Genomic DNA, 138,483 nt, shown 5'->3' on the forward strand with positions numbered 1-138,483 from the left:
TAGCATCGTCACCCTCACCCGTCGGGTCGCTCACCGGCGCTTTGCGCCATCCTAAACGACACGACACGCACGTGACGCGCTTCCACCAGGAGCGTGATCACGTGCGTGTCAATAAACATAAACAAACAGCCTCCGTCGGATATATAATCCGACCGGCGGAGGCCACAGGAGCGACACGTTCGCAGGCTGCTCCGGATCCCGTCCTCCATTGCCGAGGAACCGAGGCGGTGTGTTCGCCGCCCCAGCTGCGTGTTCGCAGCCGCACTCGGAATCCTTCCTTTTGCCGAGGAACGGAAACGGTGTATTCGCAGTCCCAACTGCGTGTTCGCACCCACACTCACCATTTTACGTGTATTTAACATGCGAAAATGCGATATAATTTATAAATATAATTTTAATTTTCAGTCTTAATTTTCTGGTATTAAAGCGTGTATAAGCGACTTACGCGTGTAGCGGGCGTTTTTTCGTGAATTTCGCGGGAGTTTGGTATTCAGTAAAATCACAATAAACCGATAACTACTTCGTTTTTCTCAACGAAACTTTTTTTTATTTCACATTTAAATATATGCTCTACGATTAAAAAAACGACATTTTTTTTTGAATAAGTAAATATAGAATAGTGAACTAAAATGAAAGGAAAATAGACAATTTTTAATTTTACTATTTATTCAAAAATATTTTTTCATAACAAGTAAAAATAGCCAAATGTCATTTTATCAATGTTGAATCAATAATCAAAAAAAAAAAAACAAGCTTCAAATTTACAAAACACGACTTGTACGTTCTGAAGCTATCGAACCAAGTAACTCGACAAACTAAACTTCTAAAAAGGAACAATGGAAATCGTTGCCTAGCAACACAAACACAAACACCGTACACACACTTACAATGCCCATCGTATTTATACGATACCCGCTCTCCACACAAATCTACTAAATACGTACTTTTACGTGACTCGCGCTCTAGTGACAGACTGCAAAAAAACGTAAAACTACGTTTCCCGCATGCAATATGTTAATAACAGACGTTAAATATTTGGTAGCAATTATTATTTTCTTTAGTTAGTTCAACTCTGAATAAAAGTTGTTCATACTGCGGGCCAATTAAATACTTGGTAATCAATATCAAATTTTACAACAGTTATAAATATTCCGTCAAAATCTTTAACTAAGTGCATTCAGTAAGTATTACCGGTCTTTCTTTTTCAATGTACAAACAATTCTCACTTTATCGAAACAAATTAAGTTCGCCTTCGAATGTCTGCCGAGAAGACTCTGTACATTCTATGCGCTCATTTCTGCGCCCGTTTTATCAGCGTTCCCTCGCGGGATATCGCGGGTTGACGCGCGACGAAGCGTATCCTAGCGCGTCCTGCCGGCTGAAAAATTCCACCTCCACATCATCGTAGTAGAATCGATCATCGCCGAGCACGCGACGGAATTATTACATGGTCGGTGTTTCCACGAGCCATTCACCTCGACTCGGCGGCAAAATCAATGAAACAAAAGCGAGGCGGCATATGGCAACCGCGTCGGGGGAAGGGGGAAGGGGAGGGGCGGAGTTTAGTACTGCACGTTTCAGGGAAAGGGATTCCTCGTCGGAAATAATCGAAACCGAACGTAATTGTGACGGAGGGGAGGGGGGGGGATTAAGGTCCCTCGCTGCAACTGTCCTTGTTTTTAATGGCATCGGAAGCGAGAAAATGCATGTCAAGAATGCGTTGCGTTAATACGTTCAAATAAAAAGATACACTCACACAATGACATTTGTGATCGATTTGGTACACTTGTAAAATTGTCCGTGTATTTTTCTTTAACTCGACAATCGATGAACAGCCGCAAAATTAATTTGACACGGGACCGTTCATCTTAACCTCTTCTTTTCCCTCTTTTCTCGTGGTTTTGTCAATGTTAATTTTACGACTATTTATTTGCTAGTTTGAGTGAAAGAAAAGTGCACGGACGATTTTACAAGCGTACCGAATCGATCGCAAATGTCATTTTGCGAGTGCATCTTTTTATTTGAACGTATAACGCGAGAATTCCTGACACGCGTTTACTCACTTCTGACGTCATCAAACAAAGACAGTCGCAGCGACTACCCAGGAGCCTTAACTTCCTGCGTGTATAGACGGCGCACGAAACAGGCCCTTAAGCCGCGAACGTAACATTTCCTCCACGGCTGAACAAACGCGAGGATTATTGTCGTCTATGTTTGTGACATGCAGGTATGCATTCCGTGACGTCAATTTCTCTTCGGCAAGACGGCGGAGAGGAGAGACGATTATCCGGCCGGCAATTTGACGGAGCTCGGCAGCGTACGCCGCAGCGTTCTGCGTTCTGCGGTCGGCGGTCGACCAATCGGTGAGCCCGGGAACTCGATACGACGGAAGTCAGGCGGCCAATGGGCGACCAACGAAGCGGATCGATCAGGATGGACGGTATAAAAAGCCGTTGCCCGGCGAGCGTCGCATCGTTAATCGTTCGATTATCGCCGAGGCAGGTTGTACGTGCGTTGATAGCGGAGGCTCCATCACTTGCTGCGTCTATCGACCGCTCTCCTTCTTCGTCGAAGCGTTATCCGTTAGGAATAAAGAGGCAAAATGGTGAGTGGTTCGTCCAAGTTGAGAAGTGAACGATCAGGAAAGGATTCGGGGAGAACCGATGCGATGACAGACTGGCGGACGAAACTGTCGCGTCATGGACGCGCCGACCGGCCGGCTCCACCCTTTCTGTCGCTACGGATGACTCATCCTCTTTGAGGAGTTCGACTTGAAATTCGCGGAACAATCGTCGCGTGTCTCAGCGACTTCGTCGTGTCGTATCGATGTGTGATACCGCAGAATTTTTCACGTTCCTGTTATTCATGCGTTGACACATACTAGTATCCGAGTTAAAATGTTGGAGATTGGAATTTTTTTAATTTAAATGGAGGAAACTGGAATTTTACGAATCGAACGATCTCGATAGAGTTTCCAATTTGAAATTCGCAATCGCCGATACTCAATGTCTGCTTTCCCTTACGGAAATTTATTACCGCTGAGTTAGTGATAAGTTAATGATTAATTACTTATTTCGAATATTTACAGCATTGTTGTTATTAGTTCGCAATGATTCGAAATTATAAGGCTCGCAATGATCCCAAATATTGCAGTGCTTAAAGTTGCAGTGATTAAATATTATTATCTTATCATTAATGCTTGAACATTTTTACGAATCGAATAAATATGTCGATAAACGATCTCGATCGAGTCCCAATCTCAAATTTGCAATTTGTCGATATTCAATGTCTGGTTCCTTTTACAAAAATTTATTACTGCTAAGTTAGTGATAAGTTAGCGATTAATTACTTATTTTGAATATTTAAAACATTGTTAGTAATTCGTAATGACTCGAAATTATAGGGCTTGCAATGATTCCAAATATTTCAGTGCTTAAAGTTGCAGTGATTAAATATCTTATCATTAATACTTGAATACTTAAATACTAATGCTTAATAGTGCAGTAGTGATGAAATATATCTTTACAGAAATTTAGTACTGAGAATTATTGAATTTGTAGCGATAAACTATTGAGAAAGAAATGGAAATAAGTAGAGAGTGAGCATACGTAAAATAAGTGTTCCAGTAGATGAAGATCTAGGATGCCTGTCTGCTAACAAAATGATTCAGGGTTCGACAGGATGTCCTGAATCTGTATTTCTTCTCGTTTTTCCGTTCTCTTTTTTTTTTACTACTTGTATTATTAATATTAATTAAAAAAATACATTCCTTTTATGCATATAATTCGAAATATATTAATTAATATATTAATCAAGTATTGGCCAAATAATTACTGAAATATTGCTAGTATATTTGATCACTGCAAATTCCCTGGTAATTCTCAATAATAAATTTCTGTGAAAATTGAATAAATTATTGTGGAATTATTTCTGAACAGATTTCTGATCGGAGCAATAGTTACTCCTATTATTACTCAGTCGACACGTTTAACTATAGTTATATAATTTCAAACGTAACATTAACTTTATATCGATGTTATAATTTCGTACTATAATTTCGTATCCAACAATGTAATTGCAATATAGCATATATATCTGCATATATTACATACATATTTCTATATTATTATATGTACGTGTGCTATATTGCAGTCACATTCTCTCAGAAGTTACATTTCGTACGAATAATAAAACTATTGAACATCAGTAATTTATTACTGGCCAGTTGATCACAATTACAATTTTTGCTCGTTTTGTCCCAATTCCGGTCGAATTTCAGTCTTCAATTTTTCACCTCCAATATCTAGTTCGATACAGGCAACGCTTACTCACGTACACACATCTCATGAGAAACTAGGAATCTTCGTTACGCTCGACATTACACTGAAAACTTTTCGTTTCCAGCGTGAATGCATCTCAATCCACGTCGGTCAGGCCGGAGTGCAGATCGGGAATGCCTGTTGGGAGCTCTACTGCCTAGAGCATGGCATTCAGCCGGACGGTCAAATGCCGTCCGACAAAACCATCGGCGGCGGCGACGACAGTTTCAATACTTTCTTCAGCGAGACCGGAGCCGGCAAACACGTTCCTAGAGCGGTGTTCATCGACTTAGAGCCAACAGTAGTCGGTTCGTATCTCCTCGGTTTTTGATGTTTATCACAGACGCACAGAAGAGAGAGAGAGAGAGAGAGAGAGAGAATTGAACAACTCAAACAGCTAAACCCATGCAAACAGATTTCGAGCAGTCTGTTGCGAATTTTTGACGGCAGAAAGGTGACAAATCTAACACAGATTCTGTTCTATCGCATTACGTTGTCAAATAGCTGTCGCAGAAATGTGCTGACAGGCAATACGAGAGCAGATTGACGGGCAGAAACCGGGCGGAGCCTGTAGCGATCTGACGGCAGATTGAGAAAAACCGAGCATATTTTGCCGCGGTTTGGCAGCAGGTTCTGCAAGTTTCTGCCGCTAATCTGCTCGCATCATCCGTCAGCAGATTCTGTCGCCGAAACGCGAGCTGAATGCGGACACAGATGGTTATGGTTTCGGTAGTGGAATTCTGATGAAATTTGCTGCCGATCTGCACGCAGTCCGCGATCAATTCGCTCACTGGGAAGCGTCTGTGAATCTTCGACGCATCTATTTTTCCAGACGAGGTTCGTACCGGCACTTACCGCCAGTTGTTCCACCCCGAGCAACTGATCACGGGTAAGGAGGACGCCGCAAACAATTACGCCCGCGGCCACTACACGATCGGCAAGGAGATCGTCGACCTGGTCCTGGACCGCATCCGCAAGCTGGCCGATCAATGCACCGGTCTTCAAGGCTTCCTCATCTTCCACTCTTTCGGCGGCGGCACCGGCTCAGGCTTCACCTCCCTGCTGATGGAACGTCTGTCCGTGGACTACGGCAAGAAGTCCAAGCTGGAGTTCGCCATCTACCCGGCGCCTCAGGTCTCCACCGCGGTCGTCGAGCCGTACAACTCCATCCTGACGACGCACACCACCCTGGAACATTCCGACTGCGCCTTCATGGTCGACAACGAGGCCATCTACGACATCTGCCGTCGTAACTTGGACATCGAGCGGCCTACTTACACCAACCTCAACCGACTGATCGGACAGATCGTCTCCTCCATCACCGCCTCCCTGCGCTTCGACGGCGCCCTCAACGTCGACCTGACCGAGTTCCAGACCAATCTGGTGCCGTACCCGCGCATCCACTTCCCTCTGGTGACGTACGCGCCGGTCATCTCCGCGGAGAAGGCGTACCACGAGCAGCTGTCCGTCGCCGAGATCACCAACGCCTGCTTCGAGCCGGCCAACCAGATGGTAAAATGCGACCCGCGACACGGCAAGTACATGGCCTGCTGTATGCTCTACAGGGGCGACGTCGTGCCGAAAGACGTGAACGCAGCGATCGCGACCATCAAGACGAAACGCACCATCCAGTTCGTCGACTGGTGTCCGACCGGCTTCAAGGTCGGCATCAATTACCAGCCGCCGACCGTCGTGCCGGGCGGCGACCTCGCCAAAGTGCAGCGGGCCGTCTGCATGCTATCCAACACCACGGCGATCGCGGAGGCTTGGGCCCGACTTGACCACAAGTTCGACCTGATGTACGCCAAGAGGGCCTTCGTCCATTGGTACGTCGGCGAGGGTATGGAGGAGGGCGAGTTCTCGGAGGCGCGCGAGGACTTAGCCGCCCTCGAGAAGGACTACGAGGAAGTCGGTATGGATTCCGCGGAAGGCGAGGGCGAGGGAGCCGAGGAATATTAAGAGAGACACACCCCACGCTTCGTTCTCTTCATGTTTCGAAAGGTGTTTCCGTATCTCTTCTTTTCCCTCTCCTCTTTTCATTCATATAACAGCACACGAGTCTAAATAAACTATTTGATTTGCAAGTACGATGCGTGTTCTGAATTCACCGCACTCTCCTGTCTTAGCGGAGCTGTCGCCTGCTTAACGATTATTGGAAGATCCACTTTTTACGGATAGTTTCATCTCGACTTGTTCGTTGTTTTTGCGCTATTTAAAAATCATGATGATAAACGACTATAATAATGGTTTCCGTGAAGTGAATGTATGAATGATAGCGAAAATTAAAAAGGTAATTCAAATTTTTCGGGGAAAAAGACTGTAGAGCGTTACTTTAACGACGGTTTAAGTAACGAATCGGTAGCTCGTTATCGAACGTCGATTTTCCACTATCAGCCTATCTTTATCAGCCGATGTATTATCGCGATTAGAGTGGATCACTGGATTGCGCACACATGCGTGTACAAATGTTTTACGACGCGCATAAACGAGCTATGCATTCCCGAGCGGATCTGGTACGAGGATATATGGAGAGAAACGATGCGAGAGCGTGACCGATGGTATCAATCCGTAGGACTCCTCGAGCGGCAGAGGGGTAATCACTTGCGATGATCGTGCGAGAAATGCAATTTTCTTCTACGATCCGTTTCCTGCTCTGTCTCGTATAAACATGTCAAAAAGAAATATTATTCTCTTAACTATTAATTACAGCCATTCTTGCCTGTTGATTATGAAGTTGTTATCAACAACGCTATAGTAGTGTTTACCATAAAACGAATATTTATTTTATCGTACAATTGTTACACAGGGTCTGCCAAAAATTCAGGAACGGCTAATTATTTAAAAAAAATAATGATTTAAAAATAAATGTTTGGAACAAAAGTTGTAGGATTTAAAAACAAGCTATCAGACATTGATCATTGTTTGGCCTTGGAATGACCTTGAAAAGCGTCATTAAGGTCAACATAAAAATCTTAAATGGAACTCCCTATTTTTTGTTACATATTCTTATAGCTGACGTTGAGACGTTTCCGAAACACTGGTTATACACCTTTTTTCCATAAGAACTTTCCGAGTTATAAGGCTTGAAAGTTGCAATACCGCCGGCATTAGCATTACTCGAGGTGTACCGCGTGGAGATTGCACGGTTAGATTTACACTTCACGAAGTGGGACGCTGGCTTCACAAACACAATTTTCAAAAATGATGAGAACTTTTTCGAGTTTGAAAGTAATACGATGTAACAAAAATTTCTTTGATTTTAGACACATTTTTTTATATGTTCTTAGTTAAAATTAAAAAATAAACATTGCACGAAAGCCTTCAGATAATTTTCAGAAATAAGTTTAAATACGAAATACTTTTCAAACTCGAAAATAACCTTATAGTGTGAAAACTTCTCTGGTTTCAAATGTTTTTGATATGCTTTTAGATGCATTTATCATTACTGTTTATTCATGCAGACAGTGAGCTATCGAAAGTCTCTCCGAGCACCTTTTCTCTCCATCTCGACGTACGAACGTTCACAAGTGCAATCTCATTATTCAGCAACATGCGACGTGCATCATTGAGTATCGGTAACGCACTCTTTAAATAAAAGGGCGCGCGAAGAAAATAGAAAATTCCTCTCGAAAAGTGCCCTTGATATTGCCGCGCCGGATAACGCGCACAGTAACTAGTGTTTGCAGGCATCCAGATAAAATTATTTTGATAAAATAATCATGCAGATGAATTATAATAAAATAATCATCCAAATGAATAAGTAGTCATCTTTATCCAGATGAAAGAAATATCAAATATATTAATCTTCATGTTAGATAAAAAAAACATGTTATCTTATCTAAAAATTATCTGAAATAGTGTTGATTCATATTCTGAGTCCACTTTTCGATAAAATGAATGAAATAATATGAACCTATATATTAAGCCTATATCAGATTAGGAATTCAAAATTAGATTTCAACGAATCAACAAATCTCAGTTTTGTCTTTTTTAGTCTGTCCTTTTTAACTATACTGCTGAACTGGTGCAACTAAAAAAAATGGACCATTTGTTTCAATTGATCACCACTTTACCGTCGACTATGAGTGAGCAATCAATAATTGTTGGTCTTTTTTGTTAGATCCTTAATTTGGAACGATTACGTTGGCAAATTATTTAACCATTGTACAATTTTATAATTTACGTAATTTTTATGATAAATTTTTACAAAGTCTCATGAAAATATCGTCTAAAAAGTTATCTAGATAAGTAGCGCACTTTATCTCAGATTTCATCTAGACGATTCAAAAGCAAAATCATCTCATCTAAAGATGAATTTTTCGGATTTTCATCTCGTCTTCATTTAGATGAATTTGAAATCATTTAAAGAAAACTATAGCAACAACAAATATTAATCTTGACATCTTGTGTGTATAAATATCCTCCCTATAACACATATTTCGCGTTTATCGAGTCAATGTTGCGATTTGCGTTTTTCACAAAACGATCATTCATGAAATAGATTTATTCCGCGGTTTTTTCGCACGACGACGACAACGATTATCCGTCGTTTCTTTCACCGATGGCTACCGGCATTTCGAGGCAGGTGCATTGGGTAGGAGGTCGGTTTCAGGCTTCGATGATACATTCGCCGGTTCAGGAGGTATAAATGAAGGACAATGACCTAATTGCGCGCAGAACGTCTCGTGCTTCCTCGATGATCAATCAACAGGCGCGCGCGCGTCGATCCTCACTCGATTATTTGTAAGCGTATCACATCGGAATACTCTCCCCGCCCTCTTTCTGCTCTTCGGATCTTGGATATATATATATATATATATATATATACACGTACAAGAGAATCAAGAAACTTACCGAGCGACCGAAACCGGTGCAGTTTTGTATGTTGCGGTCGACGAAAGCGTGAGTCGCTATGAAGGTAAGTACATCACGAATAATTAGACAACATTCATCGAAAGCGCACATACCTGCACGGTTACATTCTAAATGTATTGCAAAAAACGAATCGGTTCCCGTGGTGTGCAAGTAGAACGAGTGAAACTAAGCAGAAAAATCATCTACCATTTTGTAAATAACACGCAAAATTTCGAGTTATCAATGATTAAAAATAGTTATGTACAGAAGCTTCTATAGTTAATAACTCAACAATTTGCGTTATTATTTACAAAATGGTGAGACTTTTTGTTCCGAATAGTCTTATATACAAATATATGACAACTATTGCACCTAACGATAAAAAAGGCCGAGGATTAAATTGTACACCTAATCCATGTATATATATTAGGTGTACAACTTAATCCTCGGCCTTTTTACATATATATATATATACACATGTTTTAATACTCTATGTATTCATAACATAATTGTGAATTCGTATAAAAACGACAAAGTGAGCATGCGAAATTACATTTAGGAACATGAAGATTTAAATTAGAAATAATTGTTTGACAATGGTATTCCCAGTAAATGTCAACTAATAGTAACGTTACATCAATATTATAACTTTCCACTCAACAATACAAGTATCCATACAGCACAAATATTTAAAAGACATGCCAGAGACGTCCCAGAGATATTCGAATATCTTCAAGATATCTTTTGAACATTTTTGCTGCACGGATGTAATATAATATATGTCGTGTGCGTTGTGCACGTTGTAACGTTTACATTGTTAAGTGAGAAATTATATTATCGATGTAACGTTGTTGTTCACCGAACAATTATTAATAATTAATACTCAATTCGGTTTTCGAATTAACACCGCGTCCTTCCTGGATTTTTTCCCGACTTCTTTCGCGAACATTTCAGTTTACTTCGGGATTTACGCGACTCTCGTTCAGCAAAATCGTCGTCTTGGGACTCCGCGTCTCGCACGTCTCACTCCACTTGCGATCGTGCGCGCGATCGCCGGTTTTCACCGATGATCAAGTTCAAGGACGAGGACATTTTGCGCGCGCGCGCGCGCGCTGCTTTCATCAGCGAAGCGCAGATCGCCGTTCGGGCAAACCGGGTTTTCTAATCCGTCCACGCGATCCGACAAAGCGACCATTTCCACGAGCGCCCGCGCGCGTTTCCTCCGCGACCTCGCTTCGAGCTGGTTAGACACGCTTTTCCCGCCGCTGATGTGGCACAGCGGCCCACATTCTGTTCGGCCCACTGACGACACACACACACACACACACACACCGGCAGATTCTCCGGCCGGTTATGGTCCGCGATCTACGCACGACGTCGACGTTTCGTTCGTTCGTCCGTTCGTTCGTTCGACGCTCGTTGACGTGGAAACATCGTCGTATCGCTCGCGATATGGGCGAGTGGAAACGGTAGAAGTCATTACCAGCGTCAGCTGGACGTGTCAATATGCGGTACCGTAAGGACGGCTTAATTCGTCGACCTCTGATTACGTTTCTGTAACTACCTACCACTTACTTCCTCGTACGAGTGCACCTGCTTCTTCTATCCGTACTTTAACATTCTTAAACGTTAACTTCAACTTTAGCTTCCTTAAGGATGAACCATTGCCAATTACATAATTACAGTTCAATCTCTAAATCTTTAGGATTGTCATCTCTCCAATTTTGGGTGACCTGATTTTCCTTTGTAAAGTAGTAAGAGAATTAATGAAATGCCCTTCACTGTTGAGGCTGGTCTCGATTAATATTCCCCGTCGAGCACTAAGAAACGATCCTCTCTTTTTTGTTAGATTCCATCGCACTCTTCACAATAGATCCGAATTCTTAAATAGATTAGCGATTCACGTGAACGATTTGGGTAGCAACATCGATTAGTCTTATGTCTTTGGCCACGTTTAGATGTTCTATCATAAAATCATTGCACATGGAAAATGTTATACTCCGGATTTTTATTGAGTATCTTATTACCAGAAGGACGTAATTCCCGTGAATAAATCTAAATGAAATGAATTCCGCACAACCCGGACCTAAACCTAAAACCGAAAACCGTATGGAAACCAGTATTTTTGTCGGACCGGAACCTTAAACAATACCGAAATGTAAAGCTTATGGGACCGGAATCGAAATCGGAACCATTAAATTTTTTTCAGTCTACGATTCTTGTCGGTTTATTATTTCGGTTCTTATTCTGTGATTTAAAATATTCGATTTTTTCTATTTCGTAAAAAAATTTCGTAATAAAATTTTAGTTTTCACGAAAAAACAGCGCATTGATTGGCTATCGCGATAAATAGAAAATAAACTTCAAGCGTACGATATCGAACGGAAGAGAATTAATAGAAGAAGTAATATATTATAATTTTGGGATGAACAGAAAAAGACGAAATAAGGTTCCTAAACAAAAAAAATTTAACGGAAAATATAATTGCGCTGGGAAAGTAAATCCAGGTGAGAGAGAAAGAATCGTTTCGTCTATTGGTTAGTTTCTCCTAAGATCTCTCGAAATAAATAAACGAAACAAGGGAGCACGTAATTCAATATAATGATCATAAAATCGCAGACGATCAGTTGGATCTGCTGGCTCCTCGTCGTCTGCACCTGTTTCTCCGATGCGAAGAATAAGATCAGGAGGCCGTTGCCACCGTCGTATTCGCTGGTCTTGAAGAAGCCACGGCCCATTGGTCACAGGATATCTATGGGCAATACCATTCATATCGCCGGCAATTTCCCTCATCAAAGAGTACCTTACAAGCACGTCAATTACAGGTGAAGCATCAAACAGGATATTTTCTTTCGCCTTGTACTACCCGGTTGCGGATTTCTGTAGAAACTACGAGCCCAAATAGCACGAAATATTCTATAATTATTCCTTCCATACAGTACAGAAAGGTTGCAGAAATATTGCATAGACATTACACAGTAACTTTGTAATATTATATATACGTATATTCCATAAACGTTGCAAAATGTTACTACAAGATTGTAACAACGTTAGAATGTCTATCCTCAGAAACATTAAGATATAATATTATAGCAATGTTACGTTGCGACGTTCAAGAAAGTTGAGTACTGATTGACCACGTTTCTATTGCCCTTACAGCAGCGAAATCTTTCAGAGATATTTCAGAAATGTTTCATATGAAAAAGTGAAATGTTTCAAAGACTCTGGGATAGCAAAATGTCCGCGATTCTTGTTCTTGAAACCTTCTTGAAGATGTGCCGAACGATTACCGAAATATATCTGAAACCTTTCTGAATGTTTGTTGAAAATTTCTGAACTAGTTATTTATACACATAGTTATGTTTATTTATTCACGAATTATGCATTAATATTTATTTATTCACGAATTATGCATTAATATTATTTATACATTTCAGTATTGTGTATTACAGAAAATATAAATGAAATAAAATTATTTAAAAAATATTAATAACATTTATACGATTAAAAAATTTAATAATATTTGTTAATAACTATTAACAAATTGAAAACATTGTTGAATAAAGGAAAGAGAGTCCTGACTTGCCGATAACCGTGGAAGTTGTTTCACATTTCGTACATTTTTTTCACATTTTTGCATGGAATCGATTCTCGAACAGCGGCGCCAGCCAGTTCACCCATCCTACTTCTAAGCAGTCGCCGTTACTTAAACTTCGATGATCGGAGAGGAAGTAATAAGTCCAACAGCTAATAGGAAATAGCAGGAAATAATGAATCACTCAGACTCGAATCGCTCGACAGACTCTACTCGGTTTCTGTCGCCGATTTGTTCTCGCATTACCTGTCAACAGGCTCTGTCGCATTTTTGGCAGCTGTTCGGCGACATAATGTGGTAGAACAAAACCAGTGTTAGATTTGTTGCCTTTCCGTCAAAAACTTGCAGGCTCTGTTCGAAATTTGTTTGCACAAGTTTAGCTATTTACGAGACGCGATGAAGAGAAAACGAGCCTCATTTGTGGCAAAGCGGTGACTGGTTGCTTTATCGCGATAACGCATCAGCCTGTTCATCTCATCTTATCCGGACTTTGTTGACCAAAACATGGCAAAACGCAAACCCGTCAGACTCTGTACAAGTCCTGATGCAGCTGTATGTAACTTCTGGCTGCTCCCGAAATTTAAATTGCTCTTAAAAGGAAAGAAATTTCAGGATATGGAGGAAATAAAACAAAAAATGCGGCAACTGCAAGCTATTCCAAAAGATGAGTTCAAAAATTGTTTCAGAAAATGGGAGCAGCACTGAAAGAAGATTGTAGCTTCTAAAGGAATATATTTAGAAGGGAATCGCCATCAGTGCAGAGTAGCTCATTCAATTTTTCTTACATAACATAAGGTTAGATACTTTCCGGACAGATCTCGTAACTTCCTGAATTCTTCTTACAGTTCTTTCGTGAATTCCTACAGAGTTAACTGGGGAAACTCGAAGAAGGGGGAAACCAGTCAGGAATACACTTTAAGAATTCACCGTACTATATATTAAGGATAACCGTGTTTTTAATATATTCTGCGAATATACAAATATTCGTAACAAATAATTCATCGAACCTTCATAGAATATATCTGTGCTATTTAAGATTATGCTGGAGCCTATCAGGGCCTCCATAGAAAAGAGGATTCCCCATTTCAGTCTTCCCTTCTCATTTACTTATAAGCAGTTAAAGAAATCCCTGAAATAACCTTATCATTGGGCTCCTAAGAGTCACCATTCGACTTCGTATCACCTGGAATATGACCTCACTTTCGATTTCAGGGTCCGTCGACCTGTGTACAATGTCTTGCCAACTGGCTGGAAAAATCAGCAACTGCCGATACGCGCGACCTTGAATAATAATCGCGGGGTGCTGCCGCAGCGCACCCCCGTTAAGGAGTTTCACTCGGTGAACAAAGTGCCGGAATACAGTCCGGAATACAGGCCGGAGTTGGTGGTTCTGCCGGCCACCCATCGAGGAGGCCTCGACGACGACAAAGGGCCCATCCATACGATTCCAGCACCGAATTTGAGCCTGACCGACAAGCCTTACAGCTCGGCCGGTGAGACAAAAGAGATGACGCATCGCCGTACTCGGGCGATCGTAATTATCACGCTACCGCGCAAAGTAAAGTTTACTTTTAGCTTTCGTTACATCGAACTAGAATTATTGAACGAGCGAGTGATCATCTCTCCCTATATAGCGGGAAATTGAAGCCTTATTTTCCAATAAGCCGCAGGTCCCAACATTGCGACCAACGTCGGATCAACGGCGATCGGCAACGGTCTGCCGCCGCAACGAACGGCGACGAACCCGCCGCCGCAGCGTCATCAGTACGAAGTTACGGAGAGTAACGACGCGGAAGTCGTCCCGAAGGACCACCCGACCGCCGTGCAATCGGCGACCCTGCAGCCTCAGGATCTCGACATGACCCGACTCTACTCGACCATCGTCAGTCCTCACTCACAGTCCTCTTCCAACGAATTGTTCATCAGCCATCCGGGAATTAACGGGAATACGGGCGTTGCGGGGCCGAACGTGGTGCAGTTCGGTGGCCAATCGAACGTGCCGATGCAGACGAATCTTCATGGTTCCTTGCACGTCGGCTTCCCCGCCGTTCAGACACCGTACATCGTGGCGCAGCAGATCCCCGAACTCCACGTGGGCCATCCGGCGGCGTCACCGGCTGAGCCACCGTTGCCGACCACGCAACTCTACGATCTGCTCAACAGTTTCCCCCACAAATTCGCGGAACAGTACACACCAGGTGAGGAGGGAAGATATGTTGTACGGACAGATCGATCGCAATAAGAAGATCGCGATACTTTTGGATTGTATCGAGTAGAGTCACCGATTGATCATACTTTAACCCTTAGAAACATGGTGGGAAGTAAACTTCCCACCTTTTCTCTATCAGATTTTTGTCGATAACATTTTCATCGCTACATTTGGACTTTTTGTTTTTTATTTTTCTAGTATCTTAGGGAAAGGTGGAAATGCAAAAAAAATCGTCAAAATACACATTTTGTTAACTGCAAAAATGTTGTAAATAACCGAATTAAGAAAAATGCCTATTTTTTTCAGGAAAAATACATTTTCTTCGCGACTTTTCCAAGATTTAGGTGTTAAAATTTACATATAAGGTATTTCGAGGTCGTTGATTACGAATCTGATGTCAGAATTGGAAGATTTTCAAAATCAAATATGGCGGTCCAATATGGCGGACCGAGATTGCAGCGAATCAAGCAATTCCCTTCAAATGTGGTATCCGGGGGGTTTTTGGGTTGCTGATTACAAATGTAGAGTGGAAATTAAAAAATTATAAAATTCGAAATATTGAATACAAAATAGTGGATGAAACATGCAAAAACTCAGTGTTTATCGCTTTCAAAGTTTCCGAGTACAAATTATGAAAGGCGATATTGCGAAAATGAATTAGAGGGATTGAAATGATATAATCTATAGCATAGACAAAATCTTTGTATGTTTCATCTATTATTTTGTATTCAACACTTCGAATTTTGCAATTTCGACACCAGATTCGTAATCAGCGACCCGAAACCACTTCATATATCACATTTGAAGAGAATCGCTTTATTTGTTGCAACTTCAATCATATTAGATCGCCATTTTGAATTTTGAAAATCTTCTGATTCTGACATCAGATTTGTAATCAGCGACTTCGAAAAACTCTATATGTAAGTTTTAACACCTGAATTTTGGAAAAGTCGCTGGAAAATATATATTTCTCTGAGAAAACAGGCATTTTTCTTAATTTGGTTATTTATACACTTCAGCAGTTAACAATATATTTTAACGATTTTTTTTACGTTCACCTATTCCTAAGATACTAGAAAAGTAAAAAAAAGTCCAAATATAGCAATGAAAATTTTATCGACGAGAAATTGAAAGTAAAAAGATGAGAAGTATATTTTCCATCATGTTTCTAAGGGTTAAAGCTCATAGAATCGAATTTGATCATCGCAACAAATCAATTCGTCAGTTTCTTTTAAACACCCGTTTCTTTTGGAAATCTATAGAAATTGAAATTGATCACCCCAAATTGTCACATTCCATTCCAACAACCAATCACTCTTTTCGACTCTACTTTCACGTTGACAAAATTCAAAATCTATTACTGCAGGATGAATTCGTCACACGTGATTCCAATTAACCAACTGCATATTCCTTCTTAACTTAAATTGTACGACAAAATACCGACAACAGAGGAAGGTTATACCGTTGAATTTCTCCATCGCCAGATCAACAACTGATTCTTCGGCAGCAACTCGACCAGATTCTTCAGCCGGACGCGATCACGAGTTTCTCCCAACCGCAGATGCATTCTTTCAATTACGACGAACAAGCTAACCAGTTGCAGCAGCAACAACAGCAACAGCAACAGCAAATCCTGCTCGACCAAGATTACACCTTGGGGAGTGTGACAGCGGACTACAATCTCGATCCGGAGCCTCCGACGGACATACGCGAGCAGAACAGCGACGCGCGCATCAACGAGGAATTTACGTATCCCATAAACGGAATCGAGCAGTCCGAAAACAACATCATCGAGTACGAGGGAGCGAATCGTCAGAGAAACCCGACTACGTCGTACTCGAAAGAAGCTGCCAACGTCGGCGGTGCGACGAAATTTTACACGACGCTCCCCAACCGAGAAGCCGCCGAGAAGTTGGCGGCGTTAGCCGCCGCGGGCAACGTCAACAGTCGTCTCATAGGTCAACTGCGAAAGCAGCAGCAGCAGCGACAACAGCAACAGCAAGATAACATGCAGAATGACGAGTCAATGCCGCCCAATCACAAGAAGGACGAGCAAGCGAGCCAACAACAGACTGACGGCGATCAGCTGCGGAAATACAATCAGTACAAATATCACAAGAGTCCGCAGCAACGTCGTAAGCAGAATCACGAGGAGCGGAACAATGAGAAATTACCTCTGCAGATAATGGTGCCCGAGGAGAATGACTATGTGATTGACGATCAGCTGAGTAACACGAAGAAGGCTAACGTGGAGTACGAATACGAGGGAGAAGACGAGGAGATCGAGGGTTCACAGGAAGACGCTGCTCCGTTCGACGGACAAGTCACGCCTCACGTTGACGGTGATCCTCATGCTGAATTCGGCAGCCGCCTACGGTCAAAGACTAGGGAGTGAAAGTGTCAACGGTGCGCGTGCGTATCGGACGCTATAAGATAATCGACGACTGCCAGAGAAAAAGACAGCGGTATATATATATCGCAATATATGTTTATACAATGTTATTATTTATTTAATAGATGCTGATGTGTGTGTGTATATAAATATATATACACAGGGTCCTTCGAAAGTATGCAAACGGTCAACTAACTCGTCAGGGATGTATTTAAGAAAGAAAATGTTACAGGGGAAGTTGTTGGGTTTCCAAAAACCTGTCTAATGGTTAATAATCTGGATCCGGGCCCAAAACTTGGACCCTATGAAAATCAAGTAGATTTTTTTTAATGGCAATACCAGTTTTTTTTTATGGCTGATTCGCGTTCCTTTCATATATACACATATATCGATATGCGTTGGACAGGACAAGCATTGAAAATCGTCTCTCTCTCTCTCTCTCTCTCTTTCATCTGTAGAATTTTTTTTACTTTCTTTATTTCAAATATTCGCACTGATAAGCTACTATATCGTATATACAATAGTTATCATCATAGTGAGTTATTAGTAATTTGAACACGCGAATCTATAAATACAAATTACGATTCGTATCGATTCACCAAGCCTCGGCGTTAATCACCTATTATATCAATTAGCTAGGAAAACTTGGCGGTCTGAGTTGGGGCGAGATGTCAACAAATGCACGTGTGAATGCTTCTATAAAGTCGAAGTTAACTTAATGACGCAGATTGCCGAACACTGTGGTAAAAACAGAAATGATCGTATCATCATATCCTGTCGTCACAACTGCAAACTAAATGAATCGCAGTGACTGTAGGCGTGAAAAAGAGTTTTTAGCCCTCCGGTTGATAACATCACATATCCCGCGCCAGCATTTTCAAATTCGGACGCGGGCTACGATGTTGAAATGCACGACGGAACTTCAGAAACAAGTTACACGCGTTGTGAAAAGAATTTATACATTATTATGTACACAGTTCTTCTACATTTCATTTGTACATCCAAGGAATTTCATCACACACAAGGGAGAAAGTATCGTCATCGATTAAAAAAGCCGTATAAAACCAGTCCGAGTGAAAAAGTTGAGCCGGTTTAAGCTGAAAAGTCGAGCAGACTCGTATAAAAACTTTACATCGCGTGATGTCTACTTTTAGGTTTTCACGGTAAGTCTGAAGCATTCCGCAGTTTTTTTCCGGAATGACTCGAAAAAAAAAAGAAGAGAAAAATTCCACGATGCGAATTTATATACACTGTCCCCGCTCTTCTCGGCACCTGCGACTTGATTCTGACGTTTCGAATCGCACAATTCAGATTCTATGCTATGTCGAGCGCAACTTACGTCGAATTTCTATCAAGACTCGCGTGAATCTCGCTTAGATTGTAAACGTCGTAGGAAAATCGACGAAAGAAACGCTACTACAAACGATCCATGAACCATGGCCTGCCATCGCTCGTAAGTCGTTTCGTTAGAACGTCGCAACCTGTCTCCGTTACCAAAAGCGTGTGCTCAAATTGCGCTGACCACTGACCGTCCGAGGTGACGGCGGTCCAATTATCCGGCCACGTCTCGTCCTTCCACGTTCCCTGGGATATCATCGGCTCGATCGTGAAGCAGTGCCCAGGTTTCATAACGCCTACTGCTTTGTTTTCTGAAAATTTCATCATTTTATACTTATTATTTATTTATGTATTTATTTATTTGTAAATGGATAACATTTCATAATAAAAAGAGAATAAAAAGACAATGAAAAAGATAATAATATAAAAAGAAGAAGAAGGATAAAAATAGCATATTATAATCATATCTAAGTTCTTAAGAGCTCTGTGTTCCAAAATGTTTCCTCCCCCAGGAAAATTTTACACGAAGCGTCGGCTGTTTCAAAACACGATGGACGTTTTCGATCAGCCATTTTTTCCAACGGAGGCCGTTGAATGAAATTTTCCTTAAAAAGAACGTATCAGAGTGTAGCCTCGACGTACATCGGAGATGGTTCATTCTTTCCCGATTATTATTATATCATTCGATGCACAATTCGGTCGAAAAAATATCGATGCCATTTTTCGCTCAAATTCTGAAAGCAAGGAACCCGGAACCGGAAACCGAAAACCGTGTGGAAACCGGCATTTCTGTCGGACCAGAATCGTAAACCGTACAGAAATATTATAAAGCTTATAATCCGGAACCGAAATCGGAACCGTTACTTTTCTTTCGGTTTGCAATTGTTTTCGGTTCACTATTTCGGTTCTTATTCTGTGATTTTAAATAGTCGTTTTTTTCATTTCATAATAAAATTCTAGTTCTCACGAGAAAACAGAACATTGATTAGTTATTGCAAAAAATAGTAAATAAACTTTAAACATATGATATTGAACAGAAGAGGATTAATAGAAGAAATAATATATTTTTGGGTAAATAGAAAGACAGTCATCCTGAATTGTACAACTTACTCTAACGGAACATGTATATTCTTAGAAAGCTCGGAGAATATCGAGATATTCTCCGAATATTCTCAGAATCTACATAATTTACATTTTCTATTAGGAAGAAGTAACAAATAACGAGGATAATATTATATATCCAAAAAAGTTAAGAGCAGAAGATGGAAATAGTGAAGAAATGCCAATCTACATCGAGGAAGTGATATTATTTCTTATAATATATTATTGTATACGTTTTATATATATATATATATATATATATATATACGAAATATTGTTCTGAAAAATGCTTTATTTCTGATATACGTTTGTCACACTTCAACTAACATACCCTGTATATAATTTAAGTCAATAAAAATTTCAGTTAGGGAACAAGTTTGAAGAACTGGAAGCGAAGAAAACCGTAATTTAAATGGTTTACCGATACTTTCATTGTACAGAAGACCGAAACCGAAATCGGAAAGAAAAAAATTACTTACTGGCATAATGCGGGACATTTGGCGCGGTGTGAAACAAACGGTGGATCCCATGGCCACAGTAACTGCGCACTACGCTGAATCCGTGCGCCTGTGCGTGCTTCTGAATGACATTACCGATCTCTCGATACTTTTCACCGGGTTTCACGATGTCGATAGCCTTGGACAGGCATTCGTACGTCACTTCCACCAACTTCTTCACTTCCGGTTTCACGTTACCCACTAAGAAAGTCTCGTTCAGATCTCCGTGAAAACCATTGTGATATACCGTGACATCGACTAAACGGAAATAATAAATTAGACTTAACGTGCTTTTCAAAAAGCGGCGATAACAGTAGAGATGGGCGAAGCACCCCGAAATTATCGATACATTGTATCGATACGTGGGTAAAAATAGCAATATACAAAATGTATCGATACTTGAATTGTATAAAAGTATTGGATTAAAAGCAGGATTAAGAAAGTTAAATTATTTAAAAATAATGTCGATACGAAATCACTGAAAAACTAACAACGGTAATGGCGTTACAAATAACGCGTTATTTTCCAATTTTAATTAAAATTACTTATGCTGTATACGTTATATGAATGTAATAATGCGAATAGCACGTATTTATAACAATGTTGAAATAATTACGCTAAAATTTTTTTCTAAATAAAAAGTACATATAAATAAAATAATTTAATTTATAAAGTAAATTATATTATTATGTATATCATGAAAGGTATATAAAAATAATTTATAATTATTCTATAAACGCTATTCTCAAGTCGCACCTCACTAGAGATGGGCGATACAATTCGGTACAAAGGGAAATAAGGTTTCCCCCCAAAAATAAGATTTTCAAACAAAATCCTATTTTTACAATATTTAACCCTATTTTTTACAGTATAAAGTATCGATACTTTCACATCAAAGCACTGATATTTGAATATCGATACCTTTGCACTAAAATAGCGATGCTTGAAATATCGATGCTTTGGCGCTAAAATATCATTACTTGAAGTATCGATATTGCCATTTCTGAATAACAGTCTCCGACGAATGCCATACCATTACAGATGTCACCGTATTGCAGCGGTCGAGTATCGGGTATGCCGTGGCAGATTACTTCGTTGACGGAGGTGCAACAACTGGCGGGGAATAGGTAATAGTTCAATGGCGACGGATAACAGTCCCTCTCGATGCAAGCTTCGTGCACCACTCTGTCAATTTCGGCCGTTGTAATGCCAACGTCGCATGCCTTCGCAGCCTCGTCCAACACTTCTCGGCCGAGCTACGCAAATTAGTCTACATTTAACTTAAGATCAAAATCAATGACCTGGATCGGAATTAAAAACCGTATGGAAACCGGTATTTTTGTCGGACCGGAACCGTAAATCGTAACCGGAATTTTATAAAACCTACAAAACCGGAACCGTTACATATCTTTCGGTTTGCGGTTCTTTTCGGTTCACTATTTCGGTTCTTATTCTGTGATTTTAAATAGTCGTTTTTTTTCATTTCGGAATAAAATTCTAATTCTCACGAAATAGCAGAACATTAATTAGTTATTACGACAAATCAAAAATAAACTTCAAGCATACGATATTGAACAGAAGAGGATTAATAGAAAAAGTAATAGTAGTGCTGAAGAAGTAGTAATAGTAGTGCTTGATTAAAATGAGCCCCATAGCACCCCGAAGAGGTGTAAATCCGACCACGTAACCTCCACGCGGTACATCTTGGGTAAAGCTAGCGCGGGCGGTACTGAAATTTTGAAGTCTCACAACTCAAGAAGATCTCAACTAAAAAGGGTTTATAACCGGTATTTCGATTCGCCTTGATGTCAGCTACAAAAATATGCAATGAAAGATATGGGTTCCCATTAAAAAAATTCAAGTCGACCTTGACATGACCTTCACGATGTCACGCAAGGTCAATCGTATATGCTCATGTAATGCATTACTTGATTCCGAACAACTTTTGTCTGAAACATTTTTTAAAATAACCATTTCCATCGTTTTTAAATAATGAGGTGTACGGGTAGTCTGAAACACCTGGTATATAATTTAAGTCAATAAAAATTTCAGTAAGGAAACAAGTTTAAAGAACCAGAGCTGAAAAAACCGTAATTTAAACGGTTTACCGTTATTTTCATTGTCTAGAAAACCGGAACCCTTATTAAATATTATAATGAATCGGAATCGGAGCGATATTTTCATTCGGTCTGGGTCCCTGATCAGAATAAAGAACAGATTCATGACGGAGGATACAATAAAAAAAATATATTCAACAACAGAAAGATTCATGTCGCAGAACTACCATCCAGTCAGTGGAATAAAAAAAAAAATGAAAAGTGACTGCTTTTTGGTAGATATGTGACAAAAAATAACTTCTCAGACTCATCAAAATAGTGATCAAAAGTGATATTTTTTCTTAAATTCTGAAAGTAATCAAGGCAGTTTGAACAAAAATATAACACTCTTATCTTCCCGGATTCTTCGAATAACTCAACAAACAAGTTCTTTTCATATGGTACAGTTTAAAAACTTATTTTCTTATATATTAAAATATATTTTCTTATAATAAGAAAAAATCAAGGATATAAACAATATAAGTATGGATGCTTAGACAATGGTACTCAGTGAGCCCTTGTGGTTCAAATATAGTATATACCTTGCAAGCAACTCTCATGCCTTCAATCTCCTCATTATCAAGAACTTTTATCTGTCCCGAACTTCTCACAGCTTGTTCGCTAAGCGGTATTCCAGTAGAGTGCAAGGCATAGTCCGGCCGATTAATATGCTCGGGAACTTCTCTGCGCTGTTCTTTCTTGTACGGTCGCAATTTCCCAGTAAAATTGTAAGTCGGCCAAGGATTGAATGTATTGGAGGCTTTGGTGACAATTTCTCCTTCTAATTACAAGCAAATTATGTATATAATTATATACAATGTAATATAAATAATATGACAATATATTACTTATAATAATAATATATAAATAATATAATATATTATTTATAATAATAATATAAGTAATATAATAATATACAAGTAAATATATAATTAGGGCAATTTATAAGGAATTAACAAAGCAACATTTGTCACTGTCAGACACTTACTCGCTAATTGATGAATAACTTTGTGCGTTTTCCAGCTCCCTTTGAAACAATCCTGGAATCAAAGGAATCAAAATCAAGCTACATCAATTGGTTGATCTCGACAAACAGGAATACGCACAGGAATATGTATATTGAGAAAATATACTTGTGTATGATCGGAGGGCGAAAAATGTATCAGCTGTATATCACTGTTCGGCGGTATTCAGCGGACGTCATGAATATTAATAACGTGACCGCAGAAAGGAACGAATTGAAATTAGTGAGGTACCGAGGTTAACCTTAAAATACGAGAATTGTCTCACCTGACTGCAGAAATACGAGCCCTGAATGCCGATTTTCAGACACGTCGGACACTGCAGGCTCGCGACGGCGTTGCAACCGGGAGTCTCGCACATTCCGAATGTCGCTGACATTGTCGATTGAAGTTTTCTATCGGTCGTGCAAAAGCGGATGAGAGGCGGTTAGGCTGAGACCAGACGAGGTAATTCGAAACGATCCTGTGCTGTTTTATCGATGTGGAATAGTCCGTCGAGCAATGGGAAGATTGAGAGCAGCCGGAAGCCGAGAAAGAAAGAAAGAAAGATAGAGAGAGACTTATAAACGTCAGAGTTACGGAGCGCTATTAACTTAAGCGGGGTCTGCAATGAGAATTTAAGGCATATGATTTAAGAAATTGACCAATCATAATTGATTCTTCTTCTACAATTTGACTGTGATTGGTCAATTTCTTAAGGATTAAGGATTAAGAAATTGACCAATCATAATCGAATTAGTTCCAGTCTACAATAGATGCTTTAATCTCTAAGCCTTAAGAAATTAACCAATTACAGTCGAATATGAGAAAAATAATCGACTGATTGGTCAATTTTTTAAAGCTTAAGGTATTTATTGTAGACCAGGACTTAAGCCGGCATTCATAGTCGGATCTTATATTTAAGATCAGCTTAAGTTTATCTTCAGATGCTCTACGACTTATTTCATTGGCCACAAAACATCTGAAAATAAAGACTGACTTAAGACTGACTTAAATATAAGATCCGATCATGAAACCGGCCTTAGTTTTCGGTCTACAATAGTGTTTTAAGCAAGCTTTAAGAAACTAACTCATCATAATCAAACTATAAAAGAAAAATCAATTATGATTGGTCAATTTCTTAAGGCTTAAAGCTTAAAACACTATTGTAGACCTAGACCTAGTGTCGGTCTACAATAAGTATTTTAAGCCTTAAGACTTAATAAATTGACCATTTTCAGTCGAATATGAAGAGTATAATTAACTGTTATTAGTCAATTTCTTAAGGCTTAAAAGACTTAAAATACCAATTGTGGACCGACACTATTATAGTCTAGAACTTAAGCGGGATTTTTAATAAGAATTTAAGATTCAAGACTTAAGAAACTGACCGATCATAGTCGAATTATAGAAAAAAAAATCAATTACGATTGGTCTATTTCTCAAATCTCACGCCTTAAATTCTCATCGCAGATCCCATTCTTTATCGATCGTGAAACACGCGCGACGGACGAGGCTTGAAATTAATCTATATAGGAGGCTCGTTCGTTCGAGAGATTCGAGTAAGGTGATGCAAGATGGCGCCCGATGTCGCGGTCACGGTCTCAGCTGTACCGTCGGCGGTGAGAAAGAGAGAGAGAGAAATCAGTGAAAAATGGCTGGTGCCAGCGACTGGTTCAGCATCGGCAGCACGGTGGTATGTAAGACATGTCACGATCAGGAAATCGAGGGCGAGGTATTGGCCTTTGACCCGCAGACAAAAATGCTGATACTCAGTATCCTTTTCGACCGGATGGATTTACAACTCGGCCGATATTCGATCCCAATGACGGCTCGCGAGCGCTCGCGCGCGGCACTCTATGCGCCAGACATGCAGTGTAAATAACAGCGATCCGCGACGGGCGATGCGTTTCCCGACGTGGCGTCTTCCATCGACCAACTCCGCTTATCAAAAGTGTCGTCCGTTCGCAATCTCCCTCCGTAAACCGGTGATCCCCCGTGCTCGAGTCAGGTTAGTTTCGTCCTCTTAAAGCACGCCGAACGCGCTCGCTGTGCTCGTTTGATCTCCACCTGATCGATCACCTCTTGATTCGCATCTCACGAAGAAACGTCCTCCGTGACGTTGCTTCTTCTTTCTCTCTCGACGGCTCAAAGGATTCGATATCGCGTTTTATTCCGATTTTCCGGATCTTCCAAATCTGTACGATCGTCGGTCGCTGTATTGATGTATCTGCTTGTCATCATTTGTAATCATTTTTATCAATCGGATACTTTCCTTAACGACGATGTCCTCCTAGAATGCCCATCGACGAGCGGCAGGTCGTCGTTAAACGACGTGCACGTAGTGAATTTGTCCCTCGTGTCCAACGTTCAAGTGATACGAGAGGTGAGCGCGACGACGAACGAACCGCCACAGAGCCTGAATCTGCAAAGGCTAAACACGCGGGTGCGTAATCAGATCGAGGAGAAGAAGAGACTGGTAATGGCACTGCAGGCCGGAGTATCGCCGGAGGGACAAAAACTGTTTATCGCGATCTCAAAGACTATCCAAGACATTACGTGGAACGGGGCGAATATCGTTGTGTTCAATAATGTCACCATCAGGCCACCCTACAAGGTCGACAACGTTCACGGGAACGCCGAGTCCGGGGCGTACAGACATGTGAAGAAAGTGGTAATATAAGCGTATTTTTTATACGTGATCTTTCATAGTTAAGAAATTGTACAGTTGAACTTGTTTTCTATTCGTGCGAGAATTTTGACAATCTGTGATTTAATCTGTGTGAAATTTGTTGTAAGTAAATATACGCGTAGCTTGAAATTAAGTTGTTGACTGTGTGATCAGAGATATTAGATATACAGGGTGTCCGATGCGAGTCGTGTCCATCACATATTTAGAGTTTAGATCAGTGTAAAGAAAAAGTTCTCTGCCATTTTGCGAACGCAAAATTTCGAAAATTAACAAATTATATAAAGCTCTGTTGATATGTGATAAAATAATACGAAATACAGCCAATCTGTGGTATCGGATACTCTATGTAATAGTATAGAATTATAAATATAGATAATAGATAAATAATGGATATATAAAATTAAATGTTATAATATATAGTAATATAACATCAGATATACATAATCAAACATATGTGAGTGCCCGATGATTCTTGACTTTAGTCAACGATCATCACCAAAAGATTAACGGACGACAGTTGCATCAATGTGTTTCTTAAAGTACTTAGTAGAGAAATGGATTCTTCATGAGTGAGCGACACTTTTGTCTGTCAATGAAACGTAACTTTAAGTAGCTATCGAGGAACAAAGGGATTAATTGTACTAACATCTTAACTAAATATAGGAAATTAAACACCTTGTAATTTATATTTTTATTTTCTCGCTCGTTTTTAATTCCATTTGCTAATTCGATACAACGCATAAAAGTATTATTTAGTTACACAATATATATTCAGTATATTTATTTTTTTTTTTCCATAAAGATTGTTTCCGGATCTATTTTGTATTATTTTAGATTCTCTCTTATTGTTCGCAGGTTGAGAAACACATTAAAGATACGGCGCAGGCTCAACAACAACGGGAATTACAACAGCAGACGCAGAAGGGAGCTGAACTCCAATAAAGGTCCAAAAAGGCACTACGTTACAACATGGAAGTCGCTGAAATACATTCGGGAAGTTCCATCTTGTCGACGAGATAGGGAGGAGAAGTTAACGAAGCACTCCGAACGGAAGGCTGTGGCAGCGCGATTTAGGCGAAATGCGCGCCTATAGCAAGAAACTGGACATCTTTGAGCGAACTCTCGCCAGCTGTTTGGTTGAATGAAAAAGGAAAAGACAGATACAAAGTGCAAAGTTAAACACACAGAAATTTCACATTCTGATCCGAGTATTGTTAATAGTATCGCATGTGCAGCATTTTATAAAATACAGTCGGACGTACGTAATTCGTGATTACATTAGTCGTCAGCCTGGAAATTTAACCGCGCAAAAACGAGTCCGCAAAAGTCGAACGGCGGTTTGACTGATTCGAGTGACAACAAATCATATTCATTAAGTGGGGTCTACGATGAGAATTTAAGGCGTAAGATTTGAGAAATTGACCAATCACAATTTATTTTTTTTCTACAATTCGAATATGATTAGTCGATTTTTAAGGCTTATGGCTTAAAGCATCTACTGTAGACCAGGATTGAAGCGGGGTCTACAATGAGAATTTAAAGTGTAAGATTTGAGAAATCGACCAATCATAATTGATTCTTCTTCTACAATTCGACTGTGATTGGTCGATTTCTTATAGCTTAGAGCTTAAAGCACGTATTATTGACCGGGACTAAAACGGGGTCTACAATGAGAATTTAAGCTCCAAGTCTTAAGAAATTGAGTAATCACAATAGATTGTTCTTCTATAATTCGATTGTGATTGGTTAATTTCTTAATACTTAGGGTCTAAAGCAGTAACTTGTAGACTATAACTAATTATGTTAAGTTTTGATGTGAAACTTATTACATAATAATTGGTATATTTTCAACTTATACGACACGAGACAAAGAGATACTTAGATAAAATTTCTCGCAAATGGCATCGACAAGTGCTAAGTGCGTTTTGATTATCAACTGCGTTCAGCGGAACGTTAATATTATCACCATTGGGAGTTTTTTACGAGATTGGATTATTTTTCTAAACTTCAAGGAATAGTCCAATCTGTGTTCGTGTGTGTGTGTTCGTTAGCCGCCTGCACTCATTTATTCGAACTCGTTCACAAATATTTGTGAACAAATATTTGTTCGTATTCCTTCGCGTTCGTATACTCTCAGTCTGGATCCACCCTAACATACGCACTGCGGACCTTTACGTTGTGATTCTAGTGGCGAGTAAACTTTTTTTTCACAAGAGTGGAGCGATAATCCGTGACATAATACTAGCAACAAGCGTGCATCTTACCCTGATTTCGCGAAAACTAGTTTTACGATCGGCTCGAATACGATCGCGACGATCCCCATCTCCATACCGAAGCTCGGATTCACAAGCGATTCCGCATTATGTTCGATATGGCACAGCGAACTCTTACTTTTCAGAAATTAACCGACAACCAGTGTTTGCCTTGGATGATTTCAGATTCATCTGGATGAAGATGAGATGAAAATCCGAAAAATTCATCTTAGACGAGATGAAGATGATTTTGTTTTTGATTTATCTGGATGAAAGATAAGTAGCGCTACTTATTTAGATAATTTTTTAGATGTCATTGTTTTCATGAGAGACTTTATAAAAATTTATAATAAAAATTACGCAAATCATAAAATTGCACAACAGTTAAATAATTCGTCAACGTAGTCGCTCTAAATTTAAGGATTTAACAAAAAAACCAATAATCATTGACTGCTCATTCAAAGTCGGTAGTTTGATACGGGCTTAAAATGAATTGAGGAATTGAAATAAACGGTCTGTTCTTTTTAGAAGTACCAGTTCGGCAGTGCGGCTAAAAAGAACAGACCGAAGGAGACAAAACCAAAATTTGTTGATCCGTTGAAATCTAATCTGCAATCCCTAATCTGATACGGGCTTAACACATAGGTCCAAATTCTTTCATTCGTTTTATCGAAAAGTGAATTCAGAATATGGACCCTTACATCGTTTCAGATAATTTTTAGATGAGATGACATGTTTCTTTTATCTAACATTGAAGATGAATTTATTTTGTATTTCTTCCATCGAGATAAAGATAAAGACGATATATTTATTCATTTGAATGATTATTTATAATTAGATAATTTTATCTAGATACCGATAAACACTGCCGACGATAAAATATCTCAAATATTGTACGATCTATTATTTGACGAGGCACGAGGTACGAAGCGCTTTCGATTACGCGCTCTTCACGTACCCCTTGCACGTGTCGAGCCGCAAAAAAATCTAATTTACGAAAACCGAGACTCGTTCGACTCACGCAAGAACTCGAGTGCTGCTTTTTACGATCGCAACTCGCGAAGCGATCGAGGTAGAGAGATCTTTCTTATTCTGTTGAATCTCTCTCTTTCTCTCTTTCTCTCTCTCTCTCTCTCTTTTGAAAATTTCTTAGAATTTCAATAAAATATCAAAAATCGCGCACGATTTTTACGTTTCGAGGAAGCATCCCCTCTTCTGGCCGTTTTCGGTCCAGAAGAGCGGCAAATATCACTCGACTAATGCAGCGTGCTTACTTGATTACGATCCGTAATACAGACTAATAAGAATCATCTAAAACGGAGAAGGAAAGGGAGCCTCCTCGAGATCGAAGGTCGCAGAGAAATCGTTCTTTTCTTCAAGAAGATCCTAAGGATCCTAAGAATCAGTCGGTGAAAGATGTTGACGATGGTATCGGCGGTATATTGCGCTTTCGCCGAATAGACAAGGGCGAATAGATGAGATGTATTTGTGCAGTGTTTTCGTGATTCCTCGTTAACTTTCCTTCTTTTTTTTGTATACCCAGTGGCATACACACACACACACACTTATTGGGATAAATGAAGTCCGAAAAAACCCTGAACATTTGTGGTGCCGTCGTGCTCGAAGAAAGAAAAACCAAATTCGTCTCGCATCCTTTTACCATTCGAATCGGAAGACGATAGGTGCGAAAATGGAAAGCAAGAGCGCGCAGGGGGGAAATTATAAGGAGAATTATACGAAAAGACAAATAAATGTAATATAAATTCTGTAGCCACGTGTAGTTCTTCACTTGCGTTTAGCCTTTTTTCTTCTTGATAATCGTTAGATCGATTAGATGTTTGTTGTAGGTAGAGCCGTCGACAGAGACAGGAATTCCGCTTGTTTAGCGCTGAGTAGAAACTGGAAAAGGACTAAAGATAGAAATAAGTGACTAGATAAGTCGCATCACGTGTCATCTAAGAATGACTTTTGCCAAAAATTCAGATTGAGATAATCGGTGAATAATAATAAGAATTGCCAGTCGTCATTTCTGCAATTTGTTCAATAATAATTAGAAAGTTCATTTTCTATAAGTGCGTAATATTCCTAGAATATTATATGAATATTATTCATGAATTTTTCTGCTGAATACAATTGTTGAATACATTGTTATCAATCAAATATTATCTGCTCCAGCTTGCTAATATAGATAGAAATGATTAACTTTTCAATTATCGTTGAATAACAAGTGGAAGGTCTGAAAAATGGTGTCAACAATATTATTATTACTCGTCGATTAATTCAATCTAAGTTTGGTAAAAATTATCTTAATTAAACTAAAAATCAACTTAAAAGTAAAAGTAATCGATTAAATTACTTCATATCACCTAAACAGAAACTAGAAATAGACGCAGCCGATCAGACGGATCACTCTGTGCCTTAATCCGCTTCCTCGATCACTTCCGTGACGTTCGAGGATTTCACAATTGCGGATAAATCGTGTGCTACACGGGCGATCCGGGCGGCAGCCTTAAACTTTATCGCAGCCCGATGCTTTTCGGTTTTTCTCTTCCACTGTAACGTGAATTAGTCGATTGATTATACAAGCACGAGATTTTCCACGCTATATGATTCATTGAATAATAATAAGTCCAAATTTACAATAGGTATAATAAACCTTTGGCCTTTTACTTTTTAAGCAGTAAAATAATATAATTTATGATAAAAAGCATTTCCCGCAAACTTAGGAAATGCGACGTCTGATAGCGCTAGAAACGTTTTTTTGCTAAAAATTACTCGTTAAAAAATATTTTACATATAATCGTGAATAAATATACATAACTATGCATAATTATATTAAATTATGTATGAAATTTGTTTATACATAATTATTTAACCAGTTCACTGGTGGACCAAAACCAACGTTTTGTGGCAAAACCGGTGAGAGCGAATAATTTCGTAATTTACATAAAAACTTATCTATAAGGTGTTCTTTGGATCTCTGAATATAAATCCGGAGTCAAATTTGAGAAATTCTTCGGAATTTATACAAAAAATCGTCTTAAATTTATCTTCTGATACTGTACAATTCATTTCATTGGCTGCAGATCATCTGAAGATGAAACTTTAAGACGGTTTTAAATGTAAGATTCAACTATAAATATGGCCTGTAGTTTTATAAACAGTGCAAGAATACGATAGAAATAAAATTAGCAAATGTAAAAGTGTGTTCCGTTTGGCTATGATAGTCTACGCAGGTGATTGGCTAATTTAATATAAAATTTTCTAATTGGTCATCCAGCGAAAAGATTTTAGGCACCGGCTGATGTAAGTGGATGCGTGCTAGAGTTAGATGATACAATATCGACACATAAGGAAATAAGCATTTCTCTCAGAAAAATAGAGGTTTTCTCCGCAATTTGTGGAGGAAAACCTTATTTTTCTGGGGGAAAATCCTATTTCCCTATGTATCGATACTGTATCGTCTAACTCTAATATATGCTATCGCAACGTGAACTAAAGCCCGTATCGGACTACGGATTAGAGATTGAGATTTAATTGAAATTTAACCAATTAGTGTAAAGTTCACTTAATTTCACTAAATTTGAATTCATTCAACTTTGCACTGATTGGCCAAATTAAATTCAATCACAATCTCCGATCCATAGTCTGATACTGTTTCGCAGTTCTATTACGCATTGCGTGATTTCACTTAGAATTGAGATTGGATTGAAATTTAATCAATCAAAGTTCATTAATCTAAATGTTTAATGAATCTTGCTTTGATTGGCTAAATTTTAATTCTATCTTAATTCTAATCCATAGTCTGATACGGGCTTAACGGGATATTTCCATTGCACGCAATGAGTGCACTTACACACACACACACACACACACACACACATATATATGTATATCATTTATAGTATAACATGACTATGATAAATGCGCTCACTTGTGTGAAACGGAACGCACCCCAAGTGTTCAGTACATCTCGATGGAATCTGATACATTTATTGGCACTAGAATTTTTCTTCTCCAGGTAGTACTGTCGATGCCTAACATCGTGCATGAACTACAAGTCTGAACATACTTATTTATTATTACTGTAAAGTATGATTTATTTCAGATGTTATTCAGCGTTCTTGAGAATAGAATAGATTTCTCCGAGTGCAAACCATAATGTAAGTACAATTGATTAAAGTTACAATTTTTAACCTTATACAGCATACAGTCGGCGCGCCCTGAATCAATCTTTAAATCGAAAGTTACACGATTTTATACGTTATTTATGCGTAAGGTGATCGAAAGTCGTGTAAAATTCATAGATATAATAGTAAGGCATACGTGACGCAATGTGTATGTAGGGTTAAAAATTGCTCTGTTCAGTTCTAAACATACTTTGTAACACCTAACCTTATTTAATTTGGTAGGGTGCGCTTGTAAATATTACAACATCGTTTTGCGTTCCGCGATCGAGGATTTCGAGAGATGCGTTCGCGGAAAAGTCGATGAAAGAACGTAAGTATTTATTCACAATTTAAACCATAGAATAGTTTACACGCTTGTGTGTACCACGTTTGTCGTGTGTGTGAGTATAAACGATTATTCTAGGTTATGTGATCACACGAGTAACCTAAATTGAAACATGCCGCGGCGATGAAAATATAATATATATATGTACGAAATGCGAGATAAAATAAAATGTTTATTCGGGCGGTATTTGCTTTCTTCTCGAGCCAAAAACTTGCATGAATAACAAGTGACCGCGAAATAGTTTTTTTTCAACCGTCAATACATGTAACTCATAAATTCACTCAATTTTCCTTACGGTAATTAACAAAGTGAAATGTATGTTTTGTTGATATTACGTTTATGACACACGTGAGACCGCAAATAGTAAACCAATTGACCAACTACAATTGACTGTTCCTCTACAATTCCAAAATCGACTGTGGTTGGTTAATTTGTCTACTGTTTACATCTTATTGTTTACTTTTACAATGTAAATAACATTGCAGAAAGAGTGTATGTTGCATATCACAGGTCGGTACATTGATCTTAACGCATAAAGGAGTTAATTTTATCGTAAGGTATTCTAGAATTCTGTAGACAAACTATAGGGTATTCTTTAGAATGCTATAATTTTACATGCTAGTGTTATTGCATATTAATGATGTAACAGTGCTTTATGCAGGATCGAGTCAGGTAGTATTTTTTTAAAATTAAGTTAACAGTTAATCGCCTGGAAAATAACTAAGTTGACGTTTAAATTTACAGAAACAAAATATAACTCAGTTGAAAGTTAAGTTGGAAATTCAATGAACTTTTCATAAAGTTAGAAGTTAGAAGTTAATTATGCGAAACTATTTATACATACACACATATATGTATATAGGGTGTTAAATTTCAAAAGTACCAGGTCAAATATCTCGAAAACTAAATGATATTCAGGTTCTTTTTTAATGGAACTATTGTTTTGTACACCTACGTTAGTCATGACGAATATAATAACAACATACTCAAAGTAATTAAAAGCCAAATAACGGAAAAAATTATTAATATTAATATAGTCTTTGTGTGTCTCTCTCTCTCTCTCTCTCTCTCTCTCTCTCTCTCTCTCTCTCTCCCTCTTTCTCTCTCTCTCTCTCTCTCTGTGTTCCTTACTAAAAAGTAATAATGGAAAAGATATTTTAACTTATATGAAAAAAAGTGTTAAAAAGTTAGAATTGAAAACCAACTAGTTTAAGTAAAAAATTAACCCGTTTTAAAAGTTAAATTAGAAGTTAAGCTGAAAATGATTAACTTTGTAACTTTCTAATTTAACTTCTAATTGATTAATTGGTTACTACTCAACTCAGGCTTTATAGATAAACGGAAGCAAAGCTACAAATAACACGGTTTGTTCCACTTTCATTCTACTATAGGTATTTTAAGCTTTGAATCTTAAGAAAATGATCAATCATAGTTGAATGTGAGAAGAATAATCGATTGTGATTGGCCAATTTCTTAAGGCTTAGAGCTTAAAGCACTTATTGTAGACCAGAGCTTAAGTGGGGTCTACAATAAGAATTTAACGCGTAAGATTTAAGAAATTGACCAATCACAGTCGAGTTATGGAAGAAAAATCAATTATGATTAGTCATTTTCTTAAATCTTACGTCTTAAATTCTCATTGTAGATCCCGCTTAGTCAATGTTTCTTACCTGTTCATCACGAGACGGTACGTTTGCTAGGTATTCTTTCATCTCAAGCTTTTTAGAGTCAGCTATAGCCAATACCGACACACATCCATCGACTGTTCCCAAAACGATACTTTTGCCATCATACGTGCTATCGATGGCGCTCAATTCAGCTTGTACTCTATAATTCGATATCATTTCACAGTCCGAAGATCTGTGGAATGTTATCCGCAAATAAATACACAATACAAAATCCACAATGCAAATACATGCAAATTTGAAATTTTCTCCTTTCGACTTAAATGTATGAATTCATTAGATTTAGACAAAACATCTTTTAACAATTTGTGTAAATTGTCTACTTTTGAGACTTATTAGTTTCGAACATATACTTGCCTGAAGACTCTAATAGTTTTTCGACCACTGTGATAGTAAAGCACGTATTCGTCTGTGCGATTAAACATTGATATAACGGTAAATACTCCTTCAGCAACCTTTGGTATATATGTCTTCACGCTTGTACCTTTCTTCAGTTCTATGAGCTCGAGACCACCTCTAATGCATATATTTAATCAATTAACAGTGTTATTAAATATTTCCCTATCAGGGTTACATTTATAGACGAGTTGTCAGATTTAGTCTATCGTCGAAAATGTACAGACAAATGATCGAGATTTTTGCACGTAACAAATTTTTAGTCGTAACTGCAAGTTTGTGAGAAAACTGACTAATCATAATCGATTATTCTTCTTTTTATCGAAGAATATTCAAAGCCAAATTTATCATCTACTGCGATTGGTTCTTATAAACTTACGGTTACGACTGAAAATCTCGGAAGGCGCTCAAAATAAGAAGAAACATAATGTCAGTGCTCATCGTATGTAATATTTTTGGATCGGCTTTTGAGAAATCAACTTCTTCAGTCCGATTGTAAATCGACAGTTTTGGTAAATCGGCTCTGGTTTTGTTCCGATATAAGACCGATTCAAAAATCGATTTTTTTCCAAAAGATCAACCATCATTAATAACGATCGAACTTGAAAGCTTCCGTACCTGCTGGGAGCGTATAGCGTATACTTGCCGTCCTTGCTAATATTTCCACTCCATTTTGGAATCGCACGTAAAACTTTTTTCTTATTAATGTCGAGAATCATACCCTTGTCGGAGCCGATGATTCCCACCCATTGCGATTTGTTAGGCATAGGAGTGATATGTATGATATCCTGTCAGCGTGAATTTCTCACAGTTAATTTCTCATAGTCCAAAGTTGAATTTCCATCATGATAGCGATAGTTTTTACGATTATTACGATTACTATGATTGTCACCTTGAATCCAGGCAACTTTATTGGTATTTTGCTGATCAGCGCTCCTGCCTTGGCGCTGTAAATCACAATGCAATCTCTGTTGCCCTTGTCAGCCGCTGGTACCGCCAGGAAAGCGTCATCGGATGTTATGGCCACCTGCCGGAAAGGTGTGCCGGTGTTGCTTCTTACTGGATACTCCAGAGAGAAAATCGTTTTGCCATCTATAATACACGTAGATACGTGGAAGATGCATTCATTGACTTATCAGGAATAGAAGAGAAAACCACCAAAAACGATAATATGTCATTTTCACAGCACATCAATATCTCAGTTAGTAACCTTAAAGCCCGATTCTTCAGCTTCAATTACTGTGCGTGAAAGTAATCGAAATTCATGTCACGTCCGACCGAATTCAGTACTTTATAGCCGAGAAATATGTCGGTTTACAATATACCTGTATAAGTTTTGGTGCTTCTCCTCTACTTCTCCCCTACAATTCTCTTGAGTAAATATCAGTTTTTAATCAAGACACTGTGCGAGGGATTGCGGTTTCGTGCTGTGTTAAAGTATCTATGACTTCTCTCGCCTTACCAGGAATACTTCGCATAACGAGGGTCGCCATGGTTCGCACGTTCTCCACTCCTGCGGGATTGTTCGGCCTAGAGACTGCCATGAACTTCGACGAGTTTTCGATCAACATCAATTGCTTGACGCTAGGCTGTTCCTCTTTGAACAATACCTGCTCCGTGATTCTATTCCACACGAGAACATTGCCCGATTCGGTCGACACGATGTATCTAAAGCACGAAGTTTGTCGATGTGTGCGTTTTTCACGTGTCAGTTTTTACTTTCCTCATTTGTACTCCACTACGTGTGTTATCTTTAGTCAGGAACCGAAGCCGAAAAAAACCGTATGGAAACTGGTATTTCTGTCGGACCGGAACCGCAAATCGTACCGAAATCGGACCGATATTTTTATTCGGTCCAGGTTCCTACCTCTATTGAGCTTTCGCCGAATAGAAAACTCAGCTCACCTGCTGTCCTGCGAGATGCAAGCGTGTGTGACGATAGCCCCTAAAGGGCTGTCGGCCAGCTTCGATATCAGCCTGCCTGTTTGTAGGTCCCAAACGCCGACGCAATCCCTGGTGACCGTGACGGCCAGATTGCCTTCCTCGGCTAAACTGTTTTGCAACAAGAACAATTAATTGTCGCACCACTCAGAGCGACTGAAGATATTTCTCAGGATATCTCTCCTTGTCCCCAAGAATGTTATCGGATTATTGCAAACTGGAACTTTGCATTCACTCCTGGAATAACCCGTACGATTATCGTATTACCTTATCATGTCGATCTGCAGTTCGTGTCTGTCGATGACGTGAACTTGCTCGAAAATGTTGTTGATATTCCACACTTTGACGCTTCTGTCGATGCTCGACGTCACAACGCTGTTCCAGTTGCCAATCGTCAGCGCCTCCAATTGAATGATCCTCGCGAAGTGCGCGTCCAGTATCTTCACTAGCTCGGAAGTTTCGAGCGACCAAACATACAGATTTTTCCTACGACAGGCGACATTTAACATTTGTTGTTGATGTTTCGATTTATGTGAGAGTTTAACACACTGAATGTCAGATTTTTTCTTACTAAGTTACATATAAAATATATAACTAATTGCATTTATCAAAAAATGGCTCGGTCAGTCAATATAGAGTCAATACAATGAGGTGAAGGATATAATGTCTCAAATTACATTTGCATGTCGTATTTTTAATATTTTAATCATCAGTCAGGTTTCTATACAATCGATGAAAGTCAGACCGGCAATCAATGTGTTAACCTTTTGAAGCACACTTTTTTCCTCCCGCTTATTTTTCATCAAATTTGGTACCCGGGAGTTTTGGGGGTGACTGAATCTGAGATCAAAATTGAAAGATTTTTAAAATCTAATCAACGAACTGAAAATCCCCTGGATACCACATCTGAAGAGAATTGCTCAATTTGTTGCAATTTCAGTCCGCCATATTAGACCGCCATTTTGGACTTTGAAAATCTTTTAAATCTGATATCAGATTCGTAATCAGCGACCTGAAAAGACCCTATTTGCAAGTTTTAACACCTAAATTTGAGAAAAGTCGCTGGAAAATGTATTTTCTATGAAAACACAGGCATTTTTTAAAATTTGATTATTTACAATACTTTTGCGGTTAACAAGATGTCTGTCTTGGCAAATTTTTTACATTTTCACCCATCCCTAAGATACTAGAAAAATAAAAAAAAAAACAATTCAGATATAGCAATAACAATTTTATTGGCAAAAATCTGAAAATAAAAAAGTGAGAAGTGTACTTCTCACCATGCTTCTAAGGGTTAACGCACCTAGGAGTGTCTGTACACTCATAGGACACCTTACACAAGCACACCCACCTTACACCAGCGACAGCGTAGTTCTTCGTGCCGCTGATCATGATGGAATTCGAGCACATCATCCTGGTGCTGATGTTCCTCACGCCATTCGGCAGCATCAATACGTGCGCGTCGCTTTTACTCTCCAGGAACCATACGATGAAGCCGTTTCCCGTGGTCGCCAACAGCATCTCTTCCTCTCGATCCAACTTCAGCTGCAATAGATACTCCACGTCATCGTTGTACGCCCGGGGCATGTCGAAGATCTTCTCCCAGTAAGACGATATCTCGTCGTTGCTGTACTTGGTAATCCTGTAGTCGTCTTGGTTCGTGCACGCGTACAAGGTATCCTTGTTCTTGTTCATAACCATAGCGCTGAAAGGAATTTTTTTTTCGCCAATCGAATTTGGACTTGGTGAATTTTCGGACGCGATCGTTGCTTCATCTCGTTCTTCTCTACCAATTTGTTCGTTAGGGTCGGCCATCGACACACGAGGTGTGTCCCAAAAGTAATGAGAATGATTGAAAGAAAAAATTTTTATTAATATTGGGAGTACAAATTAGTTCGGTCCGTTTTCAAAAGATGGCTCTGGCTGTTATGAATGTTTCTTCGACTTTCGTTTTACGGGTTAGACCCGTTACGAGTTATGTTTGAAGAGCTGTAGCGAAGAGAAGCGCGTGATTTATGAGTTCTCCTTAATCCCGAAAAATCGTTGGAGAGTCGCTTTATCTGTCAGACGCGTTGTGCGGATCCGATAAGCCGATTAATGCGTCTTTGGGGGCTATCCGAATTTGACGCAGAATCAATTAGAGCCGGGGACCGAACCGGAACCGAATATTTTAACAAAACTGAACAAAAGATTTACAGCATAAAGCGTTAACGGTGGACAAGATTAACGCGAGTCTCACATTTCTTCTCTGTATGTCGTACCTGTGAAACTGAAATGGATCCAGCGATATTTTCTTTTTGTAAGTATGCAAGAGCATACGCGTATCGTTGATGCTTCCCGACCAGAATACGATTCTGTAGTGGTCCAAATCCGTGTACTCCACATCTACATAGGAATGTTAGAACGAGGAACACGTGACATAAGAGATACCTACGTACGTGATGTGTAAAAAGTTCACTTCTTACGTAGAATCGGCCACTTGTTGGAGTCTTCGGGATTGGTGTGAGTGTCCAGCAGGTTCCCTCGTAAGTCGAACCTGCACCAGCCCAGCTTACCGCAAATGAAGGCGTACTGGTTCATCAGATACACGCCGCACACCGCGTCCTCGTTCGGCAAAGGATTATCGATGACGACGAATTCGCTCGTCAAGGTGTTCAACACGACCGTCTACGAGAGATTACAAATCAAGTCACAAGTTTGGTCTTCACGTGTGTTCCGTCGACTTCGTCGGTGTAAATCAGAGACCCGGAACCGGAAACGAAAACCGTATGGAAACTGATATTTTTATTAGACCGGAACCGTAAATCGAAATTTTACAAAGCCTATAGAATCGGAACCGTTACATTTTTTTCGGTTTACGGTTCTTCTCGGTTCATTATTTCGGTTCTTATTCCATGATTTGAAATAGTCGTTTTTTTTTTTCATTTCATAAAATTCTAGTTCTCGCAAAAAACAGCACATTGATTGGTTATTGCGAAAAATAGAAAATAAACTTCAAACATACGATATTAAATAGAAGAGGATTAATAGAAGAAGTAATATATTACAATTTTAGGATGAATAGAAAAACAATTATCCTGAATTGTACAAATTACCCTAACAAATTATCCTAACGGAACGTATCCTAACGGAACATATATATTCTGAAAATGTTCGGAGATTATTGAGATACTTTCTGAATATTCTCAGAATCTACATAATTTTATCTATTGATACACCATTTTCAAAATATTTATGTTTAATATATATATATATACATATATATAGGGTGTCCCATTTTAACTTAAACCTAAATATTTTGAAAATGGTGTGTCAATGGAAAAAAAAAATATATATATATTTATTTATTTATTTATTTATTTATTTATACGCATAATTCAGTAACAATTTCAGTGAAGAAACAAGTTTCAAGAACCGGAACTGTAAAGAACCATAATCTAAACGGTATCGGTACTTACATTTTCCAGAAAACCGGGACCGAAACCGGAACCTTTATTAAATATTTTAATAGACCGGAACTGATATTTTCGGCCCGGGTCCTTGGTGTGAATCAATAGTTGATGTACCGCATCTACAAATACTGTACCTGGTGATTTGTCGTAAATGCCGCGGCGTATCTGTTGTCGGGACTCAGGACCAATTGTTGCATTATGCCCTCCACGCCGGGATTGACGTCTCTCGTCATGTCGCTGGTGCTCAGATCCCAGGTGATAAATTTGTTTGATATCGACACCACGTAGCGGTAATCCGACGTCAGACAAAATCCAAACACCGCGAACTGGTGACCCTCCAGCGAGTACTGGAGTAGAGAGCAACATTATCGAAATGAAATCTGAGAAATGAATGGCGACCGAACGAGGGAATCGAAAGATCGTTCGTCAATCGATTCGTGAAACGGGGGAAAAATTATTATTAATTGGGCAAATGAGGATTTTGGTTGGTTAGATGGATTACCTTTAACGGTCCGCCCGGTGTGTGTAAACAATGGTAGAGAGGAAGTAACGCGCAATCCTTGACACCGTCGTGATCGCATGCCCGGAGCAACATCCTCACGTTAACGTTCGCGCCGATCTCCGGCAGCAGTCGGCCGATCAATTGGGGCGCCAGCATGTCCGGGTGATTCCCCAGAATTGCGCCACCCAATCTCAAAGCATCGGCCACTAACATGAGTTCTCTGAAAGGATACACACGCTTCCGGTTATACAATTAATATTGGAAACCCAAAAATCTATGAGGCATTTAAAGAATATTAAAAAGAGACTAAGGTATCTCTTTATAAGCAAGATATAAGATATAAGAATCTGAAAGAATTTTCTCGACGACTCGCCTCACTAAACCCTGGTTGTCGATGAAGTTGCAAGCATCCTCAAAGTCGGAAAGCACAGCTTGCAGAGGGCAAGAGCTCAATTTGGCATGCAGCCATTCGTAGTTGAATAAAACGTTCTCGAACAGATCCTTGAAACGTCGCGCCCTCACAAGGTGAAATGGCAATTCTCCGAACTGCAATTGTGAGAGAGGCATTGGCAGGTTTTTGTCAATCGTGTTCGAGGATATCTTTTATAGTATACCTTTCGTAAGTTATATCTCGAGATAGTCCCTTCCTTCGAGTAAAAGGCCAACGGCTGTTCCGGCACTTTTCTATCCGCCACACCTTCCTTGTCCGTCAAATTGAACCTATAAATTGTGATTATGTGAGATTTCAGGGTCAAAACGTCTGGACATTTGTAATTTTATCTTGAGTATACTGAATATTGATTGAATAAAAATAACGTTTTTGGTTTCTTTCATTATCGCTCTGTAAAAGCCAAGCACAGATCTCTATGTAATCTCTAATGAATTTATTGACATCAGTCGTCAATTAAATGATCTTCGATTGAATTTGTTGTAATCAGTCGTTAATTAAATGGCCTTTGAATTAACGGCTCATGCTAATCGTCAATTAAATACGATAATTAATTAAAAGTAATTAATTATTTACATAATTCACAGATCAACAGAGCCTTAATTTATTCAATTAACGTGAGATTTGTTATCATCAGTGTTTGCCAGTATCTATTATAGGTAAAATTATCTAAATAATTATCCAGATGAATAGGTAGATCTTTATCTTTATCTAGATGGAAGAAATACAAAATACATTCATCTTAATGTTAGATAAAAACGTGTTATCTCATCTACAAATTATCTGAAATAATGTTATCGTTCATATTCTACTTTTCGATCAAATGAATGAAATAATATGGACCTTTACGTTAAGCCCACATCAGACTAGGAATTGGATTAAATTTCAACAATTCAACAAATTTTGGTTTTGTCTCCTTCGGTCTGTTCTTTTTAGCCGCACTGCCGAACTGTTGAAATAAGTTAGAGTGAGACAAATATATTTTGTTTCACTCTTACGTATTGCATTAATTTCAGCAGTGCAGCTAAAGAGGACAGACCATTTGTTTCAATTGATCAATCCATCTTAAGCTCGTTTCAAACTGTCGACTGTGAGTGAGCAATCAATGATTATTGGTCTTTTTTGTTAGATCCTTCAATTGAGAGCCACTACGTTGACGAATTACTTAACCATTGTGCAATTTTATGATCTGCGTGATTTTTATCATAAATTTTTATAAAGTCCTTCATGAAAACAATATTATCTAAAAATGATTTAGACAAGTAGCGCTGCTTATCTTTCATCTAGATAAAGCAAAGGCGGCCATCTTCACTTCATCTAAGATGAATCTTTCGAATTTTCATCTCATCTTAATCTAGATGATTTTGAGATCATCTAAGGCAAACACTGATTATATGATACGACAACACTGAGGTCGATGCACATTTACCGGTGTCTCTGTATCTCCGTGTACTTGAAAGGCTTCGGCTTGCCACCGCCCCAAATCCCCAGATAATAATCCGCGATCATCGAATGGAAATACATGGCCATATTCATGTTTTTGAAATAACGCTCCTTAGCGGTGTCCCTGAATTGCCTGTGGTACCAGTTCAGCACGCTCACACCGTCCGCCTCCCTTTCGCTCAGATAATTCGGCAGGTCGTTCCTTATTCGGGTCCAGAGCAGGGGGGGAATACGTCTCACCGGCGGCAAATGGTACTGATAGACGTCGTCCAGGACCTTGTCGTCCAGAGAGATCAAATCCTCGAGCTCGGACTCCGACAGGCCCGATTTAGCGGCTGTGATGTAGGCCAATGCGTGGAATACCAGGATCTTGCCGTGTTGCTTCTCGATCCTCTCGAACAGCATCATTATGCTGTCCATCACCGTGCTGGCCAAGTGGGTGTCCGCCGGTTTCGTGTAGCTGCGCCACCTGCAGATCTCCGCGAACACGAGCTTCACGAAGATCGGCAGGGAACACTTCGATATCGCGTTCGCCACCAAACGCCACTGGTAGTTGTTCAGATCCCTCCTGGCCGTCTTCATCCACATTCTATGGGAATTGTTCCACGTGAAACGTTCAAAAATTAAGGAAAGGCGGTAATAACGAGCCGGTTTCAACAGTGACGATCACTTAAACGATCACTCAATTCAAAATAACGATCAAAAGAGAAGAATGATAAAATGAACAATCCTTGAGTAATTGAAAGAGGCTAACAAGAGCCGGTACTGGTAATGGTAGTTACGAACACAAATTTTCTGTTTTGACTCAAGATTCGTGATCAGCGACCCCAAAAACCGCCAAGTACCAAATTCGATAGAAAATAAGCGTGAGGAAAAATGTATGCTTCAAAGGGCTTGAACAAGTTTACGCATTTCGTGATGTACGCGAAAAAGTTAGAGATATGCGTGAGGAAATCGAGAAAAGATACGCGTCTTTGACGTTCGTTTGTCTTCACCTTATCACATCCATAGCTAAGTCTTCGCCCAGAGCGGTCACCTCAATAAAGCTTTCCTCGGTGTCAATCATCCTGCGTAGGAGCTGGTAGTCCCTTGAAATCACCGGGTTCGATTCCTCCGCCGCGCACGACAAAATCATCTGAACAGAGCAGTCCAATGATTAGTTTACAGTAACAATTTCCAGAGAGGGAAAAATAACAAAGTCTATATTTTCAAGGCCAGAGAAGTCGATTTTCTATCCAGAAGTAGGCTGGATTGACAGATGTTGCAGCTTTTAATCAGCGTTTACTTTAGATGATTATTTTAGATTCATTTATATGAAGGTGAAATGAAAATCCAAAAAATTCATCTTAGATGAGATGAAAATGATTTTGCTTTTGATTTATCAAGATGGAAGATAAGTAGCGCTACTTATCTAGATAATTTTCTAGATGGCATTGTTTTCATGAGAGACTATATAAAAATTTATTATAACAATCACACAGATCATAAAATTGCACAACGATTAAGTAATTCATCAACGTAATAGCTCTCCATTTAAGGATCTAACAAAAAAGACCAATAATCATTGACTGCTCACTCACAGTCGACAGTTTGATACGGGGTTAAAGTGGATTGATCAATCAAAACAAATGGTCTGTTCTTTTTCGTTGCACTACTGAATTGCTGCAATAAGTTAGACAGGTATATTTTTGTCTAGCTCTAACTTATTGCACCAGTGCAGCAGTGCAGCTAAAAAGAACGGACCAGAGGAGACAAAACCGAAATTTGTTGATTCGTTGAAATCAAATCTCCATCCCCTAGTTTGATACGGGCTTAACGCATATACCTATATTATTTCATTCATTTGATCGAAAAGTGAATTCGGAATATAGACCGAATAGAATAATAACCGTAACATCGTTTCAGATCATTTTTAGATGAGATAACATGTTTTTTTTTTCTCTAAGATGAAAATGAATATATTGTTGTATTTCTTCCATTTAGATAAAGATGATCTATTTATTCATCTGGATGATTATTTAGATAATTGTATGTAGATACCGACAAACTCTGATTGCAGTTGCATATCTAGCGATTGAACTCCACTATTTCTAAACGGACCGATTTGTTGACCGTTACAACATTGCCAGTTTTTATTAATTCGACACTAAATTGCTAATTGTATTCGTGTCTACCTTGCAGTTCGCCGGAAGTCTCGTGGGTAACCACGACAACTTATTGCCCTGCACACCCGTCAACTGATCGACACTGTCTAGAAACAATAGAATGGGCTGATCGGTGTTAGCTAAAGTCAATAAGTACTTGAAGTAAGCCGTGAGCGGCACCAGATCGTCAGGGATTTCTTCAAACGATAATCCGTAATTGTACGAGATCTGAGAACACAGAGACGAAGAAATTCGATTTCCTCCTTTGATAAATATTTAGAAAAAGATCACACTTCGCTGATTCTTTTGAGATTAACATACAAGGTGTCCTTCTTAAAAATGTATATTTTCCAAAATATTCAGCCGTCCCGGAACATTTCGACCACCCTGTATATATATATAAATTTCAAAAGAATCGGTGAGTGACTTTCTCTGAACATTTATCCCCCTCTCAAAGTGACGAGGAGTGTAAGTGAAGTGCGAAATCTGTTTACCTGTTGACAAATCGAAATCAGTGTAGGGGTGAGCGCACTGCTGTCGGGGGTAGTCCCCAGAAATCGAATTATACTGATCGGTTTCTTGCCCATGAGCCAGCTGCTGCTGGTCAAACCTGCGCTTTTTGCTAACAGAGAGGTCTTACCGCAACCGCCTTCTCCATATAACACCAGCGGCTTATCACTGTCACCCAGCATGTAGTTTTTTATCTTCTCCAAGGTATCCTCGCGTCCATAAAATACCTACATGAAACACATTCTGTCTACAAAAACACAAAATGATCTACAGAGATCAATGTCGCAAGAATATTAGAATATCCAATGATAGCAGAGAGAGAGAGAGAGAGAGAAAGAGAGAGAGAGAGAGAGAATTACATTAAAATCATGAACTTCTTATTATTATATACAGGGTGTACGAAAAGTGCCAGAACTCAATAGTTCAGAAAATACGCATTTTAGCGAAGAAATGTTAGAAATACAAGTTGCAAAGTTTAAATAGGTGCATTTTTAATGGCCGTATTCACCTGACCTTGGATGGCATTATCAAAATCAGATCAAGGTCAACATGAATTTTCTAAATAAAATTACAGTTCTTTAGACATAAATCGGTTCCTCTAATCATTTTATGTATAAAAGTATTAAAGTAAGATCATTGGAAAATGAATATTTTTTGAGACATTTTATATTTTAATTTGTCTTTTTAATGTAAGATATAAAATATCTCTTGAAGTATTCACTTCTCGACGAATGTCTTCTTGATACTTTTGTACGTAAAAACACGAAACAAATCGATTGATAACACACTATCAATCATTGAACGTTGATGCATCAATGCATTTGCAAAATGTAACGAATTTTTTTCAAGTTTCTTTATGTTTTTTTTCTCGCAATCGATTCCACCTGGCACTCTACGTATCTCACCTTCACGGAATTGTTGCAAGCATGAAGGTGTTGCAAGATCTCCGTTATTATCTGTCCCTGCGCGGAGCTGTCTTCCTTCCTCATGGCACGGTCCACGAGCTTCACTATGTTTCTGTAAAAGTGTGTTATAAAGTGCTGCAGGTACTCGCTGTGAGTCTCAGGATCCAAACCCTCTCTTCCGATCCATTCCACGGTGTACCTGTGCAACGTTGTTCATACAGTCAAGTAGTCGATATCTACCTAATCTTTCATCGAGATAAATCAAAAGCAAAATCACTTTCATCTCATCAAGATGAATTTTTCGGACTTTCATCATCATCTAAATGAATCTGAAATCATCTGAGGCAAACACTGCAAGTAGTTGAACGAAGTTGCGCGTCTCTTATGAAATTACTGAAAGAAACGCACCTCTGCAAGTTCGTGCTCTCAATTTTATTCGGTAGTCTTTCGTCCCTGAGGTCCGCCAATAATTTCGAGGCTTCGTTGTCCAAGCTTCTGTTAGCTATGTCCAAGAACAGGCTGGCCTTCCGTAGGTTTTGCAGATTAATGTTGTTTATGTATCGCACATACGCCAGACAGTGGTTTTTGGTGTTTTTCACGTTCAACACGCCGTTGATCACCTCCCTTTCAGTAACTGTTTCGAAATCAACGATTACTGTAATTCCATCGAAACGGACACAGGATAATACAAGATGTATCAGGTTTCTCTTACACACCGGACATGAAGTAATTATGCATGGTGTTCTTGTCGAACTTGCCGGAATTGAACAGGGATTGCGCTCCCTTTCTGAACAGTTTTTGCATCTTCAACATGGTGTCCCACCAGATCGCTTGGTCTTCCTGTTGCAGCTTGGGTATTCTCTTGAAAGTGCGCAAACAGAAAATTATATAAATGTATTTGTACATAAGAAGAGAGAATAATTAATCAACGACCGTCGTCATGACTGGTATTGTAGTTGGAAAAAAAACTAGAATTGTCAAACGTATGTTTGAGATAAATATTTTAAGGAATGATTACTTTATTGTTGAAATTCTTAAGGATGGACGAGATCGGTTGCAATATGCTGGTAGGCGGCACAGCATTGCTGTCCTTTTTGTACCATTTGTCCAGAAGAGTGACGTCCATCCCCTGATTGTCCAATTCCGTTCTGAGCATCTCCAGTTCCGAGCTGAGCACGTACGTCGGTATCGGACGATATCCGTATTTTTGCCCGAGAAATACCTGTGTGAAAGAAAAAAATGCTGTTACACTTTTTAGGGGGGGGGGGGGGNGGGATAGAAAGGCTGAAACTCATAAAAAGTCAGTAAATATTTAACATGTTATTACAGGTATAGGAATTAATTAGATACGACATTCTCTTGTAGGCTGAAACCAGCTACAACCTAGTGAGAATCGCGCATAAAAGCTAGCGTCCGATAAGGGTTAAGTATAAAATAAAAAAAGTTTCGTTGAGAAAAACGAAGTAGTTATCGATTTATTGCGATTTTACTGAATACCAAACTCCCGCGAAATTCACGAAAGAACGCCCGCTACACGCGTAAGTCCGCGGCGAAATATACCCGCATGCGATGTGTTAACACATATCAATTTCTCTATTTATTCGGCGTATAAAAGTACCAGGGTAAGATCATCGAAAAATGAATACTTTTTGAGATATTTCACTTTTTATTCTCATATTTTTCAGCAACAAAATATGAAATATCCTGTAATATATTCATTCAATTACGACGCTGTTAACTAGTTCTATCGATGTAACTGCATTTTTTTCTAAGGGCGAAACCTTCGAGAGGATTAATATTATTTACTCACAACGAAATTCGGTCCCATGGATAATCTCTGACAGTTTTCTATTTCCCTCATACACAGCTCCGTAGTCATGTGATCGTCGGTAGCTTCGTCGCGCACTCCCCACCTCATATCGACTACCTGTCGAAGAGAAATTCAACCTTACGATTTTGTTCAATGGAAATTTCTGTATTAACCTTTTTTCCAATATTTTTAATATCTTCTCACTGTAGTTATTGATTTCTATCAATAATTATGCAATGCTTTAATTAAGAGGCTTCTCACTTGGAATAAAGAACAAGGATATATTCGGAAATTTTTTAATTAAAAAATCTGCACGACGGATTTTCACGGGCTTTGGTAGATATATTCTATGTATATTTAATTATGTGTCATAAAAATTTGGTGCAAAATATTTTCATTAATAAAAAAGTTATGAGCGTTGAAAAGAAGCGCTCTGCGGTGTGCAGGATATTTCGGCTTTGGATAATCTGAAACAGAAATCCCTCAAAATTCTCATTAATAAGTAATTGAAAAAGGGAATGAACCTCAGCGAAGGTCAAAGGAAGCTCAGGAAAAATAATAAAATGGCGTCAGATTAAATAAAAAATTCTGATTTTTGCCTAAAAAATAGGTCTTGAATAGGCCACAAAAGTCATTAATTTTTTGGAATATGATAAAATCTGAGACTTATACCTTAGAAAAGTATATTGAAGGTGTAAAAGTAGAAAACAATCGACGAAATAGTTTTCTCACAATTTTGAAAAATCACACGAATTTTGAAAAACGTATCTCGAGAAAAAGGTATTCAAAGTTTCGGATAGAATTGTTTTTACAAGATCGCAAGTATTAATCTTACCTCAGGCAGCTATTCTAAAGCTATATAAAAGACTTTCCTCGTATTAATTTTTTCTGTTGATTAAGATTCTGTTGGTTAAAATTTTTTGTTGATTTACTATCTACTAAAGTTATTTTTGCTTCTCATAACCCATGGAGTCATACATGGAATGCCGGCGCTGCGCATTCCTCAAACGCTTCTCGTCTCGTGGTAGAGAGCATAATTTTAAGCCCAATTTTAATCTTTAATACATTGAAAACGTTCAAAGTTGTTAAATATTGTTCGTTCCGATACCAACGTCGGGACTTCACTTGTTATTTTCCATCTGATTGAAATTTGACGTCGATTTAGCCTCGACGTAGGACGGGGCTAGAATAAAATACTACCGTTGAATCGAACTCGACATGAGATCGCGAAGGATTCGCACGCTAATAGCGATAAGACAGCTGTTGCTTATTAGACGGTAATTAAAGGACGTTTGAGTGTCACTGATTGTCTCAAGTGTACGATTTGAAGGCAATTCAGACAAGGTTCGATTCAATCCTTATCATGAATTAACATCGAGAGATTGAATCATACTTCTGTAATATCGGTGCCTGGCACGGTGAAAAATCAATGTCTCCGTCGGGATATATAACATACCTTTTGTGTATATTTACGTAGAGATACGTTCGAAATTACATATAGATACGTTCGGAATTACGTAGAAATAAGTTCGCTCGCTCAAACAGCGCCAACCAATCGTTACCTTTGCCGTGTTGAATCTTACCTGAAACTCCAAACCATGCTTCTCTCTGCAGTAATCCTTCAGTTTGGGGTAACATTGGGCCATCAAGGTGTTTCTTTCCATTGTTGTGTCTGAAATTCAGCTCGTCGTTATCCTTCATATTCAAATTTGCTGACACTCTGTAATTTTCCGTCTCTCGTCTCGGTATCAGATTATATATCTTATTATATATCATTCATCTTCTATTATTTTCTCCACTATTCTGAATATATTAAGAAATAACTTACCGGTGAAGGTCGAACTCGTGAAAATCCGCACGATTTTCGAGCTGACCGGCGGTAAGGACTTCAACGATCCCGAGAAGATCGAATCGATCGTCGTTTCGTCCATTTTTTTTTAATCGCTTTCCGCACTTTTTCTTGCGAGAAATTTGTTGTAGACGGAAAAATATCTACATCGATCGATTTCACATCTCGTCGCTCGCAACAATGCCGATAGACTGAGACCAACCACCAAGCGCGTTACCATGTGGCTTATATATCTATAATAAAGTGCGGAAATTCGAGAGCGATACGGAGTGTTTGAGGTTTCATCTGAGTGTTTTATTTTATAGGATATTCTTAAATCACTCGTGACAATTTGCTAGATCACTGTTATATCATCCACAGTTTATTATACGAAAGATTTGTTCAAAATATAATTATACGCAACATTATGCAAAGTAGAGAGATTTTAGCGCACCGAAGCGGTTGCTAAGGCTTGTTTACTCGACGTAGAGAGAGAGAGAGAGATTGCATTGATTTCAAGGCACGTGTATATACTTTCCGACAGTTTGGCATTTTTGTGTCGGATATAAATATAAATGTACATACATATATTGTCTTATATGTATATATGCAGAGTGTCTCAAACTAATCTTGGTTCTCGTAGTGTGCAAGTAGAACGGGTGAAGCTGAGCAGAAAAGTATTATATTATATTATACTATTTTTTGCAAATAACACGCAATTTTTGAGTTATTAATTAAAGAAGCCTCTATACTTGACCATTTTCGATCACTGATAATTCGAAATTTTGCGTGTTATTTGCAAAATGGTATAGGATTTTTCTACTCAGTTTCAGCCCTTCCATTTGCACACCACGGGAATCAAGATTAGTTTGGGACATTCTGTGTGTATATACATACATATGTATATATATATATATATTTTTTTTTTATGTACACAGCTCTTTTCTATGGATTATTTATAATACTTAACAAGGATTCACCATAATAATCAAAATGGCGCCCGATCCGCTGACGCAAATGAATACATATCGTTCGTACGTGACCATGCTGGCCGATCCAGTGTCGAAGGATGAACTGAAACTGAAGGCAGCTCAAGAACTGTCGGAAAATTTTGAGGTAGGCGGACAAAGGCGGTGCCAACTATATATCTAGGATTTTTTTTTTTTTCAACAAATTTTCGAGCAATCCGTCAATTAAGAATGATATGCATTGAAGAGATATTTAATTCGTACAGATCATCATGTGTTCGGCGCAATATCCAGCGTTTCTTGACCATATGATGAAGATCTTCTTGAAGATATTGCAAGAAGGAGAGCCGCATTTCATATCGGAGTATAACATTCAGCAAGTCAGAAAACTGATACTGGAGATGATACACAGATTACCCAGCAATGAGTACCTGCGTCCATACGTTAGACAGATCTTGACTCTTATCTCTAAATTGCTGGAAACAGACAATGAAGAAAACGTCTTGGTGTGCTTACGCATCATTATTGAGCTTCACAAACAATACAAGCCTACTTTTAATCCAGAAGTAAGTAACGTTGCTTTTTCCTCCTCCTCTTTCTCTCTATTTTACATGCTGGGATATTTAAATTGAGACACCTTAATGTGATAAAAATAAAACAGAATAGAATTAAATGTTTCGGATAAAAGTTGTAGAGTTTGGATAATTTATATAGTATAATATATAAATAAATAATACAACGATAAATTAGATAATGTTAGGAATCGGTCTTACCGTTGTATTTGTCTTGTAGATACAATATTTCCTGCAATTTGTCAAATCAGTGTACAGTGAGTTACCAAAGAATTTGCCAAAAATATTCGAACCACGTCCGCCTCTTCGCGTGAAGGATCTGTCGGAGATCAACATAGAAGCTTTGCTGAAGGAAACATTTACCATTACGGCGATACAAAGTGAGAAGAAAGCAGCTGACGGCACTGTATTAACGGTAAGTATATTCATTTGTTTATTCACTTATTATTAGCGAATTCACATAGAAGCTATTCTAGTGTGTTCCTGTATTATTCATGCTCAGGGTTGGATAATAACTAATTAATCGGTTCAAAGTTAAATTAAAAAGTTAGTAACTTTTAATTTCCTAGTTAATTTTAAATGAATCAACTTTTAATTTAAATATGTTTAAAAAAATATGCTAACTTTAGCTTACTAATTTTTATTATACAAGTTAAAATAAACTTCACCAGTATTAAAATCCTCGCAGGCTGTTTACAATATTAAATTAAAAAAATAAAAAATAATGGCACCAGATTTTTTTTTCGCCTCTCTGAGCGCTATTGTTTTTTTTTTTGTACACAATCCTAAGCACACTGCGTGTAAAATAAAAGTCGAAGTAAATCGGCCTTTTTTTCAGTACAACTTGATTCCGAAAGCGGTGATGTCGTTGAAAGTGCTTCAGGAACTGCCGATAATCGTGGTGCTGATGAACCAGCTGTACAAGCAAAACGTCCTTCAGGACGTGTCGGACTTCATTCCGATCGTCATAACGACCATATCGTTGCAGCCGAGTCCTCAGCATCGCGCTTCACCCGGCTTCAACAAGGAAGTCTTCGTTGACTTCATGGGGGCGCAGATCAAAACCCTATCATTCCTAGCTTACGTGATCAGAGTGTACCAAGAAGTGATAACCCAACACAGCCAGATGTTGGTGAAGGGCATCCTCGGCTTGTTCACGTTGTGTCCCATGGAAGTTGCTCATCTGCGAAAGGAACTGGTGATCGCGTCGCGGCATATCCTCGCGACGGACCTGCGGAACCAGTTCATCCCACACATGGAATACTTCTTCAACGAGGACATCTTCATCGGCCACGGCTGGACGACTCAGGAGGCGCTCCGCCCGTTGGCTTACTCCACTCTCGCCGACCTGGTCCACCACGTTAGGATGCTGTTGCCCCTCTCTGACGTGTCTCACGCCGTGCACCTGTACAGCAAGAATCTGCTCGACCCGAGCCTACCCACGACTGTGCAAATGGTTTCCTGCAAACTGCTAATGAATCTCGTAGACACGGTGCGTCACCGGGCGGACGCGGAGAACAGCACGCAGGGACGGGAGTTGTTGATGCGCATCCTTCTGGTCTTCGTTCTCAAGTTCAAGGTCCTCTCCAAGATCTACATACCGATTCTGCGCAGCAAGACGAAGCAGCTGCGAGCCAACACGACGACCGACGTCGCTTCAGCGTCGGATGACGCTCTGAAAACGGCCACTGAGCTGATCGAAGACAAGGAGACGGCGAAATCCAAGTTCGGCTTCCCAAACTGGCAAGTGATGAGCTACAACGTCGCCGATTACCGGAATCTCGTCAAGAGTCTGGTGCACGGAGCGAAGGGCATCACCGGGAACTTCGTCAACAACCGAAGCACCGAGGTGTCACAGGTGTCGAATCAGTTACATCCGAAGGAAACTCTCATCTACATTCAGCTGGTCAAATGGGCGTTGCCCGCCTTGGACATTTACACGATCGGCTCGACGATCGTGGGGACTCCCGCGCAACCCGGCAGACCAGCCCAGGCACAGACGATAAGGTCCCGGGAGGAAAAAGAGGTGCTGGAGCTGTTCGGCAATATATTCACGCAGATGAATCCGCAGACCTTCCAGGAGATATTCTCCATGTCGGTGGACTACATGGTCGAGAGGATCTTCAAGAACAGCGCCCTGCAGATCATCGGCAGCGCCTTTCTTTCCAGCCCCACCATATCGTCGAGGTTCGCCACGATATTGGTGCAATATTTGCTGGAGAGAATGAACGACATGGGCTCGAACGTGGAGCGGAGCAATCTCTACCTGCGACTGTTCAAGCTCGTCTTCGGTAGCGTATCGCTTTTCCCCGCGGAAAACGAGCACATGCTTCGCCCTCATCTGAACCAAGTGGTCAACCGAGCCATGGAGCTGGCTATGTCCGCGAAAGAACCTTACAATTACTTCCTCTTGCTGCGAGCGCTCTTCCGATCCATCGGCGGCGGCTCGCACGACCTGCTCTATCAGGAATTCCTACCTCTGCTGCCGAACATGCTGGAAGGTCTGAACAGGCTGCAGTCCGGATTGCACAGGCAGCACATGAAGGACCTGTTCGTCGAACTCTGCCTGACCGTGCCGGTCAGACTGAGCTCTCTTCTGCCTTACCTGCCGATGCTGATGGACCCGCTGGTGTCCGCCTTGAACGGCAGTTACTGTCTCGTCAGCCAAGGTCTGCGCACTTTGGAACTATGCGTCGACAATCTGCAGCCCGACTTCCTCTACGAGCACATACAGCCGGTCCGTGCGGACCTGATGCAGGCTCTCTGGAGGATCCTGCATAATTCCACGGACCAGGCTCACGTGGCCTTCCGTGTTCTCGGGAAGTTCGGCGGAGGGAATCGCAAGATGATGATCGAGCCGCAGAAGTTGCAGTACAACGATCGCGAGACGAATTCGCCGACGGTGGTGGTTTACTTCCAGGGGCCGACTTACCCGATCGACCTGCCCATGGAGAAGGTGATCGAGACGGCGTACGTCGCGTTGAAATCCAGCACGACCGACCTCTACTATCGCAAGCAGTGCTGCGAGGTCGTGAACTGCTACCTGGCTGCGACCCTGAGACTTGACGACGACGGTAACATATTGAAAAAACTATTCACACATCCGAGTTTCAAAGAAGGGGAGATCAGCTTTTGCCACGCCTCCAGCCAGTACAAATGCCCGGACACGGTGGCGCGCGACGTCCAACAGACCGCGGTGACGAGCCTCTTCATCGCTGCGGAAACGAAGGAACTGAGACCGATGGTGATCGGCATGGTGGTCTCCGTCGTCCGGCACTACACGATGATCGCGATCGGCCAGCAGGCCGGGCTCTTCTCGTGGACGGAGCGCGACGTCCGCACGCAGGGCCAGGATCCGCTGGTGCTGATCGACGCTCTCGCCTCGATACTGTCTCACGAAGAGAAGGACCTGCACAGAATGGCGTATCTGGTGCTGATGCTGATGCTGGACACGGCGACGAAGATCCTGGGGACGAAGGAACGGGCGTGCCGGCTGCCGATCGTCGAATACGCGGCCGACCGGATGTGCATGCTGTGTTACGAGCGCGCCTGGTACACGAAACTCGGCGGCTGCATCGGCATCAAGTTCCTCACCGAGCGGATGGCGATCAAGTGGGTGCTCGACCATCAGTTCATGTTCCTGCGGGCGCTCATCTTCGTAATGATGGACCTGACGGACGAGGTGTCGAACGGCGCGATCGACATGGCGAAGACCAGCCTGGACCGGATGATCCGGATCTGCCTGGACCCCGGCATACGCGAGGGCAACGCCGAACTGCTGGACGCCCGCAACAAGGGCGTCCACGACGTGACTCGCGAGTTGGTCAGGCAGGTGACGTCGCCGCACACGATCGTGCGGGAACAGGCGATGACGTCGTTGCGCCAGCTCGCCGAGATCCAGAGGAAGACCGTCACCGAAGTGATGGAGCCGCACAAGGAGGTGCTGGCCGACATGATACCGCCGAAGAAGCACCTGCTGCGCCATCAGCCGGCGAACGCGCAGATCGGCCTGATGGATGGCACCACCTTCTGCACCGCTCTGAACCCCCGTCTCTTCACCATCGACCTCACCGTCGCCGAGCACAAGGTCTTCTTCCAGGAGCTCGTGGGACTCTGCGAGGCGGACGAGGCGACCTTGCAGAAGCTCTGCTGCTACAAATCCGTGACAAATCTGATGCCGTTGAGGAAGTCGGCGCTGCGCGCGCTCGCCGCCAGCCACTACATCGTGACTTGTCGCGAGAAGATCTTCACGGTGCTCTACAAGGCGCTGGAGAAGTCGAACGGCGAGCTGCAGGAGGCCGCGTTCGAGTGTATGCAGACCTTCATCGCCGGCTTCCAGATCGACATGGAGTCGGTGCACACGACCATGCGGCCGATGCTGCTCACACTGGGCGATCACAGGAATCTGAGTCTGAATTGCGTCAAGAGGCTGTCCTACCTGACGCAGCTCTTCCCCAGCACCTTCAGCATCACCCTCTGCGAACAGTTGCTGCAACACCTGAAGAAACTCCTGGAGAATCTGATCCAGGCGCAGAAGGGCATAGTGAAGACCGGCGAGAACGAGCAGAAGATCAGCACGATCATCGGGATATTTCACGAGATCCCGGCGGCCAGTCCGAAGTTCATCGACGTCCTCTGCAGGCTGGTGCTCCACACGGAGAAGTCGCTGCTGGTCGAAGTGTCCAGCCCGTTCCGGGTGCCGCTGATGAAGTTCCTCCTGCGTTATCCCGCGGAGACGCTCAATCTCTTCCTTCACGACAACAATATCAAGGATCAACAGTGGAGCCGGTACTTGGAGTATCTCATCAAGCACAAGGACGGCAAGCCGATCCGCGACATCTTGCACAACAGTACGGGAAGACTCGTGGCGATGCTGCTCGCCCATTCGCAGACCAACTCGAACCTGACCCCGCCGGAGAAGAGCGAGCTTCAATATCGGGCGATCAAGATCATCGCTCTGCTGATCCGCTTCGACGAACAGTGGCTGTCGACGCAGACCCAGCTGGTGGGCGCCCTGAAGCAGATCTGGTGCAACGACGACTACCAGACCCTCCACAAGAAGGTCGAGAACGTGGAGTATTATCACTGGAAGGAGCCGAAGCTGATCGTGAAGATTCTGCTGCACTACTTCCGCCAGCAGCCGAACGACGTCGATCTGCTGTTCCAGCTGCTGCGCGCCACCTGCGACCGTTTCGTCCCCGACTTCCAGTTCCTCCGTGACTTCCTGGAGAACACGGTCGCGCAGGAGTACACCGTCGAGTGGAAGCGGAACGCCTTCTTCCGCTTCGTCGAGCACTTCCCCACGAACAATCTGTCGCAGGAGCTCAAAGCGAACGTGCTGCAGCTCATCATAATCCCCTGCTTCGCGGTGAGCTTCGAGAGAGGCGAAGGTACGAAGCTGGTGGGCGGGGCTCCCATGCCTTACCAGGACAACCCGGAGAACGTGGTCTCGGTCTTCATCAGCAAGATCATCGACCCGGACAATCCGTTCGGCTCGGCCGACTGCGTGCGCATCTCCCTGCTGCAGTTCTCGTGTCTGCTGGTCGAGCAGGCGTCCCAGCACATACACGACGTCACGAACAAGCGGCAGGGCAACAAGCTGCGTCGACTGATGACCTTCGCCTGGCCCTGCCTCTTGGGCAAGAACTGCGTCGACCCGACCACGAGGTATCACGGCCACCTCCTTCTCAGTCACATCATCGCCAAGTTCGCCATTCACAAGCGCATTGTGTTGCAAGTGTTTCACAGTCTGTTGAAGGCTCATGCGGTGGACGCTCGCAACGTAGTGCGACAAGCGCTGGAGATCCTCACTCCGGCGATGCCGGTCAGAATGGAGGACGGCAACACGATGTTGACCCACTGGACGAAGAAGATCATCGTGGAGGAGGGCCACTCGATGCAGCAGCTCTTCCACATCCTACAGCTGGTCGTGAGGCACTACAAGGTCTACTATCCGGTCAGGCATCACCTGGTTCAGCACATAGTGAATTCGATTCAGCGTTTAGGCTTCAGTCCAACGGCCACCATCGAACACAGGAAGCTGGCCGTCGAGCTGGCGGAGGTGATCATCAAGTGGGAGTTGTACAGGATCAAGGACGAAATAGAGGTTACCGATGGCAGCAGACCGGCCGCAGGGGGCAACGTCAAGCGGCCGGTGACAGCAGCGGTCGGCGACGACGCGACGTCGAGCAACAAACGCGCGATACCCCAAACATCGTCCGGCGGCGGCGCAGGCGTCTGCATGCCTCTCGCTTCCTCCAAGACCGAGTCGATGAAGGCGATCGACCGGATCCACTCGGACGCGATCCTCAACTTCCTGCTGCGTCTGGCCTGCCAGGTGAACGACGTCTCGTCGATTCACGGCAATCCCGGCGAGCTGCTGTCGAAACGGTGCGTCAATCTGCTGAAGATGGGCCTGAAGCCTGACATCTGGACGGAATCGTGCGACCTGAAGTTAGCCTGGCTGGACAAGGTGTTGGCGAGCGTGGACAACGCCCAGCCGAACTTCGGCAACATCAGCACCGCCCTGGACGTGCTGACGTTTTTGCTGGGGGTGATGAAGCGCGAGCAGATACTCGCGAGCTTCAAGCCGCTGCAACGCGGCATCGGCGCCTGTATCGCCAGCAGCAACACGAAGATCATACGTCTGGTGCACGGCTTGCTGTCCCGGCTGATGACGATCTTCCCGGCCGAGCCGACGTCGTCGAACGTGTCGTCGAAACACGAGGAACTGGACACGTTGTACGCGAGCGTGGGTCGTTTCATAGCGGACGGTCTGACGACTTACGAGAAGTCCGCCACAGCCCAACCCAGCTCGCTCTTCGGCACGCTGATGATGCTGAAGGCGGCCTGCACGAACAATCCGAGCTACATCGACCGTATGATCACGCCTTTCATGCGAGTGCTGCACCGAATGGCGAAGGAACACCTGCACAGCTCGTCCCAGGCCGAGACGAATCCGGTCGGCAGCGAGTTGCTGATTCTCAGCATGGATCTCGTGAAGAATCGAGTGGTGGTGATGGGCGCCGAAATGAGAAAGTCTTTCATCGGCACGATACTGGTCGGCCTGATCGAGAAGACGCAGGACATCAAGGTGATGAAGGCGATCACGAAGATGCTGGAGGAGTGGATGAAGAACAAGAGCACGATCGCGATGAATCAGGCGCCGAGTATGCGGGAGAAGTCGATCCTCCTCTGCAAGATGATGCAGTACGTGGAGAAACGTTTCCCGGACGACCTCGAGCTGAACCGGCAGTTCCTCGAGCTGATCAACTACATATACCGGGACGAGAGCCTGAAGTCGACGGATCTCAACAACAAGCTGGAACAGGCCTTCCTCTCCGGTCTGCGCTGCGTCCAGCCGCAGGTGCGGGCCAAGTTCTTCGACGTTCTGGACGCGTCGATGAACAAGCAGCTGTTCGACCGACTCCTCTACATCATCAGCACGCAGAATTGGGAGAACATCGGGCCGCATTATTGGATCAAACAGTGCATCGAGCTGATCCTGTCGGCCGCCAATCCGGTCACGCGGATACAGATGACGAATCAGGACCTCCTCCTGCCGAGCGTCACCTCGATCATTCACATGGGAACGGACAAGGACAGCAAGGAGCACAAGGACTTCACGGCGCAGTGCGCCGTGAAGGAGGAGCCGATCGACACCTCGGAAGTAACTACGGCCGAGCCGCCGGAGGCGGATTTCCTCGAGATGGAACTCTCGAACGCGTCCATCGCCGAGTTCACCAGCACCGTCGACGACGTGATAGCGCAGAGCACGCTGACGGACATAATCGGCAGGCAGAGCGCCTTCATCGAGCGGACGAGCAAGATCAAGACGCAGCAGCTCCTGCTGGCGGTCGTGCAGCTCTGCCACATGGACACCAGCCTGGCGGAACGCGTCTGGCTCGACATGTTCCCGCGCTTGTGGGCCATCCTGGACGAGTACCATCAGAACGTGGTGACGGCGGAAGTGGTGCCGTTCGTCGCCAGCGGCGCCCACGTGATGCAGAAGGAATGCCACCCGAGCGCACTCGGCACCTTCCTCGAGGCGTTGTCGCACTGCAACCCGCCGGTGCTGATGAAGCCGTACCTGATGAAGTATCTCGGCAAGTCGCACAACGTCTGGCACCGGATGACCCTCGGCTTGGAGCAGATGGCCGCCGAGAACGGCGGCGCCTCTGCGAAAGGCAGACACGAGTCTGACTTGTACGACTTCGAACAGTCCCCGGATGACGTTCCCAACGAAACGATGGACGCCCTCGCCGATATGTACTCGTTGCTGCTCGAGGAGGACATGTGGTCCGGCATCTGGCAGAAGCACGCCTACTACAAGGAGACCCTGCACGCGATCACGCTGCAGCAACAGGGATTCTTCGAGCAGGCACAGGGAGCTTATGACGTAGTGATGACCAAGTACCAGCAGGATTGGGTGTCGAGTCCGTCGCCCTACAAGATCCAGAAGGAGGTGATCATGATTGGGAACCAGTGGGTGCGCTGCGCGAAGGAGCTGAATCAGTGGGACATGCTGCTGGAGTACGGTACTTCGAAGGATTTCCGCGATCCTTTCGTCGCCTTGGAGAGTTCCTGGCGTATCTCCAATTGGTCGGTCATGAAGGAAATGCTCGCACTGGTCGAGCATAATTGTCCGAAGGAAATGGCCTGGAAGGTGGGATACGTGCAATAGTGAATTTCTTCCTACCTTTAAAACTTTTGCTCTATCTTCGCCGAGTGTCGATCCACGATAGGTATTTTAAGCCTTAAGAAATTGACCGGTCGAATGTGAAGAGAATAATTAATTGTGATCGATCAATTTCTTAAGGTTTAAAATATCTATAGCGGGGTCTACAATGAGAATTTCAGGCGTAAGAAACTGACCAATCATAATTGACTTTTCTTCTATAATTCGACTGTGATAACTCGAGCGTATCGACGAACTCTTCGTGTCCCGATTAATAGCTCGCATTTATTTCCAGGTGAACATGTATCGCGGCTTCTTGGCCATATGTAACAGCGAAGAGCAGCACATAAACGCGGTGGAGCGTTACGTCGAGATAGCGTCCGGCTTGTGCATGCGAGAATGGCGGAAGCTCCCTCAGATAGTGAGCCACATTCACTTACCGTTACTGCAGGCTGCCCAACAGATAATGGAGCTCCAGGAGGCTGCTCAGATTCATCAAGGCTTGATATTGGCCCGAGCGACCTCTCTTCACGACATGAAGGCGATCGTGAAGACGTGGCGCAATCGTCTGCCGGTCATAGCCGACGATCTCAGCCACTGGTCCGACATTTTCGCGTGGAGGCAGCAGCATTACAACTTCATCGCGAATCATTACGAGTCTCAGCCGGAGCCGCATCCGGCGCCGACCCACTCGGTCCTTGGCGTTCACGCGTCCATGCAGTCGATCATACATTACGGCAAGATCGCCCGGAAGCAGAACCTGTACGGCGTATGTTTGGACTCGCTCTCGAAGATCTACACGATCCCGAGCGTGCCGATGATCGATTGCTTCCAAAAGGTGCGACAACGCGTCAAGTGTTACATGCAGATGGCGACGATGGGCGGTCAGAACGAGCTTCAGGAAGGTCTGGACGTGATCGAGTGCACCGACATGCGTTACTTCTCGAAGGAGATGACCGCCGAATTCTACGCCCTGAAGGGTTTGCTTCTGTCGCAGCTCGGCCGTTCCGACGACGCGAACAAGGCCTTCTCGACGGCGGTGCAGCTTCACGACACTCTGGTGAAGGCCTGGGCCCTGTGGGGCGATTATCTCGAGCAGATCTTCTCGCGCGACGCCCGTCAGACCTCCATCGGGATCGGGGCTATCACGTGCTTCCTGCACGCCGCCCGGCATCAGAACGAGACCAAGTCGAGGAAGTACATCGCCAAGGTGATCTGGCTGCTCACGTACGACGACGATAATAAGCCGTTGTTGATCGAAGCGTTGGAGAAGTACACGGTGGGGGTGCCGGCGATCCAATGGCTACCTTGGGTGCCGCAGTTGCTGATGTATCTCGTGCGGCACGAGGGCAACGGCATTCTGAACCTGCTCAGCCAGGTCGGCCGCATGTTCCCGCAAGCGGTCTACTTCTCGATCCGCACCCTCTACCTGACCCTGAAGATTGAACAAAGAGAGAGGTACAACAACGAGCTGACCGCGGTGAAGATTCAGGAGAGCAGTCAGGAGGATCGTTCAGCCGGCAACGTACCGGCGCACCACGGACACGGGCATTCCTGTCACACGACGTCGGAAGTCTTGAGCCACACCGTACGCGCCACCGCACCCATGTGGAGATGTTCGAAAATTATGCACCTGCAGCGTGACATCCACCCGACCGTACTGAGCTCTCTGGAAGGTATAGTCGATCAGGTGAGCTTGAACGGCGTGTCGTTGCACACTCGCTACGTTTGACATTTTTTTCTGAAAAATTATGTAAAATCGGATTGAATATTATTTTATCTGTTAAATTGTTCATTACATTGTATTATATTTTTTATATCGTATTAGATATACAAGGTATTCACAATGTTCCGGGACAGCTGAATATCTCGGAAAGTATGCATGAGAATATCTCGGAAAGTATGTTGAGAAAAATCTTTCATATGAAAGTTGTGGGGTTTAAAATGATCTATTTATTGATTTATTGATCGGTTCGACCTAGCGTAGCCAAGATCAGGTCACGTCGGTTTTTTTTTTTTTTTGGCGAAATACCCTATTTTTGACTCTAAAATCTAACAGCTGCTGTCAAGAGCTTTCCAAAACACTATAATAAAGTTTGTTTTCTTTAAGTATTTTTCGAGTTATTAATTGTTCATATATCCAGCAAATAGTAATTAATACTCTTAACAAATCTTCCTGCTGCCCAAACAAATTGTTTTTGTTATCACTATATTGACAAACATTTGTTGTTCCAGCAAAATTTATCTTCTCCGTGTACCTTTTCACTATTTTTAACCCGTTAAATCGCCCTCGTGTTTGTATTTTATGATTTTCCCTGCAAAAACTAATTTGGAATATGTATTTCAGATGGTCTGGTTCCGTGAAACGTGGTATGAAGAAGTACTGAGACAGCTGACTCAAGGACTAGCTAAGTGTTACGCATTAGCATTTGAGAATCGAGGCGCAGTTAGTGAAGCTACTATCACTCCGCATACCTTGAATTTCGTCAAAAAATTGGTTTCAACTTTTGGCATAGGAATTGGTAAAGTCATTTATATGCTCTCTTAATTAATCTTCAATACACCCCCGGCATACCATTGATTAATGAATTCTTCCCGAAAAAATAACCGATTCTTTTCTGTGTTCTTAAAGAAAAAGAAGGATCTTTTTAGAAAGAATAAATGTCACGAGATATAAATCTCTGCAATTAGAACTGTTTAACCCTTTAAAGCACACATTTTTCCTTCCGCTTATTTTTCATCAAATTTGGAACTCGGCGGTTTTCGGAATCGCGGATCGCGAATCTGACTCGAAGAGAAACTGCGATTTATGATTTTTCAGAGAACATATCGTCCTCGCAAAACACCTCATTCTATTCGGCGGCTTCGGAATCCTTGGCACGTAGAGCGCAGGACACCGTACAGGATCCCGTCTTCCACAAGATGAAGGGCCAATTTACGAGCGACTTCGACTTTACTGTGCCAGGGGCAAGGTTGCTTCACAATTTGATCAGCAAGCTGAAGAAGTGGATAAAGATCCTCGAGGAGAAAACTAAACAATTACCCAGGTCTTATTTATTCATTCGCGATATGCGATATCCTTTCCAGAAACATCTCACGGACCGAAGATTCATACGTTATTCCACAGGTCTTTCTTGATAGAAGAGAAATGCCGTTTTTTGAGTAACTTCAGCCTGAAAACCGCCGAAGTGGAATTACCTGGCGAATTCCTGATACCTCGAGTAAGTGATGCAATGATGTTTTCGGGGGAAAAAAAATGTTAGAATGTTCTATGATCCAAACGTAAATCTAATATAAAAACCGAGCAAAGGTCAAATGAAAGTCAAATGCAGACATTGGTGCGAGGTAGTATTACGTATAATATAAAATTTTAATAAAAATAAACAAATAAAAAGACTCTAATAAAATAAATAAAACAAATAAACTTGTAAAGTGTGCAGTAAGACATAAGCAGTAAGCTAATTGATCGATTAGATTATTATAGTCCAAGAATAATCAACTGTGGTTGGTTTCTTGACTTTTAGAGATTGCACGTGTATGTGTGTGTGCGTGTGTGTGTTTACGCTTTGATTAAAATTTTATATTATATACAACAATTATTACATTAATATCTGCATTTGGCTCTTATTCGCCCTTTATGTGAGTTTCAATATTTACGTTCAACAAAGTTTATCTCATATGTATCTATATTATCTATATATATCTTTTTACATTTTTATCTATCTTATATATCGAACTTTTCATATCTATACATTCTTTTGTGTATCTTTCTTATCTACATAACCATCTATATCTATATATCTAGTTTACATATTTATCTACATCTATATATCTATCCTATTTACATCTTAATCAAACGCGACGACAGCCAATTTCGAGCTTAGACGGAGAAGAAGCCACTGATCTCTGTTGATCCCTCCATTCGAACTTATTCCTTTCAGCATTCTCATTATTCCGTGAAAATAGCACGATTCATGCCGCGCGTTGAAGTGGTGCAGCGGCACAACACAGCCGCCAGGAGGCTGCGTATTCGCGGCCACAACGGCCGCCTCTACCCTTACCTGGTGGTGAACGACGCCAGCGTGGGGGACGCGAGGCGCGAGGAACGCGTGTTGCAACTGCTGCGAATGCTGAACCACTACCTGGCCAAGCAGAAGGAGACCTCGCGCAGATTTCTACATTTCACGGTGCCGCGGCTGGTTGCCGTATCCCCACAGATGAGGCTCGTTGAGGACAATCCAGCGGCGGTCTCACTTCTAGACGTCTTCAAGCAAGGTTGCGCCAAACTCGGCATGGAACACGACGCGCCGATCGCGAGGTACTACGAGAAACTGGCCGCCGTGCAGGCGCGTGGGATTCAAGCGAGCCACCAAGTGCTGCGGGATATCCTGAAGGAGGTGCAGACCATGATGGTCTCCAAGACTATGCTCAAGGACTGGGCGGTGAAGACCTTCCCCGGCGCCACCGATTACTGGACGTTCAGGAAAATGGTGAGCGCAATTACTCGTTTTTTCGATGATCTACGATCTTCGGAATTTTATCAGAGGCTACAAGTAAGTATAAGGGATTATATTGCAAGCAGGGGCCCGGAAGCGGGACCGGAAAACCGTCATGGAAACTGTATGGAAACGGTGTTTTTGTCCGGAACCGAAATCGGAACTGTTATATTTTTTTTTTTTTTCGGTTCACTATTTTGCATTAACATCCATTAAAGCTGTTATAATATATCATATTGAATCACCTATTCGACTATTCGTTGAAATCTCGGGGAAATTGGCAAATCCATTTATTCCTTGTGCGAGTTACGTAATTACATCATGTATCTTCATTTTGTTATTTTTTTTTTGTTCTCAGTTTACACTACAGCTATCTTTAACCTGTTTCGCCGAGTATGTGCTTCACCTTACGAGACTCAATCCCGACATGATGTATATGCATCAGGACTCGGGCCTGATCAATATTGCCTACTTCAAATTCGACATCGACGACATCGGAGAGTTGGATGCAAATAGGCCGGTGCCCTTCCGTTTGACACCCAACATATACGAATTTATCACGACGACAGGTCAGTTTGACAAATTGGATTAATTCAGAATATGGACCGTAACATCATTTCAGATAATTTTTTTAGATAACATAGATCAGATAATTTTCAGATGAGATAACATGCTTTTTCATCTGAGATGAAGACGAATATATTTTGCATTTCTTCCATAAAGATAAAGATTATCTATTTGTTCATCTGGATGATTATTTAGATAATTTTATCTTGATGCTGGCAAATACCGAGTATTTCACACCGAATCAATCGTTTGTAGGAGTATCCGGTCCCCTGACTGCCAGCGCGATCGCGACGGCTCGCTGCTTGGTGCAGCCTTCGTACCAGCTGCACGCTATACTGCGCGCAATTCTGCGCGATGAAGTGATCGCGGAGCACAAAAGGCAGGAGGATCCGGACAGCGACTCGGGAACACCGGCCGAATTGCAAGGCGAGCTCCTGATAAAGATGGTGACGCACGCGGTCACCGCGATCATCTCGCGATTGAATTCACTGGCGAATTTCGACGGCATCGACAGTAAAGTCAGCACACTGGTCACCGCAGCCAACAATCACGACAATCTGTGCAGGATGGACCCGTCGTGGCATCCGTGGTTGTAACAACACAGCAAGATCAAGCGTTGTGTTTTCCCGATGCCGCATGGCCTAATTATATCACCAACGAGCGCGGAAAAGAGGACTATTAGGCTGTTTTTCACCTTCGTTCTAATTTCTATTTTATTTTTAACAGTCTAATTATACTCGGAACATTCGTCTAATATGTTACGTACATCGATATGCGCTTTCGGATAATTATAAAAATTGATAGAAGACGTTAGACGCGCGATATAGATATTATTTGTAAATGATATATACATACACAGGCTGTCTCAGAGCCGAATACTCCCGCTTCGTGGGGGTGTAAAGTTCATTGAGTTTAACAAAAAAGTCCTACACCATTTTGCAAATAACACGAAAATTTCGAATTATGAATAATCCGAAATGGTTATGTATAGAAGCTTCTTTAATTATTAACTCGCAAAATTCGCATGTTATTTGCAAAATGGTAAAGAACTTTTTCATTCAGAGTGGCCTGATCTGCAATTAACATGACAATTGTTGTACCTAACGACAGGCATCGGTGTATTGAACTTTGACCCTTTGAACTTGTCGTTAAATACAATAGTTAGTGTCATATACTTATAGATTAGATTATTCGGAACAAAAAAGTCTATCACCATTTTGCAAATTGTCGAGTTATTAATTAAAGAGGTCTCTGTACACGGTTATTTCCAATCATTGATAACTCGAAATTTTACGTCTTATTTGCAAAATGGTATAGGACCTTTTCGTTCGACTCAATGAATTCTGCACTTTCATGAAGCGGGGGTATTCGGCTCTGAGATACCCTTTATATACGTGATATATAGGTTGTCCCACAACTCGCACATCTAAAATTTTAATGATTCTCTGATGAATATGTGAGTCTTTTTTGTCGAAAGTATACAAATATTACTAATCTCAAGATTGTAAGTGATTAAGAGAAGCTTTCCGTAGATTTGAGACATTTCCATGGGACCAAATTGATAAAAAAAAAAAGACATTTTTCAGAAGATTCCCACTGAATTTTTTATTTTAAAGTTCCTGTCTCCTTACTGATGTAAATCTTTATTAATGAGAAGTCAAAGACGAGAAGATACACGTATATTCTTAAAATTCTCGCATATATAATCGCTAAGTAAAAGAAAATACATAAATAAAGTAATTTTGTGATATATCGATCGAAGAGATTTGTGAAACAGCCTGGAAACTTTCCTTTTGTTCTAATGATCGATAAAATTAACCATAAAATTGATACATCGATATAATTAGATTCATCGATAAAATCGCGTTAATTTTACGGCTATTGATTATTCGAGTACAGGAAAGTTTTCCCGAAGAATTTTTACAAATCTACTCGATCAATCGGAAATGTCTCATTTTATGAACTTTTTCCTTTATTTCAGCAGATTTTGTAAGAATTTTGAATATATTTTAATTTTTCCGTTCGTAACATCAAAAATGGGAATCAGAGGTCTGAATAGAACTGTTAATTTTGTTATTTGCAAAAGAGTATATAATATATTGATGGATTTCACGTATTCGAGTTACGGGACAGCCTCTATGTATTAATACACGCGTTAAGTGAACATATGTAAAAAAAAAAAAAGAATGGAAAAGTGGAAGGTGTGTAAAGTGCGAATTTTATATATTGTAACGATTGCGACTTTCTTTCTCTATACATTTGTTATACCACTCACAAATTCCGTTTCTCCATATATCAACCATAATGTGATCTACGATCTTTCATTGTAATATAGCCTTACTTCAAATCCTCCTATTAGCGTATTATTGGTCCTCCAAAGTGATCCCAAGTTTTTGAGCGATAGTAACATGTAGTTTCGCTCGAGGATTTGCAACAAAAATAATTCACAACAAGCCGAACGTCTTTCGGAAAAAATTTTATTTACTTCGTGGGCTTCAAATTGATATTCCGCAACATGCACAGGTCGCGTGCGGTCGCCTTGCGTCCCATCACAGTTCTAATGTCGTAAAACCTCAGGAGAATGTCCGTCGTGAACAGTTCGGGTAGTGCTTTCAGAAGACAGGGTACCTGTGTACGTATGTGTGTGTGAAAATACACGTATACATTATATATAGCACGTCCAAGCAGAAATTTATTCGGTTAGCTCAACGTTATTTCAGTCTCGGTCTACAATATAGGTATTTCAAGCCTTAAAATATTGACCAATCACAGTTAATTATTCTTTTTATATTCGACTGTGATTGGCCAATTTCTTAACCCTTTGAAGCACACATTTTTCTTCCCGCTTATTTTTTATCATATTTGATACCCGGGGGTTTTTGGGGTCGCTGATCACGAATCTGAGGTCAAAATTGGAAAATTTCTTATATCTAAGATGGAGGATCTAATATGGAGGTTGCAGCGAACCGACCAAATCACTTCAAATTTATCCTCGAGTTTTTGGGGTCGCTGATTACGAATCTTGAGTCAGTCAATGGAAAATTCGCCAAAATTCAGGATGACGGATCCAATGTGGTTGGTCATAATTGCAGAAAATTTGGAATATCAATTCAAATTTGGTATTTCGGAGTTTTTGGGACTAACGAAATCAAGATTAAAATTGGAAAATCTTCGAAGGGTCTATTTTTCAGCTCGATTTTGACGATAGAAGACGGTATATTATCAGCACAATTTTCTTTTATTCATGAATAAATTTTTCTTTAAGAAATTCGGCATAAGCAAGATTTCGCCTATGCTGTAGACATCATTTCAATCCTTCTAATTCGTTTTCGCAATATCGCGTTTCATAACTTATTGTACTTGGAAGCTCTGAAAGCCATTGACATTGAGTTTTTGCGCGTTGCTCCAATATTTTTGTATTCAACATTTCGAATTTTATCATTTCTCAATTTCGACCTCAAATTCGCAATCAGCAAAGACCCCCTGGATACCATTTGAATAGAATCCCTTGATTCGGCGCAATTTCGATCCATATTGGACTGCCATCTCTGATTTTGAAAATTTTATAATTCCGACATCAGATTCGTAATCAGCGACCTCAGAAAACCCTATATATAAGTTTTAACAATTGAAATTTTGGGAAAGTCGCTGGAAAATGTATTTTCCTTGAAAAAAAAAAAAGAAAAACAGACATTTTTCTCCATTTGGTTATTTACAACGCTTTTGCAGTTAACGAAATGCCTGTTTTGCCGATTCTTTAACATTCACCACCTATTCCTAAGATACAAGGAAAATAAGAAAAAAAAAAAAGAGAAACAATCCAAATATAGTAATGAAAATTGTATCGACAAAAAAATCTAAGAGAAAAGAAGGTGGCAAGTATACTTCCCACCGTGCTTCTAAGAGTTAAAGGCTTATGAGTTTAAAGCACCTATTGCAGACCAGGACTCACCAGCGTTTGCGGCATCCCTTGCAGCACAACGCGAGTCCTCTCCTTGCCGCACTGCACCGTCAGCCGCAGGAACTGAAGTATGAAGTGAGTCTGCTGAGACACCTCGCTGTCTCGGCCGACGAGGAAGGCGAATATAATAAACAGATTGTTCAATGCTGTCATGAGCGGCTCTCGCAGAACGAACGACTTCTTTCCGTTGTTCGTGCCGCCCGGCATTTGCGAGCTCTGCGAGCCGAATATGGGAACGTTCTCGCCGGTCTCGCCGAGTTTCAGGAGTTTGTTGGCCGGCATGCCGAGCGTATCCAGTTCGTCCGTGTCGAGGTCGTGCCGCACGCGTTTCCGATTATTCCCCTGGTACGGATTCGAATTGATGTATTCGAGAGTGGAGAATATACAATACACGCACAGCTTCGCCAGGATGGACGACTGCGGCTCCACGAGTTCATCGCTTCTGTAACAGAATCGATATTCGATGTATGTTGAAATTCATGCGGAATCATTACACAATAGTGGTTGAATACGGATCTTACGAAGACGAATTCAACGGTTAAAAGAAACGACAAATGAATGCTCCACCGACGATATTGCATTTTCCGAACAGACGTTCATGTTAGCCTACTAAATTCGCGCGCTAATAATTGCGCCCCTATTCTGAACTCTCTTTTATCAATAAATGCCGTAAATGTAGCTCCTCGGCCAATCAAGTGGTTCCTAAATCACTTTTACAAGCATTTATATCGATAAGAAAGAATTTGAAATATCAAGACTAAGTTCTTATTTGCTATTCCTTTTCATTCCAGAACACTAATGTGCGAACCGAGTTAATTTTTCTAGATAATTTTTACACGCTTTTTCTTCTTTGCTTTTTACCCTCCCCCCCCCCCCCCCNATACTTTTACTTTATATTTTGAAAAAATATATATAACACTTGTTAAAAAGTCTTCTTTTCCTTTCTTTAATCATTACACATTTCTAAAACGTAGGATTAAAACTCTTACATTAAGCTAAAAGTAAGAGTTAGTATTTCAGAGTTAATATTAAGTTCACGTAAATCCAGTTTGATGACAATAACAACAATACGACGCGACTTACTGCAGGGAGTTGTGCAGGTACTGCGGTATTATGTGATTTATCAGGTCCAGAGTGCAGTTTTCTATGTCGAGATGAAAGATGGCGAAGGCTAGGTCCACGGCACGGTCGAGTTCCTCCTGGTAGCGGTACCTTAGCACATCCTTGACGATATTTGTGACGAACCAGAGGGAACCGCCGGTGTTTAGTAGCGATTCCAACGACTGCGTCGCTTGTATGTTTATCCATCCGCGCTGATTGATGTTCTGCCAGACGGCTTCCAATTGCTCCAATATCGGCTGATGCGATATGATACTAACGCGAAGAATGAGACCGGTGAGGACGGTGGAAATTCAACAGAAGCAAACGATGCAAATTCATTCATTATTCGGAGGAGCAGAACGTAATACCTGTTGGACATTGAAAGCACCTTTGTCTTCGACTGCGTCGGCGGGTGTACGTCGTATTGCATTTTCCGAATAATTTGGAACATCAGGCTGGATCTGGAAAAGGGAGACAAAATACGCTGCTGCTTAATAAAACTCTCGCATAAAGGTGGATTACAGCATCATCGAGATTATCTCTCGCATGTTTTGAATGAAAATATCGTTCCGGTCCACTAAAATATTTAATAAAGATTCCGGTTTCGATTCCGGTTTTCTGCACGATGAAAGTACCGTTTAAATTACGGTTCTTTTCAGTTCCGATTCTTCAAACTTGTTTCTTTACTGAAATTTTTATTGAATTAAATTACACACACACACACACACATACACACACACACACACACACACACACACACATAACGCGTACAATAATATTTATAAAAGTAATAATATTACTTCCTCTACGTAGATGGCATTTCTTCACCATTTCCAACTTCCGCTCTTAACTTTTTTGGATATATAATATTACCCTCGTTATTCGTAACCTCTTCCTAACGAAATATGTAAATTATGTAGATTCTGAGAATATAAGGAAACTATTTCGATATTCTCCGAACATTCTCAAAATACACATGTTCCGTTAGGATAATTTGTACAATTCCGGACGATTGTTTAGCTACTCATCCCGAAATTGTAACACATTACTCCTTCTATTAATCCTCTTCCGTTCAATATCGTACGCTTGAAGTTTATTTTCCATTTGTCGCGATAACCAATCAATGTTCTGCTTTTTTGCGAAAACTAGAATTTCGTTAAGAAATAAAAAAAAAACGACCATTTCAAATCACAGAATAAGAACCGAAATAATAACACCGAAAAGAACCGCAAATCGAAAGAAACGTCACGGTTTCCGATTTCGGTTCCGGGTCCCCGATATTAACCAATCGCATACTTTTCCAGAAGTATCAAGTCATGGATCAACCAGAGTCTCATCGATTGCTGATTCCATTCATCACGGATTACTGAAATGTGGCGAACCTTTCCTTAAGATTGTCCTGCATCTCGTCGCCGGGTAGCGGCGTGAGGAAGTGCTGGACCATGTTCATGGGTTTCAGGAGGGCGTTATGTTGGGCGATGCTCATGTAGGCGCACAACCACGCGGCGGCGCAGACCGGCAGGCAGCAGGCCGCTGCGCGCAGACCGTCCAGAGCCCGTTTGACGTCGCCGGCGCTCAGCACGCCGCTTTCCCACGCGCACAGCAACTCCTTCACCGCGCCCATCGCCGACTGGCACGCGAGGTGCCACTTGAGATTGCTCGACTTGAAGTCGAGGTCCGGCGAATTGATCTGCGCCAGCAGCGCGTCCACCCGCGCCGGATCGACGTTCTGCAGCATCTTCTGCGGCGACTTCGGCTTATTCCGCTCCGGCATGCAACCGCGCACCCATTGCTCGAAAAACGAGTCCCCGCCTTCCTCCAGGACAACCTGAAAGCAACGTTTGTTGTCTGCGTGATGCATCGCGACGGGGTTCGCCGGTATCTAAATAAATGGTGTAAATAATCATCCGGATGAATAAATAGATCGTCTTTATCTTCGTCCAGACGGGAGAAATAGAAAATATATTCGAGGATTTTGAAATATTTCAATCTCAAAGCGAGAAAACGCCATTTTTAAAGGTTCCTTCGAGCTGAAATAACAATGAAACGAAGGAGACACGTTAATTCTACCAACAAGATCGGCATTCAGCATGAAAAAATCCATCGGAAATCATATATTTTCCTGGAGACGAGAAATGTTTTTTATCCCCGCAGGAATAAATAATTTGACCTAATGCGATCGCGTTTTCGTCGCGGATACATCAAATATTTCCAGCGTTCCGGATCGATTTTTCACAAAATACGGGCACCCTGAAGTTTCTGGGGTTGCTGATTACAAATCCGAGATCGCAAATTAGAAATATTCAAATCTAATATGGCGGACCTTAACGAAAACGTGACATTAGGGAAAGTTTGTTGTTTGTGTAGATAAAAAATATTTTTCCTCTCCAGAAAAAATACATGGTTTTCGGATTAGATTTTTCCATGCTGAATATGATCTCGTTGGTGAAATTTACATATATCTCGCTTCAGTTCATTGTTATCTCAATTCAAAAAGCTGAAAAAACGGCGTTTTTCGCACTTTCGGGTTAAAACATCGCGAAATCCTCGACGTGATGTGAAAATTCTACAATTGGATTTGAATTCAGCGCATCAAAAAAACATAGGAGACGACTCTTTATTAAAAAAAAGGGGGGGGGATTCGAGACCCTCAATATGCAAATCTGTATTATTATTAATGGGAAACTTACATCGGATCCATACGTTTGCACTATCGAGCACAGCATTAGAAATGACATGTCGAACAGCATCGCTCGCGTCACCGCGGTTTTACCGGGCACAGGTTCATTGATTTGCCTGCTGCATTCGTTAAATTTGATGAGCTTGGTGACGAAGGTCTTCAACTTGCCCTCCACGGTCGCCACCGCGAGCATCAATTCGAAACTGTTGCCCGTGAGGACCTCACGCAGCATACTCAGCAATGCCTCCTGGATTTTCGTGTAATCGGCATTCAGCGTCTTGAGAATCCCGGCTAAGGTCGGTTCCGCGCGAATAATCACCTTCGGGATCGACGACTTCGGAGTACTCGAAGGCTCCAACTTTTGCAGAGCCGCCGTCACTCCCTCCCTGCTCATAACAATCCGTATTCGGTGGAATTGTTGTAAAAAAGTAAACGAAAATGAACGAAATAAGTAAAACTAAATAAAACGATAAGAAGAAGATAGTTTCAGCTAAAAAAAGGAATAAAATACAAAAGCAACGGCTTGAAGTTTATCGCAAAAATTCTCAAACGTTTTAAACCCAGCAGAAATTAATTCCGAGGGGCTTCCCTTTGGCAAAGATGATCCTGTTTGTCGGGTGTTTTACATTACCTCCTGGTGCTCAGATGCTTCGCCTGCTTCTCCGTGACGAGGTTCACCTTCTGCAGTTCATTCAGCAGACACTCCACGCAATTGCACGAGCACGTAGTGTCCATTATGTCGAGTAAGGACGTGAACTGGAGCAACAGCTCGAACGCGTCGAGAATATCCTGCGAGTACTCGTACTTCTCCTCACCTGCGGAACACAAGGGAGGCTACTGAGAGACGATGATACACTCATAGGCTCGCGACTTCTCGCTCTCGAGAAATCTCTCTCGGATTTACTTGCCGATTTTCAAATTAGCCTGGTGCAGTTCCTTCAATATCAGAGGCACCTTCAGAAATGTGAAGGCTCCCCACTGCGACTCCTTGAACGTCCCGGTCACATTGTGCAGACACATCAGACAGGCGCGAATGATCTCGCAGTAGAGCCGTGCGTTCGTGTAACTCTTCAGTCTCTGTATCATCAGCAGCTGGTTGACGAACACGGACGTCTCGGTGCTGGGATTCAACGGCACCTGAACGGCGAAGAGCGGCTGCAGGCAATGAGTGATGGACTCCATTCGGGTCTTCTCGGGGCAGAAGCTCTCGATCTCCAGGTCGTACAGTTGCTTCAGGGAATCCTCTATCGGCACCATGGACTTCAGAGCGGTGGTCTTCAGCAGCGCCTCAATCTCCGAGCATTTCTTCACGACTTCTATGTACAAATCTGAAAGAGAAAACGCACAGGCAACCGTATAAACGGTGTTTGCCTTAGATGACTTCAGACTCATCTAGATGAAAATGAGATGAAAATCCGAAATAATCGTCTGCTGCAAATAAAATATATAGCTGAATAGAAAAAATCATCTTAGATGAGATGATGATTTTGCTTTTGACTTATCTAGGTGAAAGATAAGATAGGCGGGGCTAGTTATCTAGATAATTTTTTGATGATATTTCATAAGAAGCTTTGTAGAAATTTATAATAAAAATCATGCAAATGATAAAATTGCACGACGGTTAAGTAATTCGTTAATGTAATCGCTGTAAATTTAAGGATTTAACGAAAAAGACCAATAATCATTGACTGCTCACTCACAGTCGATGGTTCGATACGGGCTGAAAGTGGATTGATCAATTGAAACAGATGTTCTGTTCTTTTTAGTTGCACTGCTGCAATAAGTTAAAACTACGCAAGTACATTTTGTCTCGTTCTAATTTATCACACCAGTTCAGTGGTGCAGCTGAAAAGAACAGACCAAGGAACACACAAAACCGAAATTTGTCGATTCGTTGAAATCTAATCTCCAATTCCTAGTCTGATACGGGCTTAACGCATAGGTCTATATTATCTCATTCATTTGATCAAAAAGTGAGTTCAGAATATGGACCGTAACATCATTTCAGATCATTTCTACGTGAGATAACACGTTTTCCATCTAAGATAAAGATAAATGTATGTTAAATTTCTTTCATCCAGATAAAGATAAAGACGATCTATTTATTCATCCGGATGATTATTTACACCATTTATTTAGATACCGGCAAACACTGCACGTGTACGCATCAAGTTCTCTTTTGCGAATACTTCGAAAGTATCGCGCTCTCTCACTCACAACAAACCTTCGTCGTCGTATTTAGCCAGATACATCATCGCACGCAGAAAATCCGAGTTCAGCATCTGCTGCAAGATGCTGGCGGGTTTGTCCATGAGCTCGCTCGGATGGGGAGTCAGAGGATTGTTCTGCGGTGCTTTCGACAATGTGTGCAGGTAACATTGCAAGAGCCAGTGAACGATGGAGAGAACCGCCGCCGCCAGAAGATCCTCCTCCGGTTTACCGCGACACGTGATACCGACCTGTATAGATTCTAAGAATTCCAGCAGACTCACGATGCAGTGAGGCTTGTGGAAAGCGTCGTATTTGCTTATTCGCTGCAATACCGCGGCATACGACACCAACTGCAAGGTGATTAGAAACTTAATTCATCAACATACATAGGGTGTTACGCAGCTCATACAGGGTGTACAAAAAGTACCGGCACCACAGAATATCTCGGAAGGTAACGAACGAAAGAAGAAAGTTTAAATACGAAATTTGCAGGGTTCGTAGAGCATCCGATGACTTTTGACTCCAGTAATGAAAAGAGCAGGAAAATTTATGTTAAAACACGGGGTGATATGTGGAGTCACACTGACCTCTAATGGTCACACGAAAGTCAACTTGTTTTTTATGTAAAAATTGAGTCATTAGCTGGCATCTATCTTGCTTTCATCAGCTGAATCATTCATATGTCTTGCTTGACATTGAAATGACCTCTAAATTTGACCTTTATGCTGGGATCGAGGTCATCATCAGATGTCATTTTTTGAACCCTGCTAATTTCGTATTAACATTTTTGCTCTAAACTGTTTTCTTAAAGAATTATCATTGAAAAATTGATTTGACCTCGAAATCACCCCTATAGGTCAATTTAATTCCGTAACACGATAGCATATCTGAAAATAGAATTTTCTGCTCTTTTCACTCGTGGAGTCAAAAGTAGGGGGTCCCACTAAAAAATTTCAAGTTGTTCTTGAAATGACCTCTAAATTTGACCTCTACGCCAAGATCATCATCAAATGCTCATCTTTAAACCCTAAAAATCTCGTGTTTAAACTATCTTTTTTGTTCGTTACCTTCAGAGATATTCTCGGGTTTTGGTACTTTTACACTCTGTATATTGATATATTAAGTATTATTTATATATTAAGAATATAGAATAAACAAACCTGAGAGCTTAACGAATGTTTTAAATAAGATAATACTAATTGATTAGGTCCTGGTCCCACTAATGCTTGTTGTAATATACAGTCAGCTAAGTTATATACATCTCCGCTTACCCCTCTTGGAAGAATCTGAGAGAATTCATCTTGTATTAAAGAAGGATTGTATATTCTTTAAATTTCTCGAAGGGATGTCTCATGTAAGACAAGTGAAAAGCAGCGAAATTTTTACCGGAATTGCGACAGTGAAAAAACTACTACCTTGAAATTACAAGAGTGAATGTTTCGTTTAAGCTTAGAACGGATTCTGATTCTTCGTATAAGCAAACATTTCAATCAGAGTAAATACATTCTTAAGACAATGGATTGATCGGATTCACTCTTCAATTTCAGATTAAAATATTCACTCGACGATTCAGAGTAAAGAATTCACTTAAGAAATGAGTAAAAAAAAAAAACTTGAATTTAAGTGACTTCATAGTCGCTCTACTTTTCGAGCAAAACTTTACTCCGAAAAATTTAGAGAATAGAACATACATCGAAAAAGCGAAGAGAAAGATAAATATCACTCACAGTTTTGATATTAATACCCCATTGTAAATCGCTCCAACGTTCCCTCCACGCTCGCAGCAAGAGTGCCTTCAAGCTGCTTGTCTTACTCGTCACTTTGGTCTCCATCGATAACATTAAAACGTCAAATAATTTCTGCCACATTGAAGATGTAAAGAAGTCTGCTACAAATAAAATAAATAGCTAAATCAAAAACATTTGAATACGATAACATAATGCTGAAAAAAGATGGTAAACATTGTCACTTGTTCGTGATATGTTCGCTTCTTGTAACCATTTTGCAATTGATTGTATATGTGTATAAATAGAAACATTAATTGTCAAATTGACAAAATGGTACGATCTGCATAAAATATGCCTTGTATATATATATATATATTTATAAAATAAGTATAGGACAAATAAGCAATAGAAAACTATCGTAAACTTATCAAGTTCACCTTATGACACATTGTTGTCTTTATAACCTAATTCGCATGCGTTACGTTGCAATTTATAAACATTATTTATACCCATCACTGTATATAAATTATAACCGTTGTAATTATAATGAAAAAAAAACCTCCGCACAATTATGTCGTGTTATTACAAGTAATTCGTACACACTCGTACGACCATTTGTACGAGTCGACGAGCAGAATCAGATAGGAAATTCAACCGTTCGCACTAATAACGGCAGCATCGCCAACTCAAAATTTTTATCTCTACTAGACGGGTATTTATTTTCCACTAGAAATCTACCTAGATATGATTATAGGTCTATTTGTTTTCGTTGCATCGCTGAACTAGTGCAATAAGTTGAAGTGAGAAAACATATACTTGTCTCGCTTCAACTTACTGCATTAGTTCAGCGATGCAGCGAAAACGAACAGACCTAAGTACATGTTTTCTCACTTCAACTTGTTGCACTAGTTCAGCGGTGCAGCGAAAACAGACAGACTTATCGTCCTCGTTCGCACTAGAGTATTAAGGTATTAGGGTCACAATCGAATTATAGAAGAAAAGTCAAGTATGATTGGTCACTTTCTTAAATCTTTTGTCTCATATTCTCTATTGAAGACCCCGCCTTAGTATCGGTCCACAATAGGTATCTTAAGCTTTAAACCTTAAGAAATTGACCAATCACAGTTAATATTTCTCTTCATATTTGTGACTGAATTGAATTTAGCCAATCGGTATAAAGTTAACTAAGCTCAAGTTTAGTGAAATTTTACACTGATTTTTACACTGATTGGTCAAATTTCAATTCAATAGCAATCTCCAATCCATAGTCTGATACAGGCTTAAAAGACGCTCTACTGTACACTTAGCTTCATAAGCAGCCAATCAAATCGCTCTAAGCCTTTACGGATATTTTGTTTCCCTTTCACGCAAATCGCGGCCTGGCCGGAAATCTAGTGGTTTTCAGTAGGCGAAAGAATTGTTTCTAATAGATTTCTAGTGGAAAATACATAACCGTCTAATAGGGATACAAATTTTCAGGTTTAGTTGCAGGGTTTGGTGACCCTGTAAGTCAAATGTGTAACCCACGAGAGAATCGTTCCTCCGTCTCTCGCGAACGAACACAGATCTGTCGAGTGTCAATTTGGTTTTCGGTTTTCAGTTTTCCGCGTTTCCCTTCGATTCGAATATTTCAATTTCAAGCGAGAAAAGTGCGCCGCAATACATACTCAAGGATGTCCACGAAATCCTCCGTGGATTTACGAGCGGAATTGGCGGAATTGGTGAAACGCAAGGCCGAAATCGCCGTGAGTATTCTGACATTATTTAGAATTTTCATTATTTATTTTCTATAACACGAAACGTGCGTTTCGCAGAATCCTTATTTCTTATGTCTTGTACGTTTGCAACCCGCACGAAACTCGCGACATTTGATTTTCCCTTTTAATTATTTTGACGATAAGAGTACTTACGATCGTATCGCGAGGTTATGTTATCAGTAAGTAACCTAAATGCTAAATTGGTCTCTCAACCCGTGTCCCTCGTTAACTTTGCTGCTCCCGTTAACGACATCGAAAGCAATGTAGCGCCGATTTTTGCAGAAATAAATTTTTTACAGGACACATTGGCTAACCTGGAACGTCAAATATACGCCTTCGAGGGAAGCTACTTGGAAGATACTCAATTATATGGAAACATAATAAGAGGCTGGGACAGGTATTTGGCGAGTAACAAAAACACCAACAGCAAAGCCGATAAGCGCAATAGAAAATTCAAAGAGGCTGAGAGATTGTTTTCCAAATCATCAATCACATCTATGGCTGTAAGTAGATATCATATCGCGTAGTGTTAGTTCACAATAAGTATTTTAAGCCATAAGAAACTGACCAATCACAGTTAATTATTCTTTTCATATTCGACTGTGATTAGCCCACTTTTTAAGGCTTAAAATACTTATTGTACCAACATTAATGGAACCCAATTTTTTAGGTTATGTACGTTTTAATGTTTTTTTACGAAATTTCAATTTACTATAATTTTGCAACTTACAAATCTAGCTAGTGTAAATATGATATACTAAAAAAAGTATATGTGTGTGTTTGTGTGTGTGTGTGTGTGTAAAAGTAATGTATATTTCTGATATAGTGATTAATTTTTCTTCCCTGTTACAGGCGGTCAGCGGTCTCGTCGAGAATACACAAGAAAAAAGTAAGGACCTGAATGGATATTCATGATTGTTTGTTTATGAAAGAATAACAATCTTTTTATTTGTACTTCCTTTTGTTATTCTCACTTTTTTTCTTTTTTCTGTAGAAACAACAGCAACCTTACAAATGTTGTCATAAAGTAGTCTTTTGTGTTTATCTGTGATACCCGATTTATCTGTAATATTATGTTACCAATAGAATATATATTTGCACTTATCTTCATGTACTGATCGCTTCACATTTGAAAGAATAAAATTTTACCCGGGAGTTGGCTACCGTAGTGGAATTAATATTCTATTTATATGTCGTGTCGTATTTATATTTAATTTATAATTTTCACTGTTACACACTTATTCAGCTTGAAGGTTGAAATTCTTAGTTTCCGAACCAGATCAGTTGTCAACTATCGTTTTATACGTTCAGTAGTATATAAACGAAATACTTTGCTGTGAGTCGCAGTGAATGTTCTCTTTTTATTTTCTCCTATCTCGATCTCCGTAGATGTGTGTGTTTGCAATGCATGTGTATCGTAATGCGAATGAAATGAAGCTTTGAAAGGATCATCCAAGTAAAAATGGCTGAACTCCTTCGCAGTTGTATAACATTAAGTCAAGACAATTCTAACGTGAGGAAGGAAATACTAGATAAACGTAGAGAAATGTAGATAATTTTTTGTTAACTGAAAGAAGAAGAGATTGTATTCGCTGCGAGCGTAGTTAGAGTGTACGTATAAAAAACGCTCTACGCTGTGCTGTCGCTTCTCTCTCGCAATTAGTTCTTTCGTTTTCTCTACGCGCGCACACACACACACACACACACACACACATATATGCATGCATGCATACATACATACATACATACATACATACATACATACATACATACATACATACATACATACATATCATAAATATATTTTCTCTCTTTCTCCCTGCTTGTGTATGTATATTTGCACTTATCTTCATGTACCGATATATGTCAGATATATAAATATGTACCGATACATGTGTATATATATATATATATATATGTTGTGTGTGTGCGTGTGTATTGCGTGTGTGTAACGTGAGTCCACACTGCTTTTCAGTTGAGCGCTACAGCGAGTCGGAATCGCAGATCGGCAACAGCGGTAGCGAGGACAATTGCAACTTCGGCAATACAAACGCGATGTCGTCCGGCAATAATAAAGAGCCCAGCGGGAAGAATCACACGTCGAGCGTGCAAACGGGATACGCGCAAAATAACGGGACACTGAGTAGCGGCGCGGACAATAACGCGTCGATTCAGTTTACGAACGGATCGATGTCCAACGGTAACTCGGAACACGCGTCGACGACACCCGTGAAAGAGTGTCACGGTAACAGCAAGGACTCGAGCAAGAACAAATCGGCGAACAGTGCGAAGAAAAACAGCAATAAACGTTCAAGAAATAGGTAGAAATTGCTCTAAATAAAAAAAAAATACTTTTTAACGTCAGAACATGTGTTCCTTTTTTTTTTATTGTACATTAATGTATAATATCAATGCTTTGTTTATTCGGTGTTCAGCGGAGCTATGACATTACATTTGTTTGTCACCAAATGTAATATCTCGTCACATTTCGTGTTAATTTATCGTTATAATTTTCGTATTTTCATTTTGTGTGTGTGTGTGTGTGTGTGTGTGTGTGTGTGTGTGTGTGTGTGTGTGTGTGTGTGTGTGTGTGGTGTTACGTTAAAAAGTTGAAATGTTAATATAAAGCGAAAATACTCCAATTGGTATGTATATATGTATAATCAATATTTCCATTTTGACTGTTAAATTATATCGAGAGTATGATTTAATTGATACATTTGACTTTGTGCGCTGAATAAATTAATTTCTCTCTCGCATCACGTATACCCGCGTATTAATAAGCAACGTAGCGAAATTAGTGTACATTCCGCAGGAATATTACGTGTTTGTGAAGATTCTTACAGTATTGCTTGTTGAGCAGCTAGATTTTTAAATTTCTCGAAATAAAAGTGCGAAAATATAGGAAATATATTTGCGACACGCGCGCGATCTAACGAAAATATATTCTTTTAATACAAATTTATATATATGTATATGTAGGTATATACATATACATATATATGCGTGCGTGCGTTTGTGCATGCGTGAGTGAGTGCGTGCGTGCACATGTATGTATGACAAAATGTATTAATTTAATATTTTTATTCTACTCAAACGTTACAAGATACAATTGTTAAATATAAATTGATCTTGAACTGTTGCATAACAAAAATCTGCTACATATACATGTGCGTGTGTGTATGTGTGTGTGTGTGTATATTTATAGATATTTCTACTCGATTTTTATGAAAATTGAATTAGTCCTTACTTATAACATGTAAAGTAAGTGATAGAAAAAGCAAACGCGCGCGTACTTAAAATCTGCACTGCACAATATCTCGAAATACATCGCAGTTATTTCACTTGCTATGTAGTGTTGCAAATTTGCCAGTCTCAGAGACGGCTAATTAAAACGAGATTTGTATAAATAGTATATATTGTATAAATATTATTAGAATAGTACGACGGAACAATGCGGGTTTCCTACCTTGAATTTCTCATCGAGAAGTCATCGAATCCTGCCCGACCTTTAATTCTGTTAACCGAGGGCCTCGATTTTCTGAAGTTTGTAACCTCACGTATATTTGAACAATAAAGATTTCCCCAATTTCTTATATATAAAACATTCAAAAGATAATTATTTTATTTATATATATATATATATATATANATTCAAATTTGAAATGTCGAAGTATATTCCAATTCGGAACGCAGGACCGATTTTTAACCGATTTTTAAAGGTAAAAAAATTACACATTAATATAAAAAGAACTTTGAAATTTTCTTATAATATAAAGTATACATATATATTTAATTTATATATAATATTTAACTATTAAAATATAGATTTAATACAATGACGTGTTTTTTAAGCTATTAATATTTTTGAATATAATAACAATAATAATGTATGTAAAATAACATAAATGCATATCGGATAAAAATATTTAAAGTTCCTGTTTCCTCGTCGCAGCCATCTTGATTAATGAGAGTCGAGAGCGGGAAAAAATGTGCACAAAATTCTTCGAGATATTCGAAATAAAAGGATAAAAGGATTTCACAGAATGATATTTGTGATCGATTAAACACATTTGTAAAATATTTCAGACACTTTCCATCCGACAATCGATAAATAATCGTTGCATAAAATTAATGTGATAAAATCATAAGAAGAGTATTACGTTAATTTTAAGGTTATTTATCGATTGTTAAAGCGAAGAGACAAATTTTTACAGAATAATTCACAAATGTGCTCAATCGATCAAAAGTGTCATTTTATAAACGTATCCGTTCAATCTAATGTGATTTCATGAGAATTTTAGCGTGCGTTTCCTCGTTTCTAACGTCATTAATCAAGACAACTGCAGCGAAGCATCAGGGACTTTATAACCGACCCTGAAATATAAAATAATTCTATTTATTAATGTATCCATAATACGCGTAATATATATATATATATATANTAATAAATAAAATCCTTAACCATTTTGCAAATAACACGCAAATTTTAGAGTTATTAATTAACACGTTCGCTACCACCACCGCAGATGTGCGGTGCGTGTTCTTTATCAGTTTATGATAACGTATTACAATAAATTTGAAAGTGAACAGTATTATTGAGCTAAAAAACAATAAAATAGATGTAGGATGTCCTTGGTCTAGAGATAATTACATTTTTATGTTACAAATATATTTGAAAAGACCCATGTCAATTGGGGACATATTCTAACAAAAAACACCCTGGACTGTGGTGCAAGATTTTCTTCTCAGACCCTAGTAGCGTGTAAAGAAGCCTCTAAATGGATATTTTCAATCATCGATAACTCGAAATGTTGCGTGTCATTTGCAAAATGGCATAGGACTTTTCTGCTCAGTTTCACCCGGTTTCAAAGCGACCTTCATGTGACCTTCAAAAGTCTATCAAAGGTCAAACCAATGTTACCATCTTATGCATCCCTCGAAATCAAACAACTTTTATACGAAACATTGCTCTGTAAAATGCTTTGTTTCTGAGATATACGTTTGTCACACTTTAACTGTCTCACCCTGTATACATCTTACACAAATATAAAGATGACGGAATATCGGGAAAGGTAATACTATATTTTATGCCTGTCGTTTGGAAATACGGCACCAGGCACGAACGTCTTCACCTCGGCCGCGGACTGCACGTTCTTCGGAGGCTCGCTTCTAGTCACGACCGCGTTGAAGCCGTTATGATCGTCCGCCGTGTAAGAAACGGTGCGAATAGTTCCGTCCGCCTCGACCACCGAGTATTCTCCCTTGACGATGTCGCCGTCCCGTTCCTCCCATGCCGATTTCGAGTCGCCGGTGTATCCGTCGATCACTCCATAATTGAAGGAGTATTTGGGATACGCCTGAAGTGATACGAATTCTCCATACATTTCCGGGAAGAAACCCCCGTTCCGTTTATCTCTAACATAACTGTTTTTCTTTTTATTGTTGAGATTTTGTGCCAAAGCGATGCGAGAGAAGTAAAATTTGTGAAAGTGAAAGAGAGAAAAAAGTAAGGATAAGAATCGTTTATCTATCTTTTTTACTTTGCCAGATGAAAATGATAAAAAATGCCTTTTTTTTCCAGGTCACAAGGCAGGAAGGCCTCTTAAGTTGTATACCTAATATAACACGTATGTGACAGGGAAGATATTTTTACCATATATTGAGTGTCCTTCTCCATCGTTTTTGGTTCCGTGGCCACGATAGCTGATGCGGATTTCACGACGGGCGGCGCGATGTATATCAAGGACGACGTCCTCGGCAGAGGCTTGTACAACAATGGCGCCGACACTTTGACGTACGAGGGTACCGGCATGTAACCGGACGATCCGGGCTCACCGTCGTCGCTCTTCGTCGACATGACCTTCAAGGCGCACGCGATGGCCGAGCCGAACACGTCCAACGACGCCGCATCGACAGGTGCGCACGGATACGAATGCTTTGAATTTTCGAATGACGGCAGAGAAGAATATCTCCTACGGAGAAAGGAAAGAAAAAAAAAACGGCGGATCTTTTATTTCCTATTTCCTTCTCTTATGACAAATTTATCATCGATATGGTAATGAATACATATATATTTATTTATAATGATATGCGAATGTGAGGTGAATAAATAATACATATAAAACAAAAAATTTGTCATATGCAAAGGTTTTTCAATGTTTTAGTCTCAATATTGTAAATTTACAGTTTACATTACATATTTTGAATTTCAAAATAGTTCGAACATTCTTTTTCAATGCAGTTTGAAATGTAATCGATAATCCGATTCAACGGTCGGAATATTAACTACAAATTTTCAGTATTAATAGCGAACATCGGAACATAGCCCGCAATACACGCACCGATCACGTATTACGATGTTACGCTACTTTAACAATGTTTCGAAATATTGCTGCAACATTATTGAAGTAATATTGCAAAATAATATCTTTACAATATCCTTGCAATATCGCACTGCAATATGCTAATGTTACAGTGTTGCAGTAATGTTACTCGCAAGCCTCTGTGCTGTATGGGTGTACTCACTCTCGAGAAAGATCCGCTCGGCCGAAGGTCAGCAAGCAGCACAGGAAAAATATCTGAGGATAGAATAATAATAATAAAAATATTAATAATACTAATAAAGATAATTAAGAGGGGAAAAATAATCGGTTCTCGCCTTTAACCCTCAGTACATCCAATCAGGATCCATCAGGTTCAATTTTAATTTCTAAAAAATAATATTTATCGGCTCTGTAAGTATTTAACCATATTGGGATGAGAGGAAAAAGGGGGGGGGGGAAGGGGGGATTTCAGTTCGCGTAACAAAATGAAGACCAGGAGAAAACCTGGTGGATAAGAAACTATGACCGATATACTGTGTTCTGTTTATAGTTTGATATTAGATATGAGATCGGGCAGATCTAATTCTGAATACCGATAACACACGGATATCCGAGAAATTCTAAATTATATAACAATTGAATAATAAAATAACAATTGAACAACAATCTGGATGGCAAAGTTAGTCACAAATAGAACGTTTTAACTAAAGTACGCGGGATTAATGTTTGAATAGTTCTTTTTTTTTAATCTAAATATCGCGAAACAACGTTCGAAATGAGAATAGCGCCCGTAATGAAATAAATTGATCTTTCTGATTGAATTAACGCCGACGATTTTATACTGAGAATTATGGAATGCACGTGTTATTATCGCAGCAAAACCATCGGGCCACGCCATTTTCACATTCTCCTCACGTGTATCTCGTCCTACCAGCGTTCTCTTGGTGACCCTCGAAAGAATGCTCGATCCGACGAGCGCAGATCGTGTTGCGTCGCGTTATGCGCTCCTACGTTCTGCCTCCTTTCCGCCACCCGCCCCCCCCCCGTAATCTATGCAACATTGTGCATATATCTCTAATATGTTTGTCGTTATCTAGATAAAATTAATTAAATAATCATCCAGATGAATAAATAGATCATCTTTATCTAGATGGAGGAAATATAAAATATAATTATCTTTTTTATCTGAGATAAAAACGTGTTATCTTATCTACAGATTATCTGAAATGATGTTATAGTACATATTCTGAACTCACTTTTCGATCAAATGAATGAAATAATACGGACCTATGCGTCAAGCCCGTATCAGATTAAGGATTGGAGATCAGACTTTAACAAATTAACAAATTTCAGTTTTGTCTCCTTTGGTCTATTCTTTTTGACTGCACTGCTGAACTGGTGCAACTAAAAAGAACAGACCATTTCTTTCAATTGATCAATCCACTTTAAGTCCATATCAAACAGTATCGACTGTGAGTGAGCAGTCAATGATTATTGGTCTTTTTTGTTAGATCCTTAAATTTAGAGCGATTACGTTGACGAATTACTTAACTGTTGTGCAATTGTTATGATCTGCATGATTTTTATTATAAATTTTGCAGTCTCTCATGACAGTATCATCTAAAAAATCTAGATAAGTCGCACGCACTTATCTTTCATCTAGATAAACCAAAAAACTAAATAATCTTATCTGAGATGCATTTTCCATATTTCATCTCATCTTCATCTAGATGAAATAATCTAAGGCAAGCACTATCTAATAAGATTATCATTAGCGTATATCGTTTAAAAAGATGCGAACACGCGAAATTTATCGATCCTGACGACTCTCAAGCCGCATATCGGCGCGGATCTACGAATCCACGAACCAGAGGATGAAGCATGGAAGGTAGACGGCGATCATTACCCTCGTTCCACGTTGCGTAACGCTTCTCTACGTGTTGTATAGCGGTTAATTAAAACGCTATTTCAACGAAAATGACGATAAAACGTCAAGACGCAGTCGTCTCAGTTCAATCTAAAGTCGAGCTTCATTTACGATGCGATATGATTTCACGACGGCTTCTATAATCAGCAGACGAAACCTAATTACACTGCTTTACACAGGGCTTATGCCCATATCAGACTACGGATTAGAGACTAAGATTGAATTGAAATTTGGCCAATCAGTGCAAATTTCACTAAATTCCACTAAATTTGAATTCAGTTAACTTTGCACTGATTGGCTAAATTCAATTCAATTACAATCCCCAATCTATGCTAATTTTATTTGCTCACAAACTCGACTCGACAAACGAAAAAGTCTCATAAAGCCCGTATCAGACTGATGGATTAGGGATTAAGATTGCGAATTGGGAATTGAGGATTGTTCAATCACACTCTGATCGCGATCTGGATTGCGATTGAGTTTACTCTGCATTCACAAACATGAAAGTGACATATTAGAGAAAAAAATGAATCGAGATATCATTAAACGAAGGAACATTAATATTCTTCCTTTGCTATTAATAATAGCAGAAGAGGAAAAGAAACGTAGAAAGAACTGTATGTGTCCAAACAGAAGGTAAGAAATATATATACTATTAAAAGCAATCACGCTTCTAATTAGTTTCACGGTGGCGAGCTCGCGTTATCAATAAATTTTCCACACGGATAGAAATATACGATCTCTCTCGTATGTGTTATTTATCAGTTTTGCCACGTGTGTAGAATTTTTCTGCTCCTACGGACGTTTGTACACAGTACGTTTATTATATTACAAAGTCCATGTTAAACCCACCGATTCGACGAATACGTGGGCGATTATTGGCTCATATTGCGAAAATATCAAGAAGATAGAATGAAGTCTAAATTTCCAATTCTATACTCCCGATCGTAGCCTGCAAAATGTCGATCGGTCGAGCTCCGTGTTCCGATCTGACATCCAAACTCATTCTTCAATTTCAATCCATAGGTATGATAATGATTTACGATCCCAATCCGGACCTGTTGTAACTTCATTCGGTCGATTTCCAATCCCCAATCCGCAATCCCAATCCCTAATCCATAAACTGATTAGAGGCTTAACGCTCGTTGAAATGGATCGTCAAAGTTGCCGTGATTCTTTTCACAGGTGTCTCTCAGCACGTTGAGTGTCGCAGCGATGATTACCGGTAAGCATGATATATTAATGATATTGCCGTGTGTTTCGTTAAGTAACATACACGGAAAAAATGATGTTACATCAGCGCAGCATCGGCCTAATTGGATGAATCTTCTTGATTACAATGGTAGTATTATCGAAATTAATTGCATTGTTTTCGAACAATATTCGAAAATTAATTCTAATAATCCCGGACGACGTAACGTCTCAAATTATGTGACATAAGATCCCTGAAAAACGATGCCTTACGTCCCGATTTTAGACATTACGTTAGTCTGGAATACTGTTGTTGAATGAAAAAAAAATCCATTTAGAAACCGGTGCTGTTGATACGATAATCTCTTTCGCATGTGAAATGAAGTTAGTTTCAGCAACACTCTCTTTCTGTTGACTGAGGAAAATTAGTTACAATTAAACTGCGCTGTTAATATGATATTAATTTTTCACATATAAAATAGTATACAGGGTGTCCCAAACTAATCTCAGTTCCCGTGGTGTGCAAGCAGAACGGGTGAAACTTCTTCAATTAATAACTTAACAATTTGCGTGTTATTTGCAAAATAGTGACAGACTTTCTTTATTCCAAATAGTCTAATCTACAAATATATGACAACTATTGTACCTAACGACAAGTTCGAAGTTCAAGGGTCAAAGTTTAATATATTTATGTCTGTCGTTAGGTACAATTGTCATATATTTGTAGATTAGGCTACTTTAAACAAAAAAATTCTTTATCATTTTGCAAATAACACGTAAATTTTTTAATTATTAATTAAAGAAGCCTCTATACATGACCATTTTCGATCATTGATAACTCGAAATTTTGCGCGTTGTTTACAAAATGGCATAGAACTTTTCCGCAAAATGATATAGGACTTTTCTCCTCAGTTCCACCCGTTCTACTTGCATACCAGGAGAACCAAGATTAGTTTGGGACACTGTATGTATATATATATACATTTTTTTTCTATATTATTTTATATACTTTTTTAAATATTTGAAGGACATTTTTATAATATGCCAAGAATATTATGTAAAGCGGACATATAACATCAATAGAACATTCTTATAATATTAAAAAATATTACATAACATTTTTAGAATATTATAGGAATATTATTTTAATATTGTACAATATTCACATAACATTCTAGGAATATTACGCGCTTATAGAGTAACGTCTTTCGTATTCTTCTTTTATACGATACTAACCGTGTTACAAATGGTTTTCTCGCAGCTCCGCGCAGCGAGGAACATCGTGCCTGCGATTTGCGTAGCGATTAAAGGAACAAAAAATAATGAAATAAAAGAAAGAGGGAGAGAGAGAGAACGTGAAAAGCGCGACGTGAGAAGTACGCGAACCGTCGATTCCGTCGAAGATACGCTTCTCTCTTGATTTCATTCGATCCTTCGACCGCACATTTTCACACGCACATTCGCGAAAAGACCGCGGAAGGAATTTTCTTATCGATCGGTGCAACAAAGCGCAAATCAATTGACAGCAAGAGCGGCGGCTGTCAGGAGGAGCAGCGCGTCTCAAGATCGCGTCTGAGATCTCCTGCCTGGTTTTTCCGCCAGGTCCACTCGCGAGGGTCTTCGGCCTCACTTCGAATCGTCGAACGGCGAATAATATCGCGGAATACACAGGAATAAAGCGCGACCCGGCTGTCGACGAGACGACGAGTCGCAGCATCCCACCGACTCTCTTCCTTTATATATACAACGCGAACGTTCACTCACATTTTTGCTGGCCTCTTCGCTTGCCCGTCTCTCTCTCTCGGCGCGCCGATTGCGCAGCACGCGCGATCGCGCATCACGAACTCGCATGCGGGAACATCGTTGAAACCCGTATCAGACTATCCAGTAAGCAAGAAATCGTCAACACAATGTTATTAAAATGATATTTTGTAACCAATGTTTGCCGGTATCTAGATAAAATTATCTAAATAATCATTCATATGAATAAATCGAGCATCTTTATCTTTATCTAGATGGAAGAAGTAGAAAATATATTCATCTTAGATAAGAAAACGTGTTATGTCATCTAAAAATTATCGGAAATGATTCCATGGTACACATTCTGAACTCACTTTTCGATCAAATGAATGAAATAATATGGGTTTATGTGTTAAGCCTGTTTCAGACTAGGAATTGGAGATTAGATTTCAACGAATTAACAAATTTTAGTTTTGTCTTCTTTGGTTTGGTTTTTTTTAGCTGCACTGCTGAACTGGTGTAACTAAAAAGAACAGACCATTTGTTTAAATTGATCAATTTATTTTAAGCCCACGTTAAACTGTCGACTATGAATGAGTAATCAATGATTATTGGACTGTTTTGTTAGATCTTTAAATTTAAAGCGATTAGATTGACGAATTATTTAACCGTTGTCCAATTTTATGGTATATGCATAATTGTTATTGTAATTTTATGAAGTCTCTCATGAAAACAATATCATTAAAAAAATTATCTAGTTAGTAACACTACTTATTTTATCCCTCATCTAGATAAATCAAAAGCAAAATCATCTTCATTTCATCTAAGATTAATTTTTCGGATTTTCATCTCATCTTCATCTAGATGAATCTGAAATCATCTAAGGCAAACACTGTAACATATAACATGTTTTTAAATATATAATTCTTAATGCTGCCTACAACGTCACTGTTAATGATATTTGACCGAAACATTAAAGATAATACTTATACAATATAATTTTAATATTTAGGAATATTATGTTATCAACATTATATTATAATAAGTTTAAAAACATTTATAAAATTATACTATGTCAAAATGTTTGTAAAATCCGCGTAAAATCAATGATTCGAAAGATTGATTCAATATTTCCTGCTTACCGTGTATGGAATAGGAATTGGGATTGCGGATTGGGCATTGAGGATTATTCGATCACGCTATGATCGCGATCTGGATTGCGATTGAGTTTACTCTGCATTCACAAACATAAAAATGACATATTAGAGAAAAAAATGAATCGAGATATCATTAAACGAAGGAACATTAATATTCTTCCTTTGCTATTAATAATAGCAGAAAAGGAAAAGAAACGTAGAAAGAACCGTATGTGTCCAAACAGATACAGAAAGTAAGAAATATGTACTATTAAAAACAATTACGCTTCTAATTAGTTTCACAGTGGCGTGCTCGAGTTATCAATAAATTTTCCGCACGGATAGAAATATACGTTTTCTCGCATGTGTTATTTATCAATAAGTTTTGCCATATGTATAGAATTTTTCTATTCCTACCAACATTTGTGCACAGTACATTCATTATATTACATAGCCCATATTAGACCATAACCCATCGACGAATACTTGGCGACTATTGGCTCATATTGCGAAAATATCAAGAAAATAGAATGAAGTCTAAATCTCCAATCTATACTCCCGATCGCAGCCTGCAAAATGTTGACCGGTCGAGTTTCATGTTCTGATCTAATATCCAAACTCAACCTTCAGTTTCAATCCATAGTATGATAATAATTATTTACGACCCCAATCCAAATCTACTGTGACTTTATTCGGTCAATTTCCGATCTTCAATCCGCAATACCAATTCCTAATCCATAGTATGATACAGGCTTGACGCGGTTGTGTCGTGTTGCGTGACGACCAGGATCGATGATCGAATTTGCACTACAATCACTGCGCCAGGTCGTCCCGCGTTTCCCGCATGCGCTTCTACAATTTTCGAAGAGAGTGAGAGAGAGAGAGGAAAAGAGGGAGAAAGCGAGAAATTTTCCAAGCGCCACTCGGAAATGTGTGGCGAAAATTCGCGATAAAACAAACACAGCACGAGCAATTGGAAAATCAATGTGAGCTGTATTCTTTTTAGGTATTTCAGATATTTGGATACTTCATATCGTCAATGTGCGAATTCGCTTTCAATTAGAATTTCTCCCTCTCTCTCCCTCTGCCGTCGCATCTTCCCATGCAAAGCTGTGACATTTGAACCGCGAACTTGCGAACAGTAGCTTCGTGGTGTACATTGTGTGAGAAGAGTCAATTTTATGGTATCTGCATAATTTTTATTGTAAATTTTTATGAAGTCTCTCATGAAAACAATATTATCTAAAAAATTATCTAGTTAAGCAGCGCTACTTATTTTATCCTTCATCTGGATAAATCAAAAGCAAAATCATCTTCGTTTCATCTAATATGAATTATTCGGATTTTCATCTCATCTTCATCTAGATAAACCTGAAATCATCTAAGGCAAATACTATAACATATTTTTAAATATGTAGTGCTTAATGTTGCATACAACGTCATTGAAACATTGAATCAATGACGTATGCTTTTTCCCTCGAAATGTAATGTTTCTAGAATATTATTTGAATATTATTCAATATTAAAATAATATTCCTATAATATTCTAAAATGTTATGTAATGTTTTTTAATATTATAAGAATGTTCTATTGATGTTACATGTCCACTTCGTATAACATTCTTGGCGTATTACAAAAATGTTCTTAGAATATTAAAAAAAATAATGATATAAAAAAAAGAAAAAAATATATATGTATAATTTTTTAATACAAAATATATTTGTACATAAAATTTTTTCGACTTTATTTATACAATAAAACAATTAGTGTTGCAATACATTTGAAATGAAAAACAATTATATATATTATATATATACATAAAGTCGAAAATTAAAAAAATATATATTGCAATAACATTAAATAAGATTATTTTTAAAATATTATTAGAAGTGGACATATAACCATCTATTAATATTCCACAAATATTACTTAATATTAAGTAATATTACGCGTTTATAGGGTTCGGTCGTCCTTTTTCGAAGAAGCAAACTCTTACCTTCTCTTTACCTTGCCTGCGATCGCGCTCGAGAACGTCGTTTTGAAGTGTGATAATCTTCCTGGTGTATTCGACAAAAACAATTACAGATACTTTCACTTTATGCGCAACACACACACACACACACACACATACACATATACAGAAAGAGAGAGAGAGAGAGAGAGAGAGAAAGAATAATGGTCGTTTAGCGACGTCATGATCGAGGCGGAATTTATTGTTGGCCGCAAGAACTGACGATACCACGTGATCTCGATCGAACAAATGTAAAATCAGCTGCTATAAATGACCCCCCCCCCCGCCGGATAAGTAAAAAGTTCCCTGGAATACGTTTGACAGATAAAAATTTGACATGAGTGTTACTAATAATAACACAAAGTGGCTCGAAAGTCAGTTACTATTTCGAATTTTTTTGGGACTCCGATACAATAGTTAAGAATTTGAAAAAAACACACGCACATATATATATATATATATATATGAGTTAAAGTGTGACAAACATATATTTCAGAAGAAAAGCATTTTACAGAACAATGTTTCATACAAAAGTTGTTTGATTTCGAGGGATATATAAGATAGTATTATTGGTTTGACTTTTTATAGTCTTTTGAAGGTCACATAAAGGCCACCTTGAATTTTTTAAATGGAATCCCCTACTTGTTATTATATATTTTTATAACTTACCTCGAGAGCTTTTCAAGACACTATAACAAAATATTTTTGCGTTAAATACTTTTCGAGTTATGAGGCTTGAAAGTTGTAGTACCGCCGGCATGTAACTTTGTATCAATAAATTTTACAAGATGTATTATTTTAATTATAATTGTGTGTAATCAACAAGAATGAATTATATCGAATGATGATGAAACAAATGTATTATAATCAGAGATTGTGGGATTGTGTAATCACAATTAAAGAATACTACCCGCTACTCACACAGCGTACGTTCAAAAGATATCCCAGATGTATCAAACGTCCCTGTGACATCTCTGGGATGTTTTTCTTTGAACATTCGCGCTATACGGATAATTTCAAAATATATATAATTCTCTTTTTAATCTTGTACAATTTGCAAATAATTTATAAATCTAATCAATTAATATTACGTCTGGTATTCCATCGCTTTTCGCTTAGCGAGTGCCACATCCTCTTCGCTTATTGTCGGCTCTAAGCCACACGCTATCTCTTCTTCCCGAATGAAAGCGAGCTTTTCCGCCTTCTCCGCGAAAAAGTCCTTCTGCTGCGCCTTCAATTCCGCTTTGTACGCATCCATCTTTTTCTGTACGATCTCGTTACAATGTTTCTCCGTTAATCGCGTCAGAGACTCCCTCTTGGTGATTTGATTGGGCGGACTGATGAGAGGGAAGTGAACATTTTACAACGAAAATAATCAAGATATACAGAGTGTCCCATTTTAACTTTTACACCTAAAAGTTTTGTAAACGGTGCGTCAATGGAAAAAATGTTTTAAACAAAAGTCGTATGGTTTTAAGGGGGACACACGGTGTTATCATTGACCACGTTCAGCAGAACGTTTAATTTGCAACTGTTGGAAGCTTTCTAAGCTGAGATTGGATTATTCTTTTAGATCCACAGGAATAATCCAATGTCAGCATAGGAAACTGTCAGCACAACCAACAGTTGCAAACTAAACGTTCTACTGAATGCGGCCATTGGTTTGACCTTTGTTAATCTTTTGAAGGTCACTTCCAATTTTTTAAATAGAAACTCCCATTTTTTATTGCATATTCTTGTAGCTTACTTTGAAAGCTTTTCAAAATGCACTACTATAATAAAATCTTTTTGCATTAAATATTTCAAGCAGTCTGAAATATTTTTTTTATTGATGTACCATTTTCAAAATATTTCAGCGTAAAAATTAAAATGGGACATCCTGTATAAGATTTGTGCGCACATGCATGCACGCGCACCGACACACACATATACACACACATATTATATATGTCATTTAATAAACGATAAATTCTTACTCTGGATACGGTTTGTAAATGAGGTTCAGTTTCTCTAAAGTGTACTCGAAACATCTGTAATCTGAAGTACGCAGCTTTGTTAAGAGACGTACTCTCGAGTCGATTGCTTCTTTCAATTCAACCTTTAACTTGCGATTTTTAGGATACTTGCTGTAAATCTCTCGTAATTTGAATATCCTGCTGGTTAGACGAGCGACTGAAAAAACGATAAACACGGTCAAGCAATAACAAAACGGACACTATCTTTGCGATCAATACGATTCGTCAGAGATATATGTTTACTTTTAACTTCGGGCGAAAACTCGTCATCATTGTGCCTCTTTACTAGATCGACGATCTTCGTCGTCATCATTCGGTCTCTCTCCCTCTTCGGTAGAAATTCTAACGTAAACATTCTCTTAACAATGTCACTGGCACTAACACATATAAGAATATTATGTACAAATAATATGTATTGCATTGTGAATTTATTTTGCCTAATTCTATTTAGTTACTCACTTCTTCATCTCGGACGATTCATTGTAAATCCTGGGAATGTCGGTCTTCTTGATGTCAATGGCTATCCCCTGATCACCGGACTTCTCCGGTGACACACACGAGATTTTCTTCGGTCGCGTCCACGTGATTTTGTAGTCTTCCAGAGTGGCGTATCGCCTTTCCGAGAGATTGACGCTTCTCTTCAATAAATTTACGGTCATCCGCACCGATCGCTTGGAATTACTTATCACACTCATCATTATGTTCGTTTAATTATCGAATTCCTCGGCTAACCTAACGATTTGTAACAAATGCTCTTTCGTACGATAACCTGTAGTGGGATTCAGTGTGGCCAACACAGAACATTTCATCTCTTCCAGACGAGTATTTATTTTCCACTAGAAATCTACTAAATACAATTCTTCGCCCCACCGGAAACCACTAAATTTTCAGCCAGGCCACAATTTGTGGTCTCATGGGAGGGAAATGGAACATCCGCAACATAAAACCCGTATCAGATATAGATTGAAGATTGAAATTAAATTGAAATTTGACAAATCAGTGCAGAATTTTACTAAATTTAAGTTTAGTTAATTTTACACTGATTGGCTAAATTCAATTCAATCTCAATCTCCAATCCGTAATCTGATACGGGCTTAAAAGTTTGCACCTAATAAAGACTTACGACAGTATCAGACTACAAATTAAGATTAAGATTGGATTTAAATTTAACCACTCAGAGCACAATTCACTAAACTTGGGTTTAGTGAACTTTGCTCTGATTGGTCAAATTTCAATTCAATCTCAATCCTAATCTATAATATGATACGGGCTTAAGAGACTCTCTGCGTGCACATACTCAGCTTCACAAACGCCAATCAAGTCGCTTTGAGCCTTTACGTTGCGGATGTTTCTGTTTCCCTTTCACGAGATCGCGAATCACGGCCCGGCTGAAAGTCCAGTGGTTTTCGGTGGGGAGGAGAATTGTATTTAATGGACTTCTAGTGGAAAATAACGACTCGTTTGGTAGAGATTAGAGTTGGGCGATACTATATCGGTGCATAGGGGAATAAGAATTTCTTCCAGAAAAATAGGACTTTCTCCCGCAATTTGCGGAGGAAAACCCTATTTCCCTATGCATCGCTACTGTATCGCCCAATTCTAATAAAGATGGAAATTTTCAGTCGGCGACATTGCTGACCCTGCGCTGCACGCGTGTGTGACAGCTTGACCCGTGAAGTTGTATTCGCTCGCGTGCCACGTTGGCAGTCGGCGGTGCTCGCTGGTGCTCGCGGCGCATTTCGCACGGTGTCTCCGAAGCAAAAGAGCGATTTTCCACTCGTGGCGTTCTCGCAGCGTCGTTCACGAACTGCTGCGATCAACGACGACGGAGAAGGGAGGGGAGGGGAAGACGGTGGTCGATCGTCGAAAATGTGAAGAAAGTCTCGGGTGAGGAGACGCGGCCGAGGCGGAAGAAGGTGCGACACAGTGCATTCGGGCCAGCCAACTCGAGGCAGCTGTCTCGCGGATTTCGACGGACGGACGGAGAGAGCGTATTCTCGAGGGTGGGGTTCGAGAAGTATCGGGTAATCAAGAATTAACCGGACCGCCACCGCGTGCACTGACACCTGCACATCATCGTTGGACCGATTATACGTGTCGTTGTTCGGTACTCGTCTCGGGCTTGCTGCTGCAAGCTGCGCCACCCCCCGCCCCGCCCGCCGTTGTTCACTCCGGATCGGTGTGTGTATGTATGTGCGCACGCGGGCCACTTAGGACGGTAGCAGCCGGCGATGAGGAAGAAAGAAAATAAATAAGGCAGAAGACGACACGCGCGTGCATCGCTCTACATACGTCGTATATATATCAGTAGTGTCGTATACATACGTATATATATATATATATATATACACATTATATATATATGTATATATTAGATCAATGTCAGTGATGTCGTTACCGGACATAAACCTGATAGACTTTCTGGACGAGCCGTTCCTGAAGGATGTCAAGGACGAGATGTTCGTCGACCATATTTGCGGCGACGACGACGACGACGTCACCGCGGTAAGTCTCCCGGATAGACCTCGTTTCCCGTAATCTACTACCGTCCGTGTGCGTGTGCTTTTAATATCGTCATAAGTGAGACTCGACGGAGCCTCTCTCTCTCTCTCTCTCTCTCTCTCGCTCGCTCGCTCGCTCGCGCGCGCGCTTTCGCTGAGTATCGTTGCTTCTCGATTATCCGAGGAAAGAGAGATCTTATTCGCGTTATTGGCAGAGTTCCTTCGAGGAAAAAAATGTGCGCTTCTTCCGTTTGTGCGTGTTAGGTCTGCAATAGTGTTTTAAGCCTTAAGATATTGACCAATTACAATTGATTCTTCTTCTATAATTCGACTGTGATTGGTAAATATTCTTAAGGCTTAGGACTTGAAGCGTCTATTGTAGAGTAGGACTTATCTCGGTTCTATCTCGATCGAAGAGTGCGCGGGCTCGATGAGGAACGTGAAATAGACGTTTACATAATGATAATTGATCACGTTATTACACATCCGAAGATTGTCAGAGAGCAAGATACAAGACGCTCGGTTTTGTGTGACACATCTGTTATTTCCAAGCTGGCGAGGAGTGAGCGCGAAGGAAGCCGATTCGTTCGTTTCGCTTGAACGTTGCCGTGTTGAACGATCGAGTATTCCGAGTATGGTCGAGTAATGACAGAAGAATCCGTTATTTGTGACAGAAGTTTTGCCTCAACTCGCACCGTAAACGGCGTTGCACGATCGCTTTGTGATTCGATTCGATCTGACCGTCGCACGTTGCTCTGTAAAGCGGGGTCTACAATGAGAATTTAAGCTCTGAGTCTTAAGAAATTGACCAATCACAATCGATTATTTTTCTATAATTCAAATGTGATTGGTCAATTTCTTAAGGTTTAAAGCTTAAAGCATCTGTTGTAGACTAGGACTAAGTCCCGATCTACAATAGATGCTTTAAGCTTTGAGCCTTAAGAAATTGGCCAATCACAATTGAGTGTGAAGAGAGTAATTACGTGTGATCGGTCAATTTCTCAAGGCTTAAAATACCTATTGTAGGTCGGGACTAATGGCAATTATTCAAGCCGAATTCTCTCGACTTATTGTCGATTAGATTTGGACGATCGTGCGGCGCTCACGAAGGATCAAGGAAGAACCACTGAATCCACCACCCGTATCGGCAAGAACTTGGCGACGTTTCGTCAGATCTTGACTCACCTCTCGTGCCGTTACAATATGACGATATGCCGAGGCAGGGAGAAAGGGGACCACTTAAAAATATAACAACGCAATTTTCGATATACCCACACAGATATGCATACATACATACAAACGCTAAAGCGAAGCCACGTTAAGAATTACCGCAATTATATAATAAACATGACTGATAATATACCGAGTAAAAACTAGAACTTTTTACATAACGAGTGATTAAAACTATTAGAATGCATGAATCATCGGTTTTGTTCTTTTCGTTCTCGTTAGAAGCGGGTTTGTAGAATCCGTCGTCGTCAGGGAAATCGAGAGACGGCGTTCAAGAGGAACGCATCCGCGATCGATACATATATATTCGCGCGACTAACGGGAACCCGAATCGATGATTAGTGGGCGAGCAATTCATCTGAGAGACAAAAGAAATGAATAAGAGAGAGAGAGAGAGAGATACGAGATGGATAGCAGATAGATAGAGATAGTCGTGCTCTCGATTAACGCAACGTGCATTTGGGACTTTCCATTCGGTGACACAAGTCGATGTCACAAGCATTAGCCTATCATTGTTATTCACTGAATAATGCGGAACAAAGACAAAATGATGTTTGTGCCGACTTGTGGCACCAAATGGAAAGCACAATTAGCTCTCTCGCGTTAACTCGCGTTGCGAAACTTGCCCGGAATCGACAAGACAGCGGTTAACTCAGTCCCGTTTTACAATAGATGCTTTAAGCTCTAAGCCTTAAGAAATTGACCAGTCACAATCGAATTATAGAAGAAAAACCAATTATGACTGGTCAATTTCTTAAATCTTACACCTTAAATTCTCATTGTAGATCCCGCTTTAAAGCGTAACCTGCAGTGAGCAATAGGAGTATGTTTATAAAAAGCAAGAATAAGAAATTAACCAATCATAGTCAGTTATTTTCTTCATATTCGAATACGATTGGTCAATTTCTTATTCTTCTTACGAAAATATTCCTACTCACCACTGATGTGATGAGAGACGCAGACTGAGCTTAAGCCGAGTCTACGATAGATGTAGTAAGCGTAAAAATAAAACTTAAGAGTACCTAAGTAAACCTTAAGAGTAAAAAAATTGACTAAACATAATCGAATTATAGAAGAATAATCGGTTGCGATTGGTCAATTTCTTACGCTTAAAGCTGACTACATCTATTGCACATCGGCCTTATCGCCGATTTGACGACTCCGGCAAATGCGACCACTGTCTCTCTCTCTCTCTATCTTTGTCGTCTCGTAGTTGCGGATCACACGTGGGTCTCTCATTGATAAATCTTGATGCGATCTCGCGCAACAACGTGCTCGTGTCCGCGTTAACATATGGTACACGCACGCATGCACGCGGTGCGTCGCGATGCTTCGCCATCGTGCAGGAAGCAACGAACCGACACGAGAGGCGCGACGGTCGGTACATCCCCAAAGACGGCAATACGTGATCTCTCCGTGTAAACTGTAAGGGTCCCTTCTTACTTTGTGACCTGGGAAAAAGGGCATTTTTGTGATTTTCATTCTGGCAGAGTATAAAAAGATAAATAGACCATTTTTATTGTATCATCATATTTCTGCAATCTTTGACGTTTCAAATTTTTGTCATATGAAATTAATTATATCAAGTAAGAAATTCATGTTGTTTAATTTGCTCGTACACGATGACATGACTTTATTGCGGAAGTCCCTTTTTACGACAGTCTGAAACCAACGAAATTAATGTTTTCATGTTTAAAATTGTTGTCCACAACTTTTGTGCACAAAGCGAACTATAATCAGAAAAATTTATTATTAAAAAAAAAATTGATAAAATGATTGCCGACTAGGAAAAAATATTAAGTTTTGGCTCAAAATTTTCAAACTATTTTTTCAGTAAAAAAGAAACAACTGTTGATATCGGCTTAATTCTAGTTCACTCTATGAAGAAATATGTACTTTACAAGTTGGCAAAATTAGAAAGCGATATCTCCGATAGTTTTTCTTTGATCACTTCCGTAGTGACGAGAAATGTGATTCCGAGAAACATGCATTTAAAGTTTTAAATCTAATATTTTATCATTTACGGGAATGTTTGGCAACTTACATTAATCGTCTATTCCAGGGCCGTAAAATATACCCTCTCATTCAGTGATGCACTTGTAATGCAATCAGTGAAAATGCGCTGTTTTTCAGTGATAATGCACTGATTTCCCGGAAGAGAGAATAATAGAATGAAATAGCGCTATTTGCATGTGCAGCGGTATCATTAATTGCTTGTAACTCCACTAATTTTCCAAATTCGACTTTATAACTTGAACACAACAATCTACATACTTGAGGCTTCAAAATTATGCAAAGAAAAACAGAAGCGATTTTTCTGACCTTACAAGATAGGGAAGGATTCTTAAGCATGTATCAAACTACAGATTAAGATTGAGGTTGGTTTGAAATTTGACCAATTTTAATTCAATGAACTCAATTTTAGTGAACTTTGCTCTGATTGGCCAATTTTTAATCTAATCTCAATTCTAGTCCGCAGTCTGATACGGGCTTTAGAATCCCTTAGGTTAAAGTCCGGACTTCTCCGACTTTTTGATTAAAAAAAAAATGGCGTCCGTTCACTAGAATGTTTCTATTAACAAAAAGTGTTTTCACAACATATATATATCGATCATACATATATCGAATTCAGATACGTTTTTCTGAGGGATACAGATGTGATTATTTATCTTATTATACTGGATATAATTTATCTTATAATACAGAGTATCACATGACGTACTCGGCAAACTTAAGGAGCACGTTTCGGATATAAATTGAAGTAGAAACATGTCTTATAAACATGGATCCAATTCGAAACGGTTGTTCATTTACAAGTGTTTAAAGTTCACGAAGATAAAGGTTTGGAAATACTGTTCTACCAAAACCGTATTTTTCGTAGTAATTAACAAAACAAATTATAAAAAAAATATTTGTACAAATTTTAAAGAGGGGCGTGAGATTTTTCAGGAGAAGTTCGAGCTTCTCTGGTTATCGACGCTTTTGGTCTTTCACCTTGCTAAAACGGATCTATTTTATATTAAAATAGATGTTGAGGAAATTAGTAAAGGCCTTTATATAAAGTTTGGGATCTAAACTACAGTTTAACTACATACAGTTGCGCCAGTGCTAGGAAATTGGGGGTGCGATTTTTTTCTGCGCATGTGTTGGCTGTACAACCACAAATATGGCGGATTGTCATAGCAATACCGGCGAGTGAGACGGCACAGCTGAGTGTATAACACATTTAAAAATATTTATATTACGAACGTAATTTAAATTAATGCAAGAGGTGGTATCTCGCGTGTTTGCTACATGCAAAAATATTTGTGGACAAAGAGAAAACGAAATAAGTTTTTTTCGATTCCCGAATGATAGTAGAAGATATGTTAAGTTATCACACGTAAAAAGTTATCACATGTGCACAGTGATATTAATATTTATTAGGCCTTAAGAGCTTCTATATAATCATATGTAAGATTTCTCTGAAATTTCCAATTATTTTACGCGAAACATTACGTCTCTTGATGTCGTTCAAATTATTATAAAATTGGAAAATAAGGAAGAAAACGTAAAGACTACAGTAATTGTTGAAATTGACGTTCTTCAGCGATTTAAAATATTCCTTATAAAACAGGATTTACAATGAAAATTTAAGCTCTGAGCCTTAAGAAATTGACCATTCACAGTCGATTATTTTCTTTACATTCAACTGTAATAAACACCCCCTTGGCAGATATGGATGCTAAGGACTGTATCTCCACGTGGTGCATCCTGGGTAGTGCTAAAGCAACCCGTAACTTTTATTGACTTCGACTTACGGGACACCCTGTATATACACACGTGAAATTGACACCAAGTCACTCACCGTATACTCACGTTAAATATGAAATAAACGCTACCTTTTAAAAATATGAAAAGACTCATTGGTCAACCCAATATTTAGACAATAAATATTTAGATAAGACAATAAAAACAGCTTTAATGATACCTCGGCTTTTAATTTGTCATCTGCGTAATAATATACTATATCTTCAATTATTGAACTTTGTCAGTCAATAAAGTTATTATTATATTGTTACGCCCGCGTCTTGATGCCCGCGCTTTTAGCGCCCTGAACGTACAACTGATTCTCTTGGCAACGAGTCGTAAACAACAGATGATCAGCGTTGACGGATAAACAACGGGTTAGAGAGATTCTCTCTGAGGCGGTTGAGTCTGAAATCTTGTGCTCGTAACAAAGTGCGCGAGCAATTTTCCCGTCCGGCGGCATGCGAAAGAGAACGGCGCTGGACAAGACGTGTTCGCATTCCCCGAAGTTAACATATGGCGCGCGCGCGCGCTTATCACCACGTGGTCGCGCTGTGGTCTTCATCGCGCGCACAAACCGCCGCCGCGACTCGATTGTTGCACGACGTCGTGTGTGACGCACCTCTTTCTAACTAAAATGGAAACCTCCCGAAGCTCGTTCAGCGAATCTCTCTTACGTTGTATTTTACGAACATAACGTGCGCAAACTCGAGGAACCACAGAAATGAGGGAAAATATACGCGGCTCCGTGAACGTGACAAATGCACGCGCATACTGTGTCTTGTGCGTCGCGAAATGCATACACGGAAAAAGAAATAATTTGCTGACGAAGCAAATTTTATGCAACGTCGCAATGTCTGTCGGTTATTACATAAGGACAGCAAAGCAATCTGTTAGGAATATTAATTGCCACTAGCTGGATTATTTTACTGAATCTGTAAATTATTTTATATCTATAAATTATTTTGCTATACAAGAAAGAATTAGTAAATGTAGGGGAAAATATCATTTTATTCTAACGGCAAATTAATCGCAATTAATATGTGTCCTAACCGCAATTAATATATGTGACCTATAAATTCACTTAGCAGAATTTTTTTCTATCTTGGCAACAAAATTATTTCTGCTTTGATTACGAATAATTCGCTAATTTGATTGGGTCAATCAGATTTGATTGTTGCTGCACGACTATGCAATGGCAATTATGGTTTCGCCACAATGACAAAATTATTTTTCTTCGTGTATAAACTATATATATATTAGTGATGGGCGTCCCGATTCGATTTTCAGAAAATCGATCTTTTTTCTCCAATAACCAACGTTTTTTTAGTCGATTCTTCCCTGTTAATGTTAAAATACCCTATTATTTTACTTATCCAGCCTTATTCAATATATTAAAATAACATTGAGAAGGTAGATACATCTTACGTTTATATTAATAATAAATAAATAATGAGTTAATAAATATAATTATTTAACAATAGTTATACGTTTTAATTAATAATTCATAATATTTATAGCTCATAATAATTATATATATATATATATATGTGTGCGTGTGTGTGTGTGTGTTTGTTGTTTATAAATTTTGTGATGATTTATAATGTATATTTAATTTTAGAATAATATTAAGAGAAATAAGCGGGCTTTCCCTCTTTAATCGTCATCTAATCAATCCTGTTTCTATTAATGTTACGGTAGAAATCGAATATATTTCCTAACTCACTACTTCGTGCTTCTTCGGAACGAACTGGTATCGCCGGTGTATGTTTTTTTCAATCGCACGGCGAATGACCTTCGAATGTGGAATACCGTTAGGTTACGGAACTCCGTGTGATCAGCCTTAAACTTTACACTCGTGCGTACCGGCACGAATTTAAATCTCACAATTGTACTGTCTTTTTTTTCCATCGCACGATTACAATTCGGAACGCATTTATACATATGTACGAAAAAGTTGTAATCGATGGCAAAGTCACTCATGCGTTGCGCTAAGAGGAGACACGCATTAATACGGGTGAGAAGTTATCGCGCCGAAGTTCGATGAAGAAATTTTTTCACCCAATTTATTCCATTCCCAATAAGGCCGGTATCTTATTTCACTTCGTTTTTCTGCTGGAGTTTAGCGATAACGCGGGTTATCTACTAATTAAACAGAATTTATGCGCCACACTACTAGATTATGTATTTATTGAACTTCTTGTCATACATTCTCGGTCTCTGATTGTTCTCAACTCTGCATGTTCTTTTCCTTTGCTTGCATTTCGATATATTTACCTTAGCATTGCGAAGGCCGCACTTATTTCGGAGGAATTTTCGGTTGACCGTGTCGACGGATCTCGAAAACTCGTTTAAACGGTATCTAAAGAGGCAGACATCTTTGCACATAGAGAGGGTATCCCGAATTAATCTCGGTTCCCGTGGTATGGTAGAACGGGTGAAACTGAGCTGAAAAGTCTTGTACCATTTGGCAAATAACACTCGAAATTCCGAGTTATCAATGATTGAAAATGGCCAAATGGAACCGAGATTAGTTTGGGACACCCTGTATAAATAATACACTCTAGTTTTACATGTAACTTCTATATTATTATAATTGTAAATCGACAACAATTATAAACCATTGTTGTCGAAAAATATTTCTTTATAAACCAATAACCCAAAAATGAATACATTAGGGAAAAAATGTCATTATATTAAGGGGGGGGGGAGGGTAGACACGTTTAAACGCACGAAAAGTCGGTAAAATTCAAGTTTATTATTGTTGTACAGGAATTAATCAAATAGAAAATCTTTTTTGTAAACTATTTGTACTATGTATTAATTATAAAAATATGCTCACAGAATTAAAAATATTAACAAATAATGCCGCAGCGAATTCATTTCGCGATATGCCGAGCGGACCTCTGATTTTGCAGTGATCGCGGGTGATCCAATTAACATTTCCGGAAACGGCAAACGGCATTGTGTTTCTGAATGTTTCCTTTAGAGTGAATAATAATGTCGACCAATTCCATTGACACATTTTTTCTCGTGTAGATGTAAGAAGCCACGTGAAAGTGTTAATGCGTAACGTGCACTGAAAAAAAAAAGACTGGTAATACTAAATGCACTTAATTAGAGATTTCGACAGAATATTTCGTAATTGTTATAAAATTTGATATTAATTGCCAAATATTTAGTTTGCCTGTGGTATGAACGACTTTTTATTACTTTTATTACGAGTTGAATCAACTAAATAAAATAGTAATTGCTACCAAATATTTAACATCTGTTATTAAATGTTTGACAATTATTATTAAATATTTCGTAAATATTACAAAATCATTCACTTTCATTCTTATAAAATATCTGGTAACCATTACTAAATATTTATGGCTCCTCTCTCTCTCTCTCTCTCACTCTCTCTCACTTACTCACTCACTCACTCACTCACACACTCACTCACTCACTCACTCACTCACTCTTTACTCTCTTTCTCTTTCCTCATGCAAAGATACATTATAAACACAAGATATAAGATATGACGAGAGCTTGTCGGTTTTTATCTGATCATTAAAGTAAAGTAAACGGATGGCGGTCAGTAGTTAGATGAATGAGTGACCATTGTGAGGTCGAATCTAGGAAAGATTTCTTCATACATGAAGTGAAAAAAGTACATCAAAATGAAGTTGGGAATGTTAAGTTATCTTAAGATCATTTACGTAGAACGATGGAATTTTTTTGAGTAAAATGATGAGAATTACTTAAAATAATTTTCCTCACGGACTATATGTTTAGTAATAGTTACCGAATATATTTCATTTTCTGCTATCAAGCGACTGAATCTTAATTCTTAAAACCATATATTTACTTCATCCAATCAAATTATCTCGCAACTGTTGCCGAATGTTTGCAATATTTCACCCGAATTATTCAGTAACAGTTACTAAATTAAATATTATATACATTATCAAGTCCTTCTTTCAGTGTGCACGAAGTGCAGTAACGCATTTTTTGACCGTATGTAACATATATTACAGACCGAGGAGTTCGCGACGAATTCGGACGACCTCTTTGCGACGATCATGAAGCTGCAGGAGGAGCATCCGGATTTCCTGATCGAGAAGGACCTGGAAGACACCAGTCCGTTCTCCTTGTCGGACAGCGGCCTCTCCAGCGCACAAAGTCTCTCGTACGAGCAACAGCTGAGTCCGCTCTTGTCGATCGGCAATGACGACGAGCAGATCGAGATCATCAACTCGAACCTGAACAGCCCACAGGAAGAACTCATGGACTTCGAACCGGCGGTCAGTCCGATTCAGTCCCTCGGCAGTCCTGTGGACAGTCCTGTGCGATCCGTCATGAGCTCCAATATCGGCTCACCGGCCACCGACGTGGCCGACGATATGGAATATGGACAAACCCTGGTCGCTGTTGTTACACCGAACAACACCATGCCGAGCGCGAACACGACGATCGTCACGGAACAGCCGATCGTCGAGATCGGTAAGAACGCTCGCTTATGCTGCCTTTTTGCGGGACAATTCAGGTTAAGATGGTTCGTAAATCCATTTTCTTAGGAATTCTCTTTTAAATTTTAACCGCATTTTTTGGCGAAAATCCACTATCTACGCATAGTAAAGTTCGAAAACGATTGACGACGTTCGGGCGCTGAGATATTCGCAACTAAAGCTGACACTTTTTTCTCATATGTGTTCTTCCTTAAGGTTAGGTTCTATTCGTAATTGCTCTTGAATCACATTTAGAATTTTAATCGAAAATTACTGTGATATTGAGAATTATAATACAAAGACATCGTACAAAAATGTCCAAATTATTGATTATTTGATTTTGAAAATATAGCCATAGGAAATTTATATTTTATAGTATAGTTTAATTTATAATAATTAATAGTAATTTATACTATATTAATAGTACTAATAAACTAATTAATAGTATATAGTAGTAATAATATATAGTATATATCTCCCCTGTTTTTAATAATAATGAGAAATGTGTTTAGAGTAAAATTTTTAGCGGTTTCGAAGCAGGAATACCGTGGAAGAAAAATTTTTTATGGGCATTTTTTTCGATTGTTTTCAAGGTTCCCACATTTAGGTCCCCAATACATTTTTAGGCGTTCTTCTCATGTTGCGATACCCCGTGTAGTTCGAATGACAATCAAAAAGCGTATTTCCGAGCAATTTAAAAATCATAGTTGCGAAGAATGAAAATATATAAAATTTATAGCGACTGGCTGAAAAGTATAAGTCTTTCAATTCATTTCAATTCGTTTTATTTAATTTTACATTCTCAATTTCCACTTGATTCGCGAGAGAATTCACGTGACGACATGTGTCAAGAAAGAAGATATATTACTTTACGTTTTGCAGATTCGACGCCTAAGCAACAGACGCGCGTCGCGCAGCCGGAGAACGCGATAAACGTCCGCAACTTGACGTGCAACGGCAAACGGAATATTCGACAATTGATACGCGTCACCCCGATGGGTTCTGGTAATCCGCGGTCCATCTTGTTACCAGTAAGCATCAAAGACGTAAAGGAAGTCCGGGCCATTAAAATTATCAACGCTACGCAAGCAAGAAACTTGAAGGGCTTTAAAATCAATCAGGCGAACATTATTAATAAACCCGTTCAGGTGAGCGATCTGCGTGCAACGTAATAATAATAATAATAATAATAATAATAATAATAATAATAATACGCCCGAGAGAGAGAATTCCTGCAACGAATTCATAGACGCATAATTCGAGTTCGTTAATTACAGTCGTGTCCAGTCGTTGCCTTACGTAATCGTTAAACAACAATGCGTTTGTTGTATCTAACGATCGTGTCTTTACACGCCACACTTTGTAGTCATACATTATTGATATTATGCACAGAGTGAGGCAATTACTATTGCCACTTTGAGTATCTTCGGGATGTGAGAGAAATTTGCCTAACAGAAACCGATACTAATTGTCGTTACTTTGAATTTAATATTACCTTCCGTAAAGCTCTTTTTCGAAATCAATTAACTAGGAGATGCCGCAAACTGCGAAATCAATTTCCGAATGAGTCGTAGCTCGTTCGATAGCTCGTAGAGTGTAAAAACTCTGAAGAGATTTGAATGAATGGGTGATGAATTTGTTTACGAGAAACAATGCAATGTTGATTTCACAGGGCTGTGTCCATATGAGGCGAAACTTTTGAAGCGGCGCTATATGTGTGTATGTGTGTGTTTATTTATTTATTTATATAAAAGGAAGAGCGGAATTTATGCTTGGACAATTTTGGAGACACTCGGGGAATTTTCAGATGTTAAAAAAATATATATTTTTTTTTATCTGTGTATGTATATGTGTAATGTACATATAGCGCACTCCCTCTTAACTTCAAGCGGTTCGAGCGTGTCTAATCATTGATTCTATATTTTCGCATAACCCCCTCTCTCTGTTTCTCTCCTCGGTCATCAATCAGATGACTATCAAACAGGAGGATTCCAACAGTGACAAAGGCTGCAACTCCAGCGAAGAGGCATCGGAGACGGACTCGCCTTATCCGCGGCTGAAGCTGAACGCCGAGGAGAAGCGGCTGCTGCAGAAGGAGGGCATCACCCTGCCGAGCCATTATCCTCTAACGAAGCACGAGGAGCGCGAGCTGAAGAGGATCAGGCGCAAGATACGCAACAAGATATCCGCGCAGGACTCACGTAAGAGGAAAAAGGAGTACGTGGACGGGCTGGAGGATCGCGTGAAACAGTGCACGGAGGAGAACATGACGTTGCTGAAGCGCATCAAAGCCCTGCAGTCGCAGAACCAGAGCCTGGCTGGTCAACTCAAGAGGCTGCAGGCGCTTATACAGAAAGGCAACAAGAGCGCCCAGCCGGCCACCTGCCTGATGGTCCTGCTACTCTCGCTCGCTCTCGTCGTGATGCCGAGTCTGCGGCCGCACTCTAACAACAACAGCAACGACCTCACGCAGGAGCAAGAGCAACCCGAGAAAATCCCACTGGCCGGTGAGTTCTACATGTTACCACATGTATTTTTATACACAGCTTAACTGCATACAGTTGCCACGGTGTTAGGAAATTCGGGGGTTCGATTTTCTTCCGCGCATGCGTTGACCTGGTATAACCGAGAATATGGCGGACTGTCATAGCGATACAGCGGCGAGACAGCTGAGTGTATAACACATTTGAAAATATTTATATTTATATTAATTATTTAGTTATATTTATATTACTATAATCGTAATATGAAATGAACGCGAGAGGTGGTATCTCGCGTACGTGTTTGCTGAATGCATTTGTGGACGAGGAGACAATGAAATAACTTTCTTTCGATCTCCGAAGGATAGCGGAAGGTACGTTAAGGTTATGTAAGAAGTTATCACACGTACACGTTGATATTCATATTTATAGCCCTTAAGAATTTCTATACAATCGTATGTGGGATTCTTTGAATTTTACAACTACTTTACGCGAAATTTGCATACTTTGCGTCTCTTGATGCGCTTCAAATTCAGTGCCCGTACAATCTACAACATGGCTGACAGTCACGTTGATCGATGACCACTGGCATCAATGAAGTTGACAGCTACTGTCGCAACTTTATGTAATTAAACTGTGTTTCTGTTATCTCTCGTCATTTTCAGAACGTATCACGCAAACTATAGAGGCATTGAGAATTGCTTTCGGCGGGACAATTGACGAGACATATCTGCCTTCTAACGATCGAATAATTGCTCGTTTCTCGAACGTTTTCTTATCTCTTCGCTATAGCGAATACTCGCTTTTTGCTGAAGTGGACGTGCATCGTCCTGGGAAAAAAATGTGCTGAAATAAAAAAAAAAAGTGTAGGGCTACCTCCTGCAAAGTCATAATCACCGAAACCCGTGCTGAAGTAATATCTTATAAGATAATTTTATCGAAATTGAATTTATCTCGTACAATACGTTAGTATCTATTCATTTAAGGCTGTTGGTTACTCGCTGCGGTCGTTTTGTTCAGTTTTGAGGATTCAGAAAAAACCACCGGATTTTCTCTTCCATTTTTTTAATGGGTTTTTTCGGTTTCTTATCTTTTTTACGGAGAAAAAAATTAATGTGGCGGGTTTTAACCGAACATACGTAAATCTTTTTAAACGATTTTTCTTACTCTTTCTATCTGGCGGAAGTAAAAAGAATGTATAGAAAAATAGGAAAAGTAGCCGGTTTTTTTTCGATCCTTCAAAACTACAGTCTTATTTGTCGATGTCGGAAGCAAGAAAACGTAAATACATTGAAATAAAGATAAGTTCATAGAATGACATTTGATCGGTCGTGAGCGTATTTGTAAAACATTCCAAGAACTTTCCTTTTGCTCCAGCAGTCGATAACAAACTGTAAGATTAACATAATTAACAATCTTCCTTTTCAGCTTATCTTTTCTCGTAATTTCGTCACATTAATTTTATGGCTATTTTTATCGACTATTAAAGTAAAGGAAAAACGCTCGGGATATTTTACACATGTGATTAATTGGTCGCAAGTATCATTTTATGGATTTATCTTTTTTATTTTAACATATTTCGCAAAAACTCAGGACACATTTTTATATTTCTGACGTCATTAATTAAGATGATTACTGCGAGGAAACAGGAACTTTAAATATATGCAAAGATGTACCGAAATAAGTGAATATTAATACACCAGTTATAAAAAGATTACAATTTTTTCTTTATAAGTTTTGGAACGCACCCCGTGTCCAATAGAATTTTTTTTTTTTTTTTCTGGTAATTCTCGGAAGATATATTTTTCTATTGGATATGAGATGCGTTGCGGAACTCATTGAAAAAAAATTGTTACCTTTTCATAACTAACCACATATATATATTGTCTTCGGTGTAATAATTTCTCCTCGGAACAATTGCATATTTCGGGATGCTGTTTCGATATTTCAAATTTCGATGTTTCAACTTTTCGGGAAATCACCTCGGTTGCTAATTTCGAGATTTTCACCTTTCTGGACAATATATATTCATTCTTGCTAATACTTGCCGCTTACTTTTTACCGAAGTAACACATTCTTATGGAAATGTCCTGCTTGAATATATTTCTTCGCTCTACTTGTCTTCTTTTCACTCTACTTCTCTTCTTTCCTACTCTTCTTCATATTTCATTATCGTGCAATAGATATCTAACTGATCGAACTTTGCGGACCGTTATATTAATAGCAGGGACCCGGACCGGAACCGAAACCGAAAACCGGGTATGGAAACCGGTATTTTTGTCGAACAGGAATCGTAAACCATGCCGAAATTTTATAAAGCGTACAGAATCGGAACCGAAATCGGAACCGTTACATTTCTTTCGGCCTGCCGTTTGTTTTAGTCCACTATTTCGGTTCTTATTCTGTGATTTTAAATAACCCTTTTTTTTTCATTTCATAATAAAATTCTAGTTCTCACGAAAAAACAGGACATTAATTGGTTATCGCGACAAATAGAAAATAAACTTCAAACATACGATATTGAATAAAAAAAGATTAATAGAAGAAATAATATATTACAATTTTGGGGTAAATAGAAAGACGATTCCGAATTGTACAAATTACTCTAACAGAACATGTATATTCTGAGAAAGTTCGAGATATTCTCCGAATATTCACAGAATCTACATAATTTACGTAGAATCTACATGATCTACATAAATTACGTTAGAAAGAGATTGCAAATAACGAGGATAATATTATATATCCAAAAAAGTTAAGAGAAGAAGGTGGAAATAGTGGAGAAATGCCATCTACATCGAGGAAGAGATATTGTTATTTTTTATAATATATATATATATATATATAACTTAAGCCAATAAAAATTTTAGTAAAGAAACAAGTTTAAAGAACTGGGACCGAAGAAAACCGTAATTCAAACGGTTCACCGGTGCTTTCATTGTCCAGAAGAGAAAATCGAAATCGTAACTTTCATTAAATATTTCAGTGAACCGGAACCGATATTTTCATTCGGTCCGGGTCCCTGATTAATAATTATAGTGGCATTGTTTTGACCGAACCTGGGACATTGAACCCCGATTGTGAAAGGCACAATTTCTCGACCGTTCCTTCTTTCTCTTCTTTCCTTACTTTTTTTTTTAGGCTTTCGTTTGCCCTCTCGTATCGTCGCACGACTTATTTTTACTCGCTTGGGCGGTATATTGTGTAAAAAAAAAAGTAATTATGAATTAAGATAAGTCCCAGTCTGCAATAGATGTTTTAAGCTCTAAACCTCTAAAGAATTGACCAATTACAGTCGAATTGTAATATAGAAAAGTCGAAGTATAGAAAAAAAAAATCAATTGTGATAGGTCAGTTTCTAAAATCTTATGCCTTAAATTCTTACTGTAGAGGCTCCGCTTAACGTGTACGTACAGCACTCGCAATGCCATCGACGAGTGTCGAACCTTCGACAAGTGATGATAAGTTCAAAATAAGCGCGCATCAGATATGCATCAGAAACGTACACACGTGTGCGTATAAATGATGATATCGAGGCGCAAAATTCGATGCAAATGATTTTGACGACGGTATCGACGACAGCAAATACGTTTGTAAATATCTTTCGGCGAATAACGTTCGCAAGTTCGCGACAGTGCTCCGATTCATGTTATTCTTCGCGTTATCGCCGTTATTTACACAGCTTACGAGATGCGCAGACAGAATATCAACAACAACGGTATCACAGTAGGTAGTAATAAAGTAGATAAGAATATTTGCGAGATATTATATAACGTTAAGCGCGTTACAAATGCGAGATTAACGATCGCGATAGTCCCACGTCGCTCTTTTATCCCAATTCTTCTTCGCTTTGCAACGATCATGCATTATCTCCTCGAGAATGTTTAAAATTCGAACGAAATGTGATATTTGCACATTTCGACTTCTCATCGGGCAACTTTTTATTTTGTCGGCATGACGAGTCGCGCATGCACAGCGAATTACATTCTATAAACAGGTGTGTTCTCGAATTTCGTCGAGACTGCGTATCGCAAGGAGTGGAGAATTTTATCTTACAAAGGGAGGAAAAGAGGAAGAGAGGGAAGGAGGGAGAGATCTATACGTATCATTCGTTCTGTGAAATTCACGAAAACTTGCCCTGTTATTCTTACATTCAAACAGCTCGTAAATATTAATATTTAAGAGGCGTAGAAGTGAGCGAAAAAATCGAGAAAGAGATATCGAAGGAAGAGGTAATTTTATCCGTCACCGATTTGACCGATCAGATAAACAAAAATCTATGGAGATGTGAGAACGGTGAAACCGGGATCACGTGTACGGGATCGTTGAGAAGCTGTCTTACCACTTTCTAAAAGAGGACAGGAGAGCACCTCGAGATTCTTCTTTCGCGCTGCTTATTATTCCGGACAATTTTTCTGCCGCAATTCATCGATGCGGGTAGGAATTCTGAGACCGAGGATCGGCTCTCGAGGGAAGAGCGGAATTTACGCTTGGAGAATTTTGGGGACACTCGGGGAATTTTCAGATGTTAAAATTTCTTCTTACATAGATCTTCCAAAATAATGTGTACAAACGATAACCGAAGAGACGAGCTTTTTTTCCTACAGGATGCAGATATTTCCACATTTGTCCGATTTAAATGAGCGTAAATTAAGAAACTTCCTGAATGTTGAAATTTCTGTACAGATTTTCGAGGAATTTTTAACGAACAGCAGCTCTGAGTTTTTCTCTTCCAAGATACAAAGATATTTCCGATTGTCCGATTTAATTAAGTGTAATTAATAGCGATCGGATTAGTTTTGAATATAAATTAGAAAAGTTTCAGATGTTGAAATTTCTATACAAGGATCAAGAAATTTTTACGAACGGCAACTGAAGAAAGGAACCTTTCTCCTCCAAGATACAGATATTTTCGTGTCCGATTAAACATAATTAGTAGCAACGAATTAATTATTAAATGTAAATTAAGTAAGAGAATTTGTGGATATTATAATTTCCATGCGGATCTTCTAAACATTTTTACAAATGGCAACTAAAAAGACGAAACGTAGGTCTATATTATTTCATTTATTTGATAAAAAAATGCGTTCAAAATATGGACGATAACATCATTTAATAATTTTTAGATGGAATAACATGTTTTTTTTTTCTTCTTCTTTAACATAACGAATATATTTTGCATTTCTTCCATTTAGATAAAGATAAAGATGATCTGTTTATTCATCTGAATGATTATTTAGATGATATTGTCTAAATACCAGCAAACACTGCCTACATCCCACGATCGTTCTCGTTCCAGGTCGCTCGAGGACCTTGCTGTACACGAAGCAGCAGCTGATGGACGCCGAGGAGCTTCAGCAGTGCGACGAGGAGCTGATGCAGGAGGTCGAGGGACTTCTGGATCACGATTACGGCCCGGTGATACAGATGCCGCTCTGCAAGCGCGCCCGTCTCGAGAGCGACGCGACAACGTCCAAATACATCTCCTCCTCCGTGAACCACGTGGGGGGCACGCTTGGCACAAAATCGGACGTCGGCTCGAAGGCGACTAGGCAATATATCGAGCCACCGTTGGACGACATATGGCCGCCGCCGAATCCGGGAGGGCAGAAGACCGCCCGGGTGGTCGACAAGCTCGAGGCTCTCGCCAACGAGCTGAAGATCAACATCTCGGATGTCGAGGGCACCAGAACGGTCCTCGTCAAGGTGCCGCACGAGAAATAACGGTGGCTCGGGAATTTATCGGGTGAAAACGACCGAGTGCGAAGCAATTCGCGCTGACACGATTCGATTCTTCAAAGCACACACACTTTTCGAATTCTCGAGATAACGCATTTCCCGATTGTTGTTATTGACCGAAACGGCAATCGGTGTTGGTCCATATTTTCTTATTATTTCGTAGCATAATGGATCGATTCCATGTTAGATCGTGGAGAGATTGTGGCCGCAGGAAAGTTCGCCCGAGAATGTCTTTGTCGCTTGCTTAGGTGTGGTTCATGCATACAAACAGATAAAAACATATATATGTATACACGTACCATATGCATATACGAAACGTATGGTTTTGCGTAGATATTTTTCACGAATTTTTATGGATTGGACGAAGATTTTACTTATTTATACGAAGAAACCATATTTACCGAGAGATCTATGATTGTAACTGTTACCAGATATAAGAGAATTTTTGTAAATAATTATGAAGTAGGTCTTATATAAGGTACAGGAGGACAAGAGACACAGTAAATAAAACAATAAATATATAGATAAGTAAATATAAATATATGTAATTATATATATATATATATATATATAATATGTGTATGTATGTATGTATGTATGTTATAGCATATATATATGCCGATTCGATAAATGCAATTAATACAGATTTATTATGTTACATGTCAATATACTATGTTATGATTGCAATATGAAAATATATCGTAAGACGAATGAGAATAATTTACGGTGATTAAACTTGTGTATTATATATATATATATATATAGGAATATATCATATATACAATGCACGTACGAATAACTATTCGGAATTACCGAAAGATTTTTAGTCTTAAAATAATAATATGATAGTTACGTAGCACAGAAGATCTATATATTCAACATACATTTTATTTCCGCCATGAATATTCTTTTACAAAAATAAAGTGTCTCAAAAAATATTGATAAAGAAAATGACAATTTTTCTCAACAATCGGATCGTAAAAAAATAGCTTTATATGTTTAATATATACATATTATAATGTGTGTGCGTGCGCGCGTGTGGTGCGTGCATGCGTGTGCGTGCGTGCGTGCGTGCGTGTGTGTGCGTGTGTGTGTGTGTGTGAAAGAGAGAGAGAGAAATTCTTAATATATTATATAATTTATTATCTTTATGCAACATATCACATAAAAAGTTATACATCCCCTACTCAATTTAAGAATATATCTATCCTTTAATTTAAGAATATATCTATCCTTTAATGATATAAAACTTTTTGTGTGATACGTTGCGTAAGGATAATAAATTGTGATGATATAAAAAATTAACTTTCCATTTGTAAGTGGAGGATCACACGGAATTATTAAGAAACGTCCAAAAATTGTTTAACATTATAATTTTACGAAAATAAAAAAAAAATATATATATATATATGTATATATATGTATACAAGATGAGTAGTAGATACATGATATAGTTTTCACTAAATTTAAAGACTATTAAAGAATATAAGTTTTAAATTCGAAATATCAATTTCGCTTGTGCTTGCATGAGTTTAATTCTTTTATTTCTGTTAGATTAAGTTAGAATAATAAATAGACCGACTCATGCCGTAAAAAGAACCGTGGCAACATCTACACGACAGATACAGGAAATAAGAATATCTCCCAAAAAAGTAAGGTTTTCCCCCTGCAATTTGTAGAGATAAATCTTATTTTACATAGGGAAATAGGATACATAGGGAAATATGGTTTTCCTTCAGAAAAATAAGGTTTCTCCCCGCAAATTACGGGGGAACATAGAGTTGGGCCAATACAATATTGATACATAGATAAATAGGATTTTCTTCCAGAAAAATAAGATTTTTTTTCACAATGGAATTGGGCGATACAGTGTCGATATATAGGGAAATAGGATTTTCCCCACAAATTGCGGGTGAACCCCTATTTTTCTTGGAGAAACCCCTATTTCCCTATGCATCGATACTGTATCGCCCAACTCTAGCTTAAAACCAGCGGCGCACGGTGCTTGTTTCATACTAAATTGCTCGAGTATTAGGAATACAGCGTTCTGATTAATGCGCTTTTAGAAATACATTATTTTTTTTTTGCCTCGCACACATCATAATTATATAAGCGCGTATATTTCACTCTGCCATCAACCTAAATCGTACCTCGGATTTTTCTTTTTTTTTTGTATATCAATTCAATTGATATCTCAGGTTATGATACGCTACGATATCGAAACTGAGAATATCGATGCAAAATATCGAGTATCGAGTGAGTCTTATGTATCAATATTTCAAAATATTGATATGAGTCGGAACATCCCCAGTCCATAGACTCGACTCGATTCAGGTTAGAGTTAGGCGATACAGTATCGATATATAGAGAAATACAGTTTTCTCCCAGAAAAATAAAATTTTCTTTCACAAATTGCGGGGGAAAACTATTTTTCTGGGAGAAATCTTAATTTTCCTATATATCGATTTTGTATCGCCCAACTCTAATTCGGGTAGTGTTCCAGTAATTTTTGCAGTACCGCAACCTATTAAAGTTAAACGATGCAATATCGATACATAGGAAAATAGGGTTTTCCCCCCAGAAAAATAAAGGTTTTTCTCCACAATTGCGGGGGAAACTCATATTTTTCTGGGAGAAATCCATATTTCCCTATCGATAGTGTATCGCCCAACTCTACAACCTGTAGTTCAAGTTAAGCCCGTATCAGACTACGTATTGGGGTTTGAGATCGAATCGAATTTGGCCAATCAGTACAAAATGAACCGAACTCAAGTTTAGTGAAATTTAGTGAACTTTACACTAATTGGTCAAATTTCAATTCAATCGCAATCTCCAATTCATAATCTGATATGGACTTCACGTCGTTGCGAGCATTGTGTTAGTCCATAATAAATATTTTAAGCCTCAAGAAACTGACTAATTACGGTCGAATACGAGGAGAATAATTAACTGTGATTGGTCAATTTCTTATAGCTGAAGGCTTAAAATTCCTATTGTGGACTGATACTGAATATTCCCGCGCCGACGGCCAAGTTTTTGGCAATGAAGACGAACCTTAAGGTCGTCCCCAAACATAACTGAGAAAGAATTCCCGCGCCAATAATTTTTCACGCAGTGGTGCTTGATGGTAGCCGGGATATTTTGAGTTTTGCTCGTAAAAGTAGATTAACGCGACGTTATTTATCCTGCAGACAAATCTAACTGGCAATCAATAATCGGAAAGCTCTGAATTCTGTGCGTGTGCAATTTTACACGTTGATAGAAATATATACACGAGAGATGAGTGATATCACGGATTTACTCGATCTGTTGCCGGTTTATTATTCGAGATTATTTCCATTCGCCGACTATCACAGGTGGCTGAGCTATGGAAATGGTGAGCTTGGAACTTTTAGTTTAGATACTTAATATATCGTGTAACAATGTCATGTTTCTCTTAATATTATATTTCTCATATTTTTCTCCCTCTCAGCGAGCTATTTCAGCAAGAGGGAATTTTCGTTCACGCTCTCGGACGATCTCTACATACGTTACCAGTCGTTCAGCGATCAGAAGGGACTGTCGGATGAGATCAAAAGACTGCTACCGCACAAAATAGATATAGGAGCGGTTTACAGTGCCCAGTATGGCAGCTACGATACAATATTTGTTATTGTTTAAATATCCTCGGACTGTCACATATTAATGTACAAAAATGTTGCATCTGATTCTAGACCGAAAGATCAGAAGAGAGGTGCCAATTTTCAGCCGGTCGAAAGAGAATTGGTCTTCGACATTGACATGACTGATTACGACGAAGTAAGGACATGCTGCAAAGGGGCTGATATCTGCGGCAAATGTTGGAAGTTCATGTCGCTCGCCTGCAAAATATTGGACAGTGCTTTGAGATGTGAGAAGATGAGATGATATTAAAGTAGCGTCTCTGTCTTATTTCTTGATGATATCTTCAAGCAACCGATCTTTGGCTTTTACAGTGGATTTCGGCTACGTGCACATCCTGTGGGTATTTTCCGGCAGAAGAGGGATTCACTGCTGGGTGTGCGACTCTGCAGCGCGCAATCTGTCGGGGCAAGTTCGCGCAGCAGTCGCTGAATACTTGCAGATTATAGGCGGAGGTGAATTCATGAAAAAGAAGGTGTATCTCACCGGCGACAAGATCCACCATTCTATCAAGTGAGTCTACATATACGGGGAATATTTTGAAAACGGTGCGTCAATGGAAAAAATCACACGCAGCAGAGAAGGTTTGGAGTCAGGAAATACTCCGGGAGTGACAAACTGTGGAATTATCTTTACACCTATCTTAGGTAGTGTTAATGCCGGCGAAATACTACGAAGTTCAAGCCTTATAACTCGAAAAGCACTCAATGCAAAACTAATTTATTATAGTGTTTTGAAGAGTTCTCGAGGTAAGCTACAAGAATATGCAATGAAAAGTAGGAGCTTCTATTTAAGAAATTGAAGGTGACCTTCATGTGATCTTCAAGAGATTATCAAAGGCCGAACCAATGACATCACCTTGCGCTCCCCTCCGAATCATACAGCTTTTGGTTGAAACATTTTTTCCATTGACGCATCATTCTCAAGATATTTGGGTGTATGTAAGTTAAAATGCGACACTCTGTATATACGTGACATGTTGCAGACGCGCACTCGACATAATCGATCCTGTCTTCATTGAGATGTGCGTCAAAGAACAGAATATGTTGGGTACGGAGGAGGCGATCGAAAGGTTCCTCCCGATATTGCCCAACGACGAGGACAAGCAGGAGATGAAGGTGTTGTTCGGTAAGGAGAGCACCAGTGAGGCAAGGTGGAACGTTTTCGTGCAATATGTCGAGTCGAAACGAACAGGGGTACGATTTTCATATGTTCTCACCGTGTTTGTATTAGAGTTGTTTTTCTTTCTTTTTCTTTTTTTTTTCGAATGCTTCGACATTGAAATTTCGAATACTTCGAAGATTTTGAACCTTGATGTTCAGTGTTGGAAGTATCGTTGCTTCGAAACCCCTTTCGAAGCTTATAGCTTTCGAAGACCCTCTTCCAATTTCATAATTCTATTCTGGTTTATATCATTGGAAAAGGACGTCGGGGTAATTCAACTTGTGTGTTTCAGGGGGAGCGGAAGTGGTATTTATACCGTCACCTGGTGGAGGAGGTGAAACTGCAGTATTCGTATCCGAGGCTGGACATCAACGTGAGCAAAGGTTTAAATCACCTGCTGAAATCGCCTTTCTGCGTACACCCGAAAACCGGCAAGATCTGCATACCGTTCAATGCTAGCGCGGTTGACAAGTTCGATCCCGACAAGGTGCCCACCATAATGACGCTGATAGAGGAGATCAACGTGTACGACGTGAAGGACAAGGCCGAGGAGGAGACTTACGATCTGAATAAGAAGCGCATCAAGGATTACAAGAAGACGAGCTTGAACAAGTCACTCCACGTGTTTCAGGAATTCCTGCGACATTTAGAGGCCGAGCGGCGCGAGCAGAGGTTGAAAGGGAAACGTGAGTGTCGTGCACGTAAGGTTGAATTAAATTACCCACCCGCATACAGGGTGGCTCTCAGAGCCGAATACTCTTCTGTTCAATGTCGTACGCTTGAAGTTTATTTTCCATTTGTTGTGATAAGTAATCAATGTTCTGCTTTTTTTGTGAGAACTAAGAATTTATTATGAAATGAAAAAAACGGTTATTGAAAATCATAAAATAAGAACCGAAATAATAAACCGAGAGAAATGTAACGGTCTCGATTTCGGTTCCGGTTCTGCAGGCTTTATAAAATTTCGATACGGTTTACGGTTCTGGTCATGCAAAAATACCGGTTTCCATACAGTTTTCGGTTTCAGCTCCGGTCCGGTCCGGATCCCTGGTTAAAATAAATCAATAAATTAGTTAAAACAAATTAGTATATCCTAGCAAATGTTTGCTTTTAGTTACAGCCGACAGCATGGAATTTTGACGGATCTTCCCAACGACATTGAAATGCGATACATCACGTGATATACAGGTTCGATATAATAATATTATTTATAATACACTTTTTTATCTTTTTACGATATATTTTCGTTAGAATAAAAGAGAAAGAAAAAAAAGAGGAAGAAAAATGTCTACACCGTCAACTATTCCGGATTCCCACGTTTCTTTTCGTACGCCGTTCAGTCGTCTATACGCGCGCAATTAACTGTCACAGTCTATTCTTGCGAGCCATTGCTCTCACTTACAGTCGATAGTATTCAATTTCGATGTCTGCCTTGCCAGCCCCTCCCCCCCCCCACTTAAAAATAAATAATAAAAATACACAATTATGTGGAAATATCCGCGTAATAATAATATTAGCATAATTAATAATATTTCAAAAGTGAGACACAAACATTTTACGCTCTTCGTTACAGTAGAAAACAGAATTTTCAGTAGAGGGAGGAGAAACGGATGTAAAAATTTCTTTAAAATGAAAGGAAGATCGTTAGACCAATTATGTACGATGAATCTACGATTTATACACTCTTATAACCTAACCGAATCATATAATTTCCATTGTTGTGCTGCAATCTTTAAGAGACATGAAGGCTGTAATAACCATAAAATTTTTAATGCAGGGGTTACACATGATATAAAATTTTGCATTTAAAAAACAATCTACTGAAATTTTTTGTTACTTTACAACAAGAGAAAAAAAAGATAAAATATTAATATGTTAACAAGGTGAATATGTTAATGTAACGTTATGTTAACCCTTTTGTCGACATCCGGATTTCCTCCCTTTCGTTCAATACTCGGAGTACGCGGCTACCTACTCTGCAAAACCGATAGTTACGGCAGTGCAGGGCTACCTGCGCCCTTCCCCCCGGTTACCCGACAGCTGTAAATTGCTGGGCGGACAGGGATTTCCCCCGCTAACGTTTCCTGGAATTCCCCTCGGGCGTCCCAACGGACGAATTCCGCAGCGTAGTTTCGTTCCCGAATGAGATCTCGACGAGCATGGACGTGGGAAAATTCTTTTATTCGGTGTGCATGGTTTTTCTTTGAAATTCTTGCTATTTTCCATCAATTATTTACCGGTGATTGTGGAAATAGTAGTTGGAGAAAATGGAGGAGTTGTTTGCAAGGTGAGGTCATTTCAAGCATCTATTTCAATCCGCTCCAAAGCGATCTTTAGAATACGAATGATTTTTGCGTAACAACGTGTTGAGAAAATTTCAGATTGACGGCCGAAGAGAAGCGTAGTTACTTGGCGGAACGATTAGGCGAGGAGTCCGATTCCGCTGAAAACAATAACCTGTCAGACAGCGACGAGCGATGAGCTCCGAAATGTCCGATCACGAGGAAATAGCGGGGATATAACAGATCGGGAAAACCTGTTCGTGGCCAAAGGCGAAGCAGAGTCCGAGAACGAGATCGATGATGGAGGAACAAACACGGAGAATAAAGAGAGAATACCTGCTCATCGGTCGGCCGAATCGACCGCGGATCTCCGAAGACGAAACCGTCTGGACAGCCACACGAGTTTTACGGCAACACACGGCTCGTAATATTCCTCAGGAAAGAAGCGGCCCTCAGACGAAGAACACGGAAATGTTGTCGATCGCTGACACGTTCAAAGCAATTTTCTCCGTCAAAATGGTGAACGTTATCGCGCGTCACACGAACAGAAAGGCGTCTCGAGGCGAATCCGACGAAGAAACAGCTTTCGTGGAAAGACACGACGAAGAGCTGGCTCTTCTAAAGACAAAGTGCAAAGGCTCGGGCAGGAATATCACGATGGATAAGTCTTTCACGTCGCTACCCCTGGCGAAATCTCTGACGTCGTGGAACCTGACGATCGTCGGAACATTGAAAAAGAATGAGAAATGCATCCCGATCGAGGTGGCGGCTTCGCAGCGCCGCGAGGTGCATTCGTCTCTCTTTGGTTTCCACGAAAACGTCGTCACGCTCGTACGTCCCGAAGAAGAACGATGATACTTTTGTCCACGATGCGTACAGACGCGAACGTAAGCGCGACTCGAGAAAAGAAGCCAGAACTAATTCGGTATTATTATAAAATGAAAATCGGTGTCGACACGATGGAGCAAATGCTCGGAAGATATACGACGAAGAGACAGACGAACAGGCCTCTTTTCATAACGTCGTCGGTGCCGCGAGTTTCGCAGCATACATTCTGTAATATGAAAATAACAAAATGAAAAAAAAAAGAGACGAACGATCGGTGTTTTTTGCACCGGCTCAATGATGAATTGTGCATGTTTTCGAAGAATCCTCAAATAATGAGGAATTTCTCGACGAGGAATGCCGTTGAAAGCATGCTCGGTAGACCAGCGAACGACGATATCGGTGCTGGGTCCTCAATGTCGTCCGAGCAAAGATTCGACTCGACGGGGCGAAAAATTGTCGTGGGCTTGTGCCGTATTTGCGGCAAAGGCACGTTCAAGAAGCGTGGAAAAACACGGAAAGCGTGCGAGGTATGTAAGAAACCCGTGTGCAAGAAATATACAATAACGATAACGCACTGTATTGAATGTACTCGAAAAGAACGTGGGATTTTTCGATTTTTCAATTGTTTATGCATTTAATTATTGTTCATTTGTTGAAATTTATTCTATCATTTCCTACACTCACCAAGTGCTCTTCGATGACGCGAATAGCGTAAGCTGAAAGAAAATTCGTGTGGAATGCTCGGTGATATAAGCCCGGATATTGAATAGATAAGTCCTCAACTTTGGCCCCCGATAACAAGAATGATTTAAAAAAGAAACAATTACGGCTTAAAGTGTCAATCGATGTAAAATAATCCAAATAACGAAAATCTGACCGGGCCAAGGTGTATTTTGCCGGGGAATTGAAGAATTTTTGAGAACACGAAAATGAGTACCCATGAGTATCGAGAAGGTTAACTTCGTTGTACAGACAATAATTCAAAATCATTTCAAGGTTCTCTTCCTTTTTTAAATATATATATATATTTTTTTTATTCTATATTATTTTATTTTTTTAATATTCTAGGAACATTTTTATAATATGCTAAAAATATTATGTGAAGAGGACGTATAACATCAATAAAACATTCGCACAATATTAAAAAAGATTACATAACATTCTTAGAATATTATAAGAATATTATTTTAATATTAAATAATATTTATACAATATTCTAGGAATATTACGCGCTTATAGGGTGCCAACATAAATACATAATTAGATCTCGGTTTCAAGATCAAGCATCGTGGACGCAAATCTTACACACCACGTAGTCTCTCTCTCTCTTTCTCTCTTCTCGTGCGCGCGCGATAAATCGCTTCGCGATAAGTAGGGCTATTACGTTACGGGACGGGCTCGAAAGGGGCACGCCGCTCGAAATTTCACTGGCGGGAGATCCGACAAAAATATCGTGACTTTCGAATTTTTCCCACGAAACCGAGAGACTTGCTTGCTTGCTCTTAAAATCGCGTCGTTTCGCTCCGGCACGTTAACGAGATCCTCCATTGCGGAGACGAGGAGAGGCGTCTGCTACTCCACTTCTCCCGGGATCGACGATGATGGGATTCCGGATATCGCGGAGACAAAAGCGACTCTCGTTGGTCTTTCGGTCTCGGAATCACCTGTGAAATTCTTTTCGCGCGGTGGTTCCTTCCCCGTTCTCTCCCGTTAAAAACAAAAAGTCGCTCGCTGACGCGCCTCTGTCGCGCTAGTTAATTAATAAACCCATTATCTCACTGAGCGCGTTAATTGCTCTGCACAAGTCTGCTCTGATTGGGAGCTTCTCACGATGCGCGATTCCCAGTCGTGCCCCGCTTCGTTCCAGTTCTGAGATCCCGCCGAGATTTTGGCGCTATGTACTCCTGTCGTTCGACCTGATAATACGGTATTCGTTTAGGAGCAGGAGGAGAACGGGATAAAACCGGTAATAAAAATGTCTCCGTCCTTTTTGCCGTCGCCTTGACGTGCGTCGCGAAGACTAGCAGCTCTCGACGGCTGACGGCGCAGCTACGCGTAGGCTAGAAATTTCTCTCGATTATCCCAGATGTACAGCGTAGATTTTAATTAGAATAGCTTAAGTTGTTCCAAAATAGATTATCCCGTTTGAAACGCGTGTAAAATACAAGAAATCCTAATTATTAATTTGCAAAAATACTTATGCCGGCAGGCTCGGGTCGTTGAGAAAACATCTAAACGCGTGTTTTTAACGCGTTCTTGTTGAAAGACGAACAACCGAATATCAATGTCCTCACACACACGTCATTATTGAGTTTTTCCCGGAGAAGATACCGAACTCAGCCGTCAATCGGTTATTCTGACATTCACGATCAAAGATTTGACGAAGTCTCCAACTACCCAAGTTGCCGACGAAGGGTAGTGGCACGCGCATAGTGTGTATGCGTGTATCTGCACTTATAAAGTGTAAATGCTTAGGTCCGTATTCTGAACGCGCTTGCAACCGATGTTTAGCAAGCTGACAAGTCAACTTATTGGTAGTTCTGAATAAAAATTTTGCCATAAACACGCGCGATTATCATTCGGTATGGGTCCCTGAGTGAAAGAGAGATTATCCAGAAACGAATAAGCCAATGTGCCGAATGTGTGTGTGTGTGTGTGGGGGGGGGGCAACCGCACTGTGACGCGACCCCCCCCGTGCATGCGCATTGCCGCATTGCAAGGGGGTACATCAAGGTACATCAACGAGGTTAAAAAAATAATTTCAGGTGTTCAGAATTCTCTCAGTTCACCTAATTGCCAGGCTTCACGTGATAATAAAAGCGGTGGAACACGTGATGTTGCGTTTATATATGTTTATGTATGTTACACTCGAAAAAATGGTTTTGCAGTCGTAGCAAAATTTATCTAGATACGAGAAATTAGCTAAGATGGATAAATGTCTAAATCACTTCAATGTCACGTGTGTGTTGTATCTAATCGATACAGGCGACAGAGACGGAATTTTTATCCGAAACTATTTGGCTAATTTAACGAGAAAATCTCTCGTTATCTTTCAATCTTTTTCATTTCTTTCTCTTCCTTTCTCATTTTCCTTCAGTTATATTCTTTTACAAATTAACGCGAGTGTGATTCGCACGCTAATTAAAATTAAAATTCGTAATTCTGATGAACCGGAAATACGGGCTGTATTCCACCACGAAGACTCATATTCTCACCGCGTTAAATCCTTTTCTCAATGGTGCAACGGGAAGAAAGAAGAATGGGATAATTTACTGCTGAAAGAACTTCCCTTTTAGTACAAACGGTGGATTAAGAATACGAGCAATCGTCTCAGCCGTTTTCCGTAACCTCAATAATTATTAGATAATTAGATCACTCGGTGATTCGGCGAGAACGACGTTCGAGAGACCGTCGACGTCGTCGTTGTCCTTGTCTTGTCATCGTCCGCACGACACTAAATATGCAACCGCTGAATACCCGATGACGACAAGTCGAACAAACAGAAACGTCACGTCGGCAAGTTTCACGCGAGAAACCGAGTTACTTTTTCCGGTAAGTCCGGTAGCGGACTAGATTTTTTCAGATGTAGGATATAGCTTTGCGATCCGCTATCGGAGATCAACCGTCGTCGGTGCAAAACCGTCGAAAGCCATTAATGAAAGAATGGCGTACCGTGAAGCGTTGCGTGCGAGAGAAACGTGCAACTCGAACAAACCGACGTTTACTCAATGCTTGGTTCCTACTCCGCTGATGAGTGGAAGGACGAGGGAGTGTGGTGCGTGCGTGTGATTAAAAATACATACGTGTCTCACGGAGAATAAGGGTGACTTTCACCAAGTTATAGTTAATCCGATGGGCCGATTCAGCTGGCAAAATTGCCGGCACAGGAAAGTACGAGGATCGTTGATGAGTCTTTAGAAAATATACAGAATGTTCCAAACTAATCTCGGTTCCTGTGATGTGCAGGTAGAACGGGTGAAACGGAAAAGGCCTATACCATTTTGCAAATAACACGCAAAATTTCGAGTTATCAATGATTGAAAATGGCCATGTACAGAGGCACCTTTAATTAATTCAAAAATAATTGAAAAATTTGAGTGTTATTTGTAACTGTTGCATGAAAATTTGTGATGAATTTGTGATATGGAAAAGATATTTGCAAGATGGGTATCGCGTTTGCTCACAATTGATCAAAAACGAAATCGAATGACCATTTCAAAGCGTTATTCGGAAAGCGTTGTTCAAGCATCATCCGAAGGATTTTTCGCATCGTTTCGTAACCGTTGATGAAACATGGATCCACCACTACACATCGGAGATAAAAGAACAGTCCAAACAATGGACTTCCGATGAACGTGCGCCAAAGAAGTCAAAAACAGTTCCATCGGCTAGAAAGGTCATGGCAACCGTTTTTTGGGATGCACATGGACTATCCGCTCATCGACTATCTGGAAAAGGGAAAAATAATCGCAGGAGAGTATTGTGCATCATTATTAGACGAATTTAACGATGAGATTAAGGAAAAATGTTTCCATGTGGTAAAGAGAAAAGCGCCCTTTTATCGGGATAATGTATCAGCTTAGACGTTTGCAATTTGAATGGCCAAATTGTGTGAATTGTGCTTCGAATTAGTCGACTATCCATCGTGTCCTCCAGATGCTTCCCGTGACATTTTCCTGTTTCCAGGTTTGAGAAAATGATTGGGTGGAGAGGGATTCGGCTCGAATATTGAAGTAATTTACGCTGTGAACCGCTATTTTGAGGATAAAGATAAGTCGTATTATACGGAAGGCATGAAAAAACTTGGACATCGTTGGACCAAGTATGTTAAGCTTGGAGGAGATTATATTAAAAAGTAAAAATTATTTTGCTTCAAAAAAATTGTATTTTCATATTTTTTCTGAGGGCTTATCAAACGATCTTTGTAAAGGATTATTTGTTGTTTTGTTAAAAAAGAAAAAAAGAATAAGGAAATTCTTTCATTCTCTCTTTAAATCTACAAAATTTGACACCAACAGACATTAATGCCGCTTGAGGGGTTAATAAAATCATGATAAAGTAAACGTAATTCAGAACGTATAATGTATAGTATACAATTTAGAGGAATCCATCATTTCGAAAAATCGATTCTCCGTCCAAACTTTTAGAGGCAATTAATTATATATTATACGTAAGTTAACGGGACAATGGCATTATAGCGCTATATGGTGACCATCACGACCTTCAACATGTTGAAAGACCGCCGAGGATGCTGCTATCGCCGCCGTCGAGTGTCCGCTCTCGCGAGAACTGGAAATTTCTCGAGTAACTGCAAGAATATAACGACGACGACGATAACGGCCAAGCACCGAGTAGCCGATATAATTGAGAGCGCCGTAATTCCCGGCGAGAAATCTCCGTTTATGGCTTAAGCTGAGAGAGAGAGAGAGAGATGTTAGATTGCGCGCGGCTGATAAACGCCGCATATGGTGCGATTTCTCCATAGATATGTTGAAATACAGCGAAAACGCGCCAGCTCGTTGCTACAGTCGTCGTCATGGTCGGTCGTGTGCAGAGTCTCACAGGCAAGAATCCAGACATCTCGGTGACTTCTTTGGCTGCTTTAGTTCGTTATATCTGATAAAAGTGGCGAAATTGAAGATTGTCAAATGAAAGGCCTCTGTTTTGCAATTAAATGTTATTTTTTAAGACAGGGGGAACGAATAGTAATAAACTAATGGAAGAAAAATTGATTTTCAAGAAATTTAAAAAATCTTTAAGAAATTAAAAAATATATATTGAAATAAAAAATTAATTTTTGTAAATAAAAGAGAAGGAAGTGGTGCTATAGCTCCATATTTACGTTTTATATGATAAGTTTATTGTTAATCGATATTTTCAATTGACGACTTAACGATTACATTCGGCAAAATTTCATTGAATCGACTCTAGACTCAAAGTTGTGAAATATTTATTATTTAAAACGTAATTTATGAAAATATAGTGACACTGGGTGGGATGGAGTCATAATCGGTCTAAGAGGAATAGGGTTGGTAATATGTCTCCCCTCCCATTAAAATAAATTTAAAAAATTGGTTTTGTATGAAGAAACAGTATTTCATTACAAATTTATATTTTTTTAATTGAAAAGGGAAACGAACAATCTGAATTCCTAACTTGGCACGCAGGTACCCGGGAAAAAATGATTATATATGATTATATATGATTATATAAAATCATGTGGATCTTGCCCATATATGTGGTTACATATATGATCGAAAAAAATGGTGTTATGTCATTTAATTAAATGTCGATATCATGTGCTATCGGAAGCACAAATAGCCAGAAGCATTTACTCCGATTGTGTTTGCATATATAATTTGTAAACAACATTTTTTCATTGTGAACATATATGATTATACACAGGGTGTCCCAAATTCATCTCGGTTCCCGTGGTGCACAAGTAGAACGGGTGAAATTGAGCTGAAAATCTATATTATTTTGCAAATAACACGCAAATTGTTGAGTTATTAATTAAAGAAGCCTCTATATGTGGCCATTTTCAATCATTGGTAACTCGAAATTCGCAAAATGTCATAGGACTTTTCTGCTCAGTTTCACCCGTTCCACTTGCACACCACGGGGACCGAGATTAATTTGGGACAACCTGTATACAGTTATATATGTGCAAATTTTATATATGATCTTTTTTCCCCGGGTAGCGACAAGGCAGATGCCATTCTTGATCAGAAAGTCGGTGATACCAACTTTCTTGCTGAAGAGATTCGAGTCGCGGGAGGCGGATCGCGAAAACGCAAATGTCAAAACACAATTTGCTGGTCGAGCGGAGCTCGACCAATTATCGTCCATCATCGTTATCCTCGGCAGTCGAATTTACGTCTGCCTTCCGCTTCGTCGAATGTCATCATGAAAGATTAACGAACGGCCCTGTTTCGCTGTTTCGAATAAATCTCGCGCGGTATTCACGACGGAAGCGTCTCTCACGTGGTGAGCTTATGCGCGACCACGAACTTTACGACTTCATTCTTCTTACGATGAGAGAAAAAGACGCGTGATTACCCTGAGAATGACAATGCAAACGCGCGCAAGAGCGTTTTCGCGCGGAGCGCTATGGAAATTCGTTCATTCGCTCGATTCTTATTCTTGCTCTTTGATCCCAATTCCCTCGCTTTGACCTGGATTCCACTCGCTTTGATCCGCTCATTTTTGCGGACAAGTACGGCACAACAATTGTCATATATTTGTAGATTTGTAGATTTGCCACTCTGGACAAAAAAGTTCTCTACCATTTTGCAAATAACACGCAAATGGTTGAGTTATTAATTAAAGAAGCCTCTCTACATGACTATTTTCAATCATTGATAACTCGAAATTTTGCGTGTTTTGTGCAAAATGGTACAGGACTTCTCTGTTTAGTTTCACTCGTTCTACTTGCACACCGCGGGAACCGAGATTAGTTTGGGACACCCTATAGATGCATCACTCTACTTATCTTTGTGTAATATATGCGTATATGTATGATTGACATGACATATTAATATTTTGGTGTGTCAACTACATCAATGCAGTTGTGCGTGATCTGATTACGACAACCGGAACTCGATTGGGAAGGCCATCCAAGTAGACGTTTACTGTTTTAAGAACGTATTTTCCTCAAAGTAGCATCGACATTGCGCGACTCGGGAAGAATAAATAATTAATTTCACGAAGAATTACGGTTTCAAGATAATGTATTTCTTCTCATTGGAACAATTTCTTCCAATGTAAAATTAAGTATATTATTATAAATAAATATATATGATTAGTATAAGTAAATATATTATTAGTATCCGAATAAATATTTTTCTTTATTTTTTAGATACTTTTTCGTTCAGAGTGGAAGTACACAATTGTCCCGAAAAGTTATAATACCGTAGTTCGTACGAGATAACGGGATAACGACCAATTATGGTGATAAACTGAAGTAATGATCTAATGGAATAAATAACAAATCGGGAAACAGACAAACAACAACGATAACAATAATAATAATAATAATAATTTTTCAATACATTGTCTCCTATATTACTAATTACTAATACTAATGTCAATATTGAAACTTCTCTCGAGACAATTGCGCGCTTTCAACAATTCAAGAGATTATCTCGACATCCGGAAATAATTCGGGATTATATGTAACTTTTATCGGAAAAGTATCTCGCTTTTCGAATTTCGATACGTTCTCTTTTCGAGACAATTGATATACACTTTAATCCCGTCTACTCTGGTCTCCTTTTCTTCCGCAAATTTGTCATTTCACATGTCCTTTTTGAGCATGACGAGCTAGCGTGTTATGCGCGAACAATGTTTGCGGACTCGATGTATCGCCTTATAAGCGCACGATTTGGCGACAAACGGTAGCGACTAACGACAAATGTTGCAAGGTTGTTTCACGGTGATCAAGGCGAGAGAGAGAGAGAGAGAGAGACGTTCATCTGGAACTCGGGCGAGAGAGATATTTCACGGTTGAATCGCCGTTTCACGACACGCACGTCGCTATAAAGCAATAACTGGGGGTTTTCGGCGAGGCTAGTAGGCTAATTAGTTCTTCACGTGCTGTTTCGGTAAGTTTCGAAGCAGGCTGCATTGCACACAGTAGCGGCCGCTCAATCGTCGTGTAGCAAGAGCAAGGAGAAAGTCGCCGCTGGGATCACCGGGAGGCGGCAGCAACAAGGGTCCGATATCGAAGGTGCTTATGAGATGATTAATCACGGGAAGGAAATTAGTTCGATCGCTCAACAAACCGACGCGCGTAGAAAGGACGCGTGCTGAGCGTAATGGTGCGGTCGATCAAACAAAAATTACTTCGCGCCTTCGCGCGGCGGTATAATCGAACGTAAATTGTATCGAGATCGAGTTCTAGGGTCTCGCAGACGGGAGGGAAAAAATGAAGAAAGGCGGAAGAAAGGACAGACGCGGACGTGCAGAATTTTACAAGAAAGTTCACTAGCGTAAGAATAGTGCGCGCCTCAGATGATTTTGGATTCATCTAGATGAAAAACGAAATGAAAATCTGAGAAATTCGTCTTAGATGAGATGGAGATGATTTTGCTTCTGATTTAGCTAGATGAAAGATAAGATAAGTAGCGCTACTCATCTAGATAATATTTCTTTAGTGACAATGCTTTCATGAGACTTTATCAAAGTTTATAATAAAAATTACGTGAATCATAAGATTCCACAACGGTTAAGTAATTCGTCAACGTAATCGCTCTAAATTTAAAGATCTAACAAAAAAGACCAATAATCATTGACTGTTCACTCACAGTCGACAGTTTGATACGGGCTTAAAGTGGATTGATCAATCGAAACAAATGGTCTGTTCTTTTTAGTTGTACCAGTTCAGCAGTACAGCTAAAAAGAACAGACCAATGGAGGCAAAACTGAAATTTGTTGAATTGTTGAAATCTAATCTCCAATCTCTAGTCTGGTACGGGCTTAACGCATAGGTCCATATTATTTCCTTCGTTTTATCGAAAAGTGAGTTCAGAATATGGATCATAACATTATTTCAGATAATTTTTAGATAACACGTTTTTTTTATCTAAGATGAAGATGAGCCCGTTTTGTATTTCTGCCATCTAGATAAAGATAAAGATGATCTATTTATTCATCTTGACGTTTACTTAGATACTTTTATCTAGATACCGGCAAACACTGCATACGCAAGAAATACGCGAGAGGTACGCGAAGTAGGACCTTGAATTATCAACTCTTTGCCGAGCTCCTCTCCGAGGTCATGGTCAGGTCGTGCCTCGGGGAGGTGATCAAGCGAATTAACGCGCATCGATTCCGGATAAGTAACAGCGTTATTTTTAACATTTGCTATTGGTAACGCGACGCGAGTAAAATCCACTCGCCTCGTAAAATCATCACTTCTTCAACGCATTTCTCATTCAGGTGATCCGAATGAAAATAGACCGCGTAGCGGAGAAACGACGACGACTGACGAATCTTCGGGACGTGAGAGAGCAGTCCTCGAGGCGGAAACGGTGAAAGGTGACGCGACGACGTGAACTCGCCCGGGGAAAACGGACTGCGCGCGCGGATCCCCGCGCGAATTAATCTCCAATGTCGAGCGAATCTCTCGCTCATCGTCCCGCATGGAAATTTTCCCCGATTATTTTTTATACCCGCTTAGAAAATTTTCCGCGATCTGATTGGAATCTATTCCGATTTTCCAAGAAATGGTGAATTCTGATTGGGAAATCTGTGAAGATTCGGATTAGAGAGTGTAATGTTTCAAAAGTGCAATTCGAAACGGAAAACCTGCATTCCATTTTCTCTGTCCGATATTTGTCCAAGGCGCAATCCTAAATCAGAACAAAAATCAGACAGATTCTACTTTCTCTGTCCAACATTTACCCCAAAGTTCTCTTTTCTTAGATTTCTATTTTATATTTATATTGAATAAAATATCTGAAAAGAGCTTCGAGCAGGGAAAATAGGATCTATCTGGTTTCTCCGTATAAAATGGTTTTCATATGCAAAATTTTATGGAATCTAATCGGGATCTATTCCGATTAACTGACTAAATAAAGTTGCAATTTTAAATTAAAAAATCTAAACTGATTCCATTTGCTCCGCCCGACCGATTTCCCTCAGGTTTTCTTATAATTGGAATAAAGAATGGGATTCCTAATTGGTATCGCAATATGTTATATTTATTTGGGATGACTCTGAGTAATCTGATTAGAATCTACGATATGTTTAGGAAGGTTTGGGAAATTTCCATACGTTACATAGCAAATAAATTCCATTTAAAATACTTAAATGCACCGAAAACAACCGATCAGCATCGTGGAAAAGAGATGCTTCATCCCAAGTCCGGATTAAGATTGATAATTCCCAACTGATATCGCAGCGGGACGATCCATTTTGAGACAACTTCGAATATTCCAAAATATAAATACTTAAAGCATTTCATATATTTTGCTCGATAATAGTATAAAATGGAAATCGGAAAACATCTTCGGGAAAGCGTCGGGAATGGCCAAACAGAATCTGTTGATGTTTCCCATTTCGAATCGTATATTCGAAACGTTACGCTTCTAATTGGAATCTACGTAGATTTCTCAAACCAGAATCCATTGTTATTTTGAGAAATCGGACTGAATCCCTGAATTAGAAATCGGACTGAATCCCTGAATCTCAAGAAATTTTCTATGCGAGATTTCTATGAGGAATTTTCCTACGCTCGAAGTTTCTCCAGATTTTCACATATACGGCATATATTTCGATTAGAGTACCTGAAGTTGTTTCGAAAGGTTATCTCGCTGCTGTACCAATTGAAAATCCCATTCTTATTCCAAACGTGAGACGAAACTTTTCCTCCACAAATTGCTAATTGGATATGTCACTGTCATCGCCAGAATCAAATGAAGGTTTGACCAAATATTAAATTAAGAGAGACCAATAAAAGGGATCACACTTTTAATGTTACCATGCTCAATAGCATGGAGTATGTATGTACTTTTGAAGTGTGAGCATTTAAAGTGTTTCTTATATTTTGTTCAATCGTATAAACTGAAAAACAAAATCAACCTTTGGAATGTTGGGGAATGAACAAATATCAGGCTTCGCTAAGTTAATTTTTATTTCTAAGTTAAAAGTTACCTAAACGAAAACTAATTAAAAGTTAAGTTATTATTAAATTAACTTATCAAATTTGAAACTTTATTATGCAAAAACCATACACACACACACACACACACACACATATATATATATATATATATATATATGCTCCTAATTGGTATCGCAATATGTTATATTTATTAATAAATTGATAAATGATAGTGAATGCATCTTAAATTAAGTTTCAATCGAGGGTTAACCTATTTAAAATTAACCAAGCTACATTAAACGTCACTAATATTTTTACTTGTCAACATTTAACTGAGCAACTAGTTAATACCCAAAACCTGCCGAGTTGGATCTGTTTACGTTTCTCACTTAGAACCGTACATTCTCACTTAGAATCGAGACATTATACCTAGACTAGAGAACCTGCGTAAATTTTCCAGTCAAAGTCCACAATTATTTCGATAAGTCGGCCCTTCTGATGAGACCCGGAGAAATTACGCGGGATCTGTTTCGTTCGAGAATAGCCGGAGCGATCGGAAGAAGAGATCCCCGACTATCTCGGCTAGAACGAATCGCGATATCCCGTGGTGGGCGACTAGCGATCGGTCTCCTCTCGTCTCACTCTCGCGGGATCGAAGAAAGCGGCACGTTTTGCTGAGAATGTCGCACAAAAGACAAAAAGTCCGGCGCGCGAGCGGGGAAAACGGGGGGGTTCGATCGACGCGCGAATCGGTAGCCGGAGGTGCTCGGTTGCCGGGCTTCCTCGGAGTTACGACGCTTCGTCGAAGAGCAAAAGTGTCGTGATGAGTGAAGATGCGTCGGGCAGGAGTCGAGGCGAAGTCGTGGAAGTCGTCGAAGTCGGAGGAGTTGGTTCGTGCGAGCGAACGTCCGAACGTGCGGACGAACGAATGAACGAATGAACGAATGAACGAACGAACGAAAGTGTGCCGAGTCTATGCGCCGAGGACGTGCGTATCGCCGCCTTCTTCTGTTCTCTAGAGGGGGGTATAGTTCTTCTTCTTCAGCGGCGGGAAGAACACACGACGGCGACGAAGAAGAGAAAAGTACGCGCCCGGGGTACGTGCCTCACACTGGCCGGAAGGGGGGGGCGACGATAAGTATAAGACGGCCTTAAGAAAAGCCTTCATTCCGATAGAGAGCAGATCGCGAGATCCGCGGAGCCGGTGAGTACTCGCGAAAGTACTCGACGACGCACGCAGCGGCGAGACGTGTCACGTCCACTCTTCTCCGCGTTTTTCCATTTTTCCCCTTTCCCATTTTCCCCCCCAACCCCCTTTTCTCTTCGTTTCTCGACGAGCGCGCGCGCGCGCGGAAGTAGTTAGTACGGAAGAGCAGCGACAAGCCGCGCGCCAAGTTGCCGGGGTTGGTTTCTTCGAGGAGCGAGCGAGCGCTCGGATGTGTTTTTTGAAGAAGAGAGGAGGATAGAAGAGAAAAGAAGAGAAGAGAGGACCGATTCGCCGCACCTCGCACACCTGCCGTTCTCGATCTTCTTCCCCAAGTGGTGGCTCGGAAGGTGGAAGGTGTGAAATAATCCGGTGAGTAGGTGATGTTAACGAGCGGCAAGCAGGTATCCTGTGGAAAGAATATCTACGTTACGTCCACGTCGGATCCGTCGTAAGCGAATCCACGTGGATCCCGCGGACGCTTCTTATAGGGTATTAAATCGCGCGCGCGCGCGCGTGCCTCCGACGCGCGAATCGCGAACGAGTGGTCGCGAAACGCTCCGAAAACAAACACATATCGCGCTGTGTATGTAATTGCGGGTAATTGCGGCTAATTGCGCATAAATCCGCGCGGACCTTGGCCGGCGGGAACGAACGTGCGTGCGTGCGGAAGAACGTGTCCGAAGGTGAGACGCAGGAGGAGGATGGATGGAGGATTCGCGGCATAAATGTCGGTCTACAATAAATATTTTATGCCTTAAGAAATTCACCAATCGCAGTCGAATGTGAAGAGAATAATTAACGTGATCGGTCAATTTCCTAAGGCTTAAGACTTAAAATACCTTGTAGACTGACACTAAAGTCAGAGAGAGAGAGAGAGAGAGAGAGAGAGAGATAAAAGAAGTTGCGACTGAATGTTGTAATCTTCGTGGTTATCCCGCAATTTCATTCGTTTCGGAGATGCAGCGATTATTTCACAGTGGCGCGCCCACCGGATTTTGCCGGCTAATTGAGACGTAACGAAGTAGCCGATCGGGGCTGATTAGCCGGTGAATCGCTCAGCGGATCGGCAGAGAGAGACAAGCGTCGACTGGTCGTATATACGTGTCTGTTTTCTGTCTATCGCCGGCTTGTAAGCCCGGAATTTCACTGCAAATCCTTTAGCTCAAGCTCTTCTCACCGCTTTAAATCATGTAATTTTACACGATTGGACGTGTCAGTTCAACACGTCATAATTTGACATGTTAATTTAACACGGTCAAATGCTTTAAGCGATGCAAGTTAAATCAGCAAAATACCTAAAAATTTCTTCAGTCAGACGTGTCGTTTTCAGACGTTTACACGTGCAAAAATAACGCACCTGGATTTACAGTGTTGTGACCGGTGATTCGCGTCATCACGTAATGCGACCAGCATCATCTGATAGAGCCGAATGAGGAATTGCACTGTTATTATTCTCATTTAATCTCTCTCTCTCTCTCTCTATATATATATATATATATATGTTATATTCAAAGTGGAACATTAATTATTAGAGGAAAAGCCTTAAAACTGACATACTGTTTTGTTATCGAGCATTGAAATTTGGTTAAAGTTTACGCTGCAACTTTCGAACGAAATAAATAAATAAAGTGAACTATCTGAATAGAGCGAGTGAAAGCTTTATTCTTGGACATTTTTTACATCACATGTATGAAAAATCATATCGGCCAAACGACGGCCTTTTCTTACATACAAACGTATGCTCTTCTCACGGCGTTTCCCACGCGAGCATTTCTCAGGGCTTCAGGAGATGCTGAAGCTATCATCTCATGGCCGGATGTTCTCCTTTAGAGTCTCTATGGTTTGAGGATTATTGACGTACGCTTTTTCCTTGAGATGGAGCCCCAAAGAAGGAAGTCTGGGGCGGTGAAATCCGGTGAGCGCGGTGGCCACCTCATATGCATTTTTCGATACGATGCGGTTGGGGAAATGCTACCTCAAGAGGCTTTCCCGAGTAGAAATTGAATCAAATAATTGTCTAGTCATGGCATAGAAAAGTTAGATTTACATCGCTATTAGCTAGTAGTACTAGCTAGCCATTAGCTCGGAATGTAACGCTTACTTCTTCTAATGGCTGTATTAGAAAAATTAGATAATAGGTAGACAAAAAATAGTACACAGTTATGAGATGAAAAATCTTAGGTAGCAATTAGCCAAAAATATAACGCTCATTTCTCTTAGTGGGTGTAACAGAAAAATTAGCTAGTAGTTAGATGTAATAAAATGAAAAAAATTATTTTCCTCTTTGTTGATTTCTCTCACTTTTTCTTTATATCAGGAATATCCATATCCCTAGACAGCTTCCTTACCTTAGAATTTCTGTATCATGGATTTCTTCTAGTGGCTGGATTAGTTTTTTTAATCAAAGTTTTAATTTATTTTCTTTCTCTCTCGAAGAGGAGAGATCTAATGTAGTTTGGTTCTTGAAATTCTTCTTGATTACGTGTTATATCTCATTCTATTGGAAAAATTTCGTTT

At 39.9% G+C, this 138,483-nt stretch overlaps 11 protein-coding genes and 1 pseudogene across 18 annotated transcripts; 7 read left to right on the forward strand and 5 right to left on the reverse strand.

The window, feature by feature from the left end:
- The first annotated feature begins 2,422 nt into the window (after positions 1-2,422).
- LOC106749665 (tubulin alpha-1 chain) lies at positions 2,423-6,406 on the forward strand. The gene is made up of 3 exons (XM_014629348.1): positions 2,423-2,605; positions 4,405-4,627; positions 5,152-6,406. The coding sequence occupies exons 1-3, from the start codon at positions 2,603-2,605 to the stop codon at positions 6,276-6,278; spliced, it is 1,353 nt and encodes a 450-aa protein (XP_014484834.1). The 5' UTR covers positions 2,423-2,602; the 3' UTR covers positions 6,279-6,406.
- Positions 6,407-11,774: 5,368 nt separating this feature from the next.
- On the forward strand, positions 11,775-17,372 carry LOC106749651 (annotated as a pseudogene).
- Positions 17,373-17,795: 423 nt separating this feature from the next.
- Positions 17,796-24,015, reverse strand: LOC106749666 (methionine aminopeptidase 1). The gene is made up of 6 exons (XM_014629349.1): positions 23,692-24,015; positions 23,390-23,441; positions 22,944-23,182; positions 21,339-21,561; positions 20,288-20,563; positions 17,796-19,018 (listed from the first exon to the last, which is right to left on the reverse strand). Exons 1-6 carry the CDS (start codon positions 23,800-23,802, stop codon positions 18,786-18,788), a joined length of 1,134 nt encoding a protein of 377 aa, XP_014484835.1. The 5' UTR covers positions 23,803-24,015; the 3' UTR covers positions 17,796-18,785.
- A 974-nt stretch (positions 24,016-24,989) lies between these two features.
- On the forward strand, positions 24,990-28,702 carry LOC106749668 (protein LSM12 homolog A-like). Its single transcript, XM_014629350.1, has 3 exons — positions 24,990-25,177; positions 25,700-26,076; positions 26,950-28,702. Exons 1-3 carry the CDS (start codon positions 25,057-25,059, stop codon positions 27,034-27,036), a joined length of 585 nt encoding a protein of 194 aa, XP_014484836.1. The 5' UTR covers positions 24,990-25,056; the 3' UTR covers positions 27,037-28,702.
- A 2,062-nt stretch (positions 28,703-30,764) lies between these two features.
- LOC106749649 (NACHT and WD repeat domain-containing protein 2) lies at positions 30,765-50,028 on the reverse strand. The gene is made up of 26 exons (XM_014629316.1): positions 49,926-50,028; positions 49,681-49,769; positions 48,098-48,214; positions 47,306-47,509; positions 47,004-47,148; positions 46,696-46,921; positions 46,288-46,486; positions 45,367-45,609; positions 44,903-45,100; positions 43,724-43,863; positions 42,715-43,317; positions 41,452-41,557; positions 41,211-41,383; positions 40,838-41,057; positions 40,470-40,682; positions 39,349-39,550; positions 39,145-39,268; positions 38,235-38,588; positions 37,151-37,369; positions 36,848-36,994; positions 36,405-36,610; positions 35,835-36,034; positions 35,561-35,730; positions 34,904-35,062; positions 34,532-34,721; positions 30,765-30,899 (listed from the first exon to the last, which is right to left on the reverse strand). The coding sequence occupies exons 1-26, from the start codon at positions 50,026-50,028 to the stop codon at positions 30,765-30,767; spliced, it is 5,085 nt and encodes a 1,694-aa protein (XP_014484802.1).
- Positions 32,276-67,558, forward strand: LOC106749654 (transformation/transcription domain-associated protein). Of its 3 annotated transcripts, XM_014629325.1 has the most exons (14): positions 32,276-32,367; positions 32,440-32,509; positions 32,759-32,846; positions 50,864-51,041; positions 51,160-51,459; positions 51,686-51,880; positions 52,304-60,130; positions 60,438-61,832; positions 62,490-62,664; positions 62,964-63,189; positions 63,270-63,363; positions 64,084-64,632; positions 64,997-65,207; positions 65,461-65,801. In XM_014629325.1, the coding sequence occupies exons 4-14, from the start codon at positions 50,919-50,921 to the stop codon at positions 65,799-65,801; spliced, it is 11,436 nt and encodes a 3,811-aa protein (XP_014484811.1). In that variant the 5' UTR covers positions 32,276-32,367; positions 32,440-32,509; positions 32,759-32,846; positions 50,864-50,918. The 3 variants fall into 3 exon arrangements, with proteins under 3 accessions (XP_014484811.1, XP_014484810.1, XP_014484812.1); XM_014629324.1 differs by lacking the exon at positions 32,276-32,367 and having other exon boundaries at positions 32,390-32,509; XM_014629326.1 differs by lacking the exons at positions 32,276-32,367; positions 32,440-32,509; positions 32,759-32,846 and having other exon boundaries at positions 50,919-51,041; positions 65,461-67,558.
- A 108-nt stretch (positions 67,559-67,666) lies between these two features.
- Positions 67,667-77,541, reverse strand: LOC106749655 (mediator of RNA polymerase II transcription subunit 24). 2 transcript variants are annotated; one of them, XM_014629327.1, is made up of 12 exons: positions 77,323-77,541; positions 76,886-77,043; positions 76,319-76,444; positions 75,172-75,508; positions 73,856-74,275; positions 73,579-73,762; positions 72,958-73,333; positions 71,650-72,095; positions 70,636-70,728; positions 70,250-70,540; positions 69,158-69,608; positions 67,687-67,833 (listed from the first exon to the last, which is right to left on the reverse strand). In XM_014629327.1, exons 2-12 carry the CDS (start codon positions 77,024-77,026, stop codon positions 67,687-67,689), a joined length of 3,012 nt encoding a protein of 1,003 aa, XP_014484813.1. In that variant the 5' UTR covers positions 77,027-77,043; positions 77,323-77,541. The 2 variants fall into 2 exon arrangements, with proteins under 2 accessions (XP_014484814.1, XP_014484813.1); XM_014629328.1 differs by lacking the exon at positions 77,323-77,541 and having other exon boundaries at positions 67,667-67,833; positions 76,886-77,026.
- An 860-nt stretch (positions 77,542-78,401) lies between these two features.
- Positions 78,402-84,336, forward strand: LOC106749663 (chromatin modification-related protein MEAF6). Of its 2 annotated transcripts, XM_014629343.1 has the most exons (5): positions 78,402-78,630; positions 78,942-79,145; positions 79,495-79,531; positions 80,618-80,963; positions 84,227-84,336. In XM_014629343.1, exons 1-5 carry the CDS (start codon positions 78,559-78,561, stop codon positions 84,249-84,251), a joined length of 684 nt encoding a protein of 227 aa, XP_014484829.1. In that variant the 5' UTR covers positions 78,402-78,558; the 3' UTR covers positions 84,252-84,336. The 2 variants fall into 2 exon arrangements, with proteins under 2 accessions (XP_014484829.1, XP_014484830.1); XM_014629344.1 differs by lacking the exon at positions 84,227-84,336 and having other exon boundaries at positions 80,618-81,579.
- LOC106749662 (cuticle protein 19) lies at positions 82,444-90,025 on the reverse strand. Of its 2 annotated transcripts, XM_014629342.1 has the most exons (5): positions 89,851-90,025; positions 89,323-89,372; positions 85,171-85,223; positions 84,299-84,617; positions 82,444-84,002 (listed from the first exon to the last, which is right to left on the reverse strand). In XM_014629342.1, exons 2-5 carry the CDS (start codon positions 89,365-89,367, stop codon positions 83,724-83,726), a joined length of 696 nt encoding a protein of 231 aa, XP_014484828.1. In that variant the 5' UTR covers positions 89,368-89,372; positions 89,851-90,025; the 3' UTR covers positions 82,444-83,723. The 2 variants fall into 2 exon arrangements, with proteins under 2 accessions (XP_014484828.1, XP_014484827.1); XM_014629341.1 differs by lacking the exon at positions 89,851-90,025 and having other exon boundaries at positions 89,323-89,831.
- Positions 90,026-93,442: 3,417 nt separating this feature from the next.
- On the reverse strand, positions 93,443-95,686 carry LOC106749661 (28S ribosomal protein S15, mitochondrial). The gene is made up of 4 exons (XM_014629339.1): positions 95,448-95,686; positions 95,232-95,365; positions 94,950-95,145; positions 93,443-94,310 (listed from the first exon to the last, which is right to left on the reverse strand). Exons 1-4 carry the CDS (start codon positions 95,684-95,686, stop codon positions 94,061-94,063), a joined length of 819 nt encoding a protein of 272 aa, XP_014484825.1. The 3' UTR covers positions 93,443-94,060.
- Positions 95,687-96,649: 963 nt separating this feature from the next.
- Positions 96,650-116,158, forward strand: LOC106749664. Of its 3 annotated transcripts, none has more exons than XM_014629346.1 (6): positions 96,650-97,295; positions 97,364-97,493; positions 106,531-106,996; positions 107,884-108,149; positions 108,971-109,508; positions 114,781-116,158. In XM_014629346.1, the coding sequence occupies exons 2-6, from the start codon at positions 97,368-97,370 to the stop codon at positions 115,203-115,205; spliced, it is 1,821 nt and encodes a 606-aa protein (XP_014484832.1). In that variant the 5' UTR covers positions 96,650-97,295; positions 97,364-97,367; the 3' UTR covers positions 115,206-116,158. The 3 variants fall into 3 exon arrangements, with proteins under 3 accessions (XP_014484832.1, XP_014484833.1, XP_014484831.1); XM_014629347.1 differs by having other exon boundaries at positions 96,650-97,283; XM_014629345.1 differs by having other exon boundaries at positions 96,650-97,493.
- Positions 116,159-118,292: 2,134 nt separating this feature from the next.
- Positions 118,293-121,375, forward strand: LOC106749650 (DNA primase small subunit). Its single transcript, XM_014629317.1, has 7 exons — positions 118,293-118,596; positions 118,693-118,843; positions 118,934-119,109; positions 119,195-119,393; positions 119,866-120,076; positions 120,337-120,730; positions 121,159-121,375. The coding sequence occupies exons 1-7, from the start codon at positions 118,500-118,502 to the stop codon at positions 121,182-121,184; spliced, it is 1,254 nt and encodes a 417-aa protein (XP_014484803.1). The 5' UTR covers positions 118,293-118,499; the 3' UTR covers positions 121,185-121,375.
- Positions 121,376-138,483: the final 17,108 nt, after the last annotated feature.

Source organism: Dinoponera quadriceps, unplaced genomic scaffold (assembly GCF_001313825.1).
Source record: "Dinoponera quadriceps isolate SergipeBrazil2010 unplaced genomic scaffold, ASM131382v1 scaffold3773, whole genome shotgun sequence".
Lineage (NCBI taxonomy): Eukaryota > Metazoa > Arthropoda > Insecta > Hymenoptera > Formicidae > Dinoponera > Dinoponera quadriceps.

Bases quoted from the DNA above. Each gene is read 5' to 3' on its own strand.
- LOC106749666 (XM_014629349.1), bottom strand. From the start codon at position 23,802: ATGTCAGCGACATTCGGAATGTGCGAGACTCCCGGTTGCAACGCCGTC. The intron at 21,562-22,943 runs GTATATACTATA...TAATTTGCGTAG, and splicing joins GCATGAGAGTTGCTTGCAAG to CTCGGCCGAGAAGTGTTGGA. The intron at 19,019-20,287 runs GTAAGTAATTTT...TGAAATTTTCAG, and splicing joins AAATGTCCCGCATTATGCCA to AAAACAAAGCAGTAGGCGTT.
- LOC106749664 (XM_014629345.1), top strand. From the start codon at position 97,368: ATGTCAGTGATGTCGTTACCGGACATAAACCTGATAGACTTTCTGGAC. The intron at 97,494-106,530 runs GTAAGTCTCCCG...CATATATTACAG, and splicing joins ACGACGACGACGTCACCGCG to ACCGAGGAGTTCGCGACGAA. The intron at 108,150-108,970 runs GTGAGCGATCTG...GTCATCAATCAG, and splicing joins TTATTAATAAACCCGTTCAG to ATGACTATCAAACAGGAGGA.
- LOC106749650 (XM_014629317.1), top strand. From the start codon at position 118,500: ATGAGTGATATCACGGATTTACTCGATCTGTTGCCGGTTTATTATTCG. The intron at 118,844-118,933 runs GTATGGCAGCTA...ATCTGATTCTAG, and splicing joins GGAGCGGTTTACAGTGCCCA to ACCGAAAGATCAGAAGAGAG. The intron at 119,110-119,194 runs GTGAGAAGATGA...TGGCTTTTACAG, and splicing joins ATTGGACAGTGCTTTGAGAT to TGGATTTCGGCTACGTGCAC.
- LOC106749665 (XM_014629348.1), top strand. The intron at 4,628-5,151 runs GTTCGTATCTCC...CTATTTTTCCAG, and splicing joins CTTAGAGCCAACAGTAGTCG to ACGAGGTTCGTACCGGCACT.
- LOC106749654 (XM_014629325.1), top strand. From the start codon at position 50,919: ATGGCGCCCGATCCGCTGACGCAAATGAATACATATCGTTCGTACGTG. The intron at 64,633-64,996 runs GTGAGCGCAATT...TTTTGTTCTCAG, and splicing joins ACTGGACGTTCAGGAAAATG to TTTACACTACAGCTATCTTT. The intron at 65,208-65,460 runs GTCAGTTTGACA...AATCGTTTGTAG, and splicing joins CGAATTTATCACGACGACAG to GAGTATCCGGTCCCCTGACT.
- LOC106749668 (XM_014629350.1), top strand. From the start codon at position 25,057: ATGGCTGGTGCCAGCGACTGGTTCAGCATCGGCAGCACGGTGGTATGT. The intron at 25,178-25,699 runs GTATCCTTTTCG...ATGTCCTCCTAG, and splicing joins GACAAAAATGCTGATACTCA to AATGCCCATCGACGAGCGGC. The intron at 26,077-26,949 runs GTAATATAAGCG...TATTGTTCGCAG, and splicing joins ACAGACATGTGAAGAAAGTG to GTTGAGAAACACATTAAAGA.
- LOC106749662 (XM_014629342.1), bottom strand. From the start codon at position 89,367: ATGTTCCTCGCTGCGCGGAGCTGCGAGAAAACCATTTGTAACACG. The intron at 85,224-89,322 runs GTTAGTATCGTA...TTCTATCCTCAG, and splicing joins AGAAAACCATTTGTAACACG to ATATTTTTCCTGTGCTGCTT. The intron at 84,618-85,170 runs GTGAGTACACCC...CTTTCTCCGTAG, and splicing joins CGAGCGGATCTTTCTCGAGA to GAGATATTCTTCTCTGCCGT.
- LOC106749663 (XM_014629343.1), top strand. From the start codon at position 78,559: ATGTCCACGAAATCCTCCGTGGATTTACGAGCGGAATTGGCGGAATTG. The intron at 79,532-80,617 runs GTAAGGACCTGA...ACTGCTTTTCAG, and splicing joins CGAGAATACACAAGAAAAAA to TTGAGCGCTACAGCGAGTCG. The intron at 80,964-84,226 runs GTAGAAATTGCT...TTTTTTTTCCAG, and splicing joins AATAAACGTTCAAGAAATAG to GTCACAAGGCAGGAAGGCCT.
- LOC106749649 (XM_014629316.1), bottom strand. From the start codon at position 50,028: ATGGACGAAACGACGATCGATTCGATCTTCTCGGGATCGTTGAAGTCC. The intron at 47,510-48,097 runs GTGAGTAAATAA...TCTTTCACACAG, and splicing joins CCATGGGACCGAATTTCGTT to GTATTTCTCGGGCAAAAATA. The intron at 39,551-40,469 runs GTACAGTATTTG...AATCTCTCGTAG, and splicing joins CATTTACGACAAATCACCAG to ACGGTCGTGTTGAACACCTT.
- LOC106749661 (XM_014629339.1), bottom strand. From the start codon at position 95,686: ATGATGAGTGTGATAAGTAATTCCAAGCGATCGGTGCGGATGACCGTA. The intron at 95,146-95,231 runs GTAAACATATAT...TCGTTTTTTCAG, and splicing joins GTTTTCGCCCGAAGTTAAAA to TCGCTCGTCTAACCAGCAGG. The intron at 94,311-94,949 runs GTAAGAATTTAT...CCCTCTCATCAG, and splicing joins ATTTACAAACCGTATCCAGA to TCCGCCCAATCAAATCACCA.
- LOC106749655 (XM_014629328.1), bottom strand. From the start codon at position 77,026: ATGTGGCAGAAATTATTTGACGTTTTAATGTTATCGATGGAGACCAAA. The intron at 76,445-76,885 runs GTGAGTGATATT...GAATTCTCTCAG, and splicing joins GGGGTATTAATATCAAAACT to ATTCTTCCAAGAGGGGTAAG. The intron at 70,541-70,635 runs GTATTACGTTCT...TCTTCGCGTTAG, and splicing joins GTGCTTTCAATGTCCAACAG to TATCATATCGCATCAGCCGA.